Here is a 144,179-nt window from a genome sequence, read left to right on the forward strand (position 1 = left end):
GCGCCTCTGGTCCTTCAATAGAACCACACCTCGCAAGGATATGATCCACGACAAATATAGAATTTTACATATATCGATCCTATATTCCACAAAGGAATGCACATGTATTCTAGATCGAACAAAAAAAATAAAATTCTAAAACTAATACAGCTCCTGCTGTATTTAATACATACAATCATGCACACACAAAATAATGCCCTTGATATCTCCAAGGGTCTAATCACACACAATATCTATATGTCATAATAGTTGGAGCCTGCAACCACAAAGTTAGCACATCCTACTATTATCCTGTCTAAATTATGTATGACATGTGCATAATCTATTTGAAAGCCAAAACACACAGAGGCAAACCCTAGCTCTGATACTAATTGTTGGTTGGTCCTAGGAAGATCGTACCGGTTCCACTGTACAAAAATTAAGGATCACTTGACGTCATTGGATAAGGGCTTCTCTTCCTTCCTTCTCTTAATTTGGAATTGAATATTGTATATCATGATGTCTTTGGGTTCTCCTCTTTCATCTATGGAGTAGATTTATTGTTCTAGGATTAGGTAGTAGTTGTGGTTAAGGGTACGATGTAACAACTCATGTTTATGCCTTTTACCTATTATGTGATATTGACTTGCTCTTGTATCTATTCTATTTGACATGCATGAGAATTGCTCGTATTTGATTGCCATGTAGATTGAATGTTTGTGTAGGGATTGTAAATCTCGTAGAGAGAGTACTTTAGATCGTATACCCGAGGGGCTCTAGTGATAGGGGTAACCCGTTCACGGACGTCTAGGATATTTCCTTGAAAGGAGAAGCAACTCCTTCATAAGGAAGTAGGAAACAGTACTGAACTTATATCTTTATCTTTATTATTATTAACTAGTCATGTATTTCTGTGATCTATGACCGAGGTGTCCTCGTGACAAGGGTTAACCGTTTCCAGATTTCACAGGGATCATCTCTATTTGATACTTAGAGATAATGACTCTAACTTTCTATAAGGGCACATTAATTGAACATAGGAAAATGGTAGATCGTGATATATTAGTACACACCACAACGAAACGGAACTCCTAGAATACTCCCCAAACCAAGATAAACAACTTTACCTCTAGCTCTTTTATCTTCCTTCTAGGTTTCATCTTTTCTTCTCAATAGATAACTTCAGACCATTGATAGTTTAGCTAATTCTACATGAGTGATATTTAGTACTTATAACCAGCCACTATGGGTTCGATATCTTTTGTATTACTGACAACGTAATCATGCACTTGTACCCATAACAACACTAAAAGTCTCTTTCGATGAAGGCGGAGAAACCTTTTATACTCGTTGAATGCTTAGACAGTTGCTAGGAAATAAATACTAGAGTTGATGCGTATTTTCTAGCTCCAAGGGTCTTTTTATAGCCCTTGGAAAATTCTATCCGGGACTGGAAGGTGCCTCTAGTGAGGCAAGCGAGGATAAAATTTTATCCTCGCCAACGACTAATTTTTGCCCAGTCTAAAGCGCCTTCAAGTGATTGAAGGCACCTTCCATGAAGGTTCAAAGGCGCATTAAATAGGTTGAAGGCGCCTTCCACCAGGAAGGTGTGAGGGCACCTTCAATACCATTGAAGGTGCCTTCAGCAGCTACTTCCAAGCTCCATGCTTCGACTTTGGCTCTTCCGCTGCTCGGCTCGCTTGGGTGATTTCTGCCAACTGGAATAGGGCTCACCCGAACCCATTTTTTGGTCTTCTCCTCGAGTAGCTTTCCTCCCCGGCTTCTCGTCCCTCAGACCGCCGCGCGCGTCCTTCTCATCTACTGGTGTACTCTTCCGCAGCACCTCGTCCCTCAGATGCACCGAGCCCGTCGACTCTCTTCCCGTGCCATCTTTCTCGCTAGTTGCGTCTTCTACTCGACTTCTTGTATTCCTAAGCTCCTGCACACATAGATACAAGGCTCAAAATACAACAAGACCAAACTGAACTTGATTGACCATATCAAAACTACCCCAGGGTACTAACAATTTCTCCATTTTTGATATACATCAATCCAAGTTTAAGTTAGGGTTAAATAATAAAAGCATAATAACATGATAAAGGTATAACAAATATAATTATGCAATGATAGTAAAGCAATGAATTTAAACAAGTTAGCTGCAAAATCAAAATAAATATAAGGATAAAAATCCTAACTCCCCCTTAATCCCCCTGAACTTTTACTTATCTCCCCCTTTGATCATATCAAAAAAAATTAGGAAAATATAATAAAGTGTTAAATTTGAACAAATTTCTAGGGGTATATTACCAATATTACTAGTAGGCTAATTTTGACACTAACATTTAACCAAAAAAAAGTTTGTGGAAAATTTTTTATAACAGTTAACCATCCTAACAGTTAGTTAACTAAACATTAATTTCAATAATTGGCTTCCAGGCTATAGTGAGGCACTAGGTCTTTTTGGATATTGAAACAACAACCACTTCTAGGCAAAGTCTTTTACAGAAAATACATATTTAATTTTCTTGCTGAGACTTCTAGGTTTTTAAAAAATTAAATGATAACACTTTAATCTAAGTATGTTCTTGGAACCTAGTACAGGTTCCTACCTACTGGATTTACTAAAAATTTACAAGGTACGTAACTTTTGGGGATTTTTCTAATCTATCCTTGGTGGTTTCTAATGTACCAGTTTAGCCTACTATACTTTCTAAATTTTTGTTTTTGAAAGTTATTTAGTTTCATACATGCATGTTCATTTTTTAAACTTTCGATTTGTATTTTCAATTTATCATTTTCTAATTTTAAATTATCAAACAAATCTAAGGGGCATGCATTGGTCAATTATCTTTTCATGTCTATATTTTATTTTTCTAATTTTACTAAATCCTTGGAAAGAATTTTAATAAATTGAAATGACCTCTCAAGAGATAAGGCATGTACCTGACTTACCTCATATTCTGATGCTCTCCCTTCATCGCAGTTTTCCTCTGATGATCCTCCCCCTTCATCAATGCTCATCTCTGAGCTACTTTAATCTTCCTTTTGATGGTCTGCTATTCAGGCTAGTCTGACATAGGCTTTAACTTCAGATTTTGATAACGATATTTCATCTCACGTCGCCTTCAGGGTTTTGAGCTTAGATTTCATTGATCTTTTGCCCTTGTCCTTCTCTTTTTACTTTAGTTCTAAGCAGTCGTCTTTGATGTGCCCTTCTCCTTAGCAGTTGTAACACCAAACCTTCCTTTTGCTCCAAGTTTTTTCTTTACTTGCGACTTATTAAATTTATTAGATTTAATAAATTTATAGAATTTTCTTACCATTAGGGTTATTTTGTCTTCATCTATTGATGCATCGGAGTCTGAATCTTCCTTCTTGGCTTTCAAGGCAAGATTGCTGTTCAACTTTTCAATTTCTTTAGGATCTACACATCGAGTTTCGTGAAGTTCAAAAGTAGAAAATAAATTCTCTAGTGTACTTACTTCGAAGTCTTTAGAGATGTAGTATGCATCTACTAAGGATGACTATTCTAGAGTTCTCGGGAAGGCGTTGAGCGCGTATCGGATTGAATCTCGATTCGTTACCAATTCTCCGAGATTGTTGAGCTGAGTGATGAGTTCTTTGATCTGTGCTTGGAGTTGCACTACCTTTTCTCCATGGTTCATCCGCAGGTTTGTTAGCTGGGTTCGGAGGATATCTCGCCTTGCTAACTTTGCTTCCAAAGTACTTTCGTCGAGTTCCAGGAATTTCTCCTAGAGCTCTTTAGCGGATTCATAGCCGCCGATTCGATTGACCTCCTAGGGCAGAAGGACGCTCAGCAGATGAAACTCTACTTTACTATTCACCATGAAGTTAGCTTGTTCTTTTTTCGTCCATAAGCACTCTTCCTTTCCAGCCCCATATTGGTCCTTGGGGGCTACAAAATCATATTTCATAATTAACAAGATCTCAAAGTCCATTTTAAAAAATACCTCCATCCGGTGTTTCCATTGCACGAAGTCTCCCTCAAACTTTGGTGGATGAATGCTTTCAGCGGCTATCATTTCGTTACTTCAATGGTGGTCAGTCCTTTCTGAAGCGACCTTTCTCTGATACCACTTATTGGTCTAGGTGGGTCGGCAAGAGAGGGGGTGAATTACCTGTTAAAAATGACCTTTCTCAACTTTCAACTCAGATTAGTAGCAACAGTATAATTATAACAAGTAAATTAAACAACTACAAAATGAAAGAAGAAGCAAAGAAATTTACTTAGTTATAACCTAGGTGGTTATTAATCTAAAATAAATGAAAAACACTAAAAGTCTCCTTTTATGAAGGCGAAGAAGTCTCTTACACTCGTTGATTGCTCAGACAGTTGCTAAGAAATGAATACTAGAGTTAATGTGTATTTCCTAGCTCTAAGGATCTTTTTATAGCTCTTGAAAAATTCTATCCAGAGTTGGAAGGCGCCTCCAATAAGCTATAAGTCACCTCTAGTGAGGCAAGCGAGGATAAAATGTTATCCTTGCCAACGGCTAATTTTTACCCAGTCTAAGGCGCCTTCAAATGATTGAAGGCGCCTTCCATGAAGGCTCGAAGGCACCTTTTACCAGAAAGGCGTGAGGGCGCCTTCGATGGTATTGAAGGCACCTTCAACGGCTGCTTTCAAGCTCCATGCTACTACTTTGGTTCTTCCGTTGCTCTGCTCGTTTGGGTGATTTCGGCCAACCTGAATAAGGCTCACCCGAACCCATTTTCCTGCCTTCTCATTGAGCAGCTTTCCTCCCCGTCTTCTCGTCCTTCGGACCGCCACGCATGTCCTTCTTGTTGGATCAAGAATTCGCTAGAGGGGGGTGAATAGTGATTTAAAATTATTGTAAAGTACGCAGCGGAAAAAGTAAAAACACAACAATGCTAACACAAGCAATCTTTTACTTGATTTGGAGACTATATCGACTCCTACTCTAAGGCCCGCACTCGTTGAGTGATTTCGTTGGGCAATCCACTAGCAATTCGTAAAATATTACAAATTTGAGTATAAATGCTATTAAGGAAATAATACTGACAATAATTAGAAAAAGAGGGAACAATAGCACTTTGTCGGAGAAGCGTCGCAGGAGCATAGAAGCGTAGATCGTGAGTTATGTCTTTGCTTCAGCCTTCACCCTCCTTATATAGGAGGTTCGGGGCGCTCGGATCCCTTCAGGGCGCCCTGAATGTGATGTAGCCAAGCCAACCAGAGTGCTCCATGTGGCGAGGCTCATTTGGGGATAAAACCTGTTCAGGGCGCCCGAACCCTTGTTTTCCGCAATCTCCTTCCTACAAGAAAATGTTAGTCTAAAGCAAGTATAAATCATATCCTGCAAAACAGAAAGTTAGCACAATTTATGGATAAGCAGAATAGTAATTAGATTCCATCTCCTCGAGACCGGAATCTAGTCACGATCTCGATTTAGATATCCAAAATGGATCTAAGTTGGATTGATGCCTAATGTTCCCTTCCCGGGAATGCATCCTCACAGTCACTCCCCTCTAATGTCTTACCTTCACTTACCTGCTAGATGTCCGATCAGCCCATTGACACGTCTGAAATTCGTGCCAACTATCAGGTCAGCCTGTCGACCTAGCTAGACTTCGTGTCAAATGTCCTGTCATCCCATCGACCAATTTGGACTTCGTACCAGCTATCCGGTCGGCCGGTCGACCTAGCTGGGTTTCGTGCCAGATATCAGGTCAGCCCGTCGGCCTGTCTAGGCTTCTCCTGCACACTCGATCAGAATGTTAAATAACAACGAAACTAATTTAACCTATTTTGTCATTCATCAAAATTTGAGTTAGACCGTTAGTGCTAACCGCACCAACAATCTCCCCCTTTTTGATGCAATGACAACCTGGTTAAGTTAGTGAAAAACATATGCAAGTAAAACAAGCATTTATAAGGTTGTTAGGTTAGCTTTATTTTTAAATTTTGTTGTTTAACTAACTTAAACCACCTAATCCTCCCCTTTGGCATTCATCAAAAATAAACGCAGAGCAAATTATAACTTAAAATGTAAGGAAGTCTACAAATGTAAGTCAGATTAACTTGGGAGAGTTTAAGCTAGAAACATAGAAAGATAATTTTTGTTTTAAGCTTTTATCTTTTATCTTTTTCAAAAAATAGCTAAGTTAACTTTAGAAAGATGACTTAAAATTTGTGATTTTAACTTAATTTTTCTAAATAAGTTTTGCAAATTAAAAAACATAGTAAATATAGCATTTTTATAAAAAAAAAATTATTAGGGCTAAGTCCAATTTTCAAATCAAGTTTTCAAAAATAAGATTTTATTTCTCAAGGCTTAGTTTGTAAAATTCAACTAAGTAAAATATGTTTTCAAACCTAAGTTTGTAACCTCCAATTTTTATAATAAATCTCCAAATATATGTTTTTAAAATCAAGTAGAATATAATTTTTAAAATGAAAAATCTAAGTTATAAACCCAAATAATGTTTATTTTTCAAAATCAATTTAACCTAAGTTTGGAAGGTCTAAATTTTAAAACTAAGTTTAAAAAGTATGAATTTCAAAATTAAATTTGAAAAGTTTAGAGTTTGAAAATAAAACCAATTTTCAAACCTAAGTTTAAAACAATCCAATTAAGGAGATCTAACTTTTAAAACTAAGTTTGAAAAATCCAAACAAGATTTTAAAACACTTAGTTAGTGTTAAATTGATTTAAAAAGAGATATATTTTTGAAAAAAATAAATTTCAAAATAAGTATAAAAATAATTAATCCTCTCCCTGAACCTAACATTACAAAAACTGTCTAACCAGTTAGCTACCTACTAACTATTAGAGGATATTAACTTTCACTTGGTTAGCCAGGTTAAGTCTAATCATAATCAGTTAGTGTTTGACTAAACTGAATAACTTAACCTGATTAATATCTGTTTGATATTTAACACCCAGACTTATGTCGATATACTGAAATAAGCATCTTAAGTCCAGATAATTTGTCTATGCATTTCACCTCTTTCTATGTTTGGCAATCACAAACAAGGGAATCCTAGGGTGTTGGTGAGATGCTCAAGTACTAGACCTAAGGGAGCATGTTTTCTAAGGAATTTTTCTAGTCTAAGGCTAAAACTGATTTAAAACTCTAGAAATGGAAGATTTTAAAAAAAAATAAAGATTTTATCCTAGAATTTGAAAACACTATTTTTGAAAACAATTTTTGTAATTTAACTATCCTAGTTTATTAAACACATCAAGATAAATCATTATCAGAGTCGAGATATAACTAAGTCAGAGTAAATCAGAATAGCATAAGTCAATGTCGAGGTCAAAATACAACGATCATAATAAAATATACATAGTGATGATCAAGTCTATCGAGATGAGGAGGAGGGTGGTCCGGACTCCAAGGAATGTAACATCTCGATCAGCTCAGTATGACGGGTTCGATCATCCTCTCGGGAACTGGATAGATCACGTCGAAGGTCGGAGATCTCCTGTCTCACGTCTCGTCGCAAGTCGGAGACCTCCTACTGCACCTCTCGTCATAGGTCGGTGACCTCCTGACGGAGACTCGTCATGGACAGCTCAAGTTCGGCAACTCGATCGCCTAGAGTGCAAGGAACGGGATGAGGTGCTCGACCTGGAGGTGGAGGTGGTACAAGGGTCGGAGTGTCCTCGCCGAATAGTGCGACCATAAACTCATCCTACTCTGCCTCCTCCTGGGCATCTAGGTCTGGCTGGTGCTGTGCCCCCTTCTGCTAAGATAGGACACCCTCATCATCTATATGGACACCTCTTAGAGAGAAGTTCCTAGGTCCTAAGACGTCGAACTCAGTCATGACTCGAATATCGCCTTGGGTGACGTCAATACGTAGGGAGGCGAACTCGAGCGCTGGTGGTGACTCCAGCTGAGTGGATAATGGTCTAAAAGATATGTAAACTAATATCTATATCTAATCTATGACAAAGGGCATACAAGAGAAAGGAATGAAATGGACGCATCATCGCTATGTCGCGAGTGGACAATGGTAAGATACAGAAGACTAAAACCCTATAGAGTACATAATCGTGAACTCGAAAGGATATTGACCTAAACATAGTCACAGTGGGTACTCGCTCTCTCCACCCCCTAAAAAAATACAAGTAAATCATATCCAGAGTAACATGTGAGTAAGGATCACCAAATGGCAGATCCCTAGGAGGGTACCACTGAAAAGTGCACGTAAATGATCGTAACTCTAAAAAGGTCTAGATAATGGTAGGAGATAATGTGATATCCGTACCAGCTACCCTAGTAGTATAAGTAAGATCATCTACCCTAACTAAGTTGTTATAAAATTCAGCACATAAACTAATGTTTACTGAACTGGTACAGTAAACAAGGTTCTGTAAGTTATAGTGGTTAATGACCTCTACAGCTGGAATACAGGAATGCAAGAAAAGCTGTCTATCTAAGCACCTAGTCCTAATAGGCATATAGATGGTAGACTCAAACCTAATCCTAAGTTCATCAGTAGGGAACCTAGGATCAACACTAGTAGTAGAGGGCCTAACACTAGATCTAAAACGTTTCCTAAGTTTAAAAAAAAACTATACTAAGCATAAAAAATAAGTGAAATAAAAAAATTTAGGGGGGAAAAAGAAATTTACCGATACATCATGAATAAGATTTTTAGAAATGGCGACCTCAATTGATTCGCAACCGTGTAATAACCGAAGAAATGAGGAAAAATTCTAATTAGCACTTCCTCTCTCGTTGAGGCTCGAAGAAAGCCTTTACAAGAGATGAATAAATGAGGTGCAAGAGGAGGGGGCGCCCTGCCCCCCTTTTATAGAGAGGTTTCGGCGCCCGGAATCACTCCGGGCACCCTGGTTTCAGTTGAGCAGGGTGCCCAGAGTACCTTCCGAGTGCCCTAGGTTACTATACCACCGCCCCTGATTTTTGATCGGGTAAATTTATTTTTTTTTAAAGAATTTTTAAAATAATTTTCTAAAGTTTTTTTAAAAATAATTTTTAAAGTTTTTTTAAAAGAATTTTTAAAAGAATTTTTAAAGTTTTTAAAATAATTATTTTTAAAGTTCTTAAAAGAATTTTTAAAATAATTTTTTAATGTTTTTAAAATAATTTTTTTAAGTTTTTGAAAGAATTTTTAAAATAATTTTTTAAAGTTTTTGAAAGAATTTTTAAAATAATTTATTTTAAACTTTTTAAAAGAATTTTTAAAATAAATTTTTTTAAAGTTTTTCAAAGAATTTTTAAAATAATTTTTTTTAGAGTTTTTAAAATAATTTTTTTTAAAGTTTTTTAAAAAAAATAATTTATTTTTTAAAAGTTTTTAAATGAATTTTTAAAATAATTTTTTTTTAGTTTTTAAAATAATTTTTTTTAAGTTTTTAAAAGAATTTTTAAAATAATTTTTAAAGTTTTTAAAATAATTTTTTGAAGTTTTTAAAATAATTTTTAAAGAATTTTAAAAGAATTTTTTAAAGTTTTTAAAAGAATTTTTAAAATAACTTTTAAAGTTTTTAAAATAATTTTTAAAGTTTTTAAAAGAATTTTTAAAATAAATTTTAAAGTTTTTAAAAGAATTTTTAAAATAATTTTTAAAGTTTTTTTATTTTAATTTTTAACATTTTATTTTAATTTAATTTAATTTAATTTTTAATTTAATTTAATTAATTTTGTTTAAGTCCTTAGTCATCTCACCCGATCTATGTTTTCAATCAGGGAATCCTATAATTTTGTGAGATGAATTAGGTTCAGTTTTAGGGTTTGGTTTAACTTTATGTTAGATTCACATTTAGCTTTGGGCTCAACAAATAGGTATTCTTCGGATAAACTTCTGGGCTATGGTGAGTCACTTGGACATCATTAGAGTAACCATGCCTTCGAGATTTTCTAAATAGTCCTGTCCACTGAACTTAATATAAAACTTTGGTCTAACTGGTTAAGATCCATAAAGGGTAACTTCAGTTAGTTCCACTAAGCCAAATGCACCAGGTCGAAGCCATATCTTCCTAGACATGCATAGACATAGTTTTCCTAACGTACTATCATCCAAAACTTCACCAGTACCGTAAGTCAAGTTAAACTGTTGTCCCTTTTTAACTAGTCCTAATTACCCTACCGGGTAGGTTAGTTTGGTTACCCTGTCGGGTAGATTATTTTTGGAGGTGCCAGTTATTCTGTAGCCTCCCCTTGAATTATTGACCTTTATTTTTTATTTTTAGTTCTTGGTTTATGTCTGTTCTTTTTATAGTTATAATTGATTTGATGATATTCTAAGTTTTGAGGGGTTTTAAAATATTTAGATTTTGAATTTATTGGTCTAGGTTTGTATTTTGGTTTTTGATTTGATTTATTTGACTTTATATAATATATTTTTTCTTTAGGTATGTAATATTGGTTAAGTCCTACTTGCGTGGTTAAGCACACTTTCGGAACCCAAGCCTTACTTGATTGTTTGTGTTGGGTTATTAACGGTTTAAATGTTTTATTTGAACTTGACTTGTAGCCAAGTCCGATTTTGTTGTAAATTGATTTTTGATTATTTAAAATTAGATCTAAATTCTTAGATCTTGTTGTAAATTTTTCTAAGAGATCTTTTAATTTATTAATTTCTATTTTTAGTGATAAATTTTCCTTCTCAAGTGTTAGGTCTTGAGTTGGATTTGAATTTTTGATTTGTTCCTTGAGGTTTTGATTCTCCTCAAGGAGCAATTTGTTTTCAATTTCTATTGTAATTAATTTCCTATTTAAACATGCAATAATTTTAAATAACTTTCTATTCAAATTAAAGTATACCTCTTCGGGACCTTCGGAAATGAGTACGGACTCATGGCTCGATTCGGGTTCGAACCCGTCTTCCGATTCGTCCTCTGACTCTGCTTCGAGGGCCATCAATGCAAGGTGACTCTGGTGCTTCTGGTCTTTAGCCTCCGATTCTTCTGAGGACGAGTCGTCCCACGTTGCTTTGAGAGCCTTCTTTTTGGTTATCTTCGTCTTGTCGCTTTTCAATCTCAGGCACTCATTCTTGTAGTGGTCCTTCTTGTTGCACCCGAAGCAGGTCATGTTCCTTGGTTCGGTTGGGGAGTTGATCTTCTGCAGGTCCTTTTTGTTGAAGGTCTTCTTCCTCCTGGTGAACATTTTCCTTACCAAGTTCACTAGGTATTCTTCGTCTTCAGAATCCTGGTCAGACTCATCTTCATGTTCAGACTTGGTCTTCGTTCTTTCCTTGGAGGAACATGCAAATAAGGCAATACCTTTCTCGGTCCCGGCATTAGTTTGCTCGTGTAATTCTAATTCACAAAATAATTCATCTAATTTTAACTTAGATAAATTTTTTGAAATTTTGTAGGCATCCACGATAGATGCCCACAAAGTATTATGCGGAAAAGCGTTTAACGCATACCTGATTAGATCGCAATTCTCCATTTGATGGCCTATCGTGTGGAGTCCGTTGAGGATGTCTTTGATCCTCGCGTGAAGCTGACTCACCGTTTCTCCTTCCTGTATTTTAATATTAAATAATCTGTTTAAAAGAAGGTCGTGTTTCGTTACCTTGGCGTCACTTGTTCCTTCGTGTAGTTCGATCAGCTTGTCCCATAACTCTTTAGCGTTTTGATGCGGTTTTACCCGGTTCAACTCTTCCTTCGTCAGCCCGCATTGTAGCGTTTTGAGTGCTTTGAAGTCTGTTGATGATTTTTTCTTCATGTCCGGAGTCCACTGTTCTAGGTCCAGTGGAATTCCGAAGTTGTCGACCAGCACCTTGTAGCCTCTGCTGACGCTGAACCATTGGTCGAAATCTGTCTTCAAGTAGACCTCCATCCACTTCTTCCAGTAGAGAAATCATCCCCGTTGAATAGGGAAGGACGTACTGTGTTGAACCCTTTAACTTGAGACATTTTTTTAACCTGCACGTAATTAAATAAATAGACGAGGGGTCCCAAGACTTGGTCTTGGATTAGCAGTGCCGAATAAAATAAAAGAAATCAACTGAATTGGTGTTGCACCAATTCAGATTAAATTGCAACGGAAAAAAAATCCAAAAAGGTAACAATACCAATTTGGAATATTATGAAATGCTAAAAAAAAGAGAAAAGAATGAACCAAAAAAATAGAAAAGAATTTCACCCCTGTCTGATTGGTGGTTGCACCAAATCAGAGCAGTACCTGCTCTGATACCACTTGTTGGATCGAGAATTCGCTAGAGGGGGTGAATAGCGATTTAAAAATTATCGTAAAGTATGCATCAAAAAAAGTAAAAACACAACAACACTAACACAAGCAATCTTTTACTTGGTTCGGAGCCTATGTCGACTCCTACTCCAAGTCTCGCACTCGTTGAGTGCTTTCGTTAGGCAATTCACTAGCAATTCATAAAATATTACAAATTTGAGTACAAATGCTATTAAGGAAATAATACCGACAATAATTAGAAAAAGAGGGAACAGTAGCACTTTGTCGGAGAAGCATTGCAAGAGCACAAAAGCGTAGATCGTGAGTTCTATCTTTGCTTCAGCCTTCACCCTCCTTATATAGGAGGTTCGGGGTGCCCAGATCCCTTCAGGGTGCCCTGAATGTGACGTTGCCAAGCCAACCAGGGTGTTCCACGTGGTGAAGTTCGTTTGGGGATAAAACTTGCTTCCGGGCGCCCGGACCTATTCCGAGCGCCCAGACCCTTGTTTTCCGCAATCTCCTTCCTACAAGAAAATGTTAGTCCGAGGTAAGTATAAATCATATCCTACAAAACAGAATGTTAGCACAATTTATGGATAAGCAGAATAGTAATTAGATTTCGTCTCCTTAAAACCGGAATCTAGTCACGATCTCGACTTAGATATCCGAAATGGATCTAAGTCGGATCGACGCCTAATGTTCCCTTCCCGGGAACGCGTCCTCACAGTCACTCCCCTCCAGTGACTTACCTTCACTTACCTGCTAGATGTCTGGTCAGCCTGTTGACCCGTCTGGACTTCGTGTCAGCTATCAGGTCAGCCCGTCAACCTAGCTGGACTTCATGCCAAATGTCTGGTCATCCCATTGACCCATTTGGAATTCGTGCCAGCTATCCAGTCGGCCCGTCGACCTAGCTGGGCTTCGTGTTAGACATCAAGTCAGCCCGTCGACCTGTCTACGCTTCTCCTGCGCACTCGATCAGAGTGTTAAATAACAACGAAACTAACTTAACATATTTTACCATTCATTAAAACTTGAGTTAGACCGTTAGTGCTAACCGCACCAACACTTCTCATCTACCGGTGTACTCTTCCGCAACACCTTGTCCCTCGGATGCACCGAGCCCATCGACTCCCTTTTTGTGTCATCTTTCTCGCTAGCTGCATCTTTTGCTCAACTTCTTGTGTTCCAAGCTCCTACACACTTAGACACAAGGATCAAAATACAACAGGACCTAACTAAACTTGGTTGGCCACATCAAAACTACCCCGGGGTACTAACAAAACTAACTTGTGTCAATTGTCTTTTATTTCTACTGCATTTATTCTGTGTTTTTCGAAAAATATAAAAAAGCCACGAGCACTATTCACCCTCCCCCCTTAGGGCTTTTGATCCTACAGATATCCACTATAGATAAGAACAACGTTGAAATGAGTCCAACAAGCCATTCTTAGATATAGTGGTAGGCATTACACATACCAATTATATATCACACATATATAACTATCACATTATGTCATCACCAATTGATATTTGCATAAACATCGGGTTGTTAGCTCATTAATATATATACATCAAATACATATCACCTAACTTTACCTCTTTCCACATTAACCTTAGAGTGAGTCTAACAAATTAATAGTTCAAGTTAACGTCAACCTATTAATCATGAGATCATATCTCGATAGTCTAAACATGTCTAATTTCAAGTTAGGCTTGGAGTGAGTCCAATAATCTACATATGAAATTAAACTCTAGTTCTTATCATATTAATAGAAGGTATAAGCTTTAATATTTTTATAAGGGTGTTACTTAATCTAAGTCTCGTCAATCACATGTAAAAGGGTACACAAAAAATTGTAAACTATTTACATGATATAATATGATATGAATCATGACATATCTAATAGCATAAATCATGACATCAATCATGACATAAATAATGACATCTAACATGACATAGATTATAACATAAGTCATGTCATCGTTGTCATAAATTAATTTAGGAAATAAATATGTTAAAGAATTTGATTTATTAATGTAACAACCCAAATTTTCTCATTACGAGTCCTAATAATACTTATAAATATTTAGAAATACTTTAGAAATATTCTAGAGATTTTTAGAAATTTTTAGAGTATTTTTATGTAATTTTCGGAGTTTGTTTGGTATTTTTACCAAAAGAAACAAAGTTAAGGCAAAAAGAGGTTAGACCGAGGTTTGAACTTGAGACCTCTAGTTAAGCAAAGTCTTAAGTCATTTCGGATGACCAGGAACCCAGCAGGGCCGTGCTAATCAAATAAAGGACGAAAGTAATTTAAGCAGTAATAGATAACAGAATATCCTACTTATAAAGGGAGATAAGTTAAGAGAGAACTTAGGCTTTTATTTTTCCGTGACCTAAACCTTTCCTCTCCTTCTCCCGACTGCATGCGCGTCGTTCTCTATTTGGGCAAAAACCAAAGAGGAAGCTAGGGCTTCTCTCCGGCGACCGGCCTAGGGTGATCTCCGAGAGACTTCTCCACCATCGCGATCACCTTGTCGAGGAGAACGCGTACACGTGAAGGAGTTGTCGAAATTTGCAAGTCTCCAAAACCCTAGAAGCCGAATTCGGTTGTAAGTCCAAGAATAAGGGTAAGTGTTTCTCACCTGCAGTAGGAGTAGCTCTTGGAGTTTTGTTTCTTCTTATTTTTCCGAAGCATACTATAAGGGGCGTTGTTCTTGAAGCTTGCTGCCGTGAGTCTCAATTCAGATTGTTTAGGTTTGGAAAATGAATGAATTGTTAGATTGGGCATGTAGTTTAACATTTTGGTTTGTTTAGTTTTCGTTATAGATCTTTTGCTATTAGTTTTTATGCATGCAGTTTTTTTTGGAACCCTTGTTGTGTAATATAGCATTCCAGTTACAGATTTCTTTGTTAAATCCGAATAAGAACAACCCATAAATTCATACCAGCTTTAGACCTTTTTGCTGATTTACTAAGTATGAAGGGCTTGTTCTTCTCTTGGTATGCAGTCCTAAATTGTTCATTTTCAGTCAATAGGCGTGAATACCCTCTTGTAGCCGTGCAGGTTGTTCTTTTGGCTAGCTTTGTTTGTGTGTGAAGAGCCTATTATTTGGCATTACAGAGTTTTGATTTCTTTTGGAACTTGCTGGACATGAACAGCATGTGATCAAGCATTTAGTTCTAGTTTTCTATATATATGCAATGAATATGAACAGTTTTTTTAAGCTTGTTGTTTAATTGCCGAGGCATTCTTCTTATTAGAGGTATTAACAAATAACTAGTATTTTACTTGAAGAGGCTAGTACCCGACTTTCGAGGTTGTCGTTAAACAAATCCAGGTGACCGATTCCGAGGTCTCGGCCCTGGTAAGACCGAGGTCTTCACCCTCGTAGGACTGGTGGTTCGTCACCCCAGTCTCTATTAGAGAGCGCGCTTTGGTACTACACCTGGGCCCAAGAGGAGATTTATTATTATTATTTTAAAGTATAAGAGTATAAGTTTTGGGAATGAAATAAGTTTCACATAGGATTTTTAAAAAAAAATAAGTTTAGCTCTTTTATTCTAGCATGTTGTTTAGACTTTCTTACTGCTATTTACAAGCATGAGCAGCCTTACATGTTTAGTATTTCAGTCTGTTTTTGTAACGACCCAATTTTCCCTATTTTGAGTTCTGAATATCTTTAAAAAAATATTTGGAAATACTTTTAAATATTCTAGAGATTTTTAGGAATTTTTAGAGTATTTTTACGTAATTTTTGGAGGTCGTTTAGTAGGTTTACAAAAAGAAAGAAAATTTGACAAAAATTGTGAAAGGTGAGGTTTGAACTCACGACCTTGGGTCGAACTGATCCAAGCAAACCGGCCCAACCAGCTGAGCTACAAGGTTTTTGTTAACCTTATAAGGAAAGAATTAAATTTATAGCATAGTTAAGCGATATTTTAGAAACCGAAAATAAACTTTGTAAATAAAGAGGTGCGCGGATAAGGATTCGAAGCCTAGACCCCTTGGGTTGGTTGAGACCCGACTAACCAACTGGGCTGCGCGTGTTTTATTAACCTAGCATGGAGAGAAATAGATTTAAGCATAGTTGGAATCGAATTAAAACTAAGTTATAAAGGGTTAAGTGAGTTTTCCGTGACCTAAACCTAAGCCTTTTCCTCTCTTTTTCCTCTCCCGACGGCGCGATTCTTCTCTTGGGCGAAAACCGTAGCCAAGGCTAGGGTTCCTCCTCCCGACGCCGACGAGGTGTTTTCCGGCCGGTCTCCAACCGTGGGTGACCTTTCCGGCAAGGAAAGCTCGGGAAACACAAGGAAAAGGGAGAAACAGAAGCTCTACCGAAAACCTAGAGCGCTCCTCGGGTTGTAAGTCCAAGAACACCGTTGTAAGTGCTTCTCACCTGCGGTAGGAGTAGCTTTTGGGGTTTTTGTTTGCATTTTCTTGTTGTTGTGTAATGAACAAGAGCAGCCCTTCATTCTAGCCTAATGTCCAGATTTCAACCTTTGCTAGCATTTTGGTTTGGGTTTTGATTCAAGTCTTTTGCTGTTTTTTTTAGCATGGACAGATTGTTAAGTGTTTTCTTGGATTGTTATAGCATGCTTATCTAGATGTATTTACTTACATTACAAGCATGTCTAAGTAGCTATGCTTCTTTCCAGTCACAGCATGATTAAAGAATGGTTAAGATTCAAAAATAATTAGTTTCACAAGCTTGTCATTTGGAACCTGTTACTGCCGTGAGCCTGATCAAACTTATTTGCTAAGACCATGTAGGCTTCAAATTTCTGATTGAGTTGTTTTGAATATATCCAGATATATATTAGTGGCATATGGTTTTAGAATCCCTTGCATAATGTATATATGTAAGAAGTACAAGCAAAGTAAGACTAAGGTCACAAATTGATCTTGAATTCCAGAATTTAGAATCAAAGCACACTAAGTGCTTAAATAAATGCCAAGGCATTTTATTACAAGAAGTATTTAAAGAAGGATATAAAGAAAAGTATTTTACTTTTAAAAGGGCATGTACCGGACACAAGGTCCAAGGGATGGGCTCCAAGTTGCCCCTGGACATAAGGTCTAGAAGTGTCTTAATGGTTTTGAGATTAGCTACCTCAATTCTCATTAAGAAAGGCGCGCAAAGTGGTACAATGTCGGGCCCAAGTAAAGTTGAATATTATTTTTAAAGTATAAAAGTATTAATTTGGAAACAAACAGAACAAGTTCTTTTATCTAAGTTGCAAATTCTAGCAAGTTAAATTGTTGTTTTCCTTTAGAGATGCATGATGTAGTTCTATCTGCTATTTTCATGTTGAGCATGTACTCCCTGTTTTCTTTAATGCTTATGCATTCCTTATCGGATTTTGTGAGTAGAAAGCACTTACTAAGCTTTTAGCTTATAGATACTACTTTCCTCCTACTGCAGATACAGATAAAAATAAAGGAAAGGCTAAAGTGGTGTAGAAGAAGGCGACAAGGAGACGTTGATGGTGTGTGTGGTGGCTGTTATGGAAGCTTGGGACCTTGCTAAGAAATTGCTGCAAGTTAATTTAATTAGTTTTCTTCTTAAATAACTAGGAGAATTTAGAGAAATACAGATTCTTTTTGCTCTTTCTGTTTTGCTGTTTTGAAGTTGTTCAAATGCTTTTGTTCTGTTGAATTTCTGGAATCATTCGGATGTTAAATGCTTATGTTCATTACTTCTTTATACTCTGCTAGAATGTTAAATTTCTGGAAGGTTAAATCTGCTGGGAAGTTTGGATTTGATTGCACAGTAGTCTCTCATGTATGTTGGTATTCATGTGCTAAAGCTGGAGTTTTATTTCTGCCATGGGAATCATATCCGCAGGAATTCTTTTGTCTATAAAAAAAAAAATGTGCACTGTTTCGGTTTGTTAGAAAAGCATGAGCAGTAAGAGTTTTGGTGTATGAAAGAAAAGCATGTGTATGAAAGAAAAGCATGTGGTTCGGCTTGTTAGGAAATGAATAAGTAGTATTCTATTTCACTTCCTCTTAATTACTGTTTGGTTGTAGAATGAATAACTACATTTTGTAACAAGGAATGTTAGGTAGGATTTCATGAATGCAAGTTAATAAAGGAAGTTGCAAACAGTAGAGATATTTAAGTTCATTGTCTATATGTTACACTTGCTTGTTGTTATACTTATTTGCATGTTTAAATAAGTAAGGAAAAAAAATAAACAAAAAAAAATAATAATACTATCAGAACAGTTTAAAGCATTTTTGATATGTGATATGTTTTTAACAAATAGTTGAAAGCATTTCTAGTGTTAAGTAGGTAGTACCAGTTATGTGTAGTTAGTAGAATCAGTAGCGGTCACCCTCAGAGTAGTAGTAAGGAGGGTGGTCGTTACAATTTTGATTTCTTTGCTAGCTTGATTTCTTTGCTAGTATTTGCAAGCATGATTTCAATTCCCTTATTATTAGATGATCATGAGTAGCAACTTTTCTTCTAAAGCGTTCAGTTTCTAGATTTCTTCTTGTACACATGCATATCTGAGTTTTGTGAATTATATAGCGTTTACTAAGCATCTGCTTATAGTTGCATTTCCTCTTACTGCAGATAAAGGAAAAGTAAAGCTATAGTGAAGGAAGGCGACAAGGAGGTGTGAGATGGGTGTGTGATGTCTGGACTATGGAAGCCTTGGGATCTTGCTAAAAACAAAAAAATTATTAAGATTTTGTATTTAGACTGTTTGTGAAATTTAGGTGGATTAAGTCCTTCTTGCATTGTTGGAATTATTCTTTCGTGTTGTTGGTTGGTTTATAGAATGATTTTATGTTTTTAGAATTCTTCCATTTAAATTGCTATGCACATTAGCCACATTATTTGAGTTGTATCACCGTCGCATGCATGTGCAGATTGATATATTTTAGTTGAGAACAAATGCTTGAGTAGAAGGTATAGATGAGTTATTTATGTTTCCAGCTGCTACTAAATTGTATGCTTCGAGTTTTCAAAGACTTCTCAGTATTACTTTCAACATACGAGCAAGATTAGTTAAGTAAAGTTTATAGCCAAGTAATGTCCTACCCTCACAGACTAGCTAAGGGGAGGGTAGGGTCGTTACAGGTTGGTATCAGAGCAGTCCCCATTCTCCAGCATCACACACACATCAGCATCAACCTTGTCGTCTTCAAGTAAGAATGTATTTATACTTTCTTTTATGCTTTTCCTTATTATTTGCAATATAGAGAAATCCTTAGAAGTATTTGCTTATATGTGCTTAAGTGAGATAAAAGTGCTTGCTTTGTTTTTCTATGTTTTTTTATATGTTTAGAGGGTTTAGAGACGATTTTAGGTTTTCTCTCTCTGCATGACTAGATGGCAAGAAGAGGGTGTCCCCGTACCGCTCGTACTGAGGACCGAACTCAGGAGAACGAAGAGCCCAGAACAACTGAACCTGATCTCTCTGAAGTTGTTGCTCAACTTTAGAGACAAGTAGCAGAGCAGCAAAAAGTGATTGTCAATCTGATGGCTAATCGGCAGCCAGTACCTCCCACTCCCCCAACTATCAATGTGGAGACCCCGGTGGTGACTGAGGTTCCACCAGCTGCCCTGGAAGTCGCCAAAGCACCTAAAAGATAAGAAGCATATCTGATACAGTGGCTAAAGCTGAAGCTAGAAAGTTTCTCAGGCACGACTAAGCCCTGGGATGCTCAGGCTTGGTTCAAGATACTAGAGAGCACAATGGAGCTTCTTGACTGGCCAGAAGTCGAGAAGGTCAAGTGTGCCTCCTTCTGCCTAGCTGGAGATGCTCGTATGTGGTGGGAGAGAGTTAAGAGCAAGAGAGCAGCCAACCAGATGAGCTGGGCTGACTTCGAGACAGAGTTTTACGAAGAATTCTTCCGCCAACGGATCACCAATAAACATTATGAGGAGTTTATAGAATTCAGACAGGGTGACCTGCCAGTAGAAGAAGCAGTCAAGAGATTCAACATGCTAGCTCATCTCTGCCCAGAGCTAGTAAGTACAGAGAAAGAACGAGTCAGACTGATGCTCCGAATGCTGAGGCCAGAGATAGCACTTAACGTGAGTAGTGGAACTCACCAACCACAGACTAGTGAAGAGCTGGTCAACAGGGCATTAGTCACTAAGCACTATCTGAACAGCATCAAGGCACAACAAACGCAACTCAAGCCAGTCAAGATAGAGGACAAGACAGTAGGGAATCAGAAACCCCAGGCAAGTAAGCAGAACTGGAAGGGCAAGGATAACAAAAGGAAACGATGGAATACAGGAGGCAACCAAAAGGGAGGTCTAGTAGACAAGCAGGCCAAGTTCCCTCCCTGCCCTAAATGTGGGAGACTACATCCAGGAGCCTGTCTTGTGGGTATGACTGGATGTTATTCGTGTGGCTAAGAAGGACACCTGGCTAAGGCATGTCCTAACAAGCTCAAAGCACCTCAGCAACAGGCAGCGCAATACGGGAACAAGCCTCAGTTACACTACATGCTTGCAACTCTGGACGGACCTCAGCTCAGTCAAGGAAGGTTGGAAGCCCCACCAATTCCAGCCAGTGCCAGAGTATTCTCCCTCACTAAAGAGGAAGCTGCTAGTGCCTCCACGGTCGTAACAGGTCAAGTAGTTATTTTTCAGCATCTAGCTACTGTACTATTTGATACTGGGGCGACCCATTCTTTTATATCAGTACCCTTTGCCAAGGAATCTCAGGTGCCTACAGAGAGCATGAACTCCAAGTTCTTGGCAACCCTACCTTCTAGGGAAGTCATGGAGTCCAACCAGTGGCTTCGGGCTGTACCAGTCAAAATTTTAGACCGAGAGCTATATGTTAATTTAGTAGTCCTAGAGATGCAGGATTTTGACGTTATTCTGGGTATAGATTTTCTCAGTAAGTACAGCACTTCGGTGGACTGCCGCAGAAGGAAAGTGATTTTCAGCCCAAAAGGTGAACCATCCTTTGAGTTTACAGGAGTGTCGAAGAGGAAGACTCAGAAATTCCTCTCTTCCCTAACAGCTTACCAAATGTTAGCTAAAGGATGTACTGGTTTTCTGGCGTACATTGTGAATGCAGAAGAACAAGAATGACCCAAGCAGGAAGATGTTCGGGTAGTTTGTGAGTATCCAGAGGTATTTCCAGAAGAGCTACTTGAACTACCTCCCAACAGAGAAGTGGAGTTTGAAATTGAGTTGATTCCTGGCACCAGTCCAATTTCCAAAGCTCCGTATCGGATGTCTCCAGCAGAGATGAAAGAACTACAAGAACAACTCCAGGAGCTGCTTGACAAAGGTTTCATCCGCCCTAGTCATTCACCACGGGGAGCACCAGTGCTGTTTGTTAAGAAGAAAGATGAATCTATGCGGATGTGCATAGATTATAGAGCGCTGAACAAAATGACAATTAAGAACAAGTACCCTTTTCCCAGAATAGATGATCTATTTGATCAGTTAAGGGGGGCAACAGTGTTCTCTAAGATAGACCTGCGCTCTGGATACCATCAGTTGAAAGTGAAAGAAAGTGATATACCCAGAACAACTTTCAAGACCAGATATGGACATTACGAGTTTGTAGTCATGCCTTTTGAAGTGACTAATGCACCTGCGGTCTTCATGGACTTAATGAACAGAGTGTTTAGAGAATACCTTGACAAGTTTGTCATCGTGTTCATCGACGACATTCTGATCTATTCAAGAACCCCAGAGGAGTATGACACGCACTTGAGAATAGTACTATAGACCCTTCGGCAAAAGCAACTTTATGCCAAATTCTCAAAATGCGAGTTCTGGTTAGAGCAGGTGGCGTTTCTAGGTCACATCATTTCTAAAGAAGGCATCCAGGTGGATCCTGCCAAAATAGAAGCGGTCAACAACTCGTGTAGACCCAAGAACACCAGGGAGATCAGAAGCTTCCTTGGTTTAGCTAGGTATTTCAGGAAATTAGTGGAGGACTTTTCCAAGATAGTCTCTCCACTAACAGCCCTAACTAGGAAGAACAAGAAGTTTGAATGGTCAGACAAATATGAGCAAAGTTTCCAAACATTGAAGAAAAGACTGACCAGTGCTCCCATTCTGACTGTTCCAAAGAGTGACAAGAGTTTTGACATATACAGTGATGCTTCCAAGATAGTCCTCGGAGCTGTTCTCATGCAAGAGGGGAAGGTTATAGCTTATGCTTCCAGACAACTTAAAGACTATAAGAAGAATTACCCCACTCATGATCTTGAGCTGGCAGCCATGGTCTTTGCACTAAAACTCTGGCGACATTATTTGTATGGAGTTCAGTGTAGAATCTTCACCGACCATCAGAGCTTGAAGTATTTCTTTACCCAGAAAGACTTAAACATGAGACAACGCAGGTGGTTAGAGTTAATTAAAGATTATGACTGTGAAATCCTCTACCACCCAGGTAAAGCTAACAAAGTAGCAGATGCACTAAGCCGAAAATCCAGTGCAACCCTGATGCCCTTGTCATCATTAGCACTGCCCCTGTAGAAGGAATTGCCAGACTTTGGAGTCAAAATTTTTATGGGCAACTCTCTGCATTGACCTTAGAGTCAACCCTGCTTGAGGATATACAGAGAAAACAAGGTGAAGATCCAGACATCCAGAAGATCAAGTAAGGGATACAGAAAGAAGAAAATTCAGAGTTTCGGGTATCAGACAGTGGAATCCTCTATCAGGGGAGCCGCCTTTGTGTTCCCAATGATGAGGAATTGAGAAAGAAGATTCTAGAAGAGGCTCATAGTACACTGTACTCCATGCATCCTAATTCCACCAAGATGTATCAAGATCTGAAACAGAGATTCTGTTGGTCTGGACTCAAGAGAGATGTTGCTAAATATGTCAGTGTCTGCCTGACACGCCAGAGAGTCAAAGCGGAGTACCAGAGACCAGGAGGAGTCCTACAACCCCTCCCAATACCAGAGTGGAAGTGGGAAGAAATATCCATGGACTTTATAACATGTCTTCCAAGAACCACTAATGGGTATGATGCGATATGGGTGATAGTGGACAAGTTGACAAAGTCTGCCCATTTTCTAGCCATCAAGGTGTCTCACTCAATAGAGCAGTTGGCGCAGCTATATGTTAAGGAGGTGATCAGACTTCATGGAGTCCCGAAGTCGATTGTTTCTGATAGGGATGGGCGATTCATCTCTCACTTTTGGGAGTGTGTCCAGAATGCATTAGTCACCAAACTCAAGTTCAGCACAGCCTTCCATCTCCAGACTGATGGACAGACAGAACGAGTAAATCAGATTTTAGAAGACATGCTAAGGGCTTGTGCATTAGATTTTAAGGGCAGTTGGTGCAAGTATCTGTATTTAGCTGAATTCGCCTACAACAATAGCTACCAGACCACTATCAAGATGACACCTTACGAGGCACTGTATGGTCGAAAGTGTAGATCACCCATGTGCTGGCAAGAAGCAGGTGAAAGGAACGAAATGGAAGTGGAGTTGGGCATTCAGACAGAGATGATAGATGAGACCACACAAGCTATCCAAAAGATCAGACAAAGAATTGAGACTGCCCAAAGCAGACAGAAAAGTTATACCGACGCACGCCGAAGATCACTTGAATTCCAAGTAGGGGATTCAGTCTTCCTCAAAGTTGCTCCTATGAAGGGAGTGATGAGATTTGGCAAAAAGAGCAAGTTAAGTCCCCGCTATGTAGAGCACTACCTGATCACAGAGAGGATTGGGAAAGTAGCTTACAAGCTGGACTTACCTCAAGACATGTCAGCAATACACAATGTATTTCATGTCTCCATGCTAAAGAAGTGCCTCCACGACCCTAGCCAAGTGATTCAACCTAAGTCAGTGCAGATTCAGGAGGATCTTAGCTATGAGAGCAGACCTATATGGATAGTGGACAGAGAAGTTAAGAGACTAAGGAACAAATAAGTACCACTAGTGAAGGTCATTTGGCAAAATCAGAAGCACGAGGAAACTACGTGGGAGCGTGAGGACAGTATGAGACAGAGATATCTAGAATTATTCTAAGTTCGAAGACGAACTTTTTATAAGGTATGGGGAATTGTAACAACCCAAATTTCCTCATTATGAGTCCTAATAATACTTATAAATATTTAGAAATGCTTTAGAAATATTCTAAAAAATTTTAGAAATTTTTAGAGTATTTTTATGTAATTTTTGGAGTTCGTTTGGTATTTTTACCAAAAGAGACAAAGTTAAGGCAAAAAGAGGTTGGACCGAGGTTCGAACTTGAGACCTCTAGTTAAGCAAAGTCTTAAGTCATTTCGGATGACCAGGAACCTAGCAGGGTCGTGCTGATCAAATAAAGGGCGAAAGTAATTTAAGCAGTAATAGATAACAGAATATCCTACTTATAAAGGGAGATAAGTTAAGTGAGAACTTAGGCTTTTATTTTTCCGTGACCTAAACCTTTCCTCTCCTTCTCCCGACTGCACACGCGCCGTTCTCTATTTGGGTGAAACCCAAAGAGGAAGCTAGGGCTTCTCTCTGGAGACCGGCCTAGGGTGATCTCCGAGAGACTTCTCCACTATCGCGATCACCTTGTCGAGGAGAATGCGTAGACGTGAAGGAGTTGCCGAAATTTACAAGTCTCCGAAACCCTATAAGCCGAATTCGGTTGTAAGTCCAAGAACAAGAGTAAGTGCTTCTCACCTGCAGTAGGAGTAGCTCTTGGAGTTTTGTTTCTTCTTGTTTTTCTGAAGCATGTTGTAAGGGGCATTGTTCTTGAAGCTTACTGCCGTGAGTCTCAATTCAGATTGTTTAGGTTTGGAAAATGAATGAATTGTTAGATTGGGCATGTGGTTTAGCATTTCGGTTTGTTTAGTTTTCGTTATAGATCTTTTGTTATTAGTTTTTATGCATGCAGTTTTTTTTTGGAACCCTTGTTGTGTAATATAGCATTCCAGTTACAGATTTCTTTGTTAAATCCTAATAAGAACAACCCATAAATTCATACCAGCTTTAGACCTTTTTGTTGATTTACTAAGTATGAAGGGCTTGTTCTTCTCTTGGTATGCAGTCCTAAATTGTTCATTTTCAGTCAATAGGCGTGAATACCCTCTTGTAGCCGTGCAGGTTGTTCTTTTGGCTGGCTTTGTTTGAGTGTGAAGAGCCTATTATTTGGCATTACAGAGTTTTGATTTCTTTTGGAACTTGCTGGACACGAATAGCATGTGATCAAGCATTTAGTTCTAGTTTTCTATATATATGCAATGAATATGAACAGTTTTTTTAAGCTTGCTGTTTAATTGCCGAGGCATTCTTCTTATTAGAGGTATTAACAAATAACAAGTATTTTACTTGGAAAGGCTAGTACCCGACTTCCGAGGTTGTCGTTAAATAAATCCAGGTGACCGATTCCGAGGTCTCGTGTCACGCTCCGAGAGTAAGGGTGTCCGACGAAAATCGGACAGCACCTCCCTTGTAGCAGTGACAAATGAACCAGTATATATAGCTAACAGATAAACACAAGCACAATATAGCCAACACGGTAACACTAAACACAACCACGCAGATAATAAACAGCCCACTCGGCTGGTAAATCAAACACAATGGAAAACGAAATAACAAGTACCAAAATACCAAAAGAACTCACCGCGGGTCGGCCTGGCTAGACTCCTCAACAAAGCAAAACAAATCACATAATAACATCAAGTCCCAAAAGGGTTATTACAATACCAAATTCAAAAGTTCAACTCACAACTAGAAATCTAAACAAAACCGGAAACCCGTCCTCGGAAGCGACGTGGGACTGGCAGTCGGGATCCCTCCAAATGTACTAGCATCACTACCGGCTACCTGGTGAAATTACCAATGTGCGAGGTGGTGAGTATAAAACTCAGCGAGTAAAGAATAGATAGTGCATGAGTACATAAATAGCCAGGAGTACAACATGATACAGTCTCAGAAAGATAAATAGCAGATACTACTGTGTAAAACAAATTATATATCCATACCTGAGAACATATCCTAAGCTAGTATAAGGTCTGAGGTAACGTAAACTGCTAGAGTACTACCCATAATCACCCAGATCACATGTAAGGTATACTGTCAAAGAAATCAGTGTCCAAGCATACATAACAAATATGTAGTAACAGAACAGCGTAAGTAGACATACAACAGCAGAAGCAGGTATAATAGAAACAACATATGCACGGATGGTCACCCGGCCCACCTCTCTGCACCACGACCCCTGTATGGTCGAGAGGCAGGATCGATGACAACTGTACAACACTCCAGCCGCCACTGCTCTCGAGTGACCGAGTGGATAGTTCGCATAGTAGCTATATAGCTACATAGCATTAGGGTCCCTGCGGCTCACAACTCCAACCGCCACTACCCATGAGTGACCGAGTGCAGCGCGACAGGACAAGCGGCACGCTCCAGCCGCCACTACCCATGAGTGGCCGAGCGTGCGGCTTTGGCCAATGACCGTCTCAACCACAAGGGAGCCAAGGTCATCAGCGATGCATGCAGTGACATGATGCGAATAATGCAACAGTCATCATATATACAAAAATCAGGTATGCTACATGAAGTCGCATGCTCAATACGAAGCATAAATAAACAATAAGCTAAACAGGTAACATGATATCTAGTATCTGCTAATTATCAGGTATAACAATTGGAGACTGTATGGATACGAATGTGAGCATCTCGAAGGTTGAGTGGATAAAGTATCAAGCACAAGACGTAATACGAGTGGAGTCAAGGTAAACACTACTTTATCCGAACTACTCATGCACCAAGAAAAATAACTAAAGAATCAAGTCAAGAAGTACTCGCCTCTATATGAAAGCTGAATCCAACGTTAACTTCGTCACGTCTCCCGTCTCGATCAAAGTCCTGCATCAACGTATCCATATAAACCATCTACTGATTAACTAAACCAATATACAAGATAGGTAATTAATCCGAATTCGTTCATTACCCGAATAAACTCACCCTAATCTACTAATCCCCATTACTGATTCACACCAACCAACCAAAACTCCCCTACATTGTACTATCAAAATTGAGCTAGCAAATCATGCATTCATTCCTTAAACCCAACTATCACTGTTACAGCTTATCTTATATCAAAACTTACCTCTGATGATTCCCTGCCCGAAGGTAAAATTGCCGGCACAGGTCCTCTAGTGATACCTGCTGCCAAGAACCACAAATAGAGCTCCTATAGAGCCTACATCCATTGCCATCACACAATTCAACATAATACGGATCATGTCCAAAACCTAAAGCCACAGATCTACCATTAGAGCTGTAGAGTCCTTACCTTCTTATCTCCGGATGAAGCACAGTAGCTGGAAATTTGTGACCGAGGCTGCTACCAGGGATCACTGCCAGAACAATACTTAAATCAACATATGCTTGCAGCCGGGCTTCGCATCACAGCCTCCCTAGCTAAAGGAAATCCTAATCTGAACCATTCTCACCTCACATACCTTGATGTCGGAACCCTCCCCTACCGACGAAGTGAATCCGTCGGAATCAGCCTGGCGTTAGAGCTAGGGAACGTCGTGACCGCCGTCTGGAATGCACCCTCAGCTAAGCTCGAGCTCAGGGTTCCGGCATTTCGACCCTCAGCGTCTCCGGTGCCCGCCTCTCCTCTCCCGGCCGATAATCCTTTGTGAGGAGCTGCGTTTCAATGAAGGATGCCACCGAGGAGATCTCCAATCAGGCATGGGGGAGACCGAAGGCTGGCCTCTCAATCCCGACACCGATGATTAGTCGCGGCGGTCGTCGCTGCTGAGCCCGTCGACGCAATCGGGTGATATGGCGTGGCGTCGGCGGAAACAAAGGAAAGTGGCACAGTGGTGAGGTTAGGGCACTGTTGCCCTACTTATATAAGTAGGTTTCCTTAATTCCCTATTAAGCCCCTTCAATGGTGATTACCATTACCTCTTAAGACTTAAACATTTTATCCCCTTCAACTCTACCCCACAACCTCCAATTAAATCAGGAAAAATATCTACAAATTCCCATAAATCATTATAGGTTATTTCATTTTGTCTAATCATTATAGGTTATTTCTATATATATGCAATGAATATGAACAGTTTTTTTAAGCTTGCTGTTTAATTGCCGAGGCATTCTTCTTATTAGAGGTATTAACAAATAACAAGTATTTTACTTGAAGAGGCTAGTACCCGACTTCCGAGGTTGTCGTTAAATAAATCCAGGTGACCGATTCGATGTTTCGGCCCTGGTAAGACCGAGGTCTTCACCCTCGTAGGACTGGTGGTTCGCCACCCCAGTCTCTATTAGAGAGCGCGCTTTGGTACTACGCCTGGGCCCAAGAGGAGATTTATTATTATTATTTTAAAGTATAAGAGTTTAAGTTTTGGGAATGAAATAAGCTTCACATAGGATTTTAAAAAAAACAACAAGTTTAGCTCTTTTATTCTAGCATGTTGTTTAGACTTTCTTACTGCTATTTGCAAGCATGAGCAGCCTTACATGTTTAGTATTTCAGTCTGTTTTGATTTCTTTGCTAGCTTGATTTCTTTGCTAGTATTTGCAAGCATGATTTTGGTTCCCTTATTATTAGATGAGCATGAGTAGCAACTTTTCTTCTAAAGCGTTCAGTTTTTAGATTTCTTCTTGTACACATGCATATCTGAGTTTTTTGAATTAGATAGCGCTTACTAAGCATCTGCTTATAATTGCATTTCTTCTTACTGCAGATAAAAGAAAAGGAAAGCTATAGTGAAGGAAGACGACAAGGAGGTGCGGGATGGGTGTGTGATGTCTGGACTATGGAAGTCTTAGGATCTTGCTAAAAACAAAAAATTTATTAAGATTTTGTATTTAGATTATTTGTGAAATTTAGGTGGATTAAGTCCTTCTTGCATTGTTGGAATTATTCTTTCGTGTTGCTGGTTGGTTTATAGAATGATTTTATGTTTTTAGAATTTTTCCATTTAAATTGCTATGCACATTAGCCACATTATTTGAGTTGTATCACCGTCGCATGCATGTGCAGATTAATATATTTTAGTTGAGAACAAATGTTTGAGTAGAAGGTATAGATGAGTTATTTATGTTTCCAGCTGCTACTAAATTGTATGCTTCGAGTTTTCAAAGAGTTCTCAGTATTACTTTTAATATGCGAGCAAGATTAGTTAAGTAAAGTTTATAGCTAAGTAACGTCCTACCCTCACAGACTAGCTAAGGGGAGAGTAGGGTCGTTACAATTAAATCATAATTCCTTAATTAGATTAGGAAATAATTTTCAAATCTAATTCCATATCTTATTAGAAAATAATTCTAAATAAGGACTTTTTCAATTAAATTAGGAAATAATTTTTCTAGATTTGGATTTTTCTAAGAAATTAGGAAATAATTTCTAAATCAAAATTTTTTTAATTAAATTTAAAAATAATTTTCTAAATTGATTCTTCCTAATCATGTTAGAAAATAATTTCCAAATTAGATTTCCTACCAAATTAAGAAATATTTTCAAAATTAGATTTCCTTATAAATTAGAAAACATGTCCAAACTTAAAAAAAATTATATCGGATTAGGAAATAATCTTCTTATCTGAAATTTTCTAAACTTTCCAAAAATAATTTGACAACCTATGACATGCTAAGCATAGATCTACGATCTGCATTAAAATACATGGGGGCTCTTATATCACTATTGGGTGCTTTTATATGCATTTTTAAAAATTTATTTTGAAAACAAGCAGCGGAAGAATAATAATTTCCTAAATTATTACAACACATGCATCACACATATATAGGATACACACATGTGCAAACATAGCTATAGAATAAAACTTTAAAACGAAATTATACCTGTTGGATGATGTTAAGCGGAAATGCCATCAACTAGCAAACTTGACAAAGTTTGACTCTCTCAATATCCACGCCGATATATCTTTGAGACGAGTTCGCTAAGCCACAAGTTTTGTCTTCAATTCAGCACTAGCCAAAGGAAGAGACAAAACGATCTAAGAGAGGATACTCGGCTCATCTTTGTGCCAGTGGCGAGGGCAACCTGGTGACACAAAGTGAGAGAGGGAGCAACCAAAGGGGATGCTGTCCAACACCTTAGAAGTTGTTGCATGTAGCTTTTGGTCATTGTCTGATGGCTTGATAACTGATAAAAGGTAGTAGGCAGCCCGACCTTGAGGGTCAGTAACAAGAGTAGGCGGCCAGAGGCTTGTTGACGGCTAGTAGGTGGCCGGCGATGGGTTGGAAGAGGCGGTGGTGGCTCGCAACAGCAAGCAAGGAGGAATTTCCTCCTTATTGTCTGACACCCTTTGTGGTTGTTGGATGGCTGACGACCTGGAGGAAGATTAACAACAGGTGGTTAGACTCTGATGGTTGTAGATGGCTCCGACTGGAGGTAGGAGCACAAGGAGGGCTAAGCCTTGAGGGTTGGACCTTAAGGACCGACAATAAGGGAAGGTAGCAAGAGGCTTGTAGGTGGCCGAAGGTGGGTTGGAAGAGGTGACGGTTGCTCACAGCAGCAAGCAAGGAGAACTTTCCTCCTTGCCCAACGGCCAGGAGGAAGACTAATAGCAGGTGGCCAGACTCTGATGGTTGCAGAAGGCACCAGCTGAAGGTGAGAGTACAAGGAGGGGCTGCCTCCTTTGGGTGGCGACGACAAAGAGAGGGAGAGGGAGAAGAAGCAAAAAAACATAATTCACAATTAGATTTTTCTTCCAATGAATAATGAATTATCTCTTCTTCTTATGGAAGGATATATATATACCTCTTCACAATGACTTGGGGAGCAAGTCATCTCCCAAATCCAAAATCCAATAACAACCCGATCTATTAAGATTAAGCCTGGTTCAAAATCAAATCATTTTGATTTATAACCAAACTAATTTTGGTTCATAACTAAACCAAACCAATTTAATTTATTACTAAACCATAATGAATCTAACCTTACCTTCAAGAGGTGTGACCCACCATCACTTTCGTCCAACAAATATCTTCTATATTTGCTCCAGACTTAATCTCTCTCAATTTGAGAATCCAATTCTCAAACTTATTTTAAATCTTTTGAATATACTCGTAGTGTGTATGATCCAATAGATTCCCAATTTATGTTGGTCGGCCATAATTAACTATTAATTATGGATCGATCATGAGTGACATTTAGTAGTACATCATGATATTCAATTAACTAGAAAATCACAGTTGATCCCGAAACTAAATATGTGTCGTTCGGTAGTTAGAGTTATTAGTGTGTCTATTCCTTTCACTCATCTTATACTCACTTGGTTTAGGACATGATCTATATGTTAGCCCCATTAGGCTGATTACGTCACACCTAGCTCAAGTAGTAGTTCCTTATCCTACATATTCAAATTACTCAAACACCTGTCCAAGAAGACTATCCTTTTGATGTGTAATGCTTTGGTAAAAGACTTACGAGTCAGAGACTGTCATAATTTTATATTATATGTATATTATTTTTACTTGGACTAACTTTGTTTTGCAGAAAATAAGGGTTGGAGAAAGTTGGTCCGGGTGTCTGGAAGGGGTCTGGGCGCCCCGAGCTGGTACCATTTGACTTGGAACATGATTCTGGTACCATTTATTATACCAAAGAATATTCATATATCTCCATAATGACATAATATTATCTATTTTGGATATAAATTCTTATGACTATTCTTAAGACTCTATCCAAAAAATTTCATATTAATAAAGATATTTTATATTCTTTTAAATCTATGATATTTTCTAAATCTTTCGAATGTAGAATTAATTGGATAATTCTAAAGTCTTTCTTAAAATCCTTAGTCAATTCTATAAATTTTCTTATGTAACAATTCATTCAGCTGCGTCATGATAGTAGTGAAATTTACAGTCGGATGCTAAATTTACAATGCAAGATCAATTCCCTGGGTTGATTTCCGTAGGGAATGTGTGTTTCAACAGAAGTTATAGCCATGATAATAGTGAAATTTACAGTCGGATGCTAAATTTACAATACAAGATCAATTCCCTGGGTTGATTTCCGTAGGGAATATGTGTGTTTCAACAAAAGTTATAAATTGACTCGAGTTTGAAGCTAGAATGAAACCACGTGTATTAGAATGTTGACGTAAAACGTCGCCCCACAGGTTGAGATGGAAGGGATGTGATGACTATCCCACGGTATTAGTTCGTCAACCCCTTTCCGACCGACGCCGCCCCCCTGATTCCAAATTCTTCGCTTTCTCTCCCGCCGCCTATGGAAGCGCTGGCCACCTCCTCTCATCCGACAACCCTCCTCCTCGGTCGCCACCGCCGCAGACTGCCAGCATCCTTCCCTGCCGTACTCGCCACCGCATCCTTAGGCGGACGATTCCCTTTCCTCCGTCACTCCCTCCCATGCGGTTTCTCTTCCCGACTGCCCTCACTCTCATGCTTCTCTCTCTCACATTCCTCCCTCGGCTTCACAGGTATTTGAGCTTTGTGCACATTTACATTTACGTCGTGAACGGCAATGATGCCCGATACGTGTTGGTTGCTTTTTCTAGGTGAAAACGATGAGGCCTTTAAGTTCGCAGAGGCTGCCAACAACGGAAATTTGGTTCCCCTTTTCCGTTCCATCTTCAGTGATCACCTTACACCGGTGTTAGCCTACCGTTGTCTCGTGAAAGAGGATGAGCGCGACGCTCCCAGCTTTCTCTTCGAGTCAGTGGAGCAAGGTTCCATGGGTACTAACGTTGTGAGTTCCAATTCTTGTCTTCCTTGGTTTCTAATTGCTTTTATTCGTCTTGTTGCATTGAACAATCGACATGGTCAGGGTCGTTACAGTGTTGTGGGAGCTCAGCCGGCCATGGAGATCGTCGCCAAGGAATACAGTGTGTCCATTATGGACCACGAGGAAGGCCACATGACGGAGGAGATTGTTGAGGATCCAATGCTAATTCCACGGAAAATCATGGAGAGTTGGAGCCCTCAGTTAATTACAGAGCTTCCTGATGTATTTTGTGGTAACTCTTTTTTTCCCCCTACCTTTTCTGTTTTCAAGAAAAATTGCATCATGCATGCAGGTGGGCAATAAACTTCACTAGCCACATTATTATTCAACTGATGCCCCTGTGTGTTTGGGATAACATGGGAAGGCTAAATGGATTTAGGCATTGAATGGTACCTAATTGGCTTTCGTAGAGACCACTGACACTTTATGTAGGTTTAGAACTTGTTGTAATCCTCAAATTTTGATCCTTTCTAATAATTGATGTGTAACTAGTTGCATTACACTGACAACAACTTTATCTTCTTTTCAGTTAGAGGTGTATGAGATTTTTCAATATAATACAGCCATACACAATTAGGACTAGTGGTTGTAGCTAGATAGATGGCACAAGGCCAAGTATTTTTGAACAAAGCTTGAAGGCTGCTTCATGTATGTTTTTCCCCCATAAGATCACCATAGAGAAAAACCTTCTTGATATCTAATTGCTGCCAAAGTAAGGAGCAATCTTAGCCCTAGATGAAATTGTGTCCATTTGTTTACACTATAAACCTGAGTCTATCTCTTTGTAGTTTACAGTTTAGGTCTTCTCTGTGTATACCCATTTACAATGTATTTACTAGGATGAGGAGGTATTAAATCCCATCTAACATTTGCATTTAAAACTTGCATCTTAGATGTTTGATTCGAAAGAGGAGGCAATGCTAGGTGAAAATTAAGTCTCTTGATTAGTTGTTGTAGATTTTCAATGGTGGGCTTCTAATGGTGGAGTAATGGAATGGACTGTGGGATCGATAGTTTGATTTCTACAATTGATTAGTACACAACAACAAATAAATACAAAATATAAGGATAAAAAATGAGCAATGGCAATAAGAGAGATTGTTATGTGCTTCTAATGGTGGAGTAATGGAATGGTGGAATGGACTGTGGGGTTGGGGGGGTTATAAACACTTTTGGTTAACCTCTTCATTGCTCCTGGACCCCCTTAAACCTCTTCATTGCTCCTGGACCCCCTTATTTATAGGCCTTCAACCACTCTTCCTTTAGCCTTTATTATGTTTTCCCAGTGTGTTAACTATTTTATGCTTTCAACCCGCTCACAACTTTACCGACTATTTCAGTTGATTGAACTCATTGAAGCTTCTAGAACACCAACTATTGTAACAGAATAATCGTCCTGTCCCATTGTAACCGTAGACTATTCTTCAGTTGATTCAATCGTCCATCAATGGATTCATCCTGCAGGAGCTTTGAGTTCATCAATCACATAGATAAAATAACCATTCCATTATAACAATATTAGTCGACTAAACTTGTCATACCAATCTCATATCATCACTACTACCATGCCCAAGAATCATCACAGATGATAGAGACTAGGAACAATTGTAAAAACAGGCTTAAATTTTGAGGTAAACAAAAATGACAAATAAAACATTTTTAAGAGTAATATATGTTAATTTTGAATTCGAAAAGTGTTGACATATTCGGCCCCAACGTGGTTAGTTCGATCAAGATGTTTTGATGTGTAACAAAGAATTTAAGTTAGGGTTGTTGGTGTATCTAGTGTGTACATTGAGTTTGTAAGGACTCAACTTAACTTCCTCACAATTTCACTACAACTATTCATCTAAAGATGACATAAGTAGTAGCTTCTTTGTATCCATAAGACTTTGCAATGCAAGGAGAAAAGTGAAAAAACTTTTAACAGGTGGTAAAAAGTGATTCTTCTTTTGATTGAAATGTGCATCATGCACAAAGTATATTTAAAAAAAATACAGATGGAATTCACATGAGAACCAAAATATTTTTAGGAGCTTGTCTTTCATTATTCTTCTTGTTTGTAGGTGCTAAATTTATTGCAACATTTTATGTCATTATTTGTACCATATTTTTCTATGGTTTCCTTTATATACTCATCAATAATGTTGATACTCTATGGGCTCTCTCAGTTGATTAAGAGATTCCTAATGCTTGTCTCTAATTTGCAACTATTAAAATTAGGTGGTGAATTGTATTCAAATGAAGAATCTTGCTCCATTGTTCATACTCCAGATAAATTGTTAATACTCAATGCAATGGGTTCACAATATACAAAGAATGAAGCAATCAATGATTCAATCAGCCAAGTGCCCATGACAGTAAATAAGAATGTATAATCTAAAACACGTGATAATAAAATTACAGAGAACATTAATGATCAACTTTACCTAAGGGCAGTTCCATTGTAGATCTAATGCTAAATTGAATCAAACAAAAGTAATATTTTTCGAATCAAATACCTACTGAAAAATTTTAAACAATTAACAGATAAGTAAATTTGTAAACATTAGCGTAGTTCCAATCAAACAGCTGAAGTACTAAAAATAATTATATCAAAACTCAACAGCAACAATCAAACAATAATAATTAACTGAACACTAACAAAAAAAAAGGCAACCGGTGCACGAAGCTCCCGCTATGTGGGGTCCCGGGGAAGGATCCATTGTACGCAGTCTTATCCTGCTTTTTACAAGAGATTGTTTCCAGGATTCGAACCCATGACCTTTTGGTAATAAAGCAACAACTTTACCGTTACGCCAAGGCTCCCCTTCCTAAAAGAGTAGTCAGGTGCACGAAGCTCTCGCTATGCGGGGTCTCGAGAAAGGATCCATTGTACGTAGCCTTACCTGCTTTTTGCAAGCGGCTGTTTCTAGGATTCGAGCCTGTGACCTTTTGGTCACAAAGCAGCAACTTTACCGTTGCGCCAAGGCTCTCCTTCAACTGAACACTAACAATAAAAATAAATATAATCAAAATTGAACTATAATAAAAAAAAAAAAAGTTGGCTTTGTGATTTGGCTAACCAAATAACTGCCCATGCATCACCAAGATCCTACTAATTTCTTTGGGTGTGAAATGCCTTTTCTATAAGATAAATAAACCAATTTAGGTATATAATAACACAATAATGTTGTTCTGTCCTTTTATGTTCGGGTGTATAAACTCCAATTATTATGTATCATTTTGAGTGTAGTTTAATGTATCAAATAATGATGCTTTTCAGTCATATCTTATATTGCTTTCATTTGAATAGAAATTTTATCTTTAAGCTTGATAATAGATTAGAGTTTGGTTGCAATCATGGTTTGAAATCTTGTACGTGTCGGGTGAAACGGTCAAAGCATATCATTCTGATAAATTAACGAAACTTTATACTACTCAACACTGACACAATATCTTCTGGGGTCGTGTATCATTTCATGTCAAAATTCAACACCCCTTGGTATGCTAAAATTGAGATAAAAAAAAAAGGCAGCCCGGTGCACGAAGCTCCCGCCATGCGGGGTCCCGGGGAAAGATCCATTGTATGCAGCCTTACCCTGCTTTTTGCTAGAGGTTGTTTCCAGAATTTGAACCCGTGATCTTTTGGTCTGGCAACAACTTTACCGTTGCTAAAATTGAGATATTATTTTTTTTTTGTAGTTTGTATTTATACAAGATAATATTAAAATTGTAACATTTTACATGGAAAACAAACATTCAAATTAACTATATAGTTTTTTTTCATCATCTTTTTCCTCCAACAACCTACAATTCACATTGTTACCATACATTGGAATGTCAACACGATATTGAAACAATACTCAAAAATCAAAACACCCACGTAGCTTGAGATTTGGAATCTTGGTTGCCATAGTTCTTGGTTTAACTGAAATTTCTCTTGTAAATGATGAAGCACCATCAAATTACATATTCTAAAGACTGACTTGTTTTTTCCCTTTTCTCTTGTCTAAATGGTGTTAACAAAAGGCTTGGGCATACTTCATCTAGAGACATTGAATTTCAAAATGTCAAATTATATTTAATGACTGCAGTAATTTATGTTTTCAGGTGGATGGGCAGGTTACTTTTCCTATGATACTGTTCGATATGTTGAAAAGAAAAAGCTTCCCTTCACTAATTCCCCTAGGGATGACAGAAACCTCCCAGATGTCCACCTAGGACTCTACAACGATGTGATAGTGTTTGACCATGTTGAGAAGGTACCTTTCTACAATTATCTTGGCTAACTATGGTAGTTTTATATATGATATTAGTTCAATATTCTGTTCATAGGAATTATGATGTATTCTAGTAAGATATTCTTCTCTATACTTGTCATTTTCAAAGTTGTATGTAGCTGCAATGAATGCCGTTTGTGAAGGTGAAGGTACCTTCACATCATGGTATGATTTTATATCATTGGAATCAACAGTCATACCATTAATTTTAAAGAACTAATCAAAAGCTATCTATTCATTTGTTGACACTCCTGGGATGAGTTGGCAAGATGCATGTTGGTTTTCCATTTTGGGCTGTAATCAGTTTGGCAATGATTTTTTCACAACATAATATTTCATATCTTTATTTGTTGTAGCTATAGTTTCAGAATACGTAGTTGTTGATTAAATATCAACACACAAATTCATATTGCGCAACAATTTAGGCATAATTTCCAATTGCAAGTACATGAATTACAAACTTAAAATGTTGCGATAAGAATTTGATTTTACAGATTTCTACCAAATTGAAATTCCATCAACCGTTACTATCATCCAGATTCAATTATTTCTTGTGCTAGCTTGGAGCCACAAAATTAATTATCTCTTGTTGCTTTAGCCTCAACACCAAACGACGTATGTCTCTATTTTTAGAATCTCCGTGAATAATTTACTTTGGTGACGGGAAGAAATTTTGTTTATATATGCTTCCTTGTAACTTGTTCTAGATTCAGTTATTTCTTGTGCTAGCTCTAGTCATCTTTTGTTGCTTTTTGTTTGTCTTAACACCAGACATTGTGTGGAACAATGCTGCTCTTTATATAGGAGCTTCATGAATAATTTGCTTTGGTGATTGGAAGAAATTTTGTCCATAATATGCTTCCTTCTTTGAAAAGGTTTTCATTTATGATATAATTTCAAAATTTTGTTTTTCCAAAGAAAGCATATGGGATTCATTGGGTGCGGGTGGAATGGTACTCCTCCATTGAGAATGCTTATCAAAATGGGAAAAAAATTAGATAATTTGCTATCTGGGGTGCACAATGCCAATGTGTATATTTGGTGACTGGAAGAAATTTTGTTTATATATGCTTCCTTGCAACTTATTCCAGATTCAGTTATTTGTTGTGCTAGCTTGGAGTCTTAGATCTAGTCATCTTTTGTTGCTTTTTGTTTGTCTTAACACCAGACATTGTGTGGAACAATGCTCCTCTATATATAGGATCTTCATGCATAATTCATTCTGGTGATTGAAAGAAATTTTGTTCATAATATGCTTCCTTCTTTGAAAGGTTTTCATCTATGATATAATTTCAAAATTTTGTTTTTCCAACAGAAAGCATATGTGATTCATTGGGTGCGAGTGGATCGGTATTCCTCCATTGAGAGTGCTTATCAAGATGGGAAAAAAAAATTAGATAATTTGCTATCTAGGGTGCACAATGTCAATGTGTGAGTATGTTTAGTGTATTTCTTCTGATTGACGAATTTATCTCCTATTCCTCTCTTTATTTCTTCATTGATTTAGTGTAATTCTTTGTTCATATTTCCCACGTTCTTTTTTAGCCCCACACTCTCTGCTGGCTCTGTGAAACTGTCTACTTATCAGTTTGGTGCGGCTTTAACAAAGTCATCGATGACAAGTGAAGAATACAAAACGGCTGTTTTGCATGCTAAAGAACATATCTTTGCTGGTGACATTTTTCAGATAGTTTTGAGCCAGCGTTTTGAGCGGCGCACATTTGCAGATCCATTTGAAGTTTATCGAGCTTTGAGAATTGTGAATCCAAGTCCATATATGGCTTATTTACAAGTGGGTTAAGTTTTCATTGATATAATTTTTAACTCCTCTGCTTTGCAGATTCTGGTCCTGATGGTTTTATTTCTGATCTTATCTTCCAACTCTTCATTTTTTCCACTCTTAATTCTTTTCTTGTTCATCTTTTTGGAATGTCCATAACACTAAAAATTATACAGGCAAGAGGTTGTATTCTAGTAGCATCAAGTCCTGAAATCCTTACACGAACAAAGAAGGTACTTCTATAATTGTTTTTTTTAAATTATATGATATTATAGAAATTGTATTTCATTTACTTCATTTATGTTTAAATTGGTTGAGATAATATTCATAATCGTGGTCAAGAATCAAATTGTATCATCCACTACTTTGATTTTTTACTAATTGATACTTGATACTTTGATAGTGCATCAATTTGTATCATCCACTACTTTGATTGTTTATTAATTGATACTTGATACGTTGATATTATTAACAATATGAACAAATAAATTAGTCTCTTTCCTAGCTTGAATTTTTAGGATAAGTGGTTAGTCAAATCAAGATCCCATCCACAAATGAAGGGAGAATGTTAACAATAAAAATATAGAAATTCATCATTTTCCTAATAAATAGAGCTTTGGGGATAAATGGTTAGCAAATAAATGGCTAGCCAATTTACTTTAACAGATAGAAATGCACTAGACCTTATTGACGCTTCTATATGTATGATTAACTCAATCTATTGATGTTACATGGTAAGCAAATTTTCTTCCATTAGAAAGTGCATGGTTGTTGAACGTTCAAATCATTCCTCAATCTGATGTACTCCATTAACTATTGGGCTTTATGCATGATAGGATAGTTCAGTCCTCTCAAAATGATGATTTTAAATCCTATGTCATGTGAGGAGACTGTGAGAGCAATCAACCTAGGTTTTATCGGGAACAATCATGGTTTTGATGTGTGTCAAAGAGTTTAAGCTAGACTTTCATATTGGTTTGATATGTGTGTTTGAGTCATGCAGGACTTGGTGAGACATACATGAGGAGCTTGGTGCGGTTAAGTTTGGGAAGCTCATCCTAGGGCTCGGGTCCTTGAGACGGTGAAAGATGATGTGGAAGGAATTCGAGGGATAGCCAGACGAGGAGCAATGGAGTGGAGCCAAGGGAAGCGGACTTCAAGGCAACGCGAAGGATGCATGAAGAGGAGCCACAGACTCAGGTGCATGGACGAAGGCCAAGGAAGAGGGCTTCAAAGGGCAACTCCTAATAGGATGAGTGTGAGTGTGTAACTGGGCCAGTCGACTGATGGAAGTGGAAGTCGATTGGTCCAGTTGACTAACTGGGCAGTTGACTGGGAGCGAACAGAAGCATTCTGTTTGCTTAGCCAGCAGCGGTCAGTCGACTGGTAAGTGGTCGTTGACGGAATCTTTGATTCTGCTAAGTAGTCGTTGGCTACATATCCAAGGGTAGCACCAGCCAACTGATGAATGTGCAAGTCAACTGGTGCACAGGAAATGAGTTGATGTGTGATCAACTCTTTCCCCTCTACATATAGGGAGCTTGGGGCATTGAAGGAGGTTACTGATATTGTTGAAATACTCCTAGGCTTTGCCTCCAAGTTTCTAAAGTCTACACTCTTCTTCCCATACCTAATTCCCAATCTTGTAATGAAGAAGAGTTTCTTTGTGGGAGGTTTTTGCTCCACCGAGAAGGAGCTTATTTAGCCGGAGATTGTCGGGAACTAATCCACCGAAGGATTGAGGGTTCGTCCATCTCAAGGACAAGTCATGGAGTAGGAGCAAGCAATATCCAAACAACGTAAAAGGAAACATGTTAGCGTTTGTCTTCCTATTGCTTTCATTATATTTGTATTACTGCTTGTGTAACTAACAACTTGTAGAAAGGCGATAGACTTAAGGTGACCTAGCTATTCAACCTCCTTCTAGCCGGCCACCGATCTTCAACAAGTGGTATCAGAGCGAGAATGTCCTTCAACGGACTAATCGCCAAGATGAGCAATATCATCAAAATGGCCGGCTCACACATCCAACCACCGAAATTCGAAAGTGATTTCTCTTGGTAGAAGAAGAGAATGGAGGTATTCTTCGATACCGATTTTGATATTATGCTAATTATGGAAAATGGTTTCGAGATATCTAGGGATGAAAACAACATGATAATCAATAAAGCAAGATGGAGCAAGAAGCAAAAGGAAGAGCACTTAGCAAATTCAAAGGTCTTGCATCATCTACTAAATGTTCTTCCTACAAGAAGTAACAAGGATTGGAAACTACACGAGTGCCAAGGATTTATGGGAAAAACTAGTAGAGTTTCATAAAGGCACATCGGAAGCGAAATTAGCAAGAAGGGATCTTCTCCTAACTAAACTCAACAACATTAACCTTGAAAAAGGAGAAAAGGTATCTTCACTTTATGCTAAAATTAAAGAAATATTGAATGGACTAACAAGTGTAGGTGAGAAACTCTCCAACCGAGACATTATGTTGAAAGCCATCAATGCTTTCCCAAGAACCACAACTTGGAGCTCAATTGTAGATTCATTCTGCATTTCAAAAGACCTAGAGAAATCTTCTCTAGATGAATTCTTCTCAACAATGGAGCTCCACGAAACTAAAGTTGAAGGATTAGATAGAGAAGCCCATAGATTAAGAGGAGTAGCCCTTGACAAGGGAAAGGGTAAGAAAAAGTCTCCATCTCCACCATCTTCCGATTTTGAGGAGTCAAGTGCCTCAATGGATAGTGATCAAGAGACATATATGGTAAGAAAGATGAGAAAGCATTTAAAAATTTTAATTCTAACAAATCACATGCTAGGAGAAGTTCAATGGGCAAAAGTAGAAGAAGGAAGGTAAGATGCTACAATTGCCAAGGAGAAGGACATATGAGGGATGAATGTCCTCTCTTGAAGAAAAGAACAGAAAAAGACAAATGAAAAAGGGAAGAAAGCTCACAATCTAAAAGCAATATGGGATGATCCATCATCATCAGAGGAAGAAGAGCACCATGTATCCCATTTTGCTCTAATGGGAATTGATGACCTTGCCTCCACCTCATCTGAAAATGAAGAAGGAAAGAGCTCAAGTGAAGAAGAAGGGGGCTCAAGTGAAAGGGGAGGTCAAACTTCAGATTCAGACTTCTTGGAAAGTGAGGTATACAATCTACCTACTCATACTTTAGTTAAAATTATTTCAAGTACAAATGAAGATTTGTTTAAGGCTAAAAAGAAAAACAAATCCTTGAAAAATGAGATTAGTATTTTATAGGAAAAATTAGAATCTATGTCTTCTAAGTTAAATAATTCCTCTAGTATGCATGCTTCTTCTAGTTTAAATGATTCATGTTTAGAAGAAGAAAATAAGGAATTAAGGGAAAAAGTAGAATACCTTAGTAAAGCCCTTGGAAAATTTGAAACTGGTTCCAAAACCCTAAACATGATCATTGGGAGCCAAAGGGCAAGTTTTAACAAAAAAAAGTTAGGGTATAAGGAATCCAACAATGAAAAATCTTATCATTGTCTAATTGCTAGGGGGCAACCCAAGACAAAGACCATAGATAGAAAATAGATTCCCAAGGAGTATTTGGTTAACCCAATTAGAAAGAACTTCTATTTGGTACCAAAGTCAATCCTCAAGGGTTAGAGGATTTTTGGGCTAGTCAACCATTGCAGTCATATTTAAATCTTTAAAAAATGGTTGACTTAAGACTTTAAGAGGGAACACTTAGCCTTGATAGAAATTTATGATAAGAAGGGCTAAGTAGAGGTTACCTTATTTCATCTCACAATGACTTGCATTACATTTCTAAACATAGATGTGAGATGATGGGATGATACTCATAATTTACTTATGCTTGTGGCATATTGTTGAATCATGAAATGTGTCAAAATAGTGATCATAGGTCAACTATGGGGAAAACAAATATTTAATTAATGGACATCTTACCCATAGATCATAGTTGGACATTTTAAATGTTTTGAAAATAATTCAATGTTTTATTTTGAAACATGAATTCAAAACAAGTCTTAAAATTGATATAAACTTGAGTGATTTTCAAAGTTTTTGAGTTTTTTTTGTCAAAACTTCAAAATTATAGAATTTTCATAAAAATATATTTTTCTTGGTTAGAGGATATTATAAGAAATATATTTTCAAAATTTCATAATTTTTTTTAGAATTTTCTATGCATTTTTGAAGTTGGTTTCAAAAAGCTAAAATTCGGTTTGGCTTTGTGCATCAGATAGCAGTCGACTGGTGTCTGTTTTCCATCTTTCTGCTTGTATTTTCAGAAGTTGATTTTTGGTCAAATTAAAGTCAAAATTGATACCATAGTATGTATGATTGTTGGTGGCAATCTTTTTGATGATGTCAAAGGGGGAGAATTGGGAAGGTTTAAGTTAGAAACTTGTAGTTCTCCCAATCTGTGTAAGAACTTGAAAATTAAATTAATAGAGCATATGTTAAGGGGGAGCTTGGATTTATGCTTCAATGTTTATATTTTGCTTTCAATTTTCAAGTATTATTTATGTCTAACTTAAACATATTGCCACACATTAAAAAGGAGAGATTGTGGGAGCAATCGACCTAGGTTTGATCGGGCATGATCATGGTTTTGATGTGTGTCAAAGAGTTTTAGTTAGACTTTCATATTGGTTTGATATGTGTATTGGAGTCATGCAAGACTTGGTGAAATACACATAAGGAGCTTGGTGCGGTTAAGCTTGGGAAGCTCATCCTAAGGCTCGGATCCTTGAGACGGTGAAGGATGATGTGGAAGGCATCCGAGGGACTGTCGGACGAAGAGCAATGGAGTGGAGTCGAGGGAAGCGGACTTCAAGGCAACACGCAGGATGCATGAAGAGGAGCCGCAGGCTTAGGTGCATCTGAGGGACGAAGGTCGAGGAAAAGAGCTTCAATGGGAGACTCCGGAAAGGATGAGTGTGACTGTGTAACCGGGACCAGTCCACTGATAGAAATGGTAGTCGACTGGTCTAGTCAACTGGGAGGAGCGAACAGAAGCATTTTGTTCGCTCAGCCAGCAGTGACCAGTCGATTAGTACTATTACCAGTTTGGTAAATGGCCATTGGCAGAATCTTTGATTCTACGAAGTAGCCGTTGGCTACATCCAACAGTAGCACCAGTCGACTGGTGCGTAGGAAATGAGTTGATGTGTGATCAACTCTTTCCTCTATTTATAGGGAGCTTGGGGCATTGAAGGAGGTTACTGATATTATTGAAATACTCCTAGTCTTCGCCTCCAAGCTTCCAAAGCCTACACTCTTCTTCCCACACTTAATTGCCAATCTTATAAAGAAAAAGAGTTTCTTCGTGGGAGGTCTTTGCTCCACTGAGGAGCTCATTTAGCCAGAGATTGTCGGGAACTAATTCACCGAAGGATTGAGGGTTCGTCCACCTCAAGGATAAGCCATGGAGGAGTAAGCAATCTCCAAACCATGTAAAAGGAAATGTGTTAGCGTTTATCTTCCTACTGCTTTCATTATATTTGTATTTCCGCTTGCGCAGCTAATAACTTGTAGAAAAGCGATAGACTTAAGGTGACCTAGCTATTCAACTCCCTTCTAGCCGGCCACCGATCTTCAACAGAGACAAATTAGACATTATTCCAAGAATGAGTGATACATGATAATTTTGCCATTGCAATTGAATGTTGATGCAACACGAGCAAGTGTGTCACAGTGGATGACCTCATTGGACATGATGTGGCACAAGAATAAATCTGTCTCAGTAGATGATGTGAGGCTCTATAGCTTTGTTGGCAAACTCATGAGAGAAGAGGAAATTTTCAGTGGAAATGTACTGGATTAGTAATTGAATGAAAGAAATAGCAAGAGGGGACTTTTGTAGTCCTTAACAGTAAGTCAGTCTATTTAAGATGGTGGCAAGTAGACTATGTTCGCTATAAATAGTGAAATAAAAAATAAAAAAATTGTCAACAATTGAAAGACAGGCCCTATTTATTTGAGAAAAAAATTTCTTTTGTATATTTTTATTGTATCATCAATATGATATGACACAATATTGCTACATGGATTTCAATCCATTTAAGATGGTGGCAAGTAGACTACGTTAAGAAAATTTAAAAAAAAATTGTCAAAGTTTAAAGACAATTCATTTGAGATTTCTTTTTTTTTTATATATATTTTTATTGCATCATCAACATGATATGAGACAATACAACTACATGGAGCTCAATACAAGCATACAGAAGGTAATATTTGTGTACGGAAGGAAGAATTATTTGATTATCTCAAAACTTTGTTGCATTAGCGATTGGCGTAAAGCTTCGTGCATCTGACTACCTTTTTTTCTTCAAAACTTTGTTACATATTTATAATTTGCATGATATTAAGTTTGATATATTATCCCACATTTTCAATTTTAAAATTCTAATCCATTTAAAAGTATAACTCCATAATAAGATGCTAGTTAAGTTTATGCCAATATTCAAGGAACATCAAAGCCGATTAATAAGCTACAAAGGTTAATGTGAATTATTGGGAATAGTTAGAAAGTAGATTAAACTATCATTGTCTTTCATTTGTATGCAACTTCATACGTGAGTTATTAGGAACAATTAGAAACTTGATTAAGCTAGTATTGTCTTTCATTTGTATGCAACTATAACAAGCTCATATTTGAAATCTATGAGATAGGAGACTAAGTACGGGAAGTTGGTGAGGTTGTCAATTAGTACAAGTTAAACAAGAAGACTTAAGAAATTTTATTAAGGTAAAGAAGAAATGAGATAAAGAGTTCATTTTGACTTTATTAAGGGAAATTATTGAGGAATTCAAGAGAGTAGATTCTGCAAAGACATAGTTGAGAATGGTTAGACGAGTGCCAAACCATATTGTGTTGAAATGAATCACTTCGATATGGTACTGCCTTGCGTTGGTAGTTGGCATCAAGACCAACACTTGGATCAATATTTAAACCTTGTTCCGAGCATCTGTCATAAACATTGCCAACTATAGTTGGCGATATTAGACATGGCCAGATAATACATCCCAATTTGATCCAACTCAAAACATGATTGTTAGAGACAATTTGAAAGTTACAACACAACTCAAACATATAAATGGATTGCACAATTTGAACTGATTACAATAATTTATTTTTAAAATATTAATAACTTTTATATCATATAACTTAATTATTTAGAGAGAGTAATTAATCTTAAAACTTTAAAAAAATTATTTTTGAAAATATGTAAATATTTATATTTTATCTCATATTATGTTTGATTGACTTATACAATATGGTTCATTTATGACACAATTAATGTCACAACTCAAAGTCTTCCATCCCTATATAAAGTGTGGAGAACCAATCCAGGTAGATTTGTTACACAGATTTAATGTCGATTTGATTTGATAATAGTTGTAATAAATTAGGAGATATTATGTGATTTTAATTTCTTAAATAGGAGTATGTAATTTGTATATAAAAGATACAAGGTTATTGAAATACAAGATAAGATTTTCTGAAAACCACATGGTATGAGAGCAACCTTCCTCCAACCGCCTCTAGGGTTTCGGTCCTCATCAGTTGTCGTCGGGGATTCTGATCTTCGAGGTCAGCCTTGGTGTGAAGGCAAACTTGTCTCATTGCTATAACTCCTAGTAGTGAAAGGCTAGGATTTCTGACATTCACAATCCCAATTCTGTCATACCATTTAGGGCGACAACTTTCAGCCAAAACATCTTTTTCAACCTTTATCTACTTACTAAGATTGCAGTTAATCATGTTAGACGTCGAGCAGATGTTGGCGAACTCTTCCATCAACTCTATTCCAAATCACTCCATGATGTCGCACTACCTAACTAAACCAGAAACTCTAGCTCAATTACCATTCATAAACTGAATGACCACAATTATCTTCAGTAGCCACAATTTGTAATGATATTCATCAGCAGATGAGGAATAGATGATTATCTCTTGGGTATTCCAGAATCAGAAATAGGCGGTCCTGAGTATCGAGTCGGGAGAGCCAAAAACAACCTTGTTATATCATGGCTAATCAGCTCTATGAATGCAGAAATCGGTGAAAATTTTCTATTATTCATTACTGCCCAAGATATATGGGAGCTAGTTCATGATACTTTCTCTTGCCAAGACAATATTGCTGAATTATTTCATGTTGAAAGCACTCTCCAAGACTTCAAGTAAGGTAATCATTCAGTAACTACCTATTTCACAATTCTCACTCGCTATTGGCAATAGGCGGATCTCTTTGAAACCCATAACTGGAAATGTTCCGAAGACCAAATGTATTTCAAGAAATTTGTGGAGACCAAAAAGTGTTTAAGTTTCTGATGGGTCTTGACTGCAGTAAAGACCAGAATCTCGTACAAAACCACTACCAAGTCTTCGAGAGGTCTTTTAAGAAGTCCAAAAGGAAGAAAACCATATGCGGGTACTGTTGGGACAACTAAACCTCGAAATTCAGCCTCTCAAGTCAACTGAAGCAAGTGCTCTAGTTGCCCGAAATCCCGCTCACAATACAAATGACAATTGATCGAAGAAGGGATGCCCTTGGTGTGACTACTATCGAAAGCAAGAATACACTAAAGACACGTGTTGGAAGCTTCATGAGAAACCAACGGATTTGAAGCCCTCCAGGGACTACGAAACAAAGGAAATGTTGTAGTCACACCCACGACACAGTGTGACAACTCGGTTCCTTTCTCTAAGGAACAACATGATATTCTCCAACAACTCATTCAGAAGACAAACATATCGCTTCCATAAAAATGCACACATCTACCCACTTCCCTTGGATTGTGGATTCTGGCACTTCTGAGCATATAACAGGTGATAGATCACTTTTCTCTACTTTTTCACTATGCGACAAACCCCAATTGGCGCATATAGCAAATGAGACATGTGGTAAAGTAGTTGGAATAGGAACTGTTCATCTCTCAAGCACACTAATTCTACATTTTGTACTATTTGTTCCTAACCTTGATTGTAATCTTGTGTTTAGATTAAATAAAGATCTCAACTGTGAGACTAAATTCCTATCTAACTCATGTGTTTTAGGATCTGAGCATTAGGAAGACGATTGGTAGTGCTAAGTTTCTTGAATGTCTTTACTTAATGCCTATCTATCTTCAAGCCATTTAGTTGGTCACAAATGTCAGAGTCAGTCCAATAAAGAAAGTGATATTATGATGTGGCACTTTCGACTTGGTCATCCCAATTTTTCATATTTAAGGTGCTTGTTTCCCTCACTCTTTATTAATAAATATTCGAGTTTGTTTCATTGCCAAGTTTGTCAAATTGCAAAACATACTCGAAACACTTACTCTCCCCGACAATTTAAGCTCACACATCCTTTTTCTCTCATCCATGGTGACATCTAGGGACCATTGCGTGCCCAATCTCAAAGACTTAAGGTGGTTCCTTCTATTGGTTGATGATCACACTAGATTATGTTGGACATTCCTAATGAAAGACAAATCAAAAGTCGAGCACATATTCCAAAACTTCCATGTTATGATCAAAAACCAATTCAAAGGTGATATTCAAATACTCAAGACCGACAATGCCAAAGATTTTTTCAATTATGATCTTGGCTCATATCTCAAATCTCATGGAATTGTCCAACAAAACTCTTGTGTTGACACACCTTAACAAAATGCTGTAGCCAAATGGAAAAATTGCCACATTCTTAAGGAGCCCTATCTCTACACCTTAACAAAATGGTGTGGCCAAACGAAAAAATTGCCACATTCTTGAGGTAGCCCTATCTCTACTGTTTCAAGCTAATGCCCCAACCACATTTTCGGGAGAAGCAATCCTCACTGTAACATACCTCAAATCGCTTGCCCTCTCGAGTTTTCAAACACCACACTCCATTACAGACACTACAAAAATTGTTCCCCAGTCTCGCCTTATCTCCTATCTTCCTTTCAAACTCTTCGACAATATTGCTTTTATGCATATTCACTCTCAATACCTAGGCAAGGTTGATGCTCGGGCACATAAATGTATCTTTCTTGGTTTTTCCTTTAACCAAAAAGGATACAAATGTTATTCACTAGTCAGCAAAAAGTTCTACAACACTATGGATGTTACATTCTTTGACACTATCCCTTACTACTCTAATAATATAATTTAGGGGAGAACAATACCAGTGAATTACAGTATTGAGAGTGGGCATCCCTTCTTTTACCATCATCATTTGAGTCTTTTGTTCAGGCTTCCCCAAAATTTAGAGATCCACCATTTCTAAATCTTGATAATCACCCTCCTCATCCTCCTACTCGATTGGTGTATGAAAGAAGGAAACTTCGAGTGTCGGTACTATCTATTGGTGCATGGATAATCGAACTTGGTTTTAATAATTATCAAGGTTCAAAGTTAAGATTAATTGTTATCTAACAAGCTTACCTGCAGGTAAGTCCTAGATGAGACTAGGCAGGAGGAATTATGGCTAGGCAAGGAAGTATTGGTCCGTTGCAATGAGTGAAGTCTTGGCAGGTCAAGGACGTTAAGAAATCTTAGGATCGAGAACATTAGATGAAAGTCCTGAAGTCTCGAATGTTGAGCAAAAGTCCAAACGGTCTAGAGGACCGGTTTGGAAAAAGGTAAACTCTCCAAAGAGAAGTAGGTGTGGACGCGCTCCTTGTAGAGGGAATCGTAGATGTCAGTCCGACCTAGAGTTTCAGCGAAACTCAAAGTCAGGACCGGATAGTCCGAAGGTTGTCAAATACTGCATTACTTTACATATTATTGCTTGTTGGACTTTGTGTTGCAGATAATCAATGGTTGGAAAATAGGGTATCCAGGCACCTGGACTGGGTCTAGGCGCTCGGAGGTTCGAGCGCCCGTGACAGCAACTGAGAAGAAGCATTGCGGGTGGCCAGCCTTCATCACCGAGGGCACCCGGACGGTCCGAGCGCCCGAACTGGTTCAGGCCCTCTGATCGGGCAAACTTCATCTTCAAGCTATAGTGTCATGCTTCGGTTGTTCGACCCACGTCAGCGGTCTAGGTGCCCAGACCGGTCCGGGTGCTCGGAGGTGGATAAAGTTTGTTGGATGAAGTTTCGACGAGCACACGCCACCTCAACCCTGTGGGGGCGCCCGAGGAGTCCAGGTGCCCGGATGGGGTTATAAAAGGAGGGTTCGACTAGCACCTTTACTACATCTTCTACAAGTGTCTCTCTTGCACGCTGCGCGATAGATGACTCTACGACGCCCGAACGCTACTCCGATGACTACTACGCTTAAGATTTCTTCTATGTCCGATTTCTTTTATTTCTTTTTGTTACTTGTACTTAAATTCGAATGCTTTTGTAATGACTCAATTGATTAGTGATTGCCCAACGAAATCACTCTCAAGTGCAAGCCTTGGAGTAGGAGTCATCACAGACTCTGTACCAAGTAAAAGAAAAGTGTTAGGGATTTCTTTTCTTTACTTTTACTTTTCGTTGCGTTTACTCTCGATTGATTTACGGAAACGTGAAAAAGTCACGAGCGCTATTCATCCCTCCTCAAGTGCTTTCAATCCAACACTATCTTAACACTTCGAAGAGAATTCCCCAAGCCAAATTGAACCTGAATCACAACAGGAGGTAACATATTCTAGTCCATAGTTGGATTTTACATTAAATCTACCAATTGCACACAATAAAGGTATAAGATCGTGAACTCAACACCCTCTTGATAGTTGCCTCTCCTACGTGAAGCTATCACCATCATTTCATGTATTGGTGACCTTTTTAGACAGAATCCGTATTCCTAATTCTGTGGATGAAGCTCTTAAAATTCTTGAATGAAAGAAGACAACTCTCAAGGAATATAATGCACTAGAAAAGAATGGCACATGGGTGATAACAAGGCTACCAATAGGAAAGAAAACTATGGGGTATAGCTAGCTATTCTCGTTAAACAAAATGTAGATGGGAACATAGACCGGTACAAAGCACACCTAGTGGAAAAAGGATATACTCAATCATATGGAATTGATTACGCCAGTGGCTAAACTCAACACAGTTTGTGTTCTACTATCCATTGCTACCAACTTTGAGTGGCCACTATATTAGCTTGATGTTAAAAATGTCTTCCTTAATGGAGACTTGTTTGAAGAAGTATATATAGACATCCCAACTGACTTTGAGACAAGTGATACATAAGAAAAAGTATGCAAACTCAGAAAGACATTGTGTGAGCTGAAACAGTCAACGAGGGCATGGTTTCACAAATTTACAAAAGTCTTAAAGAATGATGGATACTGAGTCACAAGTTGATCACACTTTGTTCATTAAGTACTTCCCAGATGGGAAAATCATAGTTTTGATTGTGTATATTGATGACATTGTCTTTTCAGGAAATTATGGTGACGAAATTAGAAGACTCAAGTCTCTCATGTCCAAAGAATTCAAGATCAAAGACTTGAGGCACTTAAAGTATTTCTTAGGAATGGAAGTGGCACGAAGCAACAAAGGCATATCTGCTTCCCAACGCAAATACATAGGTCTGTTGCGTGAAACTGGAATGAGTGGGTGCAAGTCGACTGAAATTCCCATGGATCCTAATACTAGGCTTATGTCTAGAATTGATGAATTAACAACTAATAAGGGACAATACCAACGATTAGTGGGTAAGTTGATCTACCTAACTCATACACGTTCGAACATAACTGTTTTAGTGAGTCGGATGAGTCAGTTTCTAAGTAATCCATCTATGGATCACATGAAGACAGTGAATTGTATATTGAAATACTAAAGAAAGATCTAGGGAAAGGTATTATGTTCAAGAAATCAGGTAGCAAATATTTAGAAGTATATATTGATGCTGATTGGGTAGGGTCTCCAAATGATAGGTCTACATTAGGATATTACTCTTTCATCCGGGAAGCCTAGTAACATGTCAATGCAAGAAGCAAACCGTGGTCGCTAGAAGTAGTGCAGAGGCTGAGTTTAGAGCACTAGCCGTAGGTATTTGCGAGAGAATATGGCTAGTACCCTATTACATTCATATTTAATACATTTTATTTGGAGAAGATCTCTTGTTTTCTTTTCTCCCGCTTTAACTATTCTATAAATGTTTCTTTCCTCTTCTTTTGTATCCAATTTTTGATATAATCGTTCAAAAGTTTTATTTTTTTGCTTCATTCACTACTGTCTTTGTTTTTTTTTTTTGGCTATTGTATATTTTTTTAAGTTTTCCTCGTTCTTACAAATATATAATTTCTTATAAGCTATTCATTTTACCTTCACTCTCTCTTGTACTTTCTCATTTCACCACTAAGATTCCTTACTTAGTTGTGCATGTTTCTTTGACTCATCGAATACACTTTTAGCTACTATTTTAAACTGTGATATCCATCTTATCCCATGTCGTATTAAAGACTGCATATTTCACCTAATATTTGTACTTCTACCTTCTTAAATATATTTTGCTTCTCATCCTTTAACTTCCACAACTTAATTATAGGAGTCGTATATGTTTCCTTTATACTATGTTTGAGGCATATATCCAACACTACTAATGTATGTTGGGTAGTTAAGCTTTCTCTATGATGACCTTGCAATCTTTACAAATAGTTATATTCTTCTTCCTAACCATAAGAAAGTCAATTTGTGATTTATTATTCTCACTTTTGAACATGAATATTTCTCTTTTCTTAAAAAACTTATTAGCTAATATAAGGTTATATGCTATCACAAAATCTAATATAGTTTTCTCTTCCTCATTTCTCATTCCAAACTCATAACCCCATGTACCCTCTCAGATTCCTTATTTTTCACTCCGATATGCCCATTTAGATCACTTCCTATTAAAATTATTTCATTTGGTGAATATTTTGTAATATTTCATCTAAGTCATCCCAAAACATTGATTTGGTAGCTTCATCTAATCGTACTTGCGGTGCATATACGCTAATTATGTTCATAATTTCTTTTGTCACTATTATCTTAAGGGTTATAATTCTATCCTCTTTTCTAACTATTCATATAACTTCATCTTTTAATAAACTATCTATAACAATACCAACTCCATTTCTTATTTTACTCTTTCATGTGTATCATAACTTAAAACCTGAGTTCTCTATCGTCTTTTACCTTCTCGTCTACCCATTGTCTCTCGTGCACACAAAATACTAATTCTTCTCCTAATCATTGTATCTACTACCTCCATTGATTTACTAGTAAGGACTCCTATATTTCATGTTCTAAATCTTAGATTATTAGTTTTCTTATCAGATTTGTTCTTATCGAACTTATAGTGTGAGAACTCTTGCCTATTTAACACTACACCCAAGCTTTCATATAGATGTAGTGGTCCTTGCCGATACGTTATAGTTGGACCCTGCAACGCGAACTCTTGTATATTTAGCACTACACCCGAGTTCTGGAGATGTAGCGATCCTTGCCAAGATTGGATCTTGCAATGCGTTCCTTCTGGGGAACAACCTAGCATTATCACAATAGTTTAATAGATCCATTAATTGAATATTTGTCATAGTTTTAACGTTGGTTGGCTACATAACGCAACCCTCTTTTATCCAACCTTGGGAGCGACCATGATTGGTTCATCATGAGCGGAGTTTCCACCCGAGATGCATACTATATAAAAACGAACAACTCAATCTACTCGTAATGAAATGCATTATGTGTATGGACATCATAGTATATAAAAACGAATGACTCAATCTACTCGTAATGAAATGCATCATGTGTATGCACATTTACATACATATATAAGGTGAATAATCTACAATTCACCCGGCGACTAAAACATCTCAAGTAATTTGGCCGAAACTTATGAACGCACAAAAAGACTTAAGTGTCCTTTTTGAGCCCGGAGCTAATGCTCTACAATTTTGTTAATTAATTTAATTTATTGTATACATTCATGTAACTCCTTCAGAGCGTGAAGTCAATGTTCTATTATTACAAAAAAATTATTAAACTCATTCTAACATAAGAAATCTTGCAATTCTTATAGATAGAGTTGTAGCTCTATGGTACAAGAATTACATCCATTTCCTTATTAATTTAGTTAAGAAATTACACAACTTCTTACGTGCACGAAGCCGAATATCTCTTGCATTATTTGTTCACTTATATTTCTCATGCTGATTTGTGTTGTTGATGTAATTGCCCATGCATGTATGTTGCATGTTTTGGAGGGTTGTTGATACACTCTAACCAAGCATGTGTTTCATGGTTTTGATGTTTGGACCACGTTTAAGTTAACTATTTGTTCTGATGTGATGTTATGTATAAGTGTGCAAGAGCCGATGAATTAAGAGGTTAGATGCGGTAGAAGTTCTAGCAGGCATGAGATGGTGGATGCTAGGCAGAGAAACACGATGGAAGTCCTAGCAAGCATAGGATGTCGAATGTTGGGAAAATGAATGCAGAAGTCCTTGTAGGCATGGGATGCTGGATGCTGGATGCTGGATGCTGGATGCTGGATAAATGGATGTGGAGAAGATCTGGCAAGCAAGGAGTGTTGGATGCTAGGTAGAGAAAGTCCAAGAAGGATCTTGGAGAGGAAAACTCGAAATGGTGAGACTCCAAGCATGGAAGTCCAAGCTTCTGTCGGATATACTTCTAACTTGAGAACTTTGAATTACGCTGGGACAAGGATAGTTTTGGAGCTAAACGTACTTAACCTGTAGATGGGTTGAGTCAGATGCCTTAGTCGACTGTTGCTTAGGATTATGCAAACTTTAAATTTGAACAAATCCGATGAGATGATTGTGTGGACTATTGGAGTCGACGGATCAATACCATGAATGATCGTTAAGGATTGTGGTTAACATGCAATTGATTGTTGTGCATATACAGTTGACTGATGGAATACACAATATGTTTGAATTTGTGGTTTACTAACAAATTTCAGAAAGAAACATAATGATGAATAGACGATGTAGTTGACTATTAAATTCCTGAATGGAACAGAAGCTTGAACAATATGAATTTCGGAAGGTAGCAGAAGGTTGAATAATCGACTGTGGAAGTTGACTCATCAACAATATAGTCTATTTTAGGAGCACACAGTCGAGTAGAAGGTGATTGCGAAGACTTCGACATACCATAAATCAACTAGATGCAACACAATCAAAGTGATCAGTCAATTGATAGTAAAAGTTATAAAGGTGTTGCAACATTCGAGCACGAATGAACACAAGCGTGAAGAAAAGCTCTTCTGAAAGATCTCTGCTGCATTGCTCTGTTGTTCTCTATGCTAAAGATCTTCGCAAGAGTGTTCTTGATTTGCATGCAAGACTTTGTATTCTTCCTCTGATATGCAATTAGGAAGGAATTGTGCCTTACAGATCCAGAGGATCTTGATCTTACTTTAGCAAATGTCTCTAAAGTATACTTACGTTTTATCAATCTTTTGTAGCATGCTGAATCCCTAAGTTTTCCTATGTTCTAAATTTCAAATTGTCTATTCTAAATCTCATTAGTAAATTTGAATAGGGCAATAATAATTAGATAGACAATTAGAATATAAAAATGCCAAACAAACATAAAAGACATTATCAAGCAGGTAAATTGTTTGCGATTAATTTTTCTTCTGATAAGGGTATAATCTAAATCTTAAAGAATTTATTCCTAATGTTCCCCTAATGCTAAATTAATTTATAGAAACAAGCAAGAACATATGCTGCAATTTTTAATCTCCTCCCTATTTCATAATTAAGCAATCTGTAAATAATTTCCTCTTTTTTTGTAATTATCTAATATCATTCATGTTATATATATATATAATGGCCTCTTTGTCCGCTCGCTCAGGCTCCTCCTCTTTAGAAAGCTTGGATCGTCCTTTTGATTCGCGAGATCTAGTGTCCTGAGATGTAACACCGATTAGAGTTGGGCCTGGCTTACTAGAACGACCCCTCCGATGCTCAAGTGAGTCACCGGGAAGGGGAAAGAAAACAAAGTAAAGAAGAAGAGGAGAGGAGCTTGGTGGAGAAGAGATGGCTCCGCTTGCGAGAAGAAAAAGACCAACGTACCTAGAACCTACCATCTGTGTTGCTTATATAGTTGTTAGAAGGGAATCTCTACGTCACCTGCTTTCTCGTCTTTCTACTTCTTCTCGCTTGAGTCAGTGAAGACGAGGTTTCTGATGATCCGTTATTGTTTTTCCAATCCTTGATTGCCACATGGGGCGAAAAAGGGCTCAAGGGAATCGCTTCTGAGACCCATTACTCATCTCTCCATTCATTGGTTGCCACGTACTAAGAAGAAGGAATCAAGGGAACCGCTTCTGACATCCATTACTTGTCTCTCCATTCTTTGATTGCCACGTAATGTGAAGAATGCCTCAAGGGAACTATTTCTGATATCCATTACTCACTTTTCCCCTTGTTGATTGCCACTTGTTAATTACCAGAAGCTTCACCACACTTGATATATGGCAAAGGATTTATTTTACTAAGTGAAGCGGTCCTCAATGATCAGAAGAACTTAATAATATTACTCTGCATAACTTTGGTTATATTGCTCTATAGAACTCAATGATGTCGCTTAGTTGACTTTAGCGTCATTGCTCGACGGACCTCGATGATATTACTATGTGGAGTTTGGTATTATTGCTCTGTGGACCTTGATGTTTGGATATAGAAGTTTGGCTCATGAGTTATTATTAGGAGGGTAAGAGCTTTTGTGAGTTCCTATTGGATTGTTGCATTTCTAATATTTAAGTTCTATGCTCTTATTATGCCTATTAAACTTTTGTAATGTTAATCTTTTCTTTGGTATATGTAATGTTTATTATACCTCCTTGTTTTGTAAATTTTGAATTTTTCCAATATGCTAAAATTTACAGCTTGTAACTTTAGAAATGCACATTTTCTCACCTTACATGTTCGTTTACAAACTATATTTTGGTTGTGTTCATCATATGGTTTCCATCATACTTGTCTCATCTTTGCTACATTGAATATTAGGCACCCTACTAGTATACACAATGAATATGACACATGATTTTTCTCTATATAATAACCTGAACTTAAATGACTAATAAACTGTGTTACTCAAATTTGGGTATAAGTATACAAGACAAACATTGATCCAAGTTTCAGAGAACCATTTCTATAATTTTTTATTAGGACTGGTAGTGTGAGTATTAGTATCTAATGCCATATAGAAGGGCTAACTAAAGAGTCCAAGTATTAGGGCTGATAAATACAAGTTTTTGCATAAAATTATATGGTAAATAATTGTGTAGCTATAATGTAAATGAAATTTTATTATTCATTCATTGACTTGTTTATTCATTAGTGATCGTGTGTTCTCTTACTCATTATGCCAAATCCAACTATTTTTGTTTATAAATTTTTTCAACTCCTTGTTGCAAAGTGCCATTTAGATATTAAAATTTCATCCACTACCATGTAAAACTTGTCCAGCAGACAAACATGGAGAGAAGGAGATTTGCTTAACATTCAATAACTTTTTAAATTTATTTATGAAAATAACTTTTTAAACTTGTCCAGCATTTGAGTATCTGTTTTAATCTTTATTGTCATTGTTTGTTTGTTCTGTTATTGCTATTCAAATAAAAGCCTATGTAATAGGTAAAGATAGGTTTCCTTACGAACTGAACTCTGTTATTGTTTACAGAGGACAATTGTTAACCGACCACTTGCTGGAACAGTTAGAAGAGGTAAAACAGAGGAGGAGGACAAATGGCTTGAACAGCAGTTACTAAATGATGAAAAACAATGCGCTGAGCACATTATGCTTGTAGATTTGGGACGGAATGATGTTGGAAGGGTCTGTCATCATCCTCTATTTGTGCTTCTTAAATTATTTTCCTTCTTATTTTTCTTGTGCCAGAAACTAAAATCTTATTCTTTTTTTTTTACAAAAGCTTGTGTGAACTTTATAGAATCTCATGTTTCTTGTGAAGTTGAATTGTAAAGTTTCAACTAGATAGTACAAGACTTGATGCCTCATTTGCTTTGATGACAAATTTGATTAATTCAATTATTTTGCGAACTTTATAGAATCTTATATGCTTACTTTCACCGGTTAATTTGGTGGTTATCCAACCATGCCACCATTATCAAACTTGCAATATCTTCAACTTTGATATTCAATTGGTTCCTTAGTAAATTGATACAGAGGTGAGAGAGCTTTCAAATGCTAGAATAATATGAAAATCTATATTACTAAATGGTAGATGAATGATATAAAGAGTAATGTCCATATGTGTTGACTATGAATTCTTATTCATCCCCTATTTTATTCAAACTTGAATACAAATATTTGATAAGAGTGATAATTTGTCTAACACATTATTTTCTAAATTTGGGAACATGGGAAAGGGCATCTAAATTTCCTACTTGGAATGCCTGTGATAGTGTTGTGTTTTCTCAACATGTGCATGATGAATAGTCTTGCAATAAAGTTTGTAAATTTGTTAAGAAGCTAATGAATTCTGACATTGTTCAAGTATTTTTCAGTATAGTCTTTCATCAGCCTCTTTTCCCATTCTGGAATTGTTTAATTGCCTGAATTACATTATTCCTCATTTTTCATTCAGGTGTCAAAAGCTGGTTCAGTGAAGGTGGAGAAACTTATGAATGTTGAGAGATATTCACATGTGATGCACATTAGCTCTACGGTAAGATGATCTTCAAATTAAATGTGTTTTGAGGCAGATTTAACCTTCCAATTTTATTTTATTGGAGAAAATAGCACAACAATCATTAGCCAAGTTTTATGCAGTTAGCTTTTTGGACTTGGAAGGTCTTCATTTACCTGACATGATTTGGTCATATGCTACGCTTTCTTTTGACACAACTTTTCCCTTCTTCACTCTCATGTTGTCAATATTTCTTTAAAGGTGCACATGAAATGAAGTTACATGGTGTCACACCTAGAATTCAGATCATAAGAGGAAGCTCTTCTCACTTGGGACACTTTCACTACCTTCAATCCACATCATATATATATATAGAAATATTCTATCTCATCCAGGAAACAACATTAGTTGTGAATAACTTTATATTATAATAGAACAAAATAATTGTATGTTGATGCATGAAACAATGTACTTTGAACAACAATAACTAAGTCTTATTCCACTTGGTGGGATCAGATATTTACGTCATGGGATTCTATCCCTTATTATATCATTATTTATATTTAAATAAATTTTATTTTATTTTATTATTGCTAACCAAGTCTTTTTTTGATATTCCTTTTTCTCGTTTGATTTGCATATTTATCATAGTTTCACATCGCCTACTGGAGTATTTGTTGATCGTCTAAGTATATGTTCGCATCATCTTAAATGTATTTCTCGAAGTTTTTTCTCAATAAGTGCAACTCTGACTATCTCTCTAATATTTACATTTCTTATATTGTTCATCCTTGTATGTTCACACATCCACCGTAACATAACATCCTTATCTCTACAACTTTCATTTATGCTCATGCGCTCGAGTCATTATTCAACATTTAGCTCTATACAACATAGCAGGTATAATCGTTGTTTTATAAACTTTCCTTTAAATCTTATAGCTACTTTACGATCACAAAGAATATTTAACGCTCTCCTCTATTTCAATCATTAATAATATAAGACATCTCTCCATCCTTTTGTAAAAATAATCCTTAGTACTTAAAGCTCTTAGTTACAAACAACTTGTCATCTTCTATTTTAACAATTGTCTCGTTATGTCTAATATTGTTAAACTTAAATTTCATATATTTTATCTTTACTAAAGCCTAGAATCTTTCACTTCTAGCGTTTTCCGACAAGATTCGAGTTTAACATTTACTCTTTCATATATTTCATCTATCAAAATAATAGCATCTGCAAACAACATGCACCACGATATTGTATATTGAATGTGTCTAGTGAGTTTGTCCATAATTAGTGTAAAAAGATACGGGCTTTGAGTTGCTTCTTTGATGTAACCCAATATCTATGGGAAACGCTTTGGTTGATCCGCCTGAAGTCTTCATTCTTATCATTACATCCTTATATATATCTTTAATTAATTCAATATAGTTATACTAACATCTATGTTTTCTAGAATTCTTCATATAATTTTGTTTGGGACTCATTATAAACTTTTTCTAGGTTAATGAATTACATATGTAAGTTTTGCTTCTGTTCCCGATACATGAGAAGATATATAGCTTCTATTTTCCACCTTCTAAATATAAATCCAAATTGATTTTTGGTCATTGGGGTCTCCTTCTTTAGTTTTTTTTCTATTACTTTTTTTAAAAGTTTCATGGTATGACTCATTAGTTTAATACCTTATAGTTTGCATAATTTTATACATCTCATTTATTCTTATATAAATGAACTAAATTACTTGCTCTTCACTAATCACATATTTTTTTCGTTTTTAATATTAGGTTGAGTAACTTTGTAAGTCCTTCAATACTATATTTCTCTAGGCACTTTCATACCTCTATCCATGTACTTTTCAATTTTGTGTCACATTTAAAGTTTGTTTTACTTTTAAAATTTAAATTCTATGATAACAATTTAAATTTTTATACTCATTTGGTTTACTTAAATTACCAAGTTCAGTTGGTCTCCTAAACTTTTATCCCATCACTCTTTTATTTCCTCATCATTTAATAGCACTCTATTGCATTATCTTTAATACATCTTATTTGGATAAAATTTGTCTTCGTAGTTATTGTGTAAATGTCTCTTTCCCTTTCTTTTGTATCTAATTTTCGATATAAGCATTCAAAATTTTCATTCTTGGCTTCATTCATTGCTTTCTTGGCCTTTTTCTTGGCTACCGTATACTTTTTGAAGTTTTTCTTGTTTTTACAAGTGTATACTAGCTTATAGACAGGTCGTTTTTTCTTTACTTTTTCCTGTACTTTTTCATTCCACCATTAAGAGTCTTTATTTGGTTATGCACGTCCCTTTGACTTATCGAGTAAACTCTTGGCTACTATTTTCAACTTTAATATCGTCTTATCTTACATTATATTCGAGTCGCCGTGTATTTCTCCTAATACTTGTACTCTTATTCTCTCTTTAAATATATTTTGTTTCTTATCCTTTAACTTCTACCCCTTAATTCTAAGAGTCGTGCACATTTTTTTTATATTGATATTATTCTTGATGCGTATATCCAAATACTACTAATCTATATTAGGTAGCAAGTTCTTTCTAGGGTTGACCTTAGATTTTTTATAAATCTTTCTATCCTTTTTCCTAACTATAAGAAAGTCAATTTGCAATTTATTATTTCCTCTTTTGAATGTGACCATGTTCTCTTCTTTTTTTTTTTGAAAAAACGTAGTAGCTAGTATAAAATTATATGTTATCACAAAATCCAATATAGTTTTGTCTTCTTCATTTCGTATTCCAAACACAACTCCCATGCACCCTATCATATTCCTCATTTTTCACTCCTACATACCCATTTAGATTTCCTTTCATTAACATAATTTTGTTTGGCGGAATATTTTGTAATACCTATTTAAGTCATCCCAAAATATAGCTTTAGTGTATTCATCTAATCTGCATATATGCTAATACATTAATAGTTTCTTTCGCTACCACTGTCTTAAGAGTTATAATTTTATCCTCTTTCTAACTACTACTATTTCATCCTTTAGCGAACTATTTATAATAATTCCTACTCCATTTCTTGTTTTCTCTTTCCTATGTATCATAATTTAAAACTCAAATTCTCTATCATCTGTCTTCTTTTACCCATTTGTCTCTTCTACTGAAATTCTCTACTGCTTTAGAGCATTCCAAGTCTTAGACAATTAATCTTTCTATAATATTTGTTCTTATTTAACATATGATGTGACAACTTTTACATATTTAATATTACACTCAAATTCTCATGGAAATGTAGTGGTTTTTGCTGAGATGTTACAATTGGACCATATAACGTGTTCCTTCTAGGGTATTACCTACATTAACATAATAGTTTGATGAGTTCATTAATTAAACATTTTCTTGAAAGTCAACGCTGCCCGATAACTTAATGCACTGGGACCAATATCGGGGGTTTGAAACAATGTAGTTTCATGAGTGCAAATAAAATAATATTCCAGCAACATCATTGTGAAGAGAATTAAATAAATATAAAGTCAACTACCTGCGAAAGCTACCTAGAACACTCCAAACAACTTTATAGCATAGCTCAACTCTCAAGTCCTCCATGTTTGGTCCTAATAGATAAAATTAAATTAAGACCAATCGAATGGATTCAATTCTATAATAATATTCTTTAAACAATGAGGATATGTCTTACCTCTAGGAGTCTCACATAATGCCTTGCACACTAAACAGGACAATGATAAATTGTTGTTCACAAGCTCAACAATTGATAATCCCAGTTAGCCTTATTGACTATCCCTGGGAGTGACTGGCACGGCCCGGCCCCACAGAAGTTTCCCACCGGCCACTAGGATAAATCGGGAAGCGCATACGGCGGCCAGTCTAGAAGCCCAGCATCCTTTGATTGCGCCTCCCATTTGGAGGAAAAATTCCTGCAAATACGCTATAGTTGGGGTTCGAACCGCAGGTGCCTGGGTGACAACCTAGATGTCCTACCATGGCACCATAACCCCGGGGACACATGGTTGGAAAGAACAACATGACATGCGACCGGTTGAAAGGGTGTGGCACAACATATGGCTATATGGAGTTGCACAACAAAAGGCTTGACTATGTGACATGATGTGCGGTTGCAAGAGAAAGGTGGTACATCTACTCCGAAGAGAACAATGAGAAGGGAAAAGGGGTGTAATGCAAAGATGGGGAGGGGCAATGGCCAACACAAGGAAGGAGGAGCAACACAAGCAGGGAGGAGGGGGCAACTAGGTTATCAATTCCCCTCTAGTATATAAACAAAATCTCATGTCTCAACTAAACAACCCAATTTCTGCGACACCACAGCCCAAAGTGATCGATTGGATATCCTTCAAATCTGATTTAAATCCATTTAATCTTGATTCAAATCTAAACTCAATTCCTTCTCTGTTAATTCAAAATTGGCCATTTTTTTGCCCCAATAAGGTTCCCAACACGAATTATATAATAAAGAATTACTTGGAAAATTTTCCAATAAATCGTTTTTGAATTCAAGAAATAAAAGCAAAATTTGGCACACTTGACACATGGTTTGTTCAACTATGAAAATTCTTTATGTTTGTCATTTGTTTTTACTTCTAATAATATGATATTAAAGCAAGCATATGTGAACTAGTTTCTAAATGTTGGAACAACTAGGGGTGTCATCTTATACAACCAGAAAACCCATGCTGACTAAAACTGTGGAAAGAATTGATGTCTCCAGTTGTATTACATTCATAACTGGAATACCCATTATATATAAAATTACAATAGAAAAGAGAATAGGAAACTAATTATTTTGTACATACAAAATTAATATTTTTTTAATTATATCCTTGATTTCCTATTCTGTGCTCGCAGCTGTTACGACACAGCTGTTTATTCTATACAAGCCGTGAGTTGTTCACAGTTGTTCAACACTTTCCCTCAAGCTAAGGAATAGATGTTTTCCATTCCCAGCTTGCTATAAGATCATGAAATCTAGAATTGTTCAACCCCTTTTTTAGCACATCAGTCAATTGTAGTTTTGTAGGGACATATGACATACACTAATCCTTTCTCTAATTTTTCCTTGATGAAATATCTATCTATTTCAATATGCATAGTCCCGATCATGTTGAATAGGATTATGAGCAGTATTGATAGTTGACTTATTGTCACAATAAAGTTCATGGGGCATTCCCATTTAATTTTCAAATCATATAGTTCACATAATCTTTGAGCAATGACCCTAAATTATAATTCTGCAGATGATATTGCCATCACATTTTACTTCTTACTTCTCCATGTCATCAGATTACCACCAAGGAAAGTACAATATCCTATAGTTGATCTTCTATCCACTAAAGAACCTGCATAGTCTGCATTTGTGTCAGCTTCTAAAGCTAGCGTCTCATTTTTCTTGAACAAATTCCCTTTCACGAGGTGCCTTTCAAGTAATGTAATACTCGGTAAACAGCTTGAAAGTGAGATTCTCTTGGATCATAGATGAATTGGCTGATTACACTCACAGCATATGCTATGTCGTGACGAGTGTGAGCAAGGTATATAAGCTTACCAACCAACCTCTGATACATCCTTTTGTCCTTCTTCTTTAGCTTCTCCTATCTTGTGATTTGGATCCATTAGACTAGAAATCAGCTTGCACCCAATCTTCCTTGCTACGAGATCAGCCACATACTTCTGCTGTGAAATAAAAATTTCTTTGGTAGAGTATACTACCTGAATACCAAGGAAGTACTTCAATTTGCCAGTTCCTTTATTTCAATCTCCTCTATAAATTTTTTCTTTAGATCATGTTTTTCCTTTTCATCATTTCCAGTTACAATGATATCATCTACATAGACTAGAAGAGTCGTCACCTTCCTTATAGTTGAGTACTTAAACGAAGAGAGTATGGTCCCTTTGGCTTTGGTTATACCTAGATTTCTTCATGACTCTTGCAAATCTTCTAAACCATGTCCTAAGAGATTGTTTAAAACCATAAAGAGCCTTCCTCAATTTACATACTCTATTACCACTATTTCCTACAAATCCTGGTGGGAGGTTCATATAAATTTCATCTAAATCTCTATGGAGAAATACATTCTTCACATCATACTGTAGGAGTTGCCAGTTGAAGTGTGCAACCAAAGATAGTAGATAATATTCATTTTTGTAACTGAGTAAAAGTCTCCTGATAATCTACCTCATAAGTCTGAGTATAACCTTTGCAACCTAGCTTTATATCCCTCAAGAGATCCATCTACTTTGTAATTTAGTGTAAAAAACCACTTACAATCAATAATGTTCTTCTCCTTTGGCTTCTCAACAACTTCCCATGTCTTATTGTTTTCTAATGCATCCATTTCCTGCCTCATGGCATCCCTCCATTCCCTTTTTGACAATGCCTTAGAAACAACATTGGGAATAGTCATGGTATTTCGACTCACAATGAAACTTTTATGAGCTGGTGATAGATGTTAAGAAAAACATAGTGAGATAAAGGGTAGAGAGGGTGTTTGGTGCACTCTCTAGTACATTTTCTAACAGCAATGGGAAGGTCAAGGCTAGCAGTTAGGTTAGTGGATGATTCAATAGGTTATAAAGGTGGGTTAGATCTTACCATGATCCTAGGTTGGAGGTTTGTGGTTGAGGTTCTTGGACTTGTATCGCTTCTAGAGCGGCCTTTCTCCTTAAATACTCCTGATGAATACTTGGAGTATCACAAGAAACACTAGATGGAAAAGAAGATGGAGGTGACTCACTAGATGGAATAAGAATAGAAGGTGATTCAATACGGACTTGAGTAGGAGAATCAAGAGTGTTAATGGGTTCAAATGACTCAAGTGCTATCTTCTGTCACTAAAATCTCCCACTGAGGATAGGACAGAAGAATGTGGTATGTTCAAAGAAGGTAACATCGGCTGAGATGTAAAATTTTTGACATGAAGGGTGGTAACACTTATACCCTTTTTGAATGGACGAGTATTCAAGGAAGGCACATTTGATGGCATGAGGGTCTAGTTTACCTCGTAGTGGATCATGAATATGGACAAAAGCAGTGGACCCAAAAATCCTAGGGATAAGTCCATTTATAGTTTGGAAATGAGGATAAAAATCGTTGAGGAGTTGCATGAGACTTTTGTTATCTAAGACATGTGATGGAAGTCTCTTTATCATGTATGTGGCATTAAAGATAGTCTCTCCCCAATAGGATTTAGGGGCATTGTTGTGGAAAAGAATAACACAAGTAGTGTTGAGTAAACGACCATTTTTCTTTTCTGCTATTCCATTCCGTTAGGGTGTATGAATACATGATGAATCATGAATGATCCCCTGAGATTGGGAATAGGAGGACAAGGTTTGGTTGAAGTGATCTCTAGCATTATCGGTCCTAAAGCCTTTGATTTTCACACCAAATTGATTTTGAATCATTGAGTGGAAATTAGGAATAATAATGCTGATATCAGATTTTTGTCTGAGAAGCAATCATGTAACCTAATTGCAATCATCAATTAAGGAGACAAACGAGCCCCAGAAACATTGGGAATATTAGAAAAACGCCATATGTCACTATGAAATAAATGAAAGACGGTAGAATTTCTTTTATTGCTAATAGGAAGGGGTACATGAGAATGTTTTGCCAATTCGCAAACATCACACTCAAATTCAAAAACATCGAATCCTTGAAAAAGATGAGGAAACATAACCTTTAAAACTTTGAAAGAGGGATGACCAAGATATTTGTGATACAATCAAATGTTATCTTTATTGGAAGAACTGTGAAAGGACAAAGACAAATTATTCTTCTTAGTGGATTCAAGATAGTAAAGGTCACTATGTTCCTTAGCAAGTCCAATCCTCCTCTCGAGTCTTGATCTTGAAAAACACAATAACAAGGGGGAAAAAATGGCATGACAGTGAAATTCAGTAGTTAATTTTTGAACAGAAACAAAGTTGGTAGACAATGTTGATATATGGAGGGTGTTTTTAAGGATAAGACTAGGGGTAAGATAAACATTTCCAAAACAAGCAATAGTTGCTAAAGATCCATTGGCTACTACAATTTTTCTATACTGAGTAGGGGTTATAAGTGTGGAAATTTTTGAGAATTGGGAGTCGTGGAATGTGGCACAGGAGTCTATTATCCATGAGTTATCAAAAAAACTATGAGGTATTCATACAAAAAAGAGAGTGAGCAAATACTGTGAGAATCAAAGAGCATGCGCTAGACGGTTTATCAAGAGAACTCACAATTCTCGAAGTTTCTCAATTTCTATATTATTTAATCCGCCTAGAAAATGTAGGAATGCAGAATCGACCATGATGAAGAAATGCAGAAGCAGAGGATATCATGTTGAAAGACTTGATGTTTCCAATTGTATTACATTCAAAATAAGAATACCCATTATGTATAAAATTACAATAGAAGAGAGAAAATGAAACTAATAGTGAATAGGGAATTAATTATTCTGTGCGTAGGAAATTAATATCTTTCTAACTACATCCCTTGATTTCCTACTCTGTGCTCATAGCTGTTATTGTTCAAAGTGCCACAATTGTTCGTCACAGCTGTTTGATAAAAACTCCACACCTTTTTGGTCAGGTTGAGTTCCAGAGTTTTATAACTACTGGATTATGGTGTGAAGTTTCAAATTTTACTCTGAAACTGGAAACAACTCCAACCTGACCTAAGTTGAATTATCCATCGTCATCATCAAGTTGTTTCTTTCCCAACTCTTTGGGTCTGGCTATGCAATCTAATCCCCTTGATTGAGTTAATTTTAAGTAAAGAATTTGTTTTAAAATCTAGATATAGATGATTATAAATAAAAAAAAATGACACTGCCGTTTATTGTTGGTGTTTGATATCTTTTCTTTTCTCCAAACACTTCGGTTTGATCTTGGTTTCTAATTCTGATTTATCGATCATTGTCTGGTTTTCAACACCCCTAATATTTACCAGGTTATTGTTTAATGGAGGTTTGAGGTAATCTCTTGTAGCTTGTTAGAAATTGAATGTGTAAACTCTTATTAGTAAATGACTTTTGCAAATTTCACCGATCCGTTGGGCAATATAGTAATTCAGAACTTTGAAGTGAAATTGATATTGCTGAATATTCTTTTTTTTTTTAAGCTTATAAAATCCCCTGGTTCTTTTAATAGCTTCCTGTTGCCCAATGCTGATATATCTGGTTTAAGATTTCTTTTTGTTTCTAGTGAAGACTATGCTCTTGCATTACTAGACTTCACAATTTTGCTTCAGTAATCCTATGACATGAGGATCATGGCTTGACCATTCTTAGTAATGTATTTTTTGTATATTTTGATTATGATATATATTTTAACAAGGATGTTAACATGTTCTTTCGTAGGTTACAGGAGAAGCACTTGCTGATCTAACTTGCTGGGATGCACTCCGTGCTGCATTACCTGTAGGAACTGTTAGTGGAGCTCCAAAGGTTATGATGAAATTTTCACTTTCTGAGTTTCACTGTATTCAACTTATCCATTGGCATGGCTAAGTCATAACGTTCTAGTCGCTGATAAGTAGGCATGGGTCAATTTCACTTTGCCACCATGTTAACATGGTTTGTGGTATTGATTGAGGCAAGATTTGTCTTGGTCAGTACCTTCGAGATTGATCGAGATAGATAGATAAATAGATAGATTGTATTTTAAAAACGTTTCTTTACTATTAGTGATAAATCAAAGTCGCAGCAGAAATAATAAAGACAAGAAAACACACAAGGACACAATTCTTTTTTACTTGGTTCATAGGCCTCTAGACTGCTACTCCAAGGCACGTAATCCGATATTGGACTACCTTAGTGGGCAAATCACTAAAGTCCTTTCAAAAAACTTTTGTCAAGGAGGGTATGATTACAAGATATAGGAAATTGTAGCACTTTTACAATTCTCCTAATAAATGAATGCAATAAATAAGATTATACCGACAACAAGAGATGGAACTTTTGCATAGGTTGTCGGAGAGCTTCTCAGCATAATAGTAGTAGAACTTGTATGATCTAAGTCCCCAGGCTTCTTTTATAGCCTTCATTTAGTCGACTGGAAACTAACCCTATCAGTCGATTGAACCCTATTAGTTGACTGAACCCTATCAGGCGACTAGCATCCGCTCCTTTCCTTGTTTGCTCCAATATGATCTGATTGATCCAGCGAATCTCTCGACTGTGCCTCTTTGGGCGACCGAACCCCATGGGTTTCCTTTACCGTGGGATCTGATCATATCCGTTTACACTTTCCATATTGGTTTGGTCGACTGATGCTCCTAATTGATTGACTAAACCTCTATTTTCTTCTTTGTTGGATCTCGACCTTATCTGTGCTTATCGCAGTATTGGCAGCCAACCGGACGGTCAACCCGGGCCTTTGTTTTTCTACAAAACAAAATTAGCACAATAGTAATAATAATAACCCTGCAAAATAGAGTTATAACAAATAATATGCATGAGTGAGTCTAACAATTAGGATTGTTCTGATCTTGACTTAAAAATCTCTGTTGCTTTTTTCAACCAGATCAACGCTTAAGATTGTTCTCAAAATAAGAACACGTCCTCACACCTTTTTGGACTTTTCTTCTCCAGATTCTTACTTTACATACTTGCAAAATATCTAGTCCACCTATTTGGACTACCTCTTGCTTACTGTCTGATCAATCTGATCCACTGAGACTTTCCTGTAACACCAAATTAGCATAATATATAAAAGCAGTAAAGTAAAATAGTATACTTCAATTTACCAAATAAGTGGGTTGTGCAGTCGACTGGAAACCTTGTTTCGGTCACACTTGCTTGGAGTTTACTCCTCTAAACTTCTCACTACCGAGGGTTCACTCCCCTAGATTTTCCCTTTGTTTGGAGTTCACTCCTCTAGGACTTCTCACTACCTAAAGTTTTTCCTTTGCTTGGAGTTCACTCCTCCAAGACTTTTCACTACCGAAGATTTACTCCCATAGGATTTTCCTCTTGTCAAACATCCAGTCACCCTTGACCTGTTTGGATTTTCCCTTTGCTAGTTATCCGGTCAACCTTGACTTCTCCCTTGACTTGGTTATTCTTGACTAGACTCTATTAAACATATTATCAAACAAATATCAAAACCCTCAAGGTCGATTGCACCAACATTTTCATGACTCATCCTTTGATTTTGTGTGCTAATCATGAGGAGATAAAACACTAAAGAAAAAAAGAAAGGAAAGAAGGGAAAAATACTAACGAAGGGTTCCGATGATAGTATGATTCTCTTCCTATTACTATCGAGTGAGTCTGTCTTTCGGTTACAAGGTGATGATTAAATATTAAAAAGAGAGCAAAGGGTACATGCACCAAGTGAAGCCCCAACATCAGCAAAGGAAGAAACACATGTATGCTTATCTTGTATCTATAATTGTTGCAGTTTCAATTGTATTAATTCAAATCCAACTCCCAAAGATATACATTGGCTTGATATAACTCTTGAAATTATAAAAATTATAAAATTAATTTCAGTAGGATGCTATAAGAACTAATGCTCGTATTTGATGCACAAAATTTATTTCAGTATTAGGATAATATAATCATTAATCAAATTGCTTATTGTTGCTATAAATTTCTAATTTGAAAGTTCATATTTTGGTGTCGAATTTGAGTTGGTGTTGGAATGTTTCAGAAGTGTCAAAGTATGCTGAGTATTAACACACTATAATGTAAGTGATGCGGAAGTGATATGTATCGCTAAAGGGGAAGCAGGTGAACAGCGTATTTGCAAATTAATGTTCTTTTTCTCTTACTAATTACTTAGAAGGGCACACACAAGTTAATTAAAATAAAAAAAAAAAACACATACAGAAATAGAGACTAGTATTTACTTGGTTCACAACCCCCAGGTTGCTACTCCAAGGCTACGCATAGAAGCATCTATCCACTATCCTTCTCTTCAGTAACCTGATGGAGGTGGAGAACCTCTCGTAACAAGTACAAAAAGAGAAAGAGGAAAGAAAACCTTGAATGCACTTAGAGCTTTTGTCATGACTGTGTTGTATCTTGCAATTGAGCTCCTCGCCTCCTTTTATCGACTCTGGTTGAGTGCTGATGCGGCACGCTCGGTCAATCGAAAAAGCTTATTTGGTCGATCGAAAACTGCTAACATGGCAAGTCGATCTAATCCACGAGACAATTTTCACTCATCCTTTTGTTAACGTGTCGCCCTTTTGGTCATCCGAATACCTTCCCATTCGACGGGAACTTGGTCAGCTTCGGATAACTGTTCTGGATCTTCTGCCAGATGTCATTCGGTCATCTGATCCTACATTCTGGTTGCCCGATCACACTTACATTGGATCTGCACTGTTGGCTTAGCTTCGACATGCCTTCCGGACGCTCGATCCCAATGTTCCGTCGACCAGTCAAACTCCAGTGATAACATGGAAGAAGATAAAGATTATCCTGTGCATAAGTCGATCGAACCGGCTAGTTCGGTATACTGAAACCATTGTTTTGGGCTTTAGGGTTGAGTCTACCCTCATACCATATACAAGTTATTCAACTCATCTCACCAGCTTACCTTGCGCAGGCTTCCTCCCGGCTTCTCGTTCCTCAGATGCTCACTCCTCATGTTGTCATTCTCGCTCCACCCGAGTACTCTTCCTTTCTCGTCCCTCGGATGCACCGAGCTTGTCGGCTCCTTCCCGTGCCATCCTTCTCGCTCACTTGCATCTTCTGCCAAAGTTTTGATGTCTCCAATGATCCTCATCCTTTCTAGTCCCTCGGGTGCCCCATACCACCCTTCGTCTTACTCCACCAGATCCTGAGCCACCGGGCTTTTATGTGTTCTCCTAAGTCCATGCACACCTAGACGCACATGAAATAAAATAAATGTAATGCCTAACTTAAACTAATTTTACAACATATTAAAACAATCATGACTCAAACCACTTAGAATGCGTTTGGTTCAAGTTATCATGCATAACCTTGATTATGTAAAATAAAAGATAACCTAATGTTATTTGGTTCAACCCTAGGTAATGCAACAAAAACTTATTTGTTTGGAGATTTTAGTATATAACATAGTTTAACATTTTATTATATTACCTTGGTTCAACCTAGACAATAAATTTTCTTATAGCATCTCTATTTTTTATTATATTAATTTGAAGAAGAAATAGTTTAACTTTCTGGAATTCTAGACATGTTATAAAGATTAGTATTATTTATTAATTTGAAGAACTCTAGGCATATTATAAGACAAATTTTATACCGTGATTAGTATGCATATTTATGATTTATATTTGAAGTTTACAAACTTGAGATGACAACTTTCCTATAAAACATTTACAAATTGCCTGTATCATAAATTTTAACATGAAGTAGATGGTGCACAAAATCACAATAGCTTAACTCAAGTTACATCACATACTAACGCAACTTTAGAATCAAAATAATTAAAGTATCAAATTGAAAGGTGAAGCCCTCCTTTTCGATAATAAAGTTCGAGTATAATCTGTCTCTGGAATTTGCTGCTCCTCCTATGATTGGGACTAAAATGCTTCCACTGAACATGAATCTGCAGACTAGGGAGCATGAATCCTCCTTCAAAATGCTCAACTCTGTTTGGTTCCAGTATAGTCAACCAAGTAACTGATGAGGTAGAAAACTTTGTAGACAATGATGCAACTTGCTTCAGTCCTAAAACAGTGTATTCAGGTTTATCTGATAAGAGCAACACCATGCAGTCTTTTATGCAGTTCATCTCTAATAGCTCCAAAGGTGACTTGTTTCTGGATTTCCCTACAAGCACATCATTTCCAGAAGTGGAATTGTGAATCCATGGAAGAAGCAACCAAATCCAAATAGATTGCTAGCTGCAAGTGTAGTTGGCATTCTTGACATGCTGACTTTGCATTTCAGCAACAAAGTCCGAAATCAATAAGCCTTGTGTAATGAAATCACTAGTTTCCCTTTGAACATAACTGAAGAAAATTTCAGGAACGATGGTTGCTAGTCTTTTTTAATCCTCTCTTGGTTTCCCTAAAAAAACAGCAAGGCAAGTCAAGTCAGTTGATGGTTGCTGATTATGCACTCAAGGCAGCTTCAGTTATTAGATATTGTAGAGCATCAGTTGTAGAAATCAGAATTAAAAAAAAGGTTCTTTCATACTCCTTGGAATGGTGTCCGAGACTTTGTTTGCACCATTGAAGGTCCACTTCCCTCCAGGTTGCTGCTATAAATGGTCTCATCTGTCCCTAGTTCACTGGTTGCTGAAAACATCTGTTTCCAGCACAGTAATCTGATTTCTGAAACTTCACATCTGAACTGCAGAGCAAAAATTGAGAAGCCTGCAATTCTCCACACTAATCTGTCATGACTCCTCCGTTGTCCCTGTTTCCTCAGCCTTATTAAACACATATGCGTGTGATAGTTCCTTTCCTTCATGCTGCCCGGCCACTAATGGCTTGATACTCTGCTGCTGGCAAATGAGAGCTGATAGGCTTCCATTTTCCAGCACTTGCTGCATCTGTGTTGTGGCTTGCAGATATTGATTTGTTGAACCACCCGAGATACACATCGAGTCTAGAAGATCTTAAAAGTGCAGATGACATAATTGAAGCCACTGTGGAATCCGAAGTAAAAAAAATAAGTAGCTGTTTTCGGAACTTGACAGGATTTCAAAAGTTTCTGCAATTTTAGCTTCTAATACTAGTTCTATATCCATTGCTCACCTTGCTTCTTCAACTAGTCGGCCAGCATAGGTGATAGGCATGCACTTCATGAATTCCCCTTCCGTCGCGAGTGGGAAACACCTTCGCGAGTGGGGAACACCGCTAGGTTCTTTGCGAGCGGGGAACGTCACTAGGAATGCCAAGGTTCTTCACGAGTTGGGAACGCTGCTGGGGTTTGGTTATGTTAGGGCGGATTGAGATTTGATAAATTTTTAGAGGTATTTTTGTCTCAAAGGGCAAATGTTGGAGGATAATTTTGGAAAAAAAATTTGTTAACCTTGGAATCAAGTAAAACATCACTTTTCCGAGGGAATAGCATTCCGGGTTGCATGCCTCTATTACTGACGTGTCAGACATGCATCATGACTAGGGAATTGCTCATTATCTAAACCAAATAAGGTTTTTGTTGATAACTTTAGTTAGATACCAAGGTTATCAATAACAACCTTGAACCAAGCGCACCCTTGGGGTCTAGAGATATCCCCTTAACCACTCGGGGTACTAACATATGATACCAAAATTACAGTGCTCCAATGGGAGATCAATTCTTAGAATACTGTCCCAAACTTTCTATTATTTTATTGAGACTTTGTAAAGACTCCTGCTAAGTTCTAGTCCAGTCAATGCTTTTTATGCCTTTGTATCTTGATTCTGTTTTTATAGAATTTTCTGTATTTTGTATTTCCTTGCATACAAGTCACACAACCAATGTGTGTCCGTTGTCTAAAGTAAATGAAATCAAACCGTTCTTCTCGTCGCTCTCATTTGTATAGCTGTAGGTATCCTCCATGTGACTAGAAAGAAAAGGTTGATTATGGTTTCTATTATTCTAGTTCGCATGTGATTGTGCAAGCATGATATTGTTTGCCTCATACCACTCGAATAATTCACATCAAAGTGTCATCTAACTGGCACATACCTTCTTGTTTCTGCATTGTCTAAAACACTTTTCATTTTTTGCATTAGGTGAAAGCCATGGAGTTAATTGATCAAATGGAAGCTACCCGACGAGGGCCTTACAGTGGTGGTTTTGGAGGAGTGTCATTTACGGGTGACATGGACATTGCAATTGCTTTACGAACCATAGTGTTTCCAACTGGGAGCCGCTACAACACCATGTTCTCATATAAGGACATGCAGAGACGCCAAGAATGGGTTGCTCATCTTCAAGCTGGAGCTGGCATTGTGGCAGACAGCAATCCTGATGAAGAGCAGAAAGAGTGTGAGAACAAGGCGGCAGGACTTGCTCGGGCTATAGACCTTGCAGAATCAACATTTGTGTAAGGATGAAACTTGTTTCACTAGTCTTTGGTGTATCCGAGATTTGGCATTCCAGCATTAAGTTTATTTTTGCTTGTGAGTCTAGCATCTCTGGTAATCCAAGATCACTCATCAGTTTTTATTGCTTTTTTTAAAACCCTAAAATGTTGGGCATTGCAATTGCTGACAAATTAAATTGGTTGAGATTTGTGCTATAGTTGGTGTATATGAGATGATTTACTTTCTCTAATGATTATTTTATGGTTTTCAAGCTCAGTTGTCTATAGTTTATGCAGAGCTTCAATAATGCATCCTTATTTTTAACAAAATATGACCAATATGGGATACAATAAAACAATAAATCTTTTGTTTAATAACTCTTGCAACTACTTTCATCTCCTCTAAGCCTCATTCTACAAAGGACCTTGGATATAGGAGCTATGCCCAGCTCCAAATTCAATACTAAACTCAATCTAGCTTACCAATGGTGACCTAAGAACTGGAGGGATAAAATGAAAGAATGTAGATTGGCCTAGAAATTATAAAAAAAAAAAAAATCAATACCTAAATTTTATAGTTCACTGAGGTATCATTTTCTAACAACCAATCTATACCCAACAGTGTTGTTGAATTAAACATATCTATAAGTTTTTTTCCCCAGTCTTATTTTAACACACTCCATGATAGAGTCATAATAGACAGATTGAAAGACGGAGGCATATGCCTAATTTAGAAATAAAGATAAAGAATGTGTGATATATGCCAATAGGCCTATAAACAAGTCGAGTCAAGCCGAGCTTTAGAGTGTTCAAGTTTGTTTGATAAGATAATTGAGTCGAGCCAAGTTTAAAATGAACCAAACCTTTAAAATGATTGTTCAAGCTTGGGTTAGTTTATTTTTTATGAGCTTGAGTTTGTTTGGAGCTTGGCTTGAGTTTGATTCGAGCTTGGTTCGTTTAGATGTTATCGAATTCTCAATTTAAGCTTGTATGAAACTTTACTTGTTTGATTTGTTATTGAGCTTAATAATTCAAACTTATTTATTTATTTTATTTTAATTTTTTATTTATTTAGCATATTGATAAGAATTGTATTAATGAATATGGTTCATGAACATTGTTCATGAATATTATGAGCTGACACATATATTCAAGTTTATTTGTTTAGTTTAACAATATATTCAAACTTGTTTATTTAATTGATCTTGTGTATATTAAACGAACATAAATAAGCTCTTATCAAGCCGAACATCAAATCTATGCATAAACGTTTGGTTCATTTACGACCCTATATACCAATCAAAATATATGCATGAATATTATTAAAAAAAAAAAAAACTTATACCTTTAATAATCATGGGGCCACCAATTTCTAATAGGATGACCTGACTACCTATACAAACATCTCTATGAAGTACACATCTGTGTCATGTGTCCATAATCCCCACATCTAAAAGAGATGAGATCCTCTGTCTCGAAAATATTGTGTCCCCATGTCCCAGCGCCGACCATTAGAGCTTGAAGTATTTCTTTACCCAGAAAGACTTAAACATGAGACAACGCAGGTGGCTAGAGTTGGTTAAAGATTATGACTGTGAAATCCTCTACCACCCAGGTAAAGCTAACAAAGTGACGGATGCACTAAGTCGAAAATCCAGTGCAACCCTGATGCCCTTGTCATCATTAGCACCGCCACTGTGGAAGGAATTGTCAGACTTTGGAGTTGAAATTATTTATGGGCAACTCTCGGCATTGACCTTAGAGGCAACCCTGCTTGAGGATATACAGAGGAAGCAAAGTGAAGATCCAGATATCCAAAAGATCAAGCAAGGGATGCAAAAAGAAGAAAATTCAGAGTTTCGAGTATCATACAGTGGAATCCTCTATCAAGGGAACCGCCTTTGTGTCCCCAATGATGAGGAGTTGAGAAAGAGGATTCTAGAAGAAGCTCATAGTACTCCGTACTCCATGCATCATGTTTCCACCAAGATGTATCAAGATTTGAAACAGAGATTCTGGTGGTCTGGACTCAAGAGAGATGTTGCAAAGTATGTCATTACCTGCTTGACATTCCAGAGAGTCAAAGCAAAACACCAGATACCAGGAGGAGTCCTACAACCCCTTCCAATACCAGAGTGGAAGTGGGAAGAAATATCCATGGACTTCATTACAGGTCTTCCAAGAACCACTAGTGGAAACGATGCGATATGGGTGATAGTGGACAGGTTGACAAAGTCGGCACATTTCCTAGCCATCAAGGTGTCCCACTCTATAGAGCAGTTGGCACAGCTATATGTTAAGGAAGTGATCAGACTTCATGGAGTCTTGAAGTCTATTGTTTCTGATAGGGATGGGTGCTTCACCTCGCATTTTTGGGAGTGTGCTCAGAATGCATTAGGCACCAAACTCAAGTTCAGCACAGCCTTCTATCCCCAGACTGACGGACAGACAGAACGAGTAAATCAAATTTTAGAAGACATGCTCCGAGCTTGTGCATTAGATTTTAAGGGCAGTTGGTGCAAGTATCTGTACTTAGCTGAATTCGCCTACAACAATAGCTACCAGGCCACTATCAAGATGGCACCTTACGAGGCACTGTATGGCCGAAAGTGTAGATCACCCATATGCTAGCTGGAGGCTGGAGAAAGAAAAGAGATGGAATCAAAACTAGGCAGGCAGACTGAGATGATAGATGAAACCATTCAGGCTATCCAGAAGATCAGACAGAGAATTGAGACTGCCCAGAGTAGGCAGAAAAGTTATGCTGGCACACGTCGTAGGCCACTTGAGTTCCAAGTAAGGGATTCAGTCTTCCTCAAAGTTGCTCCTATGAAGGGAGTGATGAGATTTAGCAAAAAGGGCAAATTAAGTCCCCGCTACGTAGGACCCTACCTGATCACAGAGAGGATTGGGAAGGTAGCTTACAAGCTGGACTTACCACAAGACATGTCAGCAATACACAATGTATTTCACGTCTCCATGCTAAAGAAGTGCCTTCACAACCCTAGCCAAGTGGTTCAGCCTCAGTCAGTGCAGATCCAGGAGGATCTTAGTTATGAGAGCAGACCTACACAGATAGTGGACAAAGAAGTTAAAAGACTAAGGAACAAAGAAGTACCACTAATGAAGGTCATTTGGCAAAATCAGAAGCGCGAGGAAACTACTTGGGAGCGTGAGGACAGTATGAGACAGAGATATCCAGAATTATTCTAAGTTCGAGGACGAACTTTTTATAAGGTATGGGAAATTGTAACAACTCAAATTTCCTCATTATGAGTCCTAATAGTACTTATAAATAATTAGAAATGCTTTAGAAATATTCTAGAGATTTTTAGAAATTTTTAGAGTATTTTTATGTAATTTTCGGAGTTCGTTTGGTATTTTTACCAAAAGAAACAAAGTCGAGGCAAAAAGGGGTCGGGCCAAGGATCGAACCGGAGACCCCTAGTTAAGCAAAGCCTTAAGTTGTTTTGGATGACCAAGAACCCAGCAAGGCCATGCTGATCAATTAGAGGGCGAAAATAAATTTAAGCGGTAATAGGTAACAGAAATACCCTAGGTATAAATAGGGATAAGTTAAGAGAGGAATTGGGATTATTTCTCTCGTGACCTAAAACCTCTCCTCCTCTCATGCACGGATCAGCAGTTGAAACATACATGAATGTAGGTACTTGCTACATTCATGTCATGAATTGCATGTTCGAGTTTCTGAGAGTTCTAAGTATCACTATTAATAGCGTGAGCAACACTAGTTAAGTAGAGTTTATAGTTAAGTAACGGCCACCTTTACAGACTAGAGTAAAAGGAGGGTGGTCGTTGTTGGTGCAACCTTAGGTCAAGGTTGTTGGTGCAATATCCCTCAGGTCAAGGTTGATCTGGGTAACCAAGCTGAGTCTTGGTTTTGGTTTAGATGTTTGACAATAAGATATTGATTGAAGAAGAGTCAAGTAGGTCAAGGTTGACTGGATACTTGACTGGGAAGTCCTAACTGGGATGTTAGGCAAAATGAAAGTCCTGGTGAGTGAAGCCAGGCAGAAGAAAAGTCCTGGTGAGTGAAGCCAGGCAGAAGGAAGTCCTAGTGAGTGAAGCTAGGCAGATGGAAATCCTGGTGAGTGAAGCCAGGTGAAAGTCCTAGTGAGTGAAGCTAGGCAGATGGAAATCCTGGTGAGTGAAGCCAGGTGAAAGTCCTAGTGAGTGAAGCTAGGCAGATGGAAAACCCTAGTGAGAGAAGCTAGGTGAAAGCCCTGGTGAGTGAAGCCAGGCAAGGGAAAATCCAGATGGATCAAGGATGATCGGACATCTGGTGCTGGGAAGTCCAAGTAGGTCAAAGGATTGACTGGATACTTGGCATGAAAGAAAAGTCCAAGTAGGTCAAAGGGATTGACCGGATACTTGGCACAGAGAAAAGTCCAAGTGGGTCAAAGGGATTGACCGGACACTTGGTAAGGGAGTCCTAGCAGGTCAAGGGAGTGACTAGATGCTAGGCATGACATACCAACAGGTCAAGGTTGACCGGATGTTGGTTTGGGAGGTTTGGGACTTGGTTTTGGACAAAATCAAATGTGGATCGATCGATGGATCGATCCCTGGATCGATCGGTGGATCGATCAGCTCGGATCGATCGGATCATCCGCACGAAATCAGAGCCTCGGATCGATCCGTGGATCGATCAGAGGTCCCAATCGATCGTGGATCGATTGGGACACGCGCGCGATAAGCACCGGATCGATCCGTGGATCGATCCAGCGCTTTCGCGATCAGGCGCTCGGATCGATCCGTGGATCGATCCAAAGCCTCCCGATCGATTGGGAATATTCAATCGATCGGGATCCGACCGCTGGCGCCGTTTATAGCCGCAGCGTTCGATGGCTGCATTGCTTCACCGATTCACCCAGCTCTCACCAACTCCTCCACAACGCTCACAAAGCTCGTCAGTCCTTGAAGGATCTTGGAAGCTCTCCAAGTCAAGAGGCGGATCAAAGCCAAGAAGAGAAGCTAGGTTAGGGTTTTGTACTCATTTTAAGCTTGTAAGCTTTCTTGTATCCTTTCTCTCTTCTTGTATTGAGTCTTGTAGGGCTTCTCCGCCCTTGGTAGTTACCATAAAGGAGAGTTTTATTTAGTGGAGGGTGTGTGTGTTGGTGTGGATCCTTGGATTAGTCACCTCTTGTGAGGTGGATACCAAGTAAAACCAACCGTGTTAGCGTTGTGTGTTTGTTTCTGTATTTTCCGCTGCACATCTTTGAAGGAACAAGCAACGCCGAGCAACGAGTGAAGCGCGACGAGCTATTCCCCCCCCCCCCCCCCCCTCTAGCTACTTTTGGTCCTAACAAGTGGTATCAGAGCGAGGCCGCTCTTCACCGGAATCATCGCCGGAAGGGTCAAGCATAACAAGAAAAGCTAGAGGGTGAAGAAGTTGGAGCAAATTCTTCAAGTTCAAGACTTTATCAAGCTCAACTTCAAGATGCAATTCCAAGATGGACTTGGATTTGACACAAGGGTGGCTCCACCATACACTTCTACGAGTTTCGATTCTTGGAAATCAAGAATCGAAAATTTTCTTATGATGGAGATAGAGCAATGGTTTGCTCTCATGGAAGGTTTTGAAGCTCCCACAAATTCCAAGGGCAAAGTACTCAAAAGGAGCAAGTGGAGCAAAGACCAAATCCAAAGATGTGAGGCCAATGACAAAGTGACCAAGCTTTTGGTCAATTTATTGCCAAGCAACATCTTGGAACAAATTGGAGAGTTTGAAGATGCCAAGGAGCTTTGGAGCAAATTGGCAAGAATTCATGAGATCCCCTCCACTGTATCAAATCAAGGAGAATCCAAAGAGGGCGACTCATTGGATCAAGACCAAGAGGAGGACTCCGAGGTTGAGAGATACTCAACCTCCGAAGAAGAGGAAATCCAAGAAGCTTCATCCTCAAGGGAATGCACCGAAGGGAACAAGGAGGGAGCATACTCCTTGTTTCACATTCAAAATGATGAAGCCTCCACCTCTAGGATTGAGGGGGAGCAATTCTTGGTGACGCCGGATCAAGAAGAAGGAGAAGCTTCTACATCCGGGTCAAGTGAAGAAGAAGAAGATAGTGCCACCTCCGAAATTCAAGAAATATCAAATGGAGGAGCAAGTGCCATCCCTATACAAGAAGGTATAAATGTTTCAATTAAAAATAAAAATCATATAATATGTTTTGAGTGTAGGGAAAGTGGGCACTACAAGAGCAAATGCCCTAAATTGGCCAAGAAGAAGGGCCAAGTGGCACAAAAGGGCAAGGAGAAGCCCAAGGAGACCATCCCCGGAACAAAGAAGAGCAAGGAGCACATCGTGTGCTTCTCTTGCAATCTAAAGGGGCATTACCGAAGTCAATGTCCTAAGGGGAAGAAGGTGGTCAAGGCTCATGGAGGAAGCTCTAGTCAAGGGGGAGCCTCTAAGGTAAAAAGGAAGGTAACTTTCATTGAGCCTATTCCCTTACAAAATGGTAAAAAGCATGCTAGGTCAAATTTCTATCATTTTAATGCTATTTACCATGAAAATAGAAAGCATGATAGCGTTAACGAAAAACATATAGCTTTTCATGCTAAAACTACTACACCTAAGGCTAGGATTGTAGGTAAAAATCTAGGCGAAAACTCTAAGGATTTAAGATACAAGCCTAGAAACAAAAATGCTCATGGATCAAATACTAAGGACTTAGTGAGAGAAAATCAAGTCTTGAGGTCAAGACTTGATAAAATGGAGAAGACCCTAAAAATGATGGAAAATATCCTATTAGGGCAAAGTGAGCATAACTTAGGTTTAGGAAAATCAAAGTCATCCAATGGCCATAAAGGTTTGGGATACAAACCAAAAGCTAAGAAGGATGTGCCTAGTTATCATAGGGTTCCATATAGTTATGGAACGAACCCTAAGTCTAGAGGTCAAGTCAAGGATACAAGGGAAGATATCCCTAGAAGTATCTTTGCAACCAAAGTGACTAAGACTTCTAAGAGGTCTAAGAAAGTCACGAACAAGGTCACAAGGGAGGTTATCCCTAGAGTTGACCTAGAAAGTGTGACCAAGGCTTCTAAGAAGCCCAACAAGGTCACTAGGAAGGTATCTAGGGAAGTTATCCCTAGTGAGTACCTAGAGCATCCAAGGAGCACCAATAGGTGTTGGGTTCCTAGGAGCATCTTCTCTACCCCATAGATGGGTTAGAGAGTGTCAACTCCGATTAGAAGGGTAGTTAACCCAACTTTGAGGAAATTGACACTCAAGGAGCATTTTCAAGGTTTTAGTTAACCTTTGAAAATGAAATGGAATTATTGATTATTCCTTGAAAGAGTAAAATGTGCCTAATGGTGGAAGAATTGATTTTAATCTTAAATGGCACATATTGGGAAATTCATAAGAACTATCAAGTTGGGATTTTGGTATGTTCTTAGGCAATTTAAGGCAACCGGGCCTTAAATTTAAAAGTGCTACTCTTGAGGAAACATGGAATATGCCAACATTTGAGGACATGTTTATTTTCAATTGGCATACATTAAATCAAGGAAATTAGAAATGCCAATTTAGGTTTTGGCATTCTCTTGTAGCACTTTAGGGCAATTTAGGTTTAAGGTGTAAGTTTAGCTAAGACTTTAAGGATACTTAGATAGTTAATCTAGGTATATTTTATTTATGCTAAATCTTGCCATAATTGTTTGCCCATCATATGCCATGACATCATGTCTAGTTTTTGCATTCATGTTTTATTATGGAAAATCCAAAAATACCATGTCATGACATTCATACATCATGTAGTAATAGGATATTTTCTTTTGAAAATTATTTTCTGTTGATGTATGCCATAACATAATCATGCATTTAGTTTAATTCCTTGTAATTAAGGATGAATGGCATTTAACGACACTTATTAACAAGTGACATCCTGGGTGGATGTCTAATATCTCTAAAATGCCTAGATAGATATGCATGATCCCTAGATTAGGGCAAAAACCAAATTTTACATCTCACAAAGACCTCTAAGGTGACTTGTATGTGTTTTAGTGCATATTATATACAAGTGAGATGTTAGGATGATGAACAAAGCTCAAGATGTTGATTTAGTGCATTCCTTTGAGTTTTAAATTCATCAAAACACATAGTTATGTGTTTTCCCATCATTGGGAAAGCTAATGTACAAGTCATGTGCATTATGCCCAAGGAACATGATGGGATATTGGTTTTGAAAATGTTTTTAAAATGTTTTTGGAAAACCTTGGTGAAGGCTATCTTTTGATAGTAATCACCATTGAATAGTTAGACACAAACTTGAAGAAAAACACTAAAGTTTTTGCAAGTTTTCAAGTTTGTGTCAATCTTTGAAAATATGATGTATTTTCATGAAAGCTATTTTTCCATGATTAATTATGCCTAAATAATGTCCACACGAAATTTCATAATTTTGGATTTTGTAGAATTTTCTAGGGGTTTCAGTTGACTGAAATGGAATTTCAGCAACTATCAGAGCTCCGATCGATCCATGGATCGATTGGAGTTACTGAATCGATCCATGGATCGATTCAAACGGCAATTCCCGCGAGCAGAAGCTCGCTGGATCGATCAGCCGATCGATCCAGGGAGTCTGAATCGATCAGTGGATCGATTCAGAAAGGTTCAATCGATTGGAACCCAACTCCAATCGATCCAAGTTGCTGATTTTGGCTGGGAAGGCTTGATTTCAGCATCTTTGAACCTCTTTGAGTCTAGGTAACCATTCCAAACCCCTTAAATACATTTGTATACATACAAAGGGTGTTTTCATGTTGAAAACAAGGATGGATTGGTTAACGAAGACTAAGTAGAAGTTCAGGTTGAGGTTGTTTCAAATTTTGAATATTTGAACCTCAAAACTTCAAAATTTGGGTTTCCTAATGTTTTAGGGATTCCAAGTCATTGTTGGTGCAATGACAGAAGTTACCACCATGTCTTTAGGGGGAGGGACTCTTTAAAGACATGAAATTATTTTTCATGAACCTTGGAAGGTGGTTAACCTTCTGTTGTGAACTTGCTCAAGGTTGAGCATTTAAACTTGAAATGGGGAGAAATGAGGAGTGGATATCCTCATTATTTCAAGTGGACACTCAAGTGGTAGATAATGCTCAAGGTTGGGTAGTTGTCTACATTGAGGGAGAAGTTAAGGATAAATGAAGGGTATGGGACCTTCATTATCGTGTTGATCACAACGAGTGATGTTGTGAACAACGATGAGCAACTCTTCAGGGGGAGAGTCTTCAACAAATGGATTTGTTGAAGTGTGCCCAGAATTGGAGCATAGGTTGATGTGTGTCCAACGATGGGTTGATGTGTGCCAATAGGGGGAGAATGTATGGTTAAGCTTAGTCCTTCATTACCTATGGGAAGGTCATAGGGGGAGAATGAAAGGACTCATGAAAGGGAGTAAGTTAGGCTTTCATTACCTAGAGGGAGTTTGCCCTCTTAGGGGGAGAATGAAGAGCTTAATTTATGCTTTCATTACCTAGTGGCATGGAGAAGGAGGCTATGGGATTAGCCTAACTTACATATGGGATTGTAAGTGTTATTGTGGTATTGTCAAACATCAAAAAGGGAGAGATTGTTGGTACAATATCCCTCAGGTCAAGGTTGACCTGGGTAACCAAGCTGAGTCTTGGTTTTGGTTTAGATGTTTGACAATAAGATATTGATTGAAGAAGAGTCAAGTAGGTCAAGGTTGACTGGATACTTGACTGGGAAGTCCTAACTGGGATGTTAGGCAAAATGAAAGTCCTGGTGAGTGAAGCCAGGCAGAAGAAAAGTCCTGGTGAGTGAAGCCAGGTAGGAGGAAGTCCTAGTGAGTGAAGCTAGGCAGATGGAAATCCTGGTGAGTGAAGCCAGGTGAAAGTCCTAGTGAGTGAAGCTAGGCAGATGGAAATCCTGGTGAGTGAAGCCAGGTGAAAGTCCTAGTGAGTGAAGCTAGGCAGATGGAAAACCCTAGTGAGTGAAGCTAGGTGAAAGCCCTGGTGAGTGAAGCCAGGCAAGGGAAAATCCAGATGGATCAAGGATGATCGGACATCTGGTGTTGGGAAGTCCAAGTAGGTCAAAGGATTGACTGGATACTTGGCATGAAAGAAAAGTCCAAGTAGGTCAAAGGGATTGACCGGATACTTGGCACAGAGAAAAGTCCAAGTGGGTCAAAGGGATTGACCGGACACTTGGTAAGGGAGTCCTAGCAGGTCAAGGGTGACTAGATGCTAGGCATGACATACCAACAGGTCAAGGTTGACCGGATGTTGGTTTGGGAGTTTGGACTTGGTTTTGGACAAAAACAAGAGTTGGATCGATCAGTCGATCGATCGGCTCATGCTCAATCGATCGGTTGATCGATTGCGAGTCCCGACAATCTCCCGATCGATTGGGAGAATCGCCGATCGCACAGAAAGCCTCCGGATCGATCCGTGGATCGATCGGGCGCCTCCAATTGATCGGCCGATCGATTGGGAACTCCGATTTCGGGCGATAAGCCTTCGATCGATCGGTCGATCGATCCAGGCAATTCCTGAGAGCACAGAGGTGCTCTGGATCGATTCACCGATCACTCCACAGCTCTCACCAACTCCTCCACAAAGCTCAGATCACCAGTTCTTGAAGGATCTTGGAAGCTCTCCAAGTCAAGAGGCGGATCAAAGCCAAGAAGAGAAGCTAGGGTTAGGGTTTTGTACTCATTGTAAGCTTGTAAGCTTGTATTTCTTGTATCCTTTCCCTCTCTTCTTGTATTGAGTCTTGTAGGGCTTCTCCGCCCTTGGTAGTTACCATAAAGGAGAGTTTTATTTAGTGGAGGGTGTGTGTGTTGGTGTGGATCCTTGGATTAGTCACCTCTTGTGAGGTGGATACCAAGTAAAACCAACCGTGTTAGCGTTGTGTGTTTGTTTCTGTATTTTCCGCTGCACATCTTTGAAGGAACAAGCAACGCCGAGCAACGAGCGAAGCGCGACGAGCTATTCACCCCCCCCCTCTAGCTACTTTTGGTCCTAACAAAGGTTGACCTGGTTGACTAGACTCGAGTTGACTGGACTCGAGTTGTTTTTTGATGTTTGACGAGTTATGGTTATATCTTGATGTTTGACAAGGATACAAGCTTGGGAGATTGTGGGTGCAACCTGTGGTCAAGGTTGACCTGGTTGACCCGAAGTGAGTTGACCTGACTCGGAAAAGTCCAAGCAGGGAGCTTGGCACGGGGAAAAGTCCAAGTATGGAAGCTTGGCACATGGGAAGTCGGAGAGGGCTCGGTAGCTCGTTCTCCGGACTGTGGTCAGAGAGGGCTCGGGAGCTCGTTCTCTGGACCGGATGGAAGTCGGAGAGGGCTCGGTAGCTCGTTCTCCGAACTGTGGTCAGAGAGGGCTCGGTAGCTCGTTCTCTGGACCGGATGGAAGTCGGAGAGGGCTCGGTAGCTCGTTCTCCGAACTGTAGTCAGAGAGGGCTCGGTAGCTCGTTCTCTGGACCGGATGTGGAAAAGTCCTGGTGAGTGAAGCCAGGCAGACGGGAAAGTCCTGGTGAGTGAAGCTAGGCAGTTGGGAAATCCTGGTGAGTGAAGCCAGGTGAAAATCCTAGTGAGTGAAGCTAGGTGGAAGTCCTGGTGAGTGAAGCCAGGCAGTCGGAAAGTCCTAGTGAGTAAAGATAGGCAGTTGGGAAGTCCTGGTGAGTGAAGCCAGGCAGTTGGAAAGTCTTGGTGAGTGAAGCCGGGCAGATTGGAAGTCTTGGTGAGTGAAGCCGGGCAGATTGGAAATCCTGTTGAGTGAAGCCAGGTGAAAAACCCTAGTGAGTGAAGCTAGGTGAAAGTCCTGGTGAGTGAAGTCGGGCAAGGAAAAATCCAGATGGATCAAGGGTGATCGGACATCTGTGTTGAGAAGGTCAAGTAGGTCAAGGGAGTGACCGGATACTTGACACGAAGAGAAAAGTCCAAGTGGGTCAAAGGGATTGACCAGACACTTGGTGGGGAGTCTTAGCAGGTCAAGGGAGTGACCGGAGGCTAAGCATGATGTACCAACAGGTCAAGGTTGACCGGATGTTGGTTTGGAAGGCTTGAGACTTGGTTTGGGCGAAAACCAAGCTCTGGATCGATCAGTGGATCGATCCAGTGATACACTGGGTATCCGGATCGGTCTGGTGACCGATCAGTAACCACACAGTGAGCTTCTGTGTGTTATCTGATCGGACTGGAGACCGATGAGTGATCGATCAGTAGCATACAGTGAAGTTCCTGATCGGTCTGCAGACCGATCAGGAGACGATCAGAAGGAGGGAAAGGCCCTGATCGGTCATGGGACCGATCAGGGAAGGACCTGATCGGTCACCATGACTGATCAGGGAAGGTCATGATCGGTCCTGTGACCGATCAGGACCCTTGTGGACCGATCAGGATGAAGCCTGATCGGTCCACATCCTAGCCCTTGCGTAGCAACGGCTAGTTTCTGTTGTGTCTTCTTCGCAGGTTATAAAAGGGGTTGAGGAGCTACTGTTTACTTCTTCTTCTTTCTTCTTGAACTGCTGTGATCTGAGCTTTGCTGAGCTCGCTTCTGTTTGAAGCTTCGTGTGAGCTTCATCGGCTGGGTTCCTGCTGTTGTAGGCGTCGTTTGAAGTTGCTGCCTCATCCAGTCGACAAGAAGGCAAGCTAGGGTTATTACATTTTTGTATTGTACTTAGTTTCTTGCTGTATTCTCGTACTCCTATTTATCTTGCTGTTGCAAGACATTGTGGCGAGGTTTCTCCACCCAGAAGGAGTGATTATTAGCCGGGTTTCCGGGGACTCATCCACCGACGGATTGATAGGCTTCGTCCACCTTACGGACACGCCGAGGAGTAGGAGTTTCATCTCCGAACCTCGTTACATCCATCGAGTTTGAGGTTTGTCTTTTTCCTTTACGTTTCTATTGTTTATTTCCGCTGTGCTAACCTAATTCGTAGGAAGAAACGCGAAGATTTGGGGTCGGCTATTCACACCCCCCCTCTAGACGCGATCATCGATCCTAACAAGTGGTATCAGAGCAAGGTTGCTCTTCGTCGGATTAACACCCGGGGGAGCACAAGCTAGAGAATGGATCGACTCGGAGAAGACATCACGTTTCCACCATTCTACGAGTGCTGCGACTTCGAGTATTGGAAGGTAAGAATGAGGTATTTTCTTATGACTAACCCTGAAAATTGGAGTTGTGTTCAATTAGGTTTCAAGTCTCCGATGGACAAGAAAGGAGAAACCCTAGAGAAGAAGGAGTGGACCAAGGAGCAAATTCACCAATCAACCATCAATGATGAGGTAACGAAAATCATTGAATTTTCTTTACCTAATGACATTTTGTGTAGAATAGGTGGTTACAACAACGCCAAGGAGTTGTGGAATAACTTGGCCAAGTTTCATGAGGAGAGCTCCACTTCAAGCCATGAAGAGGAGTCAAGTGAGCCAAGTAGCTCACATCATGGAGGGAGCGAATTAGAAGTTGAGAGTCACTCAACGTCTAAGGAAGAAGAGGAGGAGGTCTCTTCTTCAAGATCGGAGCAAGAAGAAGCATCTACCTCCAGAAGGGATGAGGAAGAGAGCCTTCATCTATCCTCAACCCTAGGTAACTCAAGCATCGTAATTTCAAATAAGTTACATATAATATGCTTTGAGTGTAGGGAATTTGGGCACTACAAGAGTAAGTGTCCAAGGAGGGTTAGGAAGACTCCACCGGCACCAAAGGCCAAGGGAGCCGGAGTCCCGACACGCAAAGGCAAGGGGCACGTGGTATGCTTCCAATGCAAGCGAAGGGGACATTATCGGAGTCAATGTCCAAGGGGGAGGCAACCTCACAAGGATAAGGGATGCACATCGATAGGGGGAGCTAAGGCAAACCCTAAGGTACCTTTTAAGGCACATTATTGCAATTCAAATAAGAAAATGCTAGTAGTTTTATTGCTATTGCAAATAATGATGAGCATGTTAACAATAGAAAATCATATGTGTGCTTAGGTGCTAAACATGTTAGCTTAGATAAGGATAATACTAGAAATGTCAACCCTAGGATTAACTCATCTAAGGCTAAGGAGAACCTAGGTAGAAACCCCAAGACAACTAGACATATGCCTAGGAACACCTCAAGAAAGAATGATAAATTAAAATTTAAGGTTTTAGAGAAAGAAAATCAAGTCTTGAGGTCAAGACTTGACACTCTAGAAAAGGCCCTAAAGAATTTAGAGAAGTCAACTCTAGGGTCTAAGGGTCAAATTTCAAAGCCCAAGGACAAGAAAGGTTTGGTCACAAACCTAAGTCTCAAGTGGTCAAGCCCACTTATCACAATGTTCCATTCGATTATGGAACAAGACCTAGGGCTAGAAAGACCATCACCAAGGTCACAAGGGGAGTCACCCCTAGAGTGGATCTTGATGAGTCCCAAATGACCAAGGCTTTAAAGTCTAAGAGGGTCATTAGGAGGGTTGCTAGGGAAGTTATCCCTAGTGAATATTTAGTGAACCCAATGAGCTCTAATAGGTATTGGGTTCCTAGGAGCATCTTCTCTACCCCATAGATGGGTTAGAGAGTGTCAACTCCAATTAGAAGGGTAGTTAACCCAACTTTGAGGAAATTGACACTCAAGGAACATTTTCAAGGTTTAGTGAATCTTTGAAAATGAAATGAATTTATCATTTACTCCTTGAAGAGTAAATTGTGCCATATTTGAAAAAAAAATTATATTGACTTTAATCTTTATTGGCACAAGTTAGGAAAACCTAGAGAAATACCAAGTTGGGGTCTTGGTACTCTCTTAGGAATTTAAGACAATCTAGGCCTTAATTAAAAAGGTGCTATTCTTGAGGAAATATGAAATATGCCAATATTTGAGGATATACTTAATGTTAAGTGGCATAAATTAATCAAGAAAAATAGGAATGCCAACTTAGGTTTGGGCATTTTCTTGAAGCACTTTGAGCAATCTAGGTTTAGATTTTAAGTTAGCTAAGGTGTTAAGGATACTTAGATAGGTAATCTAGGTATTTTATTTGTGCTAACTTACCATGGTTGTTTGCCATATGCCATGCCATGACATCATGTTTAACTTATTATCATTCGAAATGTCATGATAATGCTTAGGCTAATTATATGTCATGCTTATTTTAAGTTTTATACTTTATGCCATGACATCATGAAATTGGAACATGCTTATATTTATGACATCATTTTATGCCATGTCATCATCTCTTGCATTGATAATCAATGAAATTGATTTAAGGATAAAAACACAATTTGATATTGAGATCAAATTGGTGTTTAGAAAATGCATGAGAACTTAGCCTAAGATAACCTAAACTCATATCTCACATTAAAATTGACTTGGATGTGTTTGATACACTTTAGATGTGTGTGAGATTTTAGGATCATGAGTTAGGATCAAGGTACATAGTTTTTGTACCTAGATGAGCCTAATTCAAGAGATTGGGGATCATATGGAAAGCTTATGTACAAGTCATGTACATATAGCCCAAAGATTGTGGTCCCAAATTAAAGGGTTTAAAATCATTTCAAAATTGATTTGAAAAACCTTGATGAAGCTTTTCTGGTGATAGCATTCATCATTGAGCAAATTGATACAAAGTTGAGGTAAACTTGAACTATTTCAAAGTTTTTGAACTTTGTATCAAGATTTGAAAATGGAAGTTATTTTCATAGAAAACTATTTTTCCTTGATAGTATATGTTATGAGGTGTGTATCCTCAAAATTTCACAATTTTTGGAGTTTTCTGTAATTTTCTAGAGGTTTCTGAATTTCGGGAGAAGAAATCAGAAATCAGAAATCAGAATTGTGGACCGATCAGAGGGGATTCTGATCGGTCCAGAGTTTCCTGGATCGGTCACCGTGATCGATCCAGGGAATCCCTGATCGGTCTGGTGACCGATCAGGGCGTGCCAACCTGCCTGAATTTCGACTGTTTGTCTGAAATTGCAGCTCGGGAAGTGGTGTTTTAGGTTTCTAAAGGTTTGAAACTCTCCAAGACATTGTTGGTGCAATGGTCAAGGGGGAGTTGACCTTTAGGGGGAGTTTTACCTATTAGTCAAGGAGGAGTTGACTTTTAGGGGGAGTTTTTACTCATCGAAATTTTTGAGGATGAGTGATATGGGATTATCACTAAGTTAATTATTGACTCTAGTGTCAAGGGGGAAATTAAGAGTTTCAATGAAAGGTATGGGACTTTCATTAGGAAGAAACTCTTGACCTTGATTCACTCTTTTTGATGTGTGTCAAAAAGGGGGAGAGTAGAAAGGAGAATGGAGAATGTCTAGAGAATGTTCAGGGAAGAACATTGGAAAACCTAAGTTAGGTTATCGAGTTAATCTAACTTGATTATGGGTTTTGTCAAACATCAAAAAGGGGGAGATTGTTGGTGCAACCTTAGGTCAAGGTTGACCTGGTTGACTAGACTCGAGTTGACTGGACTCGAGTTGTGTTTTGATGTTTGACGAGTTATGGTTATATCTTGATGTTTGACAAGGATACAAGCTTGGGAGATTGTGGGTGCAACCTGTGGTCAAGGTTGACCTGGTTGACCCGAAGTGAGTTGACCTGACTCGGAAAAGTCCAAGCAGGGAGCTTGGCACGGAAAAAGTCCAAGTATGGAAGCTTGGCACATGGGAAGTCGGAGAGGGCTCGGTAGCTCGTTCTCCGGACTGTGGTCAGAGAGGGCTCGGGAGCTCGTTCTCTGGACCGGATGGAAGTCGGAGAGGGCTCGGTAGCTCGTTCTCCGAACTGTGGTCAGAGAGGGCTCGGTAGCTCGTTCTCTGGACCGGATGGAAGTCGGAGAGGGCTCGGTAGCTCGTTCTCCGAACTGTGGTCAGAGAGGGCTCGGTAGCTCGTTCTCTGGACCGGATGTGGAAAAGTCCTGGTGAATGAAGCCAGGCAGACGGGAAAGTCCTGGTGAGTGAAGTCAGGCAGTTGGGAAATCCTGGTGAGTGAAGCCAGGTGAAAATCCTAGTGAGTGAAGCTAGGTGGAAGTCCTGGTGAGTGAAGCCAGGCAGTCGGAAAGTCTTAGTGAGTAAAGCTAGGCAGTTAGGAAGTCCTGGTGAGTGAAGCCAGGCAGTTGGAAAGTCCTGGTGAGTGAAGCCGGGCAGATTGGAAGTCCTGGTGAGTGAAGCCGGGCAGATTGGAAATCCTGGTGAGTGAAGCCAGGTGAAAAACCCTAGTGAGTGAAGCTAGGTGAAAGTCCTGGTGAGTGAAGCCGGGCAAGGGAAAATCCAGATGGATCAAGGGTGATCGGACATCTGGTGTTGAGAAGGTCAAGTAGGTCAAGGGAGTGACCGGATACTTGACACGAAGAGAAAAGTCTAAGTGGGTCAAAGGGATTGACCGGACACTTGGTGGGGAGTCTTAGCAGGTCAAGGGAGTGACCGGAGGCTAAGCATGATGTACCAACAGGTCAAGGTTGACCGGATGTTGGTTTGGAAGGCTTGAGACTTGGTTTGGGCGAAAACCAAGCTCTGGATCGATCAGTGGATCGATCCAGTGATACACTGGGTATCCGGATCGGTCTGGTGACCGATCAGTAACCACACAGTGAGCTTCTGTGTGTTATCTGATCGGACTGGAGACCGATCAGTGATCGATCAGTAGCATAAGTTCTCGATCGGTGCGGACCGATCGGAGACGATCGAAGGAGACGATCGGAGGAAGGCCACGATCGGTCATGGGACCGATCAGGAAGGACCTGATCGGTCACCATGACCGATCAGGAAGGTCCCGATCGGTCCGTGACCGATCAGACCCTTGTGGACCGATCGATGAAGCTGATTGGTCCACATCCCAGCCGTAGCAACGCTAGTTTCGTGTCCTCTTCGCAGTTATAAAAGGGTTGAGGAGCTACTGTTTACTTCTTCTTCTTTCTTCTTGAACCGCTGTGATCCGAGCTTTTTGAGCTCTTCTTTGCAAGCTTCGTGTGAGCTTCATCGGTGGGTTCCTGCTGTTGTAGGTGTTTCAACCAGTCGACAAGAAGGCAAGCTAGGGTTATTACATTTTTGTATTGTACTTAGTTTCGTGCTGTATTCTCGTACTCCTGTTTATCTTGCTGTTGCAAGACATTGTGGCGAGGTTTCTCCACCCAGAAGGAGTGATTATTAGCTGGGTTTCCGGGGACTCATCCACCGACGGATTGATAGGCTTCGTCCACCTTACGGACACGCCGAGGAGTAGGAGTTTCATCTCCGAACCTCGTTACATCCATCGAGTTTGAGGTTTGTCTTTTTCCTTTACGTTTCTATTGTTTATTTCCGCTGCGCTAACCTAATTCATAGGAAGAAACGCGAAGATTAGGGGTCGGCTATTCACACCCCCCCTCTAGCCGCGATCATCGATCCTAACAGTCGTTACAGCTGGTATCAGAGTAGCCCCCATTCTCCAGCATCACACACACATCAGCATCAGCCTTGCCGTATTCAAGTAAGAAAGTACTTAATTTTTTATTTATTATGCATTTCCTTATTAATTGCAGTATAGAGAAATCCTTAGAAGTATTTGTTTATATGTGTTTAAGTAAGATAAAAGTTCTTGTTTTGGTTTTTCTATGTTTATATATATATATATATATATATATATATATATATATATATATATATGTCTAGAGAGTATAGGGACGATTTCAAGTTTTCTCTCTCTGCATGACTAGATGGCAAGAAGAGGGTGTCCCCGTACCACTCGTACTGAGGACCGAGCTCAGGAGAACGAAGAGCCCAGAACAACTGAGCCTAATCTCTCTGAAGTTGTTGCTCAACTCCAGAAACAAGTAGCAGAGCAGCAACAAGTAATTGCCAATCTGATGGCAAATCAGCAGCCAGTTCTTTTCCCTCCCCCAATTATCAACGTGGAGACCCCAGTGGTGGCTGAGGTTCCACCAGCTGTCCTAGAAGGCGCCACAACACCTAAACGACAAGAAGCATACCTGATACAATGGCTGAAGTTGAAGCCAGAAAGCTTCTCAGGCACGACTGAACCCTGGGATGCCCAGGCTTGGTTCAAGACATTGGAGAGCACAATGGAACTTCTTGACTGGCCAGAACCCGAGAAGGTCAAGTGTGCCTCCTTCTGCTTATCTGGAGATGCTCGTATGTGGCGGGAGAGAGTTAAGAGCAAGAGAGCAACCAACCAGATGAGCTGGGCTGACTTCGAGACAGAGTTTTACGAAGAATTCTTCCGCCAACGGATCACCAATAAACATTATGAGGAGTTTATAGAATTCAGACAAGGTGACCTACCAGTAGAAAAAGCAGTCAAAAGATTCAACAGGCTAGCTCGACTCTGCCCAGAGTTAGTGAGTACAGAGAATAAACGAGTCAAACTGATGCTCCGAATGCTGAGACCAGAAATAGCACTTAATGTGAGTAGTGGAACTCACCGGCCACAGACTGGTGAAGAGCTGGTCAGCAAGGCATTAGTCACTGAGCATTATCTGAACAGCATCAAGGCACAACAAACGCAACTCAAGCCAGTCAAGATAGAGGACAAGACAGTAGGGAGTCAGAAACCCCAGGCAAGTAAGCAGAACTGAAGGGCAAGGATAACAAAAGGAAACGATGGAATACAGGAGGTAGCCAGAAGGGAGGTCCAACAAACAAGCAGGTCAAGTTCCCTCCCTGTCCCAAATGTGGGAGACTGCATCCAGGAGCCTGTCTTTTGGGGAAGACCGGGTGTTATTCGTGTGGTCAAGAAGGACATATGGCTAAAGCGTGCCCTAATAAGTTTAAGGCACCTCAGCAACAGGCAGAGACATACGGGAGCAAGCCTCAGTTACACTACATGCCTGCAACTCTGGACGGACCTCAGCTCAGTCAAGGAAGGTTGGAAGGCCCACCAGTTCTAGCCAGTGTCAGAGTATTCTCCCTTACTAAAGAGGAAGTTGCTAGTGCCTCCACGATCGTAACAGGTCAAGTAGTTATTTTTCAGCATTTAGCTACTGTACTATTTGATACTGGGGCGACCCATTTTTTTATATTAGTGCCCTTTGCCAAAGAATTTCAGGTGCCTACAGAGAGCATGAACTCCAAGTTCTTAACAACCCTATCTTATGGGGAAGTCATGGAGTCCAACCAGTGGCTTCGGGCTGTACCAGTCAGAATTTCAGACCGAGAGCTATATGTTAATTTAGTAGTCCTTGCGATGCAGGATTTTGACGTTATTCTGGGTATGGATTTCCTCAGCAAGCACAGTGCTCCGGTGGACTGCCGCAGAAGGAAAGTGATTTTCAGCCCAGAAGGTGAACCATCTTTTGAGTTCACGGGAGTGCTGAAGAGGAAGACCCAGAAATTCCTCTCTTCCCTAACAGCTCACCAGATGTTAGCTAAGGGTGTACTGGTTATCTTGCATACATTGTGAATACAAAAGAACAAAAAGGACCCGAGCAGGAAGACGTTCGGGTAGTCTGTGAGTATCCAGAGGTATTTTCAGAAGAGCTACCTGAACTACCTCCCAAAAAATTCAGAGAAACCCGAAATCTGCAATGGCAATTGTAAAGTCGTTCACCCTCAACAAAACCAGCAAAAAGGGATAAATCTACACTGCATTTGGTGGCTGTTCTTGCTCGTGGAAATACAAAACAAGAAAATCTGGACTGCATACTAAAGAGAAACGGTGCATGCTTATCAAATCAGCAAGGGAATAAATCTGCACTGCTACTACAGGCTGTTCACACCTGGTTGCTGGTAACGAAACAAAAGAAATTCTGGACTGCATACTAAAAAAGAAAACTATGCATGCTTATCAAATCAGCAAAAGGTCTAAAGCTGGTATGAAATTTATGGGCTGTTCTTGTTCGGATTTAACAGGAAATCTGTAGTTGAAACACTAAACTATGCCACGAAAAGATCTAAAACTGCATGTTTACATAAGCTGCTAAAAGATCTAGCTGAATACTCCCAGAAATAAAGGCTATTCATGTCAAATGCATAGCACAAACAAAACTAAAACCTGCTGAAGTTTAAAACCTATGTAAAGTTTGTTTCATTTATTCCAAAACTTATACTTTTATACTTCAAAATAATAATAATTATCCTCTTGGGCCCAGGCGTAGTACCAAAGCACGCTCCCTAATAAAGACTGGGGTGGCGAGCCACCAATCCTACGAGGGTGAAGACTTTGGTCTTACCAGGGCCGAGACCTCGGAATCGGTCACCTGGATTTGTTTAACGACAACCTCGGAAGTCGGGTACTATGCTCTTCAAGTAAAATACTTATTACTTGTTAATACTTCTAATAAAAGAATGCCTCGGCATCTCTTCAAGCACTTGGCGTGCTGGGGACCCAAAAATCCAAAACTGAGGTGTTGCACATCCGTTGTTCCTGTGCATTGAATTAACAAGGAAAATCTAAAACTGAGATGCTACATATTTATATGGTCATTTCTGTTCATCGCAGTGACCACGAAATGAAAACTACATGCTCAAAAGAAAACTAAACCATTTCATGTTCACTGCCTGGCAACCAAATCTGAAACCTGCAAGGCTCAAAATGATCCGATCGTGCCCATTAAGGTAACAACAAATAGAAATCTAAACATGAAACGCTAATTATGAGGGCTGAAGAATCTAAACTATATGCCTAATCTATACAAATCCCTTTTTATTTTCTTTTTTTGAGATTCACGGCAGCAAGCTCCAAAAGCAACACTCCTTACAACATGCTTCGAGAATCAAGAAGAAACAAGGATCCGAAAGCTACTCCTACTGCAGGTGAGAAGCACTTACCGAGTTTCCTTGACTCACAACCGAGATCAGCTTCTAGGGTTTCGGAGAATCTCAAAATTTCGACAACTTCTTCACGTCTACGCGTTCTCCTCGACGAGGTGATCGTGATGGTGTGGAAGGCTCTCGGAATTGATCCTTGGCCGGCCGCCGGAGACGAAGCCCTAGCTCCCTTTTTTTTTTCTTTGCCCAAGCAGGAGCCGACGCTGTGCGCGAGAGGAGGAGAGGTTTTAGGTCACGAGAGAAATAATTCCAATTCCTCTCTTAACTTATCCCTCTTTATACCTAGGGTATTTCTGTTACCTATTACCGCTTAAATTTATTTTCGTCCTAATTGATCAGCACGACCCTGCTGGGTTCTTGGTCATCCGAAACAACTTAAGGCTTTGCTTAACTAGGGGTCTCCGGTTTGATCCTTGTGTTGGTGCAACATCCCTCAGGTTAAGGTTGACCTGGGTGACCAAGCTGAGTCTTGGTTTGAGTTTAGATGTTTGACAATAAGAAATTGATTGAAGAAGAGTCAAGTAGGTCAAGGTTGACCGGATACTTGACAGGGAAGTCCTAGTGAGTGAAGCTAGGTGAAAGTCCTGGTGAGTGAAGCCAGGCAGAAGGAAAACCCTAGTGAGTGAAGCTAGGTGAAAGTCCTGGTGAGTGAAGCCAGACAGAAGGAAAACCCTAGTGAGTGAAGCTAGGTGAAAGTCCTGGTGAGTGAAACCAGAGGAAAACCCTAGTGAGTGAAGCTAGGTGAAAGTCCTGGTGAGTGAAGCCAGGCAGAAGGAAAACCCTAGTGAGTGAAGCTAGGTGAAAGTCCTGGTGAGTGAAACCAAGTGAAAACCCTAGTGAGTGAAGCTAGGTGAAAGTCCTGGTGAGTGAAGCCAGGCAGAAGGAAAACCCTAGTGAGTGAAGCTAGGTGAAAGTCCTGGTGAGTGAAGCCAGGTGAAAGCCCTAGTGAGTGAAGCTAGGCAGATGGAAAACCCTAGTGAGTGAAGCTAGGTGAAAGTCCTGGTGAGTGAAGCCAGGCAAGGGAAAATCCAGATGGATCAAGGATGATCGGACATCTGGTGTTGGGAAGTCCAAGTAGGTCAAAGGATTGACTGGATACTTGGCACGAGGAAATCTGATGGAAGTCCAAGTAGGTCAAGGGAGTGACCAGATACTTGGCATGAATACAAAAGTCTAAGTGGGTCAAAGGATGACCGGACACTTGGTGGGAAGTCCTAGCAGGTCAAGGGAGTGACCAGATGCTAGGCATGATGTACCAACAGTCAAGGTTGACCGGATGTTGGTTTGAGAGGCTTGGAACTTGGTTTTGGGCAAAAACCAAGTGTTGGATCGATCAGTGGATCGATCTAGGAGCTGGATCGATCGGTGGATCGATCCAGGCCTTTTCTAGCGAACAGAGAGTCTCTGGATCGATCCGTGGATCGATCAGATGTTCCAATCGATCGGTGGATCGATTGGGACGCTGCTGCTTCGCGCGATAAGCGCTGGATCGATCCACTTTTCCAGAGCACAGAGGCGCTCTGGATCGATCCGTGGATCGATCCAAAGCCTCCCGATCGATTGGGAACATTCGAATCGATCGGGATCCGACCGTTGGCGTCGATAAAGGCCGCAGCGGCATATCTTCTCCGATTCACTCCAGATTTCTCGCCAGCTCCTCCACAGCACTCACAAAGCTCAGATCGCCAGTTCTTGAAGGATCTTGGAAGTTTTCCAAGTCAAGAGGCGGATCAAAGCCAAGAAGAGAAGCTAGGGTTAGGGTTTATACTCATTGTAAGCTTGTAAGCTTGTATTTCTTGTATCCTTTCCCTCTCTTCTTGTATTGAGTCTTGTAGGGCTTCTCCGCCCTTGGTAGTTACCATAAAGGAGAGTTTTATTTAGTGGAGGGTGTGTGTGTTGGTGTGGATCCTTGGATTAGTCACCTCTTGTGAGGTGGATACCAAGTAAACCAACCGTGTTAGCGTTGTGTGATTGTTTCTTTGTATTTCCGCTGCATATTCTTGAAGAAACAAGCAACGCCAAGTACCGAGCGAACGCGACGAGCTATTCACCCCCCCCCCCCTCTAGCTACTTTTGGTCCTAACAAGTGGTATCAGAGCGAGGCCGCTCTTCACCGGAATCATCGCCGGAAGGGTCAAGCATAACAAGAAAAGCTAGAGGGGTGAAGAAGTTGGAGCAAATTCTTCAAGTTCAAGATTTTATCAAGCTCAACTTCAAGATGCAATTCCAAGATGGACTTGGATTTGACACAAGGGTGGCTCCACCATATTCATCTACAAGCTTCGATTCTTGGAAATCAAGAATCGAAAATTTTCTTATGATGGAGATAGAGCAATGGTTTACTCTCATGGAAGGTTTTGAAGCTCCCACAAATTCCAAGGGCAAAGTACTCAAAAGGAGCAAGTGGAGCAAAGACCAAATCCAAAGATGTGAGGCCAATGACAAAGTGACCAAGCTTTTGGTCAATTTATTGCCAAGCAACATCTTGGAGCAAATTGGAGAGTTTGAAGATGCCAAGGAGCTTTGGAGCAAATTGGCAAGAATTCATGAGATCCCCTCCACTGTACCAAATCAAGGAGAATCCAAAGAGGGCGACTCATTGGATCAAGACCAAGAGGAGGACTCCGAGGTTGAGAGATGCTCAACCTCCGAAGAAGAAGTTCAAGAAGAAGCTTCATCTTCAAGGGAATGCAACGAAGGGAACAAGGAGGGAGCATACTCCTTGTTTCATATTCAAGATGATGAAGCCTCCACCTCTGGGATTGAGGGGGAGCAATCCTTGGTGACGCCGGATCAAGATGAACGAGAATCCTCTACATCCGGGTCAAGAGAAGAAGAGGATGAAGAAGCTTCTACCTCCACAAGTCAAGAAAAATCAAATGGAGGGGAATCAAGGTTCGATCAAGAGGAAGCTTCCACCTCCGGATCCAAAGGAAAAGATGCCATCTCTACAAGCGAAGGTATAAACATTTCAATTAATAATAAAAATCATATTATATACTTTGAATGTAGGGAACATGGGCACTACAAGAGCAAGTGCCCCAAATTGGCCAAGAAAAAGGGCCAAATGGCACAAAAAGGAAAGGAGAAGCTCAAGGAGACCATCCCCGGAACAAAGAAGAGCAAGGAGCACATTGTGTGCTTCTCTTGCAATAAAAAAGGGCATTACCGAAGTCAATGCCCCAAGGGGAAGAAGATGGTCAAGGCTCAAGGAGGCATTCGTCAAGGGGGAGCCTCCAAGGTAAAGAAGAAGGTAACATTTATTGAGTCTACCCCCTTACATTATGGTGAAAAGCATGATAGTTCTAACTTTTATCATTTTAATGCAATTTACCATAAGAATAGAAAGCATGAGGGCTTTAAGGAAAAACATGTGGCCCTACATGCCAAAACTACCCAACCTAAGGTTAGGAAGGTAGATAGACACTTGGGCAATAACTCTAAAGATTTTAGACACATGCCAAAGATCAAAAATGCTCATGGACCAAAACCTAAGGATTTAATGATAGAAAATCAAGTCTTGAGGTCAAGACTTGACAAACTAGAAAAGACCCTAAAAAGGATGGAGAATATCCTTAAAGGGCAAAATGAGCAATACCTAGGGCTAGGAGCACAAAGGTCATCCAATGGCTATAGAGGTTTGGGATACAAACCCAAAGCTAAAAAGGATGTGCCTAGTTATCATAGGGTTCCATATAGCTATGGAACAAACCCTAAGTCTAGAGGTCAAGTCAAAGATACAAGGGAAGATATCCCTAGAAGTATCTTTGCAACCAAAGTGACTAAGACTTCTAAGAAGTCTAAGAAAGTCACTAACAAGGTCACAAGGGAGGCTATCCCTAGAGTTGACCTAGAAAGTGTTACCAAGGCTTCTAAGAAGCCCAACAAGGTCACTAGGAAGGTATCTAGGGAAGTTATCCCTAGTGAGTACCTAGAGCATCCAAGGAGCACCAATAGGTGTTGGGTTCCTAGGAGCATATTCTCTACCCCATAGATGGGTTAGAGAGTGTCAACTCCGATTAGAAGGGTAGTTAACCTAACTTTGAGGAAATTAACACTCAAGGAGCATTTTCAAGGTTTTAGTTAACCTTTGAAAATGAAATGGACCTATTGATTACTCCTTGAAAGAGTAAAATGTGCCTAATGGTGGAAGAATTGATTTTAATCTTAAATGGCACATATTGGGAAATTCATAAGAACTATCAAGTTGAGATTTTGGTATGTTCTTAGGCAATTTAAGGCAATCCGGGCCTTAATTTAAAAGTGCCACTCTTGTGGAAAAATGGAATATACCAACATTTGAGGACATGTTTATTTTCAATTGGCATACATTAAATCAAGGAAATTAGAAATGCCAATTTAGGCTTTGACATTCTCTTGTAGCACTTTAGGGCAATCTAGGTTTAGGTTGTAAGTTTAGCTAAGACCTTAAGGATACTTAGATAGTTAATCTAGGTATATTTTATTTATGCTAAATCTTGTCATGATTGTTTGCCCATCATATGCCATGACATCATGTCTAGTTTTGCATTCATGTTTTATTATGAAAAATTCAAAAAATACCATGTCATGACATTCATACATCATGTAGTAATAGAATATTTTCTTTTGAAAATTATTTTCTTTTGATGTATGCCATAACATAATCATGCATTAAGTTTAATTCCTTGTAATTAAGGACGAATGACATTTAACAACAATTATTGACAAGTGACATCCTAGGTGGATGTCTAATATTTCTAAAATGCCTAGATAGATATGCATGATCCCTAGATTAGGGCAAAAACCAAAATCTACATCTCACAAAGACTATAAGGTGACTTGTATGTGATTAGTGCACATTAGATACAAGTGAGATGTTAGGATGATGAACAAAACTCAACATGTTGATTTAGTGCATTCTTTTGAGTTTTTAGGTTCATCAAAACACATAGTTATGTGTTTTCCCATCATTGGGAAAGCTAATGTACAAGTCATGTGCATTATGCCCAAGGAACATGATGGGATATTGGTTTTGAAAATGTTTTTAAAATGTTTTTGGAAAACCTTGGTGAAGGCTATCTTTTGATAGTAATCACCATTGAATAGTTAGACACAAACTTGAAGAAAAACACTAAAGTTTTTGCAAGTTTTCAAGTTTGTGTCAATCTTTGAAAATATGATGTATTTTCATAGAAAGCTATTTTTCCATGATTAAGTATGCCCTAAATAATGTCTACACGAAATTTCATAATTTTTGGATTTTTGTAGAATTTTCTAGGGGTTTCTGAAGTTGACTGAAATGGAATTTCAGCAACTATCAGAGCTCCGATCGATCCATGGATGGATTGGAGTGCCCGAATCGATCCGTGGATCGATTCAGAAGGCAAGTCTCCCGCGAGCAGAAGCTCGCTAGATCGATCAGCTGATCGATCCAGGTAGTCTGAATCGATTAGTGGATCGATTCAGAAAGGTTCAATCGATTGGAACCCAACTCCAATCGATCCAAGTTGCTGATTTTGGCTGGGAAGGCTTGATTTCAGCATCTTTGAACCTCTTTGAGTCTAGGTAACCATTCCAAACCCCTAAAATACATTTGTATACATACAAAGGGTATTTTCATGTGAAAACAAGGATGGATTGGTTAAGGAAGGCTTCATTGAAGTTTAGGTTGAGGTTTGTTTCAAATTTTGAGTATTTGAACCTCGAAACTTCTAAATTTGGGTTTCCTAAAGGTTTAGGGATTCCAAGTCATTGTTGGTGCAATGACAGAAGTCACCACCATGTCTTTAGGGGGAGGGACTCTTTAAAGACATGAAAAATTACTTTTCATGAACCTTGGAAGGTGGTTAACCTTCTTTAAAGAAAATGCTCATGTATGAGCTTTTGAACTTGAAATGGGGAGTGGATATCCTCATTATTTCAAGTGGGAACTCAAGTGGTTAGATAATGCTCAAGGTTGGGTATTTGTCTACATTGAGGGAGAAGTTAAGGATAAATGAAGGGTATGTGACCTTCATTATCGTGTTGATCACAACGAGTGATGTTGTGAACAATGATGAGTAACTCTTCAGGGGGAGAGTCGTCAACAAATGGATTTGTTGATGTGTACCCAAAATTGGGGCATGGGTTGATGTGTGCCCAAAGATGGGTTGATGTGTGCCAATAGGGGGAGAATGAAAGGACCTATGAATGGGTGTAAGTTAGGCTTTCATTACCTAGAGGGAGTGTGCCCTCGTAGGGGGAGAATGAAGAGCTTAATTTATATGTTCATTACCTAGTGGCATGAAGATTGAGGCTATAGGATTAGCCTAACTTACATGTGGTATTGTCAAACATCAAAAAGGGGGAGATTGTTGGTGCAACATCCCTCAGGTCAAGGTTGACCTGGGTGACCAAGCTGAGTCTTGGTTTGAGTTTAGATGTTTGACAATAAGAAATTGATTGAAGAAGAGTCAAGTAGGTCAAGGTTGACCGGATACTTGACAGGGAAGTCCTAGTGAGTGAAGCTAGGTGAAAGTCCTGGTGAGTGAAGCCAGGCAGAAGGAAACCCCTAGTGAGTGAAGCTAGGTGAAAGTCCTGGTGAGTGAAGCCAGGCAGAAGGAAAACCCTAGTGAGTGAAGCTAGGTGAAAGTTCTGGTGAGTGAAACCAGAGGAAAACCCTAGTGAGTGAAGCTAGGTGAAAGTCCTGGTGAGTGAAGCCAGGCAGAAGGAAAACCCTAGTGAGTGAAGCTAGGTGAAAGTCCTGGTGAGTGAAACCAAGTGAAAACCCTAGTGAGTGAAGCTAGGTGAAAGTCCTGGTGAGTGAAGCCAGGCAGAAGGAAAACCCTAGTGAGTGAAGCTAGGGGAAAGTCCTGGTGAGTGAAGCCAGGTGAAAGCCCTAGTGAGTGAAGCTAGGCAGAAGGAAAACCCTAGTGAGTGAAGCTAGGTGAAAGTCCTGGTGAGTGAAGCCAGGCAAGGGAAAATCCAGATGGATCAAGGATGATCGGACATCTGGTGTTGGGAAGTCCAAGTAGGTCAAAGGATTGACTGGATACTTGGCACGAGGAAATCTGATGGAAGTCCAAGTAGGTCAAGGGAGTGACCAGATACTTGGCATGAATAGAAAAGTCTAAGTGGGTCAAAGGGATTGACCAGACACTTGGTGGGAAGTCCTAGCAGGTCAAAGGAGTGACCAGATGCTAGGCATGATGTACCAACAGGTCAAGGTTGACCGGATGTTGGTTTGAGAGGCTTGGAACTTGGTTTTGGGCAAAAACCAAGTGTTGGATCGATCAGTGGATCGATCCAGGAGCTGGATCGATCAGTGGATCGATCCAGGCTTCTCCTAAGCGAACAGAGAGCCTCTGGATCGATCCGTGTTCCAATCGATCAGTGGATCGATTGGGACGCGGCTGCTTCGCGCAATAAGCGCTGGATTGTTCCAGAGCACAGAGGCGCTCTGGATCGATCCGTGGATCGATCCAAAGCCTCCCGATCGATTGGGAACATTCGAATCGATCGGGATCCGACCGTTGGCGTCGATAAAGGCCGCAGGCGTTTCCTTCTTCTCCGATTCACTCCAGATTCTCGCCAGCTCCTCCACAACACTCACAAAGCTCAGATCGCCAGTTCTTGAAGGATCTTGGAAGTTTTCCAAGTCAAGAGGCGGATCAAAGCCAAGAAGAGAAGCTAGGGTTAGGGTTTATACTCATTGTAAGCTTGTAAGCTTGTATTTCTTGTATCCTTTCCCTCTCTTCTTGTATTGAGTCTTGTAGGGCTTCTCCGCCCTTGGTAGTTACCATAAAGGAGAGTTTTATTTAGTGGAGGGTGTGTGTGTTGGTGTGGATCCTTGGATTAGTCACCTCTTGTGAGGTGGATACCAAGTAAACCAACCGTGTTAGCGTTGTGTGATTGTTTCTTTGTATTTCCGCTGCATATTCTTGAAGAAACAAGCAACGCCAAGCACCGAGCGAACGCGACAAGCTATTCACCCCCCCTCTAGCTACTTTTGGTCCTAACACCTTGGTCCGGCCTCTTTTTGCTTCGACTTTGTTTCTTTTGGTAAAAATACCAAACGAACTCCGAAAATTGCATAAAAATACTCTAAAAATTTTTAAAAATCTCTAGAATATTTCTAAAGCATTTCTAATTATTTATAATTACTATTAGGACTCGTAATGAGGAAATTTGGGTTGTTACACACTATCGCTCCTCTCCAGTTGCTTACCTCAACTTACCTGCCAAACATTTGGTCCTCCAGACCTGTTTGGACTTTCTCTGCTCAGCATTTGATCGCCTGATCCACTAAAACTTTTCCTGTAATATTACATTAGCCAGCAACAATAATAGTAATACAGAATACTATGGTAAAACTAAACTTAGATTTACCAAGATCCACTGGTCCAGTCGACCGCACGCGGTCGATTGGAAACCATCCGATCAACCTTGCTTGGAGTTTACTCTTCCAAGACTTCTAGTTACCTAAGGTTACCTCCCCGAAGGATTTTCTCCATCTGGCTTCACTCACCAAAACCTAGAGTTAACTCCCTCTAGGGTTTTCTCCACTTGGCTTCACTCACCAAGACCTAAGGTTACCACTCCCTAGAATTTTCTCCACTTAGCTTCACTCATTAAGACTCAGTATTGGATCGGCCCACTAGGGATTCCGATATCGGGTCCTCCAGACCTATCGAATCCACCTGACTTTCGTGATCTACCAGATTTTCCTTACCTAGTTGTAACTAGGACTTCCCTTGCCTAATCGCAGTTACGACTAGTCACTCGATTGACTTCTCACCCTGCCCTATCCACGACTAGGGCTTCCTTTGATCAAGTTTTATTAAACATATTTGTTAGACATTAAAACCTTGGAGGTCGATTGCACTAACATTATCTATATTTATAAAACCTAGTTAAGCATATAAAAAATTTTATATTATTTAATAAATAACTCTTATAAATATGTTTGATGATTACTTTCAATGAAATTAATTAATCAACTTAAATTAATTAATCACATCAAAATAATCAAAGAAATTATCATCCAAGTATCAAAATAACCTTAAAACCATCATCTAAGTATCAAAATATCTCTAAAATTACCATCTAAGTATTAAAATAACCCTAAAATTTTGATTAAAAATACTAGATGGAGAGCTTCTATCGTAGTCGAGGAGAAAAGATTCGGATGAGCGATCGGAATAAGAAGAAGAGATAACATCGGAGCAAGAGAAAGAGCAATCACTAGGAAGAATGGCTAGAAAAAGAGCAATCACCAAAGCAGAAGAAGGAATCATCGGAGGAGAGGAAGAATCGTCAGAGGAGAAGAAAAATTGTCAGAGCCAAAAAAACAATCTTCCTCGATAGGGATTGGGTTTTTTTTTACATATTTTAGGGACGATTTAATTACATTCACTACTAAAGTAAATATTAGTAACCATTTATTCATATTCATCGCTATTAATTAAATAACTATAAAAAAGTGATGAAATAAGATAAGCATCGCAATTATAATTAGTACAAGTCATCACGCACACGTTGTATGCATAATATAATGTATGAATACACATAAATTAGTGCCTACCAAGTCCATGCAGTAGTGTAATGCAAGGATGATGCTCGAGAACCCAGCAACAAGCTACTGTAATGTAATGGACTCTCCCTCATAAAAAAAATTAATTTAATTTTTTATATCAAATATTAAACTGATAAGAATAGATATTACATTTGATCTTAGCCAAAAGGCCGAGAAAGGTATAGTTTCTAACTTCGTCGACCCAAAATATTTATAGAAACTTCTCCGCTCGTGATGTTATCAATCTTAAGATGTGGGATTAAAGAGAATCATGATAGTGTATATTTTTTATAAAAAAATAACCAGGAAAAATTACTAATAAGCCTTAAATTTATTTTAAATGTTAAAAGGAAAAAGGATATTAACGTAATTTAATTTTAGACTTCACCAAATTTAGTTATTAAACAGACTAGATTCTTAATTAAATAGTAAAATTAATGACCGATTATCCTAATTTGCCACTAATATATTTTTTTAATTACTGAAATTATTAGTATTACTTTTTTTCGCCAAGTGTATTTATATTGTGGATGCCCTAATAAATTATTAGCAATGAATAATTAAAATTCATCGCTAATAATTTAATAACTATTAAAATACTTGTTTAAAAATATTTAGCGTAGCATCGAATATAACATATTTAGTTACTAACAATTTAATAAAATTAAAACGCAAAACTATTAGCAACGACGTTTTATTTGTTCATCGTTAAAAGTTTTATTTTTTTATGAAAATATTTTTTAATATGATTATTTAGGATGATCTATTGTTTCATCGCTAATAATACTATTTAGCTATGAACTGTTATTTTGTCACTACTGTTTCGTCGCTATTTTGATGATTTCTTGTAGTGCGCTATGAGTTGAATGAAATCCACTCAGTGCAACACGGTCGGGTTGTGTTGGCCACCACGATTGTGGTGCACCCCGAACCTAAGCTCGTTTACATATTTTTCTAGATCATGCGATGATTACAATGGCAGTTACCATTGTTCTCCATGTTCTCAGGAAAATCGCTACTGTTGGACACAACGGTTATAATGTTTTTACATGATAATGGTCTAAAAAAAATCACGACAGTTTTAAGATCGCAGCCATTCGGTGCGATTTAGGATTGCGATTTAAGATCCTACGTTTTCTTTGCCTAATTTTGACAATTTTACTTCAGTTTTGCAAAACCTAATGCAATACCTTTGTACATAAATCAAAATCATAAAAAAAACAAACACTACAAACTCAACAACACAATAAAATTTGACTCTCATACCATTCGATAGAAAATTTTAGTAATCATGCAAGTTTACAAAACCAAATTAAATGAGATGATTCTACATACAGGATCATGATATTGTCGAAAGATTCATAGCATAAGACATAAAACAGTAAATGTGGGAAACCATAAACCGAACTTGAATCCAATTGTCACAATCTTATTTTTAATTTCAGATGCCATAGACGAAGAAGATGCATCGGATGAAATCTTCCACTGGAATTACAACAACAACACAATGTTGGAATACAAACAATTTGTTGCCGGAGAGTTTTAGAGGACTTACTTGAATTTAAAAATTACACAAAATTTAAATTCAACTTACAGTTGAACTGACCTGACCAAATGATCTCAAGCTGTCAGCAGGGGCTGGTTTTTATCCAAGTGTCGACCTTAGAGTGACTGAGTGAGCAGAGCGTTCGACCAAAGAGGTCGGTCGGACGAGGCAGGCAGGCCTAACAGGAGAGGCCGGTCGGACGAGGCAGACAGATCAAGCAAGAGAGGTCGGTCGGGTTGACGCAGACAAGCCAAGCAAGAGAGGCCGGTCGGGTCGAGTAGACAGACCGGGCAGCAGACAGGTCAGGCTGTCAGAGAGGTCGGTCGGGTCGAGCAGACAGACCGATCGGCAGACAGGCCGGTCAAAACAGACAGGTCGGGCTGTTAGAGAGGTCGCTCGGGTCGAGCAGACAGGCTGAGTGAAGCAGACAGGTCGGGTTGTCAAAGAGACTGGTCGATCGGGTGAGCTGACAGGCCGATCGACGATCCCGAGCTGGCAGAGAAGTATGTTGGTCTGACAAAGAGACCGACCGGGCGAGCGTTGACCGAGGCCTGCGAGTCGTAGTTTCCTTGAAACAGATTCGCCCACCACCGGCTGTACTTCGAGGCCAAGGGTCATCTGTTTCCCATGATACAACGACCGTCCGTGAATCCGATCAAGCACTGGTGGTCACGGCGAGCTGAGTGGTACCCTGAATGCTACCACGTGCACTCTGCCGAGCAGGAGATGAACGACAGAGGAGGACGAAGAAAAATGGAGAGCCTTTGCTTGTTGTGTGTTCTTTGCCTATGATCGGAGCCTCCTTATATAGGAGATCGGATCAATGGCTGGTCATTAATCTCGAATTTAATGCATCCGTTTCACAGCAGCAAAAGATCTACGTGGTAAAATATTGGTTGTTCCACTTGGGTAAATTTTGCCCCAACCGATCAATTCGAGTCTTGGATTTACACCCCCTGTGTACCCACGTATCACGTATGAGAGAGAGTCTATCCCCATGCATTTATTCAGTTTTTTAATGTATATGAATCAATATATTAACCAACAAAAATACCTTGCAATTTTCAATGTGGACTTTCATTTTTTTTCTCTATTCATTTATTCAGCAAAACAGTTTCTTGAGTCTCTCTCTAATGGGATGAGATGAGATTACACTTCTTACCCCTTATATACTTTAGACCCAAAATCCGTTAACAACCCATCATTATTAACGATATTGGATTAATGATCCCACACATATTATCCCCACATCCCACAGGGGCGGAGCTAGGATATTGGTTTAGTGTAGGCAATTGTAGCTACCGTTGACGGACATGTTACGGAGGGTGCCTCGTCCAGTTCAGACAGCAGCCCAATAGTAGTGAAGCAACTAAAGCTCTCCGCTTTACAAGTCATGTTGTCGTGTATCTTGCAATTTTTTTTTTTTTGCATCATCTGCCTAATTTTTTTTTGGCGTCATCTGCCTAATTTTTTTCTTATACTTGTATGAAAAACACAACAAGAAAAGAAGTGTATCAACATGTATCTTGCTTTCGGCATACTGCATATGCTTGTTATGCTGTTTAGTTAGGAAAAAGCAAATACTAGAGGAGAGAATCATAAAATTAAGGGTGGTTTCGGTGTCTAGGTCTAGCAACAGAAAAAAAATGTAAAAAATTAATGTTTTTGTCCAATAATGTATTTGAAGTGCAATGAAATTTTATAAAGAATTTGGGATTGCAAAAAATGTTGTTAACATGCATCAAATATTGTTGTAACAAGACAAAATGAACAAGCACTTTTTCTTTTTTTGTGTCATCTGCATCATCTATTTTTTTTCCTAGGTTGTGTTAATAATATTTTTTAAATGAGTCCTAACTCAGTGTGGGCAGCTGCCCACACTGGGCCTGTGCTGGCTCCGCCCATGACATCCCATAACATGTAAACCCGCAATCAAGATCACTTTATCGAGTTTATCCACAACGACATATACACATGTTGTTAATTAACATATATAAGTCAACACATAAATGAGAAATAATCCAACATCATTTCACTAGCCAACCCGAGTGACTTTAACAGGTACTCAGGTATTCAGGTACGCAATTACAATATGACACGATAAACATTCCATAAGGAATAATAAAATTTAATTATCATGTATTGAACTTTCGTATACAAGATGAGCTTAGAGCAATCTATTAAAATATTGCACAACTTAGGAACACAATTAGATTTGTCTAGTCATTGGCTCATTGCTCTTTTAGGATTGGACGAAATGTTTTATAAGATATTGTAAAGAATTAAACGTTAAATATAAGAAAATACCTACTTGATTTAAGCATTTATGTGGTATGTATATTGTTTAGGAGCTATTTGGAATGTTTTGTGGTTTATTACTAACCAATTAAAAGATATGGATCGATTATAGGCTCAAAATGCATATAATTTTTTAATTTTTTTACATATAAACTTTCTATTATATATAGTATAACTTAACACCTAAATACTTCATGCATTATGCATGATAAGGTTATTAAAGTTATTGAAGAAAATTTTTAAAAAGATGTTATTCTAAGTTTTTATCATTATTGTATATAGAAAAAAAGTATAAAAAATATATAAAATATAAATTAAAATTTAAATAAGAATATATATATATATATATATATATATATATATATATATATATATATATATATATATATATATATATATATATATATATATATATACAGAAATGATATGCTGCGGACAAAGCCGAGCGAACCGCTGTGGACATGCCTTCCTGATCGGTCTGGTGACCGATCAGGGAACCGATCATTTTCTGATCGGTCTACAGACCGATCAGGAGGTTCCCTGATCGGTCCAGAGACCGATTAGGAGGTTCCTTGATCGGTCTGGTGACCGATCAGGAAGGCATGTCCGCAGTGGTCCGTTCGGTTTTGTCCGTAGCATATCATTTCTGTATATATATATATATATATATAAAATAATATTTACTTAATTTGAGATTGATATCATTCATATATAATTGTGTTATGAATTGTTAATCTGGGAGCAGAATTATTATAATAGGATAAGAGTTTGAATCTTGATAAAATTAAGGAAAAAGTCTTCTTCATATTAGTTAATTATAATTTTTGATTTATCTCTTTATAGATGATCATGAGACTGACCATATAAAGCCGCTGAGATAAAATTCCACCTCTTGCTATAATATATAATTGAGTTATGAAAATGAAAAAATAAATCAATAACCAATTAATTAATATGTTTCTATAGAATTTCACAATAAACTTTATGTTTGTTATTTATTTATAGAATTATAGCGAAGCGAACCCTCTCGCTTCGCGCCATTTTCCACATCCCGCCCGCCCTTCCGCCCCCGTTCTCTCCGTCTCTCAGCAAGGAAACCCTAAGTCCTCGCCATGGACCAGCAGATCAAAGCTGAGTTCCAGAGCAGCGGCTTCAAGCTCGATGACGATGAACAAATTCTAGACAAGTGTATTTTTTCTACTCTCGATCCCTATCTTTACTACTCTCGTTTTTTTTATGTGCCTTTCACCGTTAAATTTTCTGTTTAGGTCTTAGTTACTGTATCAATTATAATCTCAGCGCTTCGGACCTCGTATCGCATTGGGAGATCTACTATCTCAACAGGTAGGCCTCTTAGTTTTAGGATTTTACTGGCATTTTACGATCCAAATAATGATTCTTTTGTGCGTGCTGAGTTTTCTTTTCATACCAGGCGCTCACTCAATGAATAAATAAACCAAGATTAACAACTTTTTCTTTTGACTGAGTACCATCACTATGTCATCTAGGTCAAATCTTTATGATACGCGTTTACTGTTCTACATGCTTACGGTGAAGTATTTGGGTTAGATTATTCCATATAGTTTTGCTATGCGCTTCGCTGCATCTGCAAACTGATCAGTGAGACTTTCTCTGGACTCCTTGTCCGATTTCATAGATCGGGTTCAAAGGCTCTTTTACTAGGTTCAAGTTCGATAATGACATGCAACTTAGACATTAAGAAGGCCTAACCTCATAAGTTGTGCATATGCATTTAGGGTCATTGTTTGGGAACTCAATTAAACTATCTGATTGACTATCTAATTGTCATATTCTTACTTTTAGAAGTAGATAAATTAAATGAAAGGAATTAAATTGTGCATATGCATTTAGGGTCATTGTTTCAGAACGTGGATTGCCACTTCATAATTTGACAATGATCACAGTTTAGTTGTAATGACACAGAAGGTTTTATTCTGTTAGAAGGTTGACTTTTAAACATTCTTCTGGTTTCCTTTACAAACAACTGCAACAGACAACTATTGTTTAACCTTCTCTAATGTACTAAACTTGATTCACAATGAAGAACTGTACCTTAAAATGGGTTGAGTTGAGTAGCATATAGAGCAAGTAACACATTTCATGCTTGTTTGGAACTTTTCTTGCCACTTAATATGATTTTGTTATGACCCTTAGCTTCAATCAAATAATCAGTTATGCCACTGTCAGAAAATTTGATATTATCTCTGTTCAAGAAATTCTTGTCAATTATTTGACTAAGCCAGTTGATTAAATGACAACAGGATGAGAAATAAAATACCATAGTAATTCTAAGACTTGGAGATGAATTAACTGAAATGTAATAGAACGAATCCTTTTGTTTGTGGACTTTGGGAAGGAGTCTATTCCTGCATTTTGAAATAACAACTTAGGGTGCCAGACTAACGTTTGAGTGTCTTTATTTGATATTTATTCCTTGGAATTTTAAATCTTTGGAAAATCATTTTCAGGAATGGTCGGAAATTATACTTGGACATCTTTGTGAAAATCTGCAAAACTAGTAATGAACTTTGCAAAAGAATTAAATTGACCATTCTCTCCTAATGAATAATCCTTTATAGTATAATAGAATGCATTAAACGATAATCAAGAACTTGAAGTTGTAATTAGTGTAATTTTATTAAGAAAATTGCATGCTGACCATTCAAATTTGCAACTACTCAGATCAATCACCTCATCCATTCCTCTCTTTCTCAATGTTGATCAAGAGAGGTTATTACTAATTGACAGTGAACTCAGTATCTCTCTTGATCAACAATAGCTTCAAAAGCCCCTTCCTACATATGAGTAATCTAATATTACTTAATAACTTTATGTTAATAATGAGTCTATTATTTATTTTAATACATTATAACAATAATATCCTATTATTAATCTGATAAAAAACTATTATCAGAATATGATATTATGGTAATATGTTTTTTTGTTACTAATCTAATTTTATTATTTATAATATGTATTATTGTAATTTGAAAATTGCATGTCCGTCGCATTCTTAAATGAAAAAAATGTTGACGGGTGTGTGAGGCCTAGATATCAAAATTTGTCTAACCTATAAACATTAATCAGTCTTTTCCTACTTTTCTATAAGGTTGGATTGACATTCCCAGTGATATACCCTTGTATAAAGCTCAATTGAGGAGTGAGATTCATATAGCTCACCCAAATAGTTGGGACAAACTTAGTTTGATTTTGATGATGATGTCACTACTAATTTAATATTTTATGAAACAAAATGATATTCTTATTATGATTGGACATTATTTTATATATGTCGAGATTGCCACCAATGGTTTTTCTTGTTTCTATGTATTTTTTATATCTGATTGTTAAGTTAGTTATTAATTGATTATATTGATAAAGAAGCAAAATTTATAGGAATATCACAAGGTAGTGTTTAGTCATTGCACTTGGACTAACATTAAAAAATACATATGTATATGATTGTATAAATTTATAAATTTAAATTTTAGTTTGTGGATTTAAGTACCATTTGTTTAATGCATAGGCCTTATTATAGACTTTTCTTTAGTGATAAGAGATGGTATATGCGGCTTGTATTCTGGTTCAATTTTACTATAACTTGCACGTTGACTTCTATATATCATCAAAATTAAAATTAAGTGAGATAAATTTATTATAGTTTTATTTTTAGAAGGAAAGAAATTAAGGGTATTACAGGATTGAAAATCAAAATTTATCTCAGCATGATTCAGTGTGTTCCAAGTGTTCGCACAATACGGTGCTGTGAAAACTGAAATTAAGTGTATTAAAGGATTGTACCGCTTCAATGTAGGACTGAAATTCTGTCACAGAGGAATACTTTAAATCTCTAGCAGTATAATTTCACAGATGATATAGCTGTGAAAACTGATATTGTGAAGAATATATGTTTTTCATGTTAATAAATTGTTTCTTAGTTTTGAAAATTGTCTATTCCTTAAGCAGTAAGACTAACATGGCTTCATTATTTTCATATGTGCTTGTTGTAAGGCAACTAACTGACTGGAAGGTAGAAACTGCTCACATGAATGGTTTTTTGTCCTATCTGCGGAAGGAAATGATGGAAAAGATTACCAAAGAAGAACCTCGCTTGCATGTTTACTCTAGTGATGACGTTGAGATGTGAGTAGGAATAGATGTCTAATTTTTTTATTTATTTTTTATGCTCTTTAATTAATGGTCATATTTTTCTTTATATTGTTAATTTAGATATACTACAATTTAAGATTCTGGAAGATTATTTGTCTAGGCTTCTAGGTGAAGACAACAATACTGATATGGGAATAATTGATGACCCTAGCAATCAGTATGAAAGGCTAGGCATGGATTCGAATGACTCAGCTACAACTCCTAGAACTAACAGAAATCTTTCATCATCAAAAGATCCAAAGGACATAAACATTCGAATAACTCCTTTTGGACAAAGGATTAACAAATTTACTTCACAGTTTCTTTTCAATTATCAGAACTCAGATAACAGCTTGACTAGTCAAGAGCTTGAAAACATGGGAGATGATGTGATTAGAAGAGTTCAACCAACTGAGAGATGCAACTTACAGGTTCATCGCTTGCAGCCAGAATCTGGTTGCAGGTTCATGTATGACAGGACAGAAGATCAGGTAATCATTATAATTAGCATGAAGTTTCATGTTATCCTTATTTCTATTGCTTTACATATTGCCCTATTGCCTTAGTTTAATTATCTAGCCAACCGGATTATGAAGCATGCACATGCTTTTACTGCTTCTGGTCTTTATGGAGAACCCACTGATGCTACTTTTGCATCCCAGGTATTTTCTTGATCTATGGCAAAGGACCTTTCTTTAATTAGGACTTTCTGTTGAATTCACCTGGATTCAAAGACTTCTATTCCTAATGAGAATATCAACTATATTTCTTTCTGGTTATGCATTGATAGTCTTATGAAAGTTTTGTTGCCTACAAGAAAAACATATTGGCAGTTGGGATGGTTTGTTGTGATGGAGAAGGCCACATAAATGAGAAATCTATCCTGTTGCAAGGAAGGTAGAAGAGTTAGTTTCACTAAATAACCTTCCATAAATTTACATTCTTGGTAGAATTGATAGTTTCTTTTGAATGTGACAAATATCATCATGTAATAACTTTCTGTGTATTTTGCAGTATCAAACACTCTGGGGGCCAGCGTGTGCGTCTTGACCTCCAAAAATTGCCCTACTTTTCCCTTTTTCCTGGTCAGGTAAATTTCAGACAGACAAAGGTTATGTCTATGGATGAACTTTCAACTTACATTGAAAGAATCAGGTGATTGGGGTTGATGGACACAATCCAAGTGGGCATTGTTTGATTGCCTCAAAAGTGTTTGACTTGGTGCCCAATCCCCCTGATGTTGATTGTCCTCCTGCTAAGAAGCTAGCAATTGACTTGGATCACCAGACTAGTTCAAGTGAATCACGAGTGCTATCACTGGTGTGTATGCATTGCTTTGGAAATGATCAAAATAATATTTATATTGTTGTATATTATTTATGTTGGATTGTAGCTGGCATCACATTTTAGTTATCCTAATTTGATAAATATTTTTTCTAATTTTCCTCTAAAATTGATGATAGGGTATCCCACAAAATAAGCAACATGTGTGATTCACTGGTGTGTATGCATTGCTTTGGAAATGATCAAAATAATATTTATATTGTTGTATATTATTTATGTTAAATTGTAGGTGGCTTACTTCACATTTTAGTTATCCTAATTTGCTAAATACTTTTTCTAATTTTCCTCTAAAATTGATGATAGGGTATATCCCACAAAATAAGCAACATGTGTGATATATACGACTATTTTATTACAAGACTTATGATTGACATTTAGCTTTATCAAGGATAGTTGATGTGCTTTGACTTGCAAATGAAAGATTATTTTTCTCTTACGTATATTTATGCAAGGCCAAATAACATAATAGGATTCCCTGTTGTGCTTGTTATTTGTTCAAGTTAGAGAGAACACACTGAAATAATAATAAAACAAATATAAGAAAGATAATTGTTAACACAATTATGTGATTTGGGTTCTAGATCCTACTCTATGACCTAATGATTTGTTCAGTGGATCAAATTTGGAATTGATACTAGAGAAACAACTTCTTTATTAAAGGTGGAGATATCTTCTTTACAGAATATGAAAATCAAAAGTCATGTTAGCAGAGAAGTGTCATAGGCCTTAGAATGAGTGGTCAAGACCAAATACTTGTATGCATGAGTTGTGAATTTGAGATCCCTTGCTCCATCTATAGTAGTAAGGGAGTATTTAAATAAAGGATAAGATTACTCATTCTAATAGTTTCTAGTCGAGTTCAGTTGACTCAATTAGATAAAATCACAAGCTTAGTTTATTTGCCAACTGTTGTCACATTCAGTCGACTCAACAAGATTCCTGTTGACTTAAATCTTGTTCAATCAACTGAACTTATTCAGTCAATTCAATTAGCTGCTTCAATCTATCCATCTAATTGTATTTCTATTGGCTCAATTTAAATGGAGGGCAAGGCTTATCTTTGAGGGTAGGATTTTAGTCAATTCAATAGTTGAATAAGCATTTTAGTCAATTGGAACAAACCTTAATTCACTCAATCTCCATTTTTGCTCAACTTACACCTTGCAAGTCTTCATAAAGCTCCAAGATCAAGCTCAACTGTAGACTACGACTAAGAAACCATGTTCCTCAATCAAAGACTCTTAATTATGCCTAATTAACTCAAAAGCGTGAATATAGAGATTATAACTTACACAATCTCACTTATCTCACGGTCTTTAGGTCGTCATAGCTTTATATTGCCTAAGAGTTCACCTCTTGTCAAGTCCTCAGTCCCTTAAATACATCGAGGCTTGATTCATTTCACGTACCATCCTTCGCTAAATTACCCACTTAATTCACCTATTACAACTTTCGTCAAAGTTGTTGAATCAGCACTCTAAGCTCCTCATGGTCTTTTGGATGTCTCATACCATTCTTCATTGATCTCCAACATCTTGGTGCCATCGCATCAACAACTTATTGTGTCAGTTAACAATCATAATTTAACCTCGTTGAGTCAAAATTTCATGAGTTTCATGTACATCCTAACAAGTCCCTACAAACTTAAACCTTTTGCAAGACACATTAAAATGTCCTGCTGAACACAACTACAAAAGTTTTGTTGTGGCAGGCCAAAATGAAGTAGTACTAATGTTGTGACAAAATCCTCACACATGATGGTAGTGGTATGGATGATGTGGAGGGGAAGGAGGGTGGAACTTAGATGAAGCAGAAAAAGTGGAAGGATCACATGTTTCAAATTGAAGTAGAAGACTGCTAGAACCAAGAGGAGAAGAAGGCTTATGTCTTCGAATTGAAGTAGAAGACTCATGTGTCATCAAATGAAGACTTACCTCATCAAATGGAGCAGAAGACATCTGCAATGGTAGAATAAGGAGTCTTACCTTGTTGAATGAAAGACTTGCCTAATTCCCAAATGAAGAGTAGAAGACTTACCTTGTCAAATCTAAAAATAAGACATGCAGGCCCTAAAACAAGGAAATTAGGTCTAAGTTTAATGAGTTCATAGGTCCATGGGTTACAAAAATGGGTTTACGGTTTTATTGTTTTAAGTAAAGTGAAATTTGTCCTATGACTTCCATCTCTCATATACTACAGTGCATGAAAGGTGATAGGTGGCAGTGAGCTTGGTGAGTGATGGCGTGGTTGATGTAGGTTTCATTAGCGCCGAACAGTTTTGGTCCACAAGTGGAACAATATGTTTTGCATGTGCAGATCAAAACAGAATAATGTTTCAATACATGATCAAGGAATTGTTTACTATTTCTTTTAAATGTTTATTTTGTAATTCTCTTACCGTATTTGTCCAAGCTATTAGGATCAAAAGAAATCACATTTCTCCACAATAGTATGATATTGTCTACTTTGAGCTTAAGCCCTTATGAATTTGTTTTTGGACTCTACCCAAAAGGTATCTTTCATTTTTTAAATCCATGATCTTTTTCATATATTTCTAATGTGGGACCTTAATTGTATTCTCAACAATTCTTCCCTCAAACAAAGGACTACTATTAATCTCATGGTCTGAGCCTCCCTTCAAGCATCGGGTCACGCTTGACTGCTCCAGGCCTCCCTTCAAATATCCGGTCACTTTTGACTTGCTCTGGATCTCCCCTCAAGTATACGATCACTCTTGACCTGTTCTGGGCCTCTCCGCAAGCATCCGATCACTCTTAACGGCCTCCCCTTAACTTCGTTCAAGGCACATCACATGACATCTGGTTTGGACCATGACTCTGATACCACTTGTTAGAACCAAAAGAATTCACATATCTCCACAATGGTATGATATTATCCACTTTGGGCCTAAGTCTTCATGGATTTGTTTTTGAACTCTATACAAAAGACCTCATACTAATGGAGATATCTTTCATCTTTTAAACCCATAATCTTTTCCAAGTAATTCCAATGTGGGACTTTTATTGTATTCTCAACACAAGCTTCACGTAGTTAATTTATACTCACTATCACATTAATTGCCTCACACCCGTGCTTTATCTCGGGGTAAATACAAATATTTTCACTACACGTTTACCATATGGAAAGCATCAACTCACAATCTTGACCAAGAAAAAACAGCAAATTGCAATGCAGATATTTTTGCTAGCAAAAATCGAAGCCTCTGAACTGATTCTATGTTTTCAGTGACATGGTTTAAGTTAGATGTTAGACTGGTTTATATCAACTATTTTCCAGTCCAAGTACTTGATATCAGAATGTATAACTCAGTACATGATACAATTTATTTGGCATTTGTATCTAAATCAATGTTATGGAACTATAGGTTATTATACCACAAGGTATACTGATACATAGAGGAACATTCAACAATTGAGTAAAACCTTGTTTATAAGGATAACTATGGCCTTCCTATTTTATTAAGTAAATTAGGAGACACACACACACACATGATTCTGAAACCTTCGATAGTCTGTTGAGTGGCTGCATCCAAGTAACACTTATAGTAGATGAAGCAGTTAGTAGCCTTTCATACAAATGACATTATTTTTATTTCAAGAACATTATACTGCATTCATTTGATGCTTTTAATAATACTTGCTAGTCTCGCTTGCATTGAATCTTGTATGTTTCATGAGGTATAATAGAGATTATGCTCCTTGGGAAAGTGCTTGATAACCTAGTAAAACAATTAGTAAATGCAAATGTAGTATATTAGAGTCTACATTATTGGAATCGATAGAAAAAAATACTAATATTAGAGAGCAATTATGTGAAGCTGCAATATATGACAAAAAAATGAGAAAAATAGGTTGATAAGATATGAACATATTCAAAGATGACCAATAGATTGTATAGCTAGAAGAGTTAAATATATTAGGTGGATGTTGTCAAGGATAGAGGGAGGCCAAAGAAACATTGATCAACATGTTACAAAATAAAAATGTTTTTTAAAAAAAAAAATTATTATTAATATAGCTTTTCATATGATAGAATTAATGGAGGGATAAGATTCTCGTTGACATCCCCAAACAGCAAGGACAAAGACAACATGTTGACAATGATGATGACAGCCTACACTATGTTACGGCTTCCTGCTCATGGATACTTCTAGCAAATATCTTGCAGACCATAAGCATTAGTTAATCTTTGATATTGTGGGTGATGCAATCTGGAATTGTGCAACAACTAAATAAAACATAAAATAATTATCCAAGGTTCTTTGTTTCAGAAATCTGAGGAATATATAAACAGTAGTTCTGCAATTTAATGCCTTAAAATCATACCAGTTCATGCATGGCATTGATAATTATTTATGTTATTCATATCAAGCTACCTTTGCTAATTGATAGTTTTGAAATCTTTTATAGCTTATTGCTGCAGGTCCATTTACTACAACTGACAATCTCTTATTTGAGCCTTTGACAGAGCTGCTTGCATATGCAAGTAGGAGACAGCCGCAGCTAGTTATCCTGGTGAGACTAAATGATTGACTAAGACTTTCAATCTTTTGCTGTTATGCTAATATGTTTTTGATAAAACTATAGGAAGTTACATTTCCATTACTTTGGCAGATGGGTCCTTTTATTGATTCTGATCATCCGGAGATCAAGAAGGGAACCGTTGATAGAGAGTTTGATGAGATTTTTCGTGTTGAAATTATTCAAAAGGTCTATAGCTCTATAATGTAGTTACACAATGTTGATTATCAATTATGGTTATTGCGTGTCTTTCTTGACATATTTTGATGCAGTTGGAGGACTATGCCAAGTATATGGGTTCAGCTGCACATGTGATACTACTTCCATCAATACGTGATGCTCACCATGACTTTGTCTTTCCACAGGTTCCTCATGCCACCCTTAGCTTTGACTTGCTTAATGTGTTTAATAATATTGAGCTGCTACAAATCCCATCTTAAGGGGGTCCAAGGCGATTAACTAGGAAACATCAACTTCCCACCTGCAGCTAGGGATAGGTGCATATTAGTTTATTAGAGAATTTTCAAATCTGACTTAGTAGTTGAATATTTTTTAGATTGAAGTAAAACCAAAATCAATAAGATTCCAAACTGGCAACCAATTGGTTTTGTTTGATTTTCTTTGTTTTATATATAGATCGATAAATATATAGATACTAAGTCTTATTATCCTGGCAAATATATGTATATATATTATACATGAATATTAGAGTGCGGATATACAAAGATGAATAAGATAAGAAATGAAAATATAAAAGAGAAAATTCAAGTTGCACCTATTGAGGGAAAACTCTGAGAGACATGTTTAAAATGGTATAGATGTGTACATAGGTAACCAATAAATGTCCTAGTTAGGCGATATGAGATCATGACAAATACGCATATTAATCGAGGAAGAGGGAGACCAAAGAAGACTCAGTTAGCAAAAATAAAATATGATAAAATTCATTAAATATAGATAAGGATATAGTAGGAGATTGAGCTCAATAGCATGGAGGATTCATATATTTGATCTCACTAAGCGTGATAAAGACCGATTGTTGTTATATATCATACATGATCGCATACAAACAATATTACATATACAATTCGGTATGTCATCTGCTTTTGTTCAATTTTAAATTGGGACAAGCAAATAAACCAATAGATCGAGCATTGTTTTGCTTTTCTTTGGTTTAATTATTCAGATTTTGGTTTTGGATGGAAGTCATGGAACCCCTATTTGCAGTCTAGCCAAGTTAGACCTTGCATGAGGTACGGTTGCAGCTTGTATGTTGGGCTAGTGATAGTATATAATATTATTAATTTTTTTATTCTTCATTCCTTTTTCTTCAACTGATAGTGGAAGAGTTTTACACATTAAAGATGGGATCAATGAATCTCTTTCCAATTGATGAATCAGATTCTGGATGCTAGTGATGATGATGTTAACATCCATTCGTACTAAATAGCCTTTTGAGCAATCCTTCCCAGTAAAGCTATCATTTATTTCCAAACAGGATATGCACTTTGGCCACACTGAGAAATTTTCCATTGCTGATTATTTTCAACCTAATGATTTGGATGGGTTTGTAACTTGAGTTTTATGGTGCCTGCAGCCTGCTTTTGATATTCATCTTACAGATGATATCAAACCTCAGGTACTTTTCTCTGAGATCTAGGTGATCTATTCTCTATTAATGAAATCTAATTCTCTTATTTTGTATTCATTACATTCTTGCTCCGGACTAAAGTTGTAGCTATGTCTTGCAGATAACTTGTCTTCCAAATCCTGGTTTCTTTAGTGCAAATGAGGTACTAAAGCTGCCATTAGATATTGCTTACTGGCCGAGTAAAATGGATTTTCCTTGCATTTGAGAGTACACAGTTATTCTTTTAATGATCTTTTCTTACAAGCAAGCTGTTGGAGATGGTAGTTATTATTTGATAACTTTTTTTTACATTTCTGTGAATGGATTATATTCAAGGTTCCTCTGGAATATTTGTGGAGTTTCATATGAACAAGGACGAGCGTAATGGTTTATGAGCCACTTTTTGTATTTAAGACATTTTTCTTCTGAAATGTTTGCTCTAGATTGTTGCTTGTTGTATGTTCTTTAATACAAATTCATGCCTTCTAGCCACATGGCGGTTAGTTATAAGTTGACCCTTTGATTTACCTCTCTTCACATAACCTTGGGGCGGGTTGTAAGGGGTGCATGGGATGAGCGTAATCACCTTTTCTATAATTTAATACAAATTCATGAACTTCCTAACAAGACCGTTTGTTTTAGAAAAAAAAAAAATAGATTCACTTCTTAACATCAGATCTTGGCTTGTGCATTTATTTAGTTGGTCCATAATTTCCTAGTGTTGTGCTTATACTTCAGTTTACCTTTCTTCTTCATCCTCCATTTTGTATTTATGAGCCATTAAATTTTGCTAGTTACCATTATCTTGTGCATCCCTTCATGCTATGAAAGTTTGGTTCTTTGAAATCATTATTGAATGATGTTGCTAAAAACTATATTAGCTGGCTCTGACTCCTCAGGTGTACTTGATTGATATGATACCCTAAGTGCAATCAATCAAATTGATGCATAATTCCTTTAGTGACCAAACACAAGAATTGTTTGGAAAACTCTGTATTTATGCATCATTGAGATATTTTTTTTCATGTTATGCATTTTCAAATCATATAATCTTGGATTTGTACTAAGATATTCTTTCAATACTCGTATATCCACCCTTGCAGTCTTAGTCTTAGCCTATTAGCCAACTTCTGTATGTGTCGTTTCATTGATTTTTTGCAATTCTGATTTAGTTTTGCATGTGATGCACCAATTTTTTTTGTTACCTTATCATGTTTTCTGAGTTTAACAACTCCTGATTTCTAAGAGTGATAAATTGTTAGCCTGATGTGTCCCTGGTTAAACATGTTTATCCTGTGAGCGACCTCTTTTAAGGAGTGAGCTTAGACCTATTTCATGTCAAAATCTTCTTTCCTTTTTCTCTTTCTATTTTAGTACTATGTCATTCAGTCTCAGTGTTCAACATTTATTTGTACAAAACATTTAGATCTAGTTCCTTATTCTGCTTCTTTTTTCAGATTGCCATTGGCTGTTGCACAGTTGATATCTTGAAACAACTCAGTGGTGAGGAAATTTCACGGATTCCCATTGACACAGTGTCAGGAGACCGTATGGCACGTCTGGCAACTCATATATTACGTCAACAGAGGTAATTAAAATGCCATTTTTTTTTAATTTGACCAAAACCATGTTCTTGTTACAGTGGATTCTCAAATTTATATCTGGTTGCAGCTTTTATCCACTACATCCACCCGCTCTGGGGGTTCCTGTTGACTTTTCACTTGCAGTTGAGGCTTTGGAGATTCCTCGTAATCCAGATGTTCTAATCCTTCCCTCGGATCTTGCACCATTTGTGAAGGTGATCTCAATACTTGCAACTTGATACTTTCAGTTTATGTGACGAATAGTTCAGTGTGGCATGGTCATATGCTCAATAGACAAAGAATAAAGGAAAAATAGTAATTCTCGTTGCCTGGATAGGATTACTCATTTTCATAGCTAACTGAAATCTGAGTAGAACCTGTATGTATAGTAATCAGATTTGTAGTCAATTGTAAGTAAAATTTGTAATTAGTTTTGGAGAATAAAATAGTTCATCTTAGTTATAGTAAAACATAACAGCCTCCTGAAAGAAAAAGAAGAATAATACAAGCATTTAATATATCGAGAAACCAAAATAAGAACAAATATTGCATCTAATTTCTATGAAACAAACTGATATTAGTTGTGGACTATGTACTTAAAAAGCAACAAGTTTAATGTTTTAAGTATATTGCTACTTCAACATCTATGGTATAAAGTATTTTTACCAACACTAATTAGGCTATGAAAAATCTAAACTTAAATTTTGACTTGGAATTTGATAAAGTTGACATGTAAAACATTTTATTCCATCAATGAATTGAATGGTATTAGTATATGAACTAAATGTTGGAATTGATAATTCTGAAATCAGCTTCATTTTTAAAATGCTATCAAAGTGCTTACTTCTCCTTGTGTGCAAACAATGCATTCATACAGGAAAGTAATCTCTCTAATATATGTAATTATTTGGGATGCTAATTCCTTAATTTAATAATATAAGGATTCATGGTATTTGATGTGCAGTTTTCGCACAAGGGAAGCGATGGAGAAGTGGAATGCTTGTGCATAAACCCTGGAAGATTAGCCAAAGGTATTGGAGGTGGTACTTTTGTGGAGCTTCACTACAACCGTGAATCTGATGGGACCAAAGCATCAATTATTCGTATCTAGGAGCTCTATAAAAGCGAGTCATTAGAAAGATTTTTGTTTAGTTCGTTAAAGTTTAAAGTATGGTTTGTTAATGTTCAAGCTGCGCATTTTAATATTTAATCCAATCCATTCTAGTTGCTTTTCGTCGTCAAAATTTCTAGAATTTATTAATTACAATCTTGCAAGTTTACAGCGTTACCAGGAAATAAAAGCAATAGTTAAATTGATCAATAAAAAAATATGTACTCTTAAAAATCTCACTTTTCATACACCCTTTTCTTTAGGATCGAATCTTCTAGTCTCCTTATCTTGGATCGGGACAAGGAGATTGATGGGAAGTAATAGACTTCCACTTGTTAACAAGTGGGGATTATTATCTCTCATCAATATAAAAATTGGATCATAAATTGATCCAGCCTTGTGGACCAGAGGATCTGTCCTTATTTTTGTTAGGGACACGCACAAATTTAATTAAATTGAATAAATTCATCAAATTTTAAAATTTAATTTGATTTATTTAAAAATTTGATTTGATTTTAATTTTAAAATTTTTATTTGATTAAACCGAATAATTAAATTTTAGTTCAATTTGAAAATTTCAATCTTATTTTTAAAAATTGAAATTAAATTTTATTTTAAAAAGCTGATTTGATTTGAAAAAAAAACTGATTTTTTTTAAAATGATTAATTCTGCTAGTTTGATTTTTTTTACTTAATTAATCGATATTTTATTGGTTCGATTTATTTTATTTTTTTAAAATTTAATTAGTTTGGCTTGTCTGAAAAAAAATCAATTCAGTTCGATTTTAACCACTTCTATCGTTTACACCAAAATTTTTGATCTATTTGAAAAAAGTACTTTCCATTTTTATATGTACCCTATGATCGTTATTAGGACATCCGTATTGATGGATACACCTACCACCGTGTCAAAAAAATGTAGAATTTATATATCTTATATACATTATATTAACATTTTTATATTTTCTCACATTCATTTTAACATTAATATTTATTATTTGTGATCTAACTATCTAATAAATACAATTTTAATTTTATTTATCCAATTTAAATTATTATTATTTAATAATAATAATAATAATATTTTAAAATATATTTATTATGTAAAATAACCTTTTCTTATTTTATGAGTATCATTTATTTAAAATTAAAATATTATTATAAATTTGATATGGGGAGAAAAACATATAAAAAATCACACTTACATAAAATCAAAAAATAACATATAAATTAAATAAAGAGACATTATAAAATACTAATTCAAAATTATTATTATATTGTAACTAAATATATTTATAGATAAAAATATAATTTTATATTAAAATAGTCATTAACTCACCGTTTATTTTTTTTTATTTTAGCCTTATTAAAATTATTTTGATAATAAAATTTCATCAATTCAATTTTGTTCGATTGATTTTTAATTTTTAATTTTAATTTTTTTTTAATAAAACAATATGGGAGGATATTCATGTGATCCTTCCATCTCATGTTTTGAACATATGTGGGGTGGGCCAGCCCTTTGCCCACCATCACACCCTCCCATCAAGCGTGCAAAGCACACAATGAGTTTCTCTCTTTAGTGTGTGCATGTATGAATTAGAGTGAAAAAAAATTATAAAATTTTTTTTTGAACATGTTTAGTGACATGATATTATGTGGGTGTTATAATATCCATTCATATTAGTTTTGACACCAATTGAGTATTATAACACCTAACAAATTCCACCATACACTAATTGAATGCTAAAACACCTAACACATTCTACCAACGTGGAAACCTTAAACTTTGAAATACTATACGAAAATTTTATACTAGCCAAGGCGCCTGAATCAATCCAAGCACCTTGGATTCAATCAGAAAGTTTTTTTTAAAATTTTTTTAGGATATAATTTTAAGATTTAGGAATTGAGTTATAATGAGTTTGAGCTAATAAGATATCCCCTCTAGGATTCAGGCTTCCCTCTTATGTTATAGTATTGTAAATTAAAAATTTTACAAGCTCATGGGATATATTATACATATTTAGAATTTAAGATTTTAGGATTTAAGAGTTGGGTTATAATAAGTTTAAGCTAATAAGATTTTTCCTCTAAGATTCATGTTTCCCTCTTGGATTATAGTATTTAAGATTAAAAATTTTAGATACTTATGGGGTATAGTGTTCATCTTTAAGGAAATATTGATTAAAAAATGAATTGAGGCACCTAGATTTAATCCAGACGTCTTAACCTCGTTAAAAAAAATATGATGAAGGTACCTCCAATGCACTAAGGTGCCTCAAGTTGGGGCACGCACAAATCCGCACCAAGCGATCTGCAATATATATATATATATATATATATATATATATATGTGTGTGTGTGTGTGTGTGTGTGTGTGTGTGTGTGTGTGATTCGAACGCGCACAACGGTCGTGGGTTACGTGTGTGGGCGCCTCTTATGTGGGGAGGCACCCATGCATATTTTGCAGGGGGTAAAATTTGTATGTGTGTCTATATATATATATATATTCGATAGCTTGCACACAACACTTGATGAGTACTTAGTATTTTTTTATTCGTAGAGCTTAGTGTTGGGATCTTAGATGGCTAGAGGGGGGGGGAGGGTGAATAGCCTCTTTGAAAAACACTAAACGCAAATTTCTTCAAGAACTTTGTTAGCACAGCACAGCGGAAACAGAAAACTAAAGCGAAGGAAAAACAAACACACAGCAAACACAAGGATATACGAGGTTCGGGGATAACTTGCCCCTACTCCTCGGCGTGTCCGTAAGGAGGACAACTCCTTGATCTTTCGGTAGATCACACCCCGGACAAGATCCGGCTAAAGATGTCTCCTTCTCGGTGGAGCAACCTCTCAACAAAGTCTCAGTTGATTATAGATTTAAGCACAAGACTTACAGCGGTGGCTGAGAAAAATATTAAGATGAGCTTACAGCCACGCGGAGAAGAGAACAGAGCAGAGAGCGCACAATCAACCTTCTCAGCAAAAAGCTCACCTTCACCAACTTGCTTTCTCGAAGGCTTGATCACAAAAGACAGAGCATTCAGAATTACACTTTCTGAACTCCTCTTCTTCCTACTTATGTCTCTCTGCTCGTATCACCGCCGTCTGCAGAATCGCTGCTGCCAGCAAGGCGTAGCCAATCACCTCTCCTCCTCTTCTGATTCTCTGAACCCATGCCAATGGAAATCACTGGCGTCTCTGGATACCAACCAATGGGTAGAGGTCAAACTGAGTAGCCCAATCGCAATCGGATTTCGCCAGTGAACGTTGATGCCCCAAATGTATCTGTTGCAGCAAATTACAGTGAAAAGGGTGCTTGTCTCCTTCTCTTAATGAAGCTTAATTTGAATCCAAACATGAGAATGTGACCTGTAACCTGCAAGCTAGAAAAACTCACAGCAGATGGTTAAAAACAGATGGTGAAGACAAATACGGCAATCAGAAAAAGTACATGCAAAACAAACAATACTGTGGATCGGTCTGCAGACCGATCCACGCTTTCTGGATCATCTCTGATCGGTCTGCGGACCGATCAGGAACCAATCTGATCGGTCCCCAGACCGATCAGATAGCGCTGTTTGAAAATACGCTCAGCTCCTGATCGGTCTGCGGACCGATCAGGCACTAATCTGATCGGTCCCCAGACCGATCAGATAGCGTTCTTCCCAAACGCTTACAGCTTCCTGATCGGTCTCCAGACCGATCAGTAAAAACACAGTAGGCTACTGATCGATTTCTGATCGGTCTGCAGACCGATCAGTAAACGTTCAGTAGCCACTGATCAATTCCTGATCGGTCGGCAGACCGATCAGGTATAAAGGTTTCACTGGATCGGTCGGCAGACCGATCATGGATCGGTCCGACCGATCCAGCTTCTTGACTTAGTCCGGGTCGAGCCCTCTCTGACCTAGTCCGGAGAAACGAGCTCCCTAGCTCTCTCCGACTTCATCTGGTCCTAGAGAACGAGCTACCGAGCCCTCTCTGACTTCGCATGCCAAGCTTCCTTCTTGGACTTTTCAACACTAGATGTCCGATCACCCTTGATCCATCTGGATTTTCCCTTGCCTAGCTTCACTCACCAGGACTTGCATCTAGCTTCACTCACTAGGGTTTTCACCTGGCTTCACTCACCAGGATTTCCAATCTGCCTGGCTTCACTCACCAGGACTTTCCAACTGCCTAACATCCCAGTTAGGGCTTTCTCAATCAGGTCAACCTAGTCAACCTAGATTAGTAATTAACTGAGTTAAATATCGATACAAACTTAAATCGGTGTCAACAACAAAACAACATCCAGGTCGTATCAACAATCTCCCCCTTTTTGTTGTTTGACAACACGATTTAAGTTTAGATCAGAAATGCTCATATACCCATAATTTTAGGGAAATCAGGATCCTCCCCTAAGACGGATACACCACCAAGTCAATGACGGGAATCAAGATCCTTCCCGTTATCCTCTCCCCTAAAATCAAGCTTTCATACATTTCTAAACTTAGGTATCCTCTCCCCCTTTGTCAAACACCGAAAAGGTGCAAATGAGGTGACAAAAACTCAAAAGGCTCCCCCTAAATCCATACTGCCTTCTCTTAACTGACCTAGAGTTCCCTCTAAGGTCACAATACGACAGTAAGAAAGACAAAAGATACAATCAAATCATGGCATAGGAACAACATAATAAAAAAAAACATAGAAAATGAAGCATAATAAGGAGCAAGCAAATATAAAATCGAGTAGCATAAATATATGAGTAGCATCAGAAGTGCAAACATCCAGGTCCGACATAAAGACTAACAAATAACATCCAAAATACAGACAGCCAACAAACAAACTGTATCAATCAACATCCTCACACTGAGGAACACCGCCATCATCGGCAGGAGGGGTGAAATCCTGAGGCGGCACGCTGGAGGATGAATAGCCTGGGTAAGACTGCGGAGGCGGGTAGCGTGCCATCCATCCGAGTAGCAACTGCTGTGTCACCACCTGATGACTGCGCATATCATCGAAACGCTGGTCAATATGCCTGCGCAGGTCATCGTAGCGCTGGTCTATCCGAATACGTAGTCCATCGAACTCAGCAGCCACCATCTCCTCGTGTCGATCAAAGCGACTCTCCAGCTCGGCGATCTGCCAGCGCAGATCAGGATCGGCCTCCCCATCGTCAGCAGCATGAGGAGCAGCAACAGGAGCAACCTGTCGTCGAGGTAACTCACCAAGTGCCCTCCCATCCTTCCACCTAACTGTCCCATCCTGTCCTAAGATTCCAGACTTGGAAAACGCACATTTCCCAAGTCGACAATCCTGCTTAACCATCTTTACTATCCTCCCCTTAGAGACATCAATACCCAGGGTCTCAAGCCAGTCAGTAATTACATGCCCAAAAGGCATATAGATGGTGTAACCGCTTGGCTCGCTATGGGATATGATAGAAGTATAGACACTCGACATGACATCAAAGTCAAGACGCCTACGCAACCCGTAAAGCATCAGACAATGATACGGTCGAATCTCTGCCAATGGTTTAGAAGTAATAGGGAGAAGACAGTTTGTAACAATTTTGAAAAGAATGTAATCAGGAGCAGAAAGGCCAAGGGCTGCAAATGTAGGAAAGTCGACATCTAACTCATCTAATCCATCTGGTCTCGGATGTCCAAAGAAGTACTCATAAATCGAGTCAGATGAGACATCAAGAGGATGAGGCACGGGTTCAGGCAAAGAAGGATAGAATGAGAACACCGTCCCCGAACACATACGACAGCCTAAATAACCAAAGAAGGCAATTAAGCTGAAATCAATGTTTTGCTTAGCCACTCTTGATCTATAACTACCATCAAGAGTCTGATGAAGGTTGTTATAGAATTCAGAGACTAGGTCAAAATTGATATCTCTCTCTAAATAGACTAAGGAATCAAGTTTATAGTAGGCTATGGTCTCCGTAATGGCTGGACAAAACTCATTCATGTATTTTCTATCGACTGATCTACATGGGAGCAATTTGAAGGTCCTTTCCTTAAAGGATTGTTCAAACTGTTGGTTGGGAAATCTTCCCGAACTGGATGGTTGAGGTCGGGAAGGAGCAGCAGGAGCTTTGGATTTATCTTTGGACTTGGAAGTACCCTCACCTACTGATTTCTTCCTAAGGGGACACAATGGGGTAAAATGGGGCAATGAGTGAGCACCGGAGCCATCAACAATTAAGAACCGAGACAAACACAACAACAGAAGATGAGAAATGAAAACACAATGCCAAGTTCTATAGAGGTGAGGTAAGAAGATACCTTGGTGCCATCCGAACTTTAGGCTAGTGCTTCCGAGGGCTAGAGCTTCGGCGTGCAAAGAGAAGAGAAAGGGTGAGCTGTGGGAAGAGTCGGCTAGGGTTTCGCGTGAATGAGGAAAAGGAGGGATCGGGAGGTTTTAAGGGTTTAGATGGGTGTACAGTGAAGAAATGATCGGACGGTTGTCCGATCAGAAGGTATCCGAAGCCCCTGATCGGTCACCGGACCGATCAGAACCTCCTGATCGGTCTGCAGACCGATCGGAGTTCTCGCATTCGCGATCGGTCCGTAGACCGATCGGATCGATCAGTAGCCCGGTGAACTTCTTGATCGGTCCGTAGACCGATCGGAGTCGACAAATTGAAAAGTCAGGAATTGAACCACCGATCGGTCTATGGACCGATCGAAGAGCCCGGCGTATCGAGTTATCCCGATCGGTCCTCGACCGATCGGTGAGGCGCATAAATAACCTGATCGGTCCTGGACCGATCAGACTGACAGAAAGGTTGGGAAGTTTTTGGATCGGTCCGTCGACCGATCCATCTTCTCTGATCGGGCTGTAGACTGATCAGTTAACTTGGTGTTCAAAATTGAAATCCTTAGATATGTTTGATAGTTCGTAGAAGTTTCTCCAGTAAAACTTTCAAAATCAATATCTAGAACCCTGAGAATCTACAAGCATAACTATGTCCTAACGATGGGCTCTTATGGTGTGAATTTGTTTATAACTTGAGACTTTCAAATTCGACCACAAACACTGAGATTTCAGACAAGTTTCAAGTTTGTCAAAATAGACAACTCAAGGTTAAAGACTGAAATCTTCAACCTTGCTATGTTCAGTCCCAAATTTGGCAAAATATGTCCAAATTTCTATCATTATTTCAATGACTTATCCTAGTTTCAATCAAAATCACGAAAGGTATCGATCAAAGGTATCAAACATTCCAACAATCAAGATTACATGATTTATAGAGAAAAGTCCAACCAAGTTTCCTTGGTTGGAATATATGAGTAAGATCTAGGAACCAAATACACATGAATTATGTAATGGTCTTCCCCATACTCAATTAATGTCTCTTCAACCTAATTATTCAAGGGATGCATGATACATTTTGAATAATTTGGTTGTTCCTAGCATCTCACCCCATTTCTAGCAAACAAAAATATTTTGTTAAACCTTATAGTTTGTGTGAGATGTTCCCAAGTTGCCCAAAATATTGTCCCAATTACTCTTGTCATTTTAATAGTCCTTATTGATCATGGTGAAGTTCTAATGACCTAAGGAGCCAAACACATTCCCAACTCCCTCCTTAAATGACTAAATTCATTCTCCGGAAGGGGTTTGGTAAAAATATCAGCTAGGTTTGACTTTGACTCAACATATGTGAGTGCAATGTCTCCCCTAGCTACGTGATCTCTAATGAAGTGATGACGCACTTCAATGTGCTTGGTCCTTGAATGATGGACTGGATTTTTAGTTAGGTTGATCGTGCTAATGTTGTCACATAGCACTTGTACACCCTTATAAGAAAGTCCATAATCCTCTAGGGTGTGTATCATCCACAACAATTGTGATACACTCTCTCCCATGGCAATATATTCGGCCTCGGTCGTGGAGAGAGCAACACAATGTTGCTTCCGACTTGACCAACTAACTAATGATGAACCTAAAAATTGACAACCCCCACTAGTGCTTTTCCGATCCAATTTGCACCCAGCATAATCGGAATCGGTATAGCCTATCAAGTCAAAAGACTCTGTACGAGGGTACCATAGACCTACTCGAATTGTGCCCTTAAGGTATCTCAATATTCTCTTAACTGCAATTAAATGAGATTCCTTGGCACAGACTTGATATCTAGCGCACATGCCCACAGTGAAAAGTATGTCCGGTCGACTAGTTGTGAGATATAGAAGACTACCAATCATGCTTCTATATTGCGTTAGATCAATTGATTTTCCACTCTCATCATTGTCAAGGCGAGTGTTTGTCGCCATTGGAGTGGACACTTCCTTAGAGTCACTCATATTGAATTTTCTAAGCATCTCTTGAGTGTATTTCGTTTGATGGACATAAATGCCATCTCGAGTTTGTTTGATTTCTAATCCAAGGAAGAATGTCAATTCTCCTACTAGACTCATCTCAAACTCACTTTCCATGTGAGAAATAAATTCATTCAAATAGCCGTTGTTATTTGAGCCACAAATTATGTCATCGACATATACTTGGGCTACAAAAATATTTTCACCATCTCTACGCAGAAATAGTGTTGGGTCTATTTGGCCTCTCACAAAACCCTTTTCTAGTAAATATGTTGACAACCTTTCGTACCAAGCTCGTGGTGCTTGTTTAATTCCATAAAGTGCTTTCTTGAGCTTGTACACGTGGTTTGGAACTTCGGTATTCACAAACCCCGGTGGTTGTTCAACATAGACTTCTTCTTTAATAAAACCATTTAAGAAGGCAGATTTAACATCCATTTGATAGAGTTTGAAACCTCTATGTGCAGCAAAAGCTAGCATCAAACGAATGAACTCTAATCGTGCCACGGGAGCATAAGTCTCATCATAATCGAGACCTTCGACTTGACTATAGCCCTTGGCTACAAGTCTTGCCTTGTTTCTTACAACTTCTCCATTTTGATTTAACTTATTTTTGAAGACCCATTTAGTTCCAATAATGGTGGTCTTTTTCGGTCTAGGAACCAAGTCCCACACTTGGCTCCTTTCAAATTGACCTAATTCGTCTTGCATAGCTATGATCCAATCAGGATCGCGCAATGCCTCATCAACTAATTTTGGTTCAATCTCTGAAATCAATGCGACTTCACTAGACTCATTTCTAAAGAATGATCTAGTCCTAACCCCTTGTTGGATATCTCCCACAATTTGGTCTTGGGGATGACTAGTGGCTATCCTAGATTGTCTTGGTGTTGGTGGTGCCTCATGAATGGTCTCACTCGGCACAGGCGAGGACTCAATATCAAGCAAGGGATCAACCGGAGCCTTTTGTTGCCTTTGCTCATCGTCATCAGAGTCAACCTCGACTCTTTCTTCATTTTGATCATTCAAACTTAGATTTCTAAGTTCAAGTTGAATTTCTCCTACATCCCTTGATTGATCATTTGATTTAGGGATTTCTTCAAAAGCTACATCAGAGGACTCTTCAATCAATTTAGTCCTATTGTTGTAGACTCGATAGGCTTTGCTGGTGAGCGAGTAACCGACCAGTATCCCTTCATCAGCCTTGGCCGAAAATTTTCCAAGATGGTCCTTGGTGTTCAAAATAAACACCTTACAACCAAACACCCTAAGATGTTTAATTGTACGTGGTTTCCCAAACCAAAGTTCATGAGGAGTCTTTCCTAAAAACCTATGTATCAGGATTCGGTTTTGCACATAGCAAGCTGTATTCACAGCTTCACCACAAGTAACTCGGTAGTGAGTACTCATTGAGCATGCTTCGTGCAACCTCTTGTAAGACTCGATTCTTTCTCTCCACAACCCCATTTCTGTGGGGTCCTTGGAGTTGAGAACTCATGTCTATACCCTTTTGCTTGACAAAATTCTAAGAACCTATGGTTTTGAAATTCACCACCATGATCACTTCTAATGGTTTTAATTGTTGTTGATTTTTCATTTTCAGTTCTTCTACAGAAAGAAATAAAAATATCTATGGTTTGATCCTTAGTTTTCAAAAAGAAAGTCCATGTATATCTAGTAAAATCATCAATAATTACTAAACAATATCTACTACCATTCAATGAAATAACATTGTTATCAAACAAGTCCATATGTAATAAGTCTAAGGCAGTAGATGTACTCACAATGCTTTTACCTTTATGAGATGCTTTTGTTTGCTTACCCATTTGACATGCATCACATAGTTTGTTCTTTTGGTACTTGATGCTTGGTAAGCCTCGTACTAGTCCTTTGTTGGTCAACTTCCGAATGTTCTTCATGTTTACATGTGCCAACCTTCTATGCCAAAGCCAAGACTCTTCTTCTTTTGACATGAAACACTTAATCAAAGCATTAGTAGCACTTTTAAACGATACTTGATAAATATTATCAACCCTTGTGCCTACTAGTACCGTGTCAAGTGTGTCAATGTGTTTAACCAAACATTGACTTGAATGAAATTCAATTGTGTAACCCGTATCACACAATTGATCGACACTTAGGAGATTAAAAGTCATCCCTTGACTAGAAGAACATTCTTGATGTGGAGACATTCGGATATATGAATGTCTCCAACCCTATAACCTTAAGACTACCATTATTGCCAAAAGACACATTACCTCTATTTTTATTTTGTATGGTAGAGAATAGTGACTTGTCCCTGTCATGTGCTTGGAGCATCCACTATCAACAAACCAAGTTGATAGACGCCCCCCACCAATGCCTACAAGACACGAAAGACGGATGTTTTAGGTACCCAAATTCTGGGACCTAATGCATCTACAATGAGAGACTTAGGCACCCATGCCTTAGTCACCTTCTTCCTAGTCTCATGAACCCTAGAAACATGTGTTCTATGAAATTGGGTTCTTGACACTAAAGAAATAAAGCTAGACTCCTTAGGTTGGTATCCTAATCCAGCCTTGTTGTAAACCGCCCTTTGGGCATTTAGAATCATGTCTAAGGTCTTAGAGCTGGTTGAGAATTTCTCAAGCATTTTCTTGAGCTTCTCAATTTCACCCTTCAAGGTTTTGTTTTCATCCTCTAGGGCCTCTTGATAAAGGTCATCGACCTCATCTTCCCTAAGGGCCCTTAATTTCTCTATTTCATCTTTTAGCAGTTTAGTTTCTGTTTTTGATTTTTTAAGGGAAGTAGACAAATGTGCAATTGTTTTATAACACTTTTCTAAATGGGGAGAGGTTACCTCTTCATCATCCGAAGATGATGAAGTCGCGGCTGAAGAGCTTGAGTCCTCACTCTCGGACTCGGACTCCTCTCTTGCCATGAGGGCTAACTGCCGTGTACTCTTCTCCCTCTTCTCTTCCTCAGATGAACTTGAAGAAGACTCATCCCATGTAGCTTTTAGAGTCTTCTTCTTCTTGACTCTTTCTTCCTTCTTTTTGGTTCGTTCCTCCTTCCTTTTTAATTTCGGACACTCGCTCCGATAGTGTCCCTTTTTGCTGCACTCATAACATGTAACATTAGTTTTGTCAATATTTTGTTCACTAGGTTTACCTTTCCCTTTGTATCTCTCGCTCCTTCTCATGATTCTTCTCACGAAGTTGGCCATCTCGCTTGATGATGATTCACCTTCATCATCGGACTCGGAGGAGGATGAAGATGAAACAATTTCTTTCTCCTTCTTCTTTTCTTTCTTTCTTCTTCCCTCCTTGCTCTTTTCTTCTGCAACCAAAGCAATACCTTTCTCTTTTTGCCCTTTGTTAGCAAGTTCATGTAATTCCATTTCACAAACAAATTCATCTAACTTAACAATGGAAAGATCCTTGGATACCTTGTAGGCATCCATCATGGATGACCACAAGGCATTCCTAGGAAAAGCTTTTAGAGCATACCTTACGAGGTCACGGTTTTCGACTCGTTCATCCACCGAATGGAGACCATTGATGATCTCCTTGAACCTTCCATGTATCTCACTTACAGTTTCATTTTCCTTCATGACAAGGTTCTGTAGTTGGTTTAGGAACAAATCCCTCTTGGCGATCCGAGAGTCTCGAGTCCCTTCTTGGAGCTCGATGAGCTTGTTCCATAGATCCTTCGCACTTGTGAAAGGACCAACCTTGACAAGTTGATCCTTGGCTATCCCACATTGCAAAGTGACAACCGCCTTGGCATCGGCTTGTCCCTTGCGAGTTTGCTCGGTTGACCATCTCGATGAGTCAAGTTCCTTACCTTCTTCGTCCTTTGGAGGTGAGAATCCCTCCTTGACCGAGAACCACATGGAGATATCAGTCTTGAGGTAATACTCTATGCGACTCTTCCAATACTGGAAATCTGCTCCATCGAAGAACGGTGGTCTGTTGGTGCTGAATCCTTCCTTCATGGCCATCTTGTTGCTCCTTGGAATGTTAGTCCAGATGAAGAGCACCTTGCTCTGATACCACTTGTTGGGATCTTAGATGGCTAGAGGGGGTGAATAGCCTCTTTGAAAAACACTAAACAGAAATTTCTTCAAGAACTTTGTTAGCACAGCACAGCGGAAATAGAAAAACTAAAACGAAAGAAAACAAACACACAGCAGACACAAGGATATACGAGGTTCGGGGATAACTTGCCCCTACTCCTCGGCGTGTCCGTAAGGAGGACGACTCCTTGATCTTTCGGTAGATCACACCCCGGACAAGATCCGGCTAAAGATGTCTCCTTCTCGGTGGAGCAACCTCTCAACAAAGTCTCAGTTGATTATAGATTTAAGCACAAGACTTACAGTGGCTGAGAAAAATATTAAGATGAGCTTACAGCCACGCGGAGAAGAGAACAGAGCAGAGAGCGCACAATCAACCTTCTCAGCAAGGAGCTCACAGCTTCACCAACTTGCTCTCTCGAAGGCTTGATCACAAAAGACAGAGAATTCAGAATCCCTTTCGAACTCCTCTTCTTCTTTCTGCTCGTATCACCGCCGTCTGCAGAATCGCTGCTGCCAGCAAGGCGTAGCCAATCACCTCTCCTCCTCTTCTGATTCTCTGAACACATGCCAATGGAAATCACTGGCGTCTCTGGATACCAACCAATGGGTAGAAGTCAAACTGAGCAGCCCAATCGTAATCGGATTTCGCCAGTGAACGTTGATGCCCCAAATGTATCTGTTGCAGCAAATTACAGTGAAAAGGGTACTTGTCTCCTTTCTTAATGAAGCTTAATTTGAATCCAAACATGAGAATGTGACCTGCAACCTGCAAGCTAGAAAGACTCACAGCAGATGGTTAAAAACAGATGGTGAATACGGCAATCAGAAAAAGTACATGCAAAACAAACAATCGTGGATCGGTGCGCCGATCCATGCTCGATCATCTCGATCGGTCGCGGACCGATCAGAATTAATCTGATCGGTCCCGGACATCGATCGATAGCGCTGTTGAAAATACGATAGCCTCCGATCGGCGGACGATCAGAATTAATCTGATCGGTCCCCGCACCGATCGATAGCGTTCTTCCCAAACGCGCTTCTCGATCGGTCTCGACCGATCAAGAATATCATGAGGCTATCGATCGATTTCGATCGGTGCGCCGTCGATCGTTCAACGCTCGATCAATTCGATCGCCGGCACCGATCGGTATAAGAATTTCACCGGATCGGTCCGCACCGATCAGTGTCCAGTTTCACCGGATCGGTCCGCCGACCGATCCATGTTACGAGCTCCGAGCCCTCTCGACCTAGTCCGAAGAAACGAGCTCCCTAGCTCTCTCCGACTTCATCCGGTCCTAGAGAACGAGCCACCGAGCCCTCTCGACTTCGCATGCCAAGCTTCCTTCTTGGACTTTTCAACACCAGATGTCCGATCACCCTTGATCCATCTGGATTTTCCCTTGCCTGGCTTCACTCACCAGGACTTGCACCTAGCTTCACTTACTAGGGTTTTCACCTGGCTTCACTCACCAGGATTTCCAATCTGCCTGGCTTCACTCACCAGGACTTTCCAACTGCCTAACATCCCAGTTAGGACTTTCTCAATCAGGTCAACCTAGTCAACCTAGATTAGTAATTAATCTGAGTTAAATATCTGATACAAACTTAAATCAGTGTCAACAGCAAAACAACATCCAGGTCAGACTGTATCAACACTTAGAACTTAAGGCGTAGGAATCTATGCATACCTTATGAGTATCTAGTGTTATTTTTTTTTAAAAAACAAGTGACATATATATATATATATATTAGTCATTACAGACGTGCGCTATATATGTAATATAATACATGAATACGTATAAATTAATATCTCTGACCCATAAATTGAACTTAATAAGGATGAACTAGACCCATGCAGTAATGCAACGGAAAAACAGATATTATATTTGATCTTAACTAAAAGATCGAGAAAAATATACTTTCTAATGTCATCGACTCAGTATTATCAATTCTAGGATGTGGAACTAAAAAAATCATGATCCCATACACTTCTAATATATTTTTTAATTAATTTTTTTTATACTTAATATTATAATCCAATAAAATTTTATTTGCACAACCCAAAATTAAAAAATCAGCATTTTTTTTCCATTACCGCTCACCTTACTACCATGAGCGTGCGTATATACATATATGCCATTAAAGAGGCTAGAACTATGAAAGGACTTTTTATTCCAAGGATACGCCAAACGAGTCACTCAAAATTTTCTTAACCGACAATTCATTTAAAAATGCTGGACAGATAAATTATCCATGCTTCTAAATTTATCCTAATAACATAAAAAAACTTTGATAGAACAGAACCAATCAACCCCAAAATTAATCAAAATAAACAAAATATATGATCCAAATAAAATATATATATAAATCATTCTCTCAATAATCATAGTCATCTTGTTACTAACATCTCTGCACAAGACCGCCCCATGCAATTGGAACTGACATAATAATACAATCAAAGCAATTAAAACATCAATAGCACATATTGATCTAACAATTTTAATTCGCGCATACAATCAACTTTAGTCAATTTTAATTCTCAAGTATATATAATATATATGTGAACAGTTTGCACTTTCCTACTTATCCATTAATCAACTGCAAGCTTTGAATGAATGGTTGTTAATCAAAGCCAATAAAATTTTCATATATTTTTTTTCTAAAGGATGTTTGTGAGATCTTCAAGATATAATCTAGAAACAAAAGAATCAAAGATATATTTCTATGGCACACTAATAACGAAATAGTCTTTGGCATTCACATTATGTAGAACATTTCAAGGGTTCAGTTATGACCGTTGATTCATAGCACGATTTAAAAATGAGTGAAAAGTAAAAATAATCAAGTAGCAAACTTGATAGAAAAAGAGTTAATGCAATTTTATTTCACTGCAGTTGAGTGCACAATAGCTACGGGAAGAGAAGGGTGCTTCATGTAATTGTGCGCTGATAGAGGGGGAGCGCTCCCAGCGCCTCACGCTCTGCACTCTCCTTTTTAACCTGCCAAAAATTGTTTCAGAATCCAAGCGCCATAATTCAAATTAGCATCACATCGCATGTCGTCGCCAAACCCAACGATGCAGAACGCGAATAAATAAGGGGCAGAAAATAACTACCATTATGGCAAAACATTTCATCAAAACAGTGGAGAATTTTATAAATGCTCTTGTGAGATCAGGATACATAGTTTACAATATATATAATTAGTGATAACACTCAATCTTATGAATCTGCCTAATTCAACAGGAAAATTTAACCACAAATATTGAAGCAGAAGGAAATCATCTCTAGTGGCTAGTGGCTAAAAAGGGATTAAAAAAAAATCATCTCTAAATATTTGTTGATGAAATTCTTCTGTCCATATATAACAGAGAAAACCCAACTTGTAGAATAAAATAAGAGGCGCTTATTTATTCATAGGTTTTTATAGAAATTGTAAGAAGAAAATGCATTTTACCTTTTCAACAAAATTAGTTGAGTAGCTTTCCATGTGATAAACTTCATATACATACATATATATATATATCTAAGTTAATCTGACACTCTAAGAATTAAATGAAAAGAAAATTTTGAGGAGTATAACTTCAAATTGTTTAGATACGATGCTATGCTATTGCTATTGAATTTTATATCGAAATACTAGGATCTGATACGCTGGGATCCCTCATTGCCTAATGATACGAGTGTTGGATTGTTAAAAATAACATCGCGGAACGTACTAGAAAAAAATATATATAAAAAAATTCACTACTATTCTTAGCAATTAGGCATTACTATCAATATAACAAATGAAAAAGAAAGTTAAGATGATAAGAACATTTTTAACAATTCTGATAATCCCCTATATGTTTATTATTCAACAACAACAATAATAACAACCAAACCTTATCCCACTAGGTGGGGTTGACTATATAGATCCTTTTACGCTATTGAACTCTATCTCCTACTATATCATCATCTATACTTAAATAAATTTTATCTTATTTTATTGTTAATAACCAAGTCTTTTTTGTCTTCTTCATTTGATATGCATGTTTGTCATAGTTTCCCATCGCCTAACTGGAGCATTTATTGATCGTTTAAACATGCCCGTATCATCTTAAACGTGTCTCTCGGAATTTTCCCTCAATAGATGCAACTCCGACTTTCTCTCTAATGCTCTTATTTCTTGGACTTGTTAGACCTTGTAAGTGTCAATCAATCACTATGTATTATCCTCTCATAAACAAAGGGACTGGATAAGAGGTTATGTCCATGGCAACTTGATTGTCAAAGTATAACTTCCTAATTTGATTCAGTTGTTTAACCCAAATAAGTTCTTCATGCATTTAGGATTATAACATCATTATATTCCACATCTGCACTCAAATCTCAATCTGAGTATATATAAGGGTTTCTTGCTCTTAGACAGAACCAAAATATACATAGCCAATCAACGTCAGTCTACCCCACAAATTAAATGCCACTGTAATCTTGATACAAAAATTATTCTCAGGCAAGAATTTTAGATAACTTAAAATTCTTAAAGCTACTCCTAAATAAGCAATAAACACGACATGAAGCTTTAAGAAACAAACATATCACTTTCACTGTGAATGATGTGTCTGATCTTCTAACTGAGATAATTTTGTTTCTCGACCAATCTTTTGCGCCTTATTGTATCACTTAATAAAATATTGTGCCGTACCATATCATTTAATAAAGATCATCGTACCTTGAGTGGGCCAGTATACCTATCCACCATTAACATAGTGATCACTTAGCTAATAGTTGAGGCTTCAATCATTCTATAATATCAATAGGTGAAACCATATCTATATTGTGAATTTTCATTTGCACCTTATTTTCAACCTGTCAAAAGGAAGAAGTACTAATCTAGAATAGCATTAGAATGTAAGAATTGTATCACTTTGAAAATTTCCTACCTCTACTTAAATGTGAGAGTGCCTAATGGAAGAAAAATACATAAGTGAATATAAGATAGGAAGCGACAAATGAGAAATAACATGATTGCAAGTACTTTTCCAGGGAGAAATAAAAAGATCCAAACAAAGAACTAGGAGTGCTACTTGGTAAGCAACAGCATCCTATGATTGTCTACTACAAATCATCAACGGTGAAGGATTTAGCGCTAGATTCAACAAAAAGCAATGGAATAGATAAAGCTGTAGACAAAGATAAATTTATTTCCTCTCTTTTCATATAGACACAAGAGAGGAAACCACTCTAGCACCAACTTATTATCTCAAACTATTAGGCAACCAAATGATTCCCTTGATGTTGAGGAACCGATCCTCTAATAACCCAAAGAAAACCACTCCTCTCTTTTCTTTCCCCCTCTTTCCCCCCTTGAGTGCGTGTGATCCTTGCCATTCTCTATCTTCTTCTCAACACCACACAGTGGGTATTGTTTCTAAAGGGTTCAAGGCAAATAGCAGTGTCACAGCAGAAATTCTTAGACACCTAGTTGATTTTCTAATTGCAAGCTTCGTGAGAGACTGAGAGGTAGGAAGCTAATCTCTAATGTGATTTTTTTCTTCATTAAGTTAAAGGTTCGGCTGAGGTGTCTTGGAAAGTGAATTGTTTCAAACTTTGTTAAATTGCTAAACAACTAAATTGATTAGATTATCATCGATTCAAACTTTTAAAGGGAATTAAAGACGATACTTCATTAGTATATGATTGTATATGGTGTGTAGTTAAAACAAAATCATTTTAGGGGTTAAATAAGACTTTTACACACTTGCTAACTACAACAACAGTGTCTTGGGATTGTTTCCCTTCATCTCTGACGTCCGAAAAAGGTCTTCATATGCTTTAAAACAAATCAATGTAAGGACTCCCTTTGGATCAATAGGGTTTATGATTTATGGTAATTGGCTAAGAAACACTTATGGTTACACTAGTCAAATATAAAAGTGAAGTTTCAAGGTTTACCCCCCAATAGCTAGTATCTAAAAATGGACAATAATCGTGGTTTAAAATTTCGTTTCATGATGTGCCGATCCGGACAAACGGGCAAAACTTAACCCTACACCCGCACTGTGGGCTACCACGGGGTTGTGGAGGCGTCGTGATCCCACAGTGAACTCCATGGGGTCGCGAAGGCCCCGATCCCACGACAAACTCATGGGATCGCGGAGGCCACAACGATCCCATGACAAACTCCGCAGGTCACGGCGGGGATGCCGCTAGGTTAAGCTATCGCTGCCACAAGAGGCCACGGCGACCTCCACAATTCGCAGCAGGGACGCTTGCGGGCACAAGAAGGATGCACCAATTAAATTATTAAAACTTCGGTTAATAAATAAACCTTAGGTTAATAATTACAATTAACTCCTAACTATAAATAGGAACCGACTTAATCAAACTCTAATATATATATATATATATTAATTTCAAAATATATAATAAATTTTTATTTATTTCTTTATTTACTTACCATATGGAGGCACCACAATCCCATATTTTTTAAACAAACTATTTATTTTTTTTGCATTTTAAAATTTTTTAATTAATATATTTATTTTTAAAAAATATTGAAACCATATCAGCACGACACAATAAGATACCCGTGTAGCATGGATACTCAAAAAAAAAAATTTAGAAGTGTCAGATACAGACACGACATGCAAATATGTGTCATTGACTTTTTTTTAAGTTTGACCAGTCAGATACGGCTAGGATATGGCTAAGACATATTTCCGGATACGTTTGGGTTCAATTGCAAAAAATTAAAAGTTGCAAGGGTTAAATTGAAAAATAATAATTTATGAGGACTAATTAATAAATAGATTAATTACGAACAAAGACGGTGTTGGTGATAAGACCGATATAGATGTTTGAGTTTTTTTACCTGTTTAAGATGGATTTGGTGTTTTATATTTTGTTATATATACTTTTTATTTGTAATGGATATTATGATTGATGCAATATGGTTTTCTATGCTAGGATTTTTATTTTTTAATACTAAATTTATATATATATATGTTCAAAATTTTCTGTATCGCTGTATTCATGTTGTGTCTAATACGATACCTGTACCCATATCCATGCAACATAGTACGACACTAAAACTGTATCGTTTCTGTCATAACTGAAACTCCGATATGGGTCAAGATTTTGAATCATGAATAGAATATAAGGTTTGGTTCCTTGATATTTATAGCTAGTTAATGTCTATTAAGACATTTTGTCCTCTTATAACCAATCAACATCAACTTCCAAAGTTATTGAAGTTGACCCTTAAAGCATAGGCCTATTAACATAGAATATTCTAGTTGACCTCGATAGAGAACCTTGGAGGAAGAACCTTTATCCTTAAATACTCTTACCTGCTTGCGTAATTTTTATAATTTTTTATTCTTATGTTATATCCTTTGTTCATATGCATATTGCTTGTTTGAGTAACACTAACACATGCTTAGATTTTTAAAATCAACATTATGTTCATGTTACAGTGTTTACAACTAGTTCATATGCATATTGCTTGTTCGAGTTACACTAATACATGCTTAACTTTTTAAAATCAACATTATGCTCATGTTATAATGTTTACAACTACTATTGTTAGTACATATACACACCTATCATGCTAGCCAGAATTAAAAATCATGAAATGCTTATTTGAATATTGACTTCTCACCATTATCACTATACATGTACTCACAACTTCTATAAAAACATACAGATCACTCAACCCCTTCTAAATCCATACCTCAAATGCTTAATTTGTTAGTTATACTAAAAATATTGCATGTGTTGCAATTGTTTAATTTTTTGTTATTATACATGACTGTTTGATGCATTCCTATAGACTATTTCCTTAAGTAACACTTCTTATTGTATTGACAATAGTATGTTTCTATTTCTCCCTACTATTCT

General features: G+C 38.1%; 3 protein-coding genes, 2 long non-coding RNA genes and 1 pseudogene across 5 annotated transcripts in view; 3 read left to right on the forward strand and 3 right to left on the reverse strand.

The window, feature by feature from the left end:
* Positions 1-16,290: 16,290 nt before the first annotated feature.
* LOC122041999 lies at positions 16,291-18,994 on the forward strand. The gene is made up of 2 exons (XR_006129134.1): positions 16,291-16,524; positions 17,566-18,994. It is a non-coding gene; the product is annotated as an uncharacterized LOC122041999 (long non-coding RNA).
* Positions 18,995-25,633: 6,639 nt separating this feature from the next.
* On the reverse strand, positions 25,634-30,789 carry LOC122042000. Its single transcript, XR_006129135.1, has 2 exons — positions 29,922-30,789; positions 25,634-25,916 (listed from the first exon to the last, which is right to left on the reverse strand). It is a non-coding gene; the product is annotated as an uncharacterized LOC122042000 (long non-coding RNA).
* A 1,397-nt stretch (positions 30,790-32,186) lies between these two features.
* Positions 32,187-74,688, forward strand: LOC122042001 (anthranilate synthase alpha subunit 1, chloroplastic-like). Its single transcript, XM_042601906.1, has 11 exons — positions 32,187-32,530; positions 32,609-32,799; positions 32,878-33,067; positions 36,928-37,079; positions 38,413-38,528; positions 38,643-38,889; positions 39,054-39,110; positions 57,491-57,643; positions 58,416-58,496; positions 67,808-67,894; positions 74,119-74,688. The coding sequence occupies exons 1-11, from the start codon at positions 32,320-32,322 to the stop codon at positions 74,434-74,436; spliced, it is 1,803 nt and encodes a 600-aa protein (XP_042457840.1). The 5' UTR covers positions 32,187-32,319; the 3' UTR covers positions 74,437-74,688.
* Positions 74,689-105,681: 30,993 nt separating this feature from the next.
* On the reverse strand, positions 105,682-105,866 carry LOC122044481 (annotated as a pseudogene).
* Positions 105,867-110,557: 4,691 nt separating this feature from the next.
* LOC122042002 (DNA polymerase alpha subunit B-like) lies at positions 110,558-124,039 on the forward strand. The gene is made up of 16 exons (XM_042601907.1): positions 110,558-110,715; positions 110,796-110,871; positions 113,560-113,691; positions 113,819-114,188; positions 114,264-114,359; positions 114,515-114,594; positions 114,712-114,787; positions 114,853-115,017; positions 119,472-119,576; positions 119,676-119,771; positions 119,855-119,947; positions 121,180-121,221; positions 121,334-121,375; positions 122,670-122,800; positions 122,884-123,010; positions 123,760-124,039. Exons 1-16 carry the CDS (start codon positions 110,640-110,642, stop codon positions 123,904-123,906), a joined length of 1,854 nt encoding a protein of 617 aa, XP_042457841.1. The 5' UTR covers positions 110,558-110,639; the 3' UTR covers positions 123,907-124,039.
* A 14,993-nt stretch (positions 124,040-139,032) lies between these two features.
* Positions 139,033-144,179, reverse strand: part of LOC122042004 (cytochrome b-c1 complex subunit 7-like) — a 10,157-nt gene continuing 5,010 nt past the window's right edge. The window contains exon 4 of the mRNA XM_042601908.1: positions 139,033-139,295. Coding sequence (XP_042457842.1) covers positions 139,227-139,295 — 69 coding nt within the window. The 3' untranslated portion in view covers positions 139,033-139,226. The remainder of the gene's footprint in view (positions 139,296-144,179) is intronic.

The sequence above is a fragment of the Zingiber officinale genome, chromosome 2A (assembly GCF_018446385.1).
Source record: "Zingiber officinale cultivar Zhangliang chromosome 2A, Zo_v1.1, whole genome shotgun sequence".
NCBI classification, from domain to species: Eukaryota; Viridiplantae; Streptophyta; class Magnoliopsida; order Zingiberales; family Zingiberaceae; genus Zingiber; species Zingiber officinale.

Coding starts and splice junctions, on each gene's coding strand:
- LOC122042002 (XM_042601907.1), top strand. CDS start 110,640: ATGGACCAGCAGATCAAAGCTGAGTTCCAGAGCAGCGGCTTCAAGCTC. Junction 113,692..113,818: donor TCTAGTGATGACGTTGAGAT/GTGAGTAGGAAT, acceptor TTATTTGTCTAG/GCTTCTAGGTGAAGACAACA. Junction 122,801..122,883: donor CATATATTACGTCAACAGAG/GTAATTAAAATG, acceptor ATCTGGTTGCAG/CTTTTATCCACTACATCCAC.
- LOC122042001 (XM_042601906.1), top strand. CDS start 32,320: ATGGAAGCGCTGGCCACCTCCTCTCATCCGACAACCCTCCTCCTCGGT. Junction 32,531..32,608: donor TTCCTCCCTCGGCTTCACAG/GTATTTGAGCTT, acceptor TGCTTTTTCTAG/GTGAAAACGATGAGGCCTTT. Junction 38,529..38,642: donor AGGGTGCACAATGTCAATGT/GTGAGTATGTTT, acceptor GTTCTTTTTTAG/CCCCACACTCTCTGCTGGCT.